This window comes from Ammodytes marinus, assembly GCF_949987685.1.
Source record: "Ammodytes marinus genome assembly, chromosome: 23".
Classification (NCBI taxonomy): domain Eukaryota; kingdom Metazoa; phylum Chordata; class Actinopteri; order Uranoscopiformes; family Ammodytidae; genus Ammodytes; species Ammodytes marinus.
This window is the reverse complement of record NC_137227.1, coordinates 1078716-1202026: the sequence shown is the minus strand read 5'-3', so window position 1 is coordinate 1202026 and position 123311 is coordinate 1078716. Positions and strand designations below refer to the sequence as shown.

The 123311-nt window shown below is 40.2% G+C and overlaps 4 protein-coding genes and 1 long non-coding RNA gene across 6 annotated transcripts; 2 read left to right on the top strand and 3 right to left on the bottom strand.

The window, feature by feature from the left end:
• Positions 1 to 4143: 4143 nt before the first annotated feature.
• Positions 4144 to 26574, bottom strand: LOC307269276 (uncharacterized protein). 2 transcript variants are annotated; one of them, XM_080052199.1, is made up of 8 exons: positions 26455 to 26574; positions 25318 to 25427; positions 25026 to 25110; positions 24737 to 24932; positions 21754 to 22808; positions 9916 to 10712; positions 6105 to 6308; positions 4144 to 4394 (listed from the first exon to the last, which is right to left on the bottom strand). In XM_080052199.1, exons 1-8 carry the CDS (start codon positions 26544 to 26546, stop codon positions 4150 to 4152), a joined length of 2784 nt encoding a protein of 927 aa, XP_079908325.1. In that variant the 5' UTR covers positions 26547 to 26574; the 3' UTR covers positions 4144 to 4149. The 2 variants fall into 2 exon arrangements, with proteins under 2 accessions (XP_079908325.1, XP_079908326.1); XM_080052200.1 differs by having other exon boundaries at positions 9916 to 10706.
• Positions 26575 to 27647: 1073 nt separating this feature from the next.
• LOC307269423 (uncharacterized protein) lies at positions 27648 to 30433 on the bottom strand (the record flags this gene model as incomplete). Its single annotated transcript, XM_080052391.1, has 3 exons — positions 27648 to 28658; positions 29322 to 29630; positions 30296 to 30433. 3 exons carry the CDS (start codon positions 30431 to 30433, stop codon positions 28518 to 28520), a joined length of 588 nt encoding a protein of 195 aa, XP_079908517.1. The 3' UTR covers positions 27648 to 28517.
• Positions 30434 to 36307: 5874 nt separating this feature from the next.
• On the bottom strand, positions 36308 to 41557 carry LOC307269422 (uncharacterized protein; the record flags this gene model as incomplete). The annotated part of the gene is made up of 11 exons (XM_080052390.1): positions 41147 to 41557; positions 40823 to 40854; positions 40590 to 40721; positions 40410 to 40446; positions 40260 to 40331; positions 40009 to 40161; positions 39190 to 39240; positions 39019 to 39097; positions 38670 to 38784; positions 38392 to 38491; positions 36308 to 37049 (listed from the first exon to the last, which is right to left on the bottom strand). Exons 1-11 carry the CDS (start codon positions 41533 to 41535, stop codon positions 36308 to 36310), a joined length of 1902 nt encoding a protein of 633 aa, XP_079908516.1. The 5' UTR covers positions 41536 to 41557.
• A 1349-nt stretch (positions 41558 to 42906) lies between these two features.
• LOC307269421 (uncharacterized protein) lies at positions 42907 to 85425 on the top strand (the record flags this gene model as incomplete). Its single annotated transcript, XM_080052389.1, has 12 exons — positions 42907 to 42911; positions 70231 to 70497; positions 70612 to 70715; positions 73204 to 73256; positions 80181 to 80245; positions 81108 to 82435; positions 82553 to 82617; positions 82789 to 82973; positions 83490 to 83755; positions 84213 to 84274; positions 84361 to 84509; positions 84604 to 85425. 6 exons carry the CDS (start codon positions 42907 to 42909, stop codon positions 82186 to 82188), a joined length of 1575 nt encoding a protein of 524 aa, XP_079908515.1. The 3' UTR covers positions 82189 to 82435; positions 82553 to 82617; positions 82789 to 82973; positions 83490 to 83755; positions 84213 to 84274; positions 84361 to 84509; positions 84604 to 85425.
• Positions 85426 to 91328: 5903 nt separating this feature from the next.
• Positions 91329 to 96380, top strand: LOC307269235. Its single transcript, XR_013845492.1, has 3 exons — positions 91329 to 91415; positions 96182 to 96242; positions 96338 to 96380. It is a non-coding gene; the product is annotated as an uncharacterized lncRNA (long non-coding RNA).
• Positions 96381 to 123311: the final 26931 nt, after the last annotated feature.

Sequence of the window (123311 nt, the reverse complement as noted above, 5' to 3'; positions counted from 1 at the left end):
TATTACAGCAGAAATCAGAGAGCCGAAAAAAACTCTTACTGCAAATAAGGAGAGTGGAATGCTGCCAGCATTGAAATTATTTATTTATCTTGCCGATCGTTCTCGCAGTGCGTAACGTGACATTATAAAACAATGAAACGTTGAACTCGGATTTAAACACTATACCATTTAGCCTAATATATATATATAGGCTACTTTGCTATATTTATAGCACTACGCCTATAGTCCCACACTTAAGAATGTAATTTAAGTCTGACACTGTCCCCAAATGAATAGCCTATGGAAAATCATTTAGTTTTGGGCCACATCATAATGAATACAATTTTGATTTAGACTATTAGCCTTTTATTTGTATCTTACAAATACCAATAGGCCTACATTAAAAAACCTGTAGTCTGGATTTTTCGGACAAATATGAATCTACTGTGAGAAGCTTAACCTGCGAGTCTGCAGCGATGTCCGAACTGTGACAGCTGTCACCTGTCACGTCCCAACTGTAATCGCTACTGATGAAAAGAAAGAAGCCTACAGTGAAATAATGTTGCAACCTGTGATTTTATAGAACGCTTTATTAAGAGCCAGTGTGTGTATATCGCCAGGTAAAATCATTTGAGAGGAGAGCATAGAGTGGCGCTGCATACAGTAGCCTATAGGTGTGGGCTATTTTACATTTTCAATAACTGTATGCATGTGGCAAAAATCCCCGGCGCGATGTTACAGTTCACTCTGTAAGCCTAATGTCACGGCTTCGTTTCGTTCATTAACTTACTGATCAATAAGTTTAGATGTAACAGTTTCCTCAGTGAGAATGTAGCGCTCAGACAATATAGTCAGGTCCGCGGGATTTCTAAATGTGTAGTTTCCTTGAAGGGCAGCGCTCTAAGAGCCGAATTTAAGCTCAAACTCTGAAACAAAAACTGGTCTGAGCAGGTTAGCCGTGCAGCCTCTGTTACCACGGTGATCTAGCCAGGTAAAAAGAGAGCCACCTTTCGTGATACTGAAAACTCTGGCTTTAGACCGCTTTAGACTCAACAGACCTCGCTCAGCCCTTAATCTCGCTTCGTAGTATACCCCTCAGATCAAGAAAAGAGAGCCAGGCTCTGTTGAGTTTGTTTCGTAGTATACCCCTCAGGCCAGGCTGTGTTATTGTTATTGACAAGCTGTGATAACCGATTTGGCTCCAGAGGGGTATACTACGAAACAAACTCAACAGAGCCCGGCTCTCTTTTTTTGATCTGGTTCAACATAACACACACCCTCGCTCAGAGCTAACCGGTATCACGAAGGAAGTTATCAACCTCTTATGTTGAACGAGGGTTTCGGCTTCAGGCTCTGTGCGCGTCCCCATGAAAGGGGGCGTTTGACCCGTCATTTGACTCTGCATCCGCACAAAATGGACTGATCTTGTGCCGCTAACTTTACACAAACGGACTGATTGTGAGCAGCTGAGTAAAACAAAAGTGTGTCGCCAACTTCATTCAAGAGGAAGAGTTTGTCAGTCTGAATTATTACAGCAGAAATCAGAGAGCCGAAAAAAACTCTTACTGCAAATAGGCTAAGGAGAGTGGAATGCTGCCAGCATGGAAATGATTTATTTATCTTGCCGATCGTTCTCGCAGTGCGTAACGTGACATTATAAAACAATGAAACGTTGAACTCGGATTTAAACACTATACCATTTAGCCTAATATATATATATAGGCTACTTTGCTATATTTATAGCACTACGCCTATAGTCCCACACTTACGAATGTAATTTAAGTCTGACACTGTCCCCAAATGAATAGCCTATGGAAAATCACTTTAGTTTTGGGCCACATCATAATGAATACAATTTGATTTAGACTATTAGCCTTTTATTTGAATCTTACAAATACCAATAGGCCTACATTAAAAAACCTGTAGTCTGGATTTTTCGGACAAATATGAATCTACTGTGAGAAGCTTAAACTGCGAGTCTGCAGCGATGTCCGAACTGTGACAGCTGTCACCTGTCACGTCCCAACTGTAATCGCTACTGATGAAAAGAAAGAAGCCCACAGTGAAATAATGTTGCAAACTGTGATTTTATAGAACGCTTTATTAAGAGCCAGTGTGTGTAGATCGCCAGGTAAAACCATTTGAGGTGAGAGCATAGAGTAGCGCTGCATACAGTAGGTCTAGGCCATTTAACATTTTCTGCATCAATAACTATGCATGTGGCAAAAAGCCCCAGCGCGATGTTACAGTTCACTCTGCTGTAAGCCTTATGTTACGGCTTCGTTTCGTTCATTAACTTACTGATCAATAAGTTTACTTATTTAACGAGTTTCCTCAGTGAGAATATATCGCTCAGACAATATAGTCAGGTCCGCGGGATTTCAAAATGTGTAGTTTCCTTAAAGGGCAGCGCTCTAAGAGCCGAATTTAAGCTCAAACTCTGAAACAAAAACTGCTCTGAGCAGGTTAGCCGTGCAGCCTCTGTTACCACGGTAATCTAGCCAGGTAAAAAGAGAGCCACCTTTCGTGATACTGAAAACTCTGGCTTTAGACTCGACAGATCTCGCTCAGCCCTTAATCTCGCTTCGTAGTATACCCCTCTGGGTAGCTTCATATCTAACATACCAAAAACATGTGGTATGAATGTTCTCATTTAACTCTCCGCAAGAAAAACAACACGGGTCAGCATTTTTGTATTTATATGCTACTGTACATTTATTTGCTATTCATAAATATGCACAGAAATACAATTTCTCATTTAATTTATAGGCTACACTATTTACAATGCATACCCTGTGTTAAGTAATCATCGCTTGCATGCCTACTGCCTCATTTTGTGACTTATTTGGGACCTTTTAGAACCCTTCAGTTTATTCAGAAAGAGTATAAATAATCACACCCATACTTCATATCATACATGATTAGGACATATTTCCAGCTGGTGTGTTACTTCCAAAAATGAAAACTAACCCAACCACTAATTACAGTAGTACATGCAATATCATTGATACCATGGAATTAGCTTTACTTTTACTCAGAGTTATTGTCCGAGTTTCATTCTTTCTCCCTGTATCCAAATGTCTTTTCAGTTAGAATTGTGAAAAGTTACAGTATTTCTATATTGTGTGTATTTTATGAGTGTGATCCTTTGAATAAACTCAATCAATTTGGAATCCTGTATGCTTTTATTTCCATGTTCGTCTTCTCACTCTGTGTCCACAATGTAAAACTCACTTTACAATCCAGTTTATGAAAACACAGCAAAATGTCATACGCTTTAATAAGTACAGATAGAATTTACAGTATATACACAACATAACACAGTCCTAAGTTTGTCATCACTACTGTATACTTCTCATAGATAAGGAGGTATTTACATTGTGAATAAGACCATATGTAATAAAGTTTTAGTTTTTTATTCTGAAATACAATAGTTCAAGTAGGCGTGCCTTGATACACATAATAGTCTGAACGATGATGACATAAGGGGTATGATAGAACCCCTTCACAGGTGCATCATGGTTCGATGAATGCTTTCTAATACGCTTGTCACTTTGGGGGCAAAAGTCAATATCAAACACAAACTATACAAGTTCAAACATGTCTTGGTCAAGAAGACATGGAGTCTGTCTGTGTATTTTTCAGAACCATTGGTTTCTCCTCACATTCATGTTTGGTCATCAGCCTTTATGATAAGCAATGGCTAGACCAAGGACCGTTTGATGTAACTAACCCAGTGGTCTAAAGCTCTTACTGCAACATCCTTGATTGGTATCACTGCAGAGACCCTTGTTGCATATCTCCTACCACTGTTCACCGACATCTATCTGTTTTTAATAATCTTAAAAAAAAAAATGCATTCACTATGTCTGAATTATAAACACAGTTTTAGGAACATCTCGACCAACCACTTAAAAATACATCTTGAAAACAGACACTGGGGCATCCCCAAACACTGAGTGAATGATCCTTTACTGGGGAAACCCACAATCTACCAAGGTGATGAAACAGGGCATGGCGGGCTAACTTCAGGTACTGCGCCCATGAAAAGGAGAAGAGAAAGAGGAGCTGCACTCCACCGTGACAAAAGACTGTTTCTCCTCATAGTGATTGCTGTTGGTTTTGTACATTATGGTTTGGTGTCCCCATGCTAAGTCAGCGTTGATCCTCCTAGCAGAGTGTGGCCGCGCTCTCCCTCCTCCCCTGCTTCTTGAGCAGCTGGATGCGGTTGTGGACGTAGAACTTGATGGACCTCCAGTCTCGCTGGTTGCTCACCAGCAGAGGGCAGAGTTCCAGGCAGCGCTCGCAGTCCGCCTTGGCGGGGACTCGCAGCTCAACAAGGTTCCTCTTTAGGTGGGTCTCCACTGCTACGCGTTCCGCCTCCGACCAGGGACGCTTCAGCACGCCGCGCTTCCCTAGGAAAGTGAAAGCGTAGAATCAAACGGGAGCGACCAGAAGGTTGTGACTGAAGCTTAGGAAGTTATAGTCATTAGCCTTGCACAGCCAAACCAAACTACAGTTAGTTGTACAGTCCCCTCCATAAGTATCGGAACAGTGAGGCTAATTCCTTTATTTTTGCTGTAGACTGGAAACATTTGGGTTTGACACCAAAATATGAATATGAGACAATAGATCAACATTTAAGCTTTTATTTCCAGGTATTTACATCTGGATCTGATACACAACTGAGAAGATAACATTGTTTGTAAAGGAACACCACATTTTTAGGAGAGCAAGAGTATTGGAACAGATAGACTTAAAATAAATTAAAGTGAATAAGACTTAATATTTTGTTGCAAATCCTTCGCTTGCAATAACTGCATCAAGCCTGTGACCCATTGACATCACAAAACTTTTGCATTCTTCTTTTGTGATGCTTTTCCAGGCTTTCACCGCAGCCTCATTCAGTTGCTGTTTGTTTTGGGGGGTTACACCCTTTGGTCTCCTCTTTAGCAGGTACAATGCATGCTCTATAGGATTTAAGTCTGGAGATTGACTTGGCCAGTCTGAAACTTTCCATTGCTTGCCCCTGATGAACTCCTTTGTTGTTTTTGCAGTTTTTTCGGATCATTATCTTGCTGCATGATGAAGGATCTTCCAATCAGTTTGGTTGCATCGTTCTTTAAATTGGCAGACATAATGTTTCTGTAGACTTCTGAGTTAATTTTGCTGTTGCCATCATGTGTTACTGTGTTGTTGTCAAGATGCACCTTTACCAAAGTGATGGAAAGGCTAAAGTTTGGAGAAAGAAAGGATCTGCTCATGGTCCCAAACATAAAAGCTCATCTGTAAAACACGGTGGAGGCAATGTCATGGCTTGGGCTTGCATGAATTATTCTCGGCTGGGCTAATTAATCTTCATTGATGATGTAACACATGATGGCAACACTAAATGAACTCAGAAGTTTACACAAACATTTTTTCTGCCAATTTAAGAAAGATGCAACCAAACTGATTGGAAGATCCTTCATAATGCAGCAAGATAATGACCCAAAACACACTGCAAAAACAACAAAGGAGTTAATCAGGGTCAAGAAATGGAAGGTTTTAGACTGGCCAAGTCAATCTCCAGACTTAAACCCTATAGAGCAGGCATGTTACCTGCTAAAGAGGAGACTGAAGAGAGTAAACAAACAGCAACTGAATGAGGCTGCGGTGAAAGCCTGGAAATGCTTTACAAAAGAAGAATGCAAAAGTTTTGTGATGTCAATAGGTCACAGGCTTGATGCAGTTATTGCAAGTGAAGGATTTGCAACAAAATATTAGGTCGTATTCATTTACATTTATTTTAAGTCTATCTGTTCCAATACTTTTGCTCTCCTACAAATGTGGTGTTCCTTTACAAATAATGCTATCTTCTCAGTTGTGTATCAGATCCAGATGTAAATACCTGGAAATTAAAGCTGAAATGTTGATCTATTGTCTCATATTCATATTTTGGTGTCAAACCCAAATGTTTCCAGTCTACAGCAAAAATAAAGGAATTGGCCTCACTGTTCCGATACTTATGGAGGGGACTGTATGTACTGGCACCACAGACTCATTTCAGAGATTTCTTTAAACGACTCACAATCGTCCTTGGAGGCGCTAAGCCCAGGAATATAGTGATATTGAAAGATGGTTACCTGATTTGGGTGGAATACATCTCCTCTTATGAACGTTAGCTATGGATGGGCTGACTGGAGAAGCAAGGGCTGCCCTCTTCTTACGGGGCGGTCGCCCTGGACCTTTCTTCTTTACCAACACCTCAGCTTTCTCCTTCACTTCCTCCTTTTCTTCCTCTGCCTCCGAATCTTCTGAGAAGGAGTCTGCTGAGTTGCCAGACATTACTGTGGGAGAGAGAGCAAATCTAGGGTTAGGTAACCCCAATCAAATGAATAACATATAACAGTGATTGAGACAGTTTAGAATACTAACTGTTAACAGCTAGCCCAACTCAAAATATTTCTTGATCATTTAAAAAGGTTCACACAATGTGAAAGTTGTCTCTAAATGACAACCAGACTCCAGGAAATCACTGCTCGGTGCCAAGAATTAACCAGGACATTAACCCTAATAAGGTTCCTCAAGGGTCAATTTACCAAAATCACACAAGCAAAACATTGCCAAAGTATTTCCCCACATCGCCCAGGGGCCGGTTTCCCAAAGCCTTCGTAGAGCCTTCTTAACGCTACGTCATTCGTAACCCCTACGTAGAGTTCCTACTTAGCATTTCGCCTGTTTCCCGAAATGTTCTTTGCTACGAATCTCTTTCGTACGTCCTACGTTGGTAAGGTTGGTCTGGAGCGCCCGCAGAGCCTTCTTAGCTCTACCGTAGGGATGTTTCAGCTCTCATTTGTGTCATTTAACTAATAAATCTGACTGTATTTCATATCAAATGGACACAGCGATGACTGTATTAAATAACAAACTGTTAAAAACGATAACTGTATATAGCGTACATTTCACATTTAAAGTAAGCTATATATTTTAGCAGAATACCATTCACTCTGATTCACAAAGTGTTCAAACTATAAGTAGCCTACATAGTCATCTAACTGACTTGACAATCAGCATTAACTGATTGGATGCGATGTCCGTCAATATGAAAATAGGCTACTTTATAGGCTACGTGATACACTACAGCCTACAGTCGGATCGTTTTTATCAGTTTGATATTTAATACAATCATCGCTGTGTCCCTTTGATATGAAATACAGTCAGATTTATAAGTTTAATGACAAGTGAAGTCCCTGCGATCGCTGTGGCATCGCCAGAGATAGGCTTGGCTACTACAGACCACAGACCCCCACATTTCCTTCCGTAAGCACCATGCGTAAAACGGACACGAGTGACATCCCTGTTGCGCATGGAACTGCCACAAGTCATTCATGAAGAAAATAATTTCTGGAAACAATCTTAATCTCCTCCGCTGTTTCTATATTTTTCTATAGCCTAGGCTACCTTTTTTAAATCAGTAGGCCTATAGGCTATGGTAATACGTTCGACGAAGGTTAACACTAGAACCATCGCACTGTGTTCCACACACTGCGGAGCTGTCAGCTGAGCCGGCTCAGCCGACAGCTCCGCAGTGTGCGTCGGATTCTCCGCCTCAAAACATGTAAACGTGTGAAAAAATTAATGAATAATCAATTAAAGCTTACCTTAAAATAAGTGTGCCATGTTACTGTTTATTGTATTTAGGATTTTAGCTCATTTGGACGCTGTTTGGGCCGTCTGTTTTTATTGATATAGGCCATTGGCGATATTCTACTTTCAGTTTCCTTACTGACCCACCACGAAACGTGATTATTGTTCTTAAAGATACTGAGATTATAAAGCAAGAGGTGTTAAATAAATGTTTCGGCTTAGAAGGATTTCTAGTAATCTTTTATTCGCAAAGACTTGTCATGCAGCTTCGCATGAAATAAGCAGGACATGGAAAATCGAACTCTGAGCAATCGATTTCAGCAGTGTACGTACGACGTATGGAGTGTTTCTCCTAAGAGACCGTTCGGGAACCACGACTACAGAGGTAAACAACTTTGGTAAGTCATAACGTAGGAGTCTTCGTAGCTCGCTAAGAGATGACGTTATCGGGAAACCGGCCCCTGGAGTATCCAGTAACGCAGATAGTTGTGGTTTATTTTAAACAGTTTTGAACCAGTCATGACTTCTATTTCAGAAACATTCTCTAAAACTTTAAAAAAAAAAAGGTAGCTCAAACTGCAGTATATTTTGTCAGCAAATAATATTTGGATACACAAGTTATAAAACAATTGTAAAACACAAATTAGACGTTCATTTAAAATATATTATCGAATTATTTGAACTTTGACCTAGTTGGCCGCTGCCCTTTCAAAGCGCAACCGGTGATATCAGCTGTAGTAGGCTATGTGATGTTACCAGAGCGAGGCAAACTAAAAGCGGCACCAAGCGCAGGAAGGAGAGAGAGATGGAGGAAGAATAGATTGTGTTCCTAATAAGTCTGTAGGCTACCGCAACATTAGCGCGATTTCGGAAGGAAAGGTAATGCTTGGCGTAATGTAATGCTAACGTTAGCTTAGCTCAGCTGTTTGTTTACATTCAGCGCTGCTATTGCCCATCATCAACCGTGACTTGCTTGCATCATGGGAATAGGCGGTCAATAATGGATATAATATGGACACAAAAGACTATCAATATTGGATCTTTGTATGGATTTATAGATCGCCAAAAAGATGCACGTTCCTGGATGAATTGATAAGCTCCTGTACGGGTTACGATGGCGCAGAGGACAGCTGATTTGGAACGTAAAAACAGCTGTTCGCCTCCACGGGGAAAAAGTAAGGAACTCCGACTTTACTACCGTTCGAAAGTTATTAAAGCATCAACAAACTACGCAGCTTGCCGTCTCGGCTCACACACTCGGTTTCAGTGAGACCATTGGCATTATCAATGTTGGTTTGATGGTGTGTTTTTCTGGAACGAATATCCAAATATTCGCTCGGAAAAACCAACGAATATTCGAAGCCTGAAAAATGGCATTCGGGCCAGCCCTAGTCATGACATAAAGAGCGATCAGTCTGTCAAACTCAGACGTCAGCGAGTGTTGAACACTCTTCACTGAGAAATGCGCCCTCGCGATGAAGTTTGTCCGCACGCGGAAGCTGTTCTGTGCGCGTGTGGTTTTCATGTCCACGAGTTTTTATAAAAAATAAAACACCACACAAGGAGCCTAAACTGAAAGGAAAGTTAAGAGATGATAGAACCAGCAACCAATTGTAAAAGAAAAGGCAGCCACTAAAGCATCAGCATTCCCAGTGAGTCATAGTCAAATCAAACTTAATATATAGAGTAATTTTCATACACATATAAAAACATATTGACCCCCTCCCCTACCCATCAACAAACCAGAACATTGCAGATTGCACAATAAAGGTTGTTTAAATCCCTCTGTAGGGTAGACCGGGGGCAAGTGTAACACTTTTTGGTGTTTAATTAGTCAAAAACAACTTGAACAATTTAGACAATTTATTCTATGCTGTTACGGTGCTCAATTTGTTTACATAAATTGTATTTATTTTACAAGCAATGTAAGATGTCCTATTAGTACAAGATAATAGGCCTACAGTAATAGCAAATGTTTTACTCCTTCACAAGCATTCATTTAAAGATAAATTAATATACCGTGATATAATACCGTTACCGTCTATGCTTCAAATTATACTGCAATATACATTTTAGACCATACCGTACAGCCCTACCTTGACATAAATATTATACTATTACCTACGTGAAGTAAAGCAATTTTCAATTAGACCTATGGATTATTGAACATTGTTATCGGCAATTTAAGAGGCAGGCATTCCTTGCTTGTTCCAATACATATTAATAGTTTCACTTTGCATCATTAAAAAGAGATGCTTAAAAAGTTTCTTAAAAGCATAACATGCACTGAATGATGTCACTCCTTACCATCCAACTCAAGGCAGATGTGCTGCAGGCTCATCCCGCGGAAAAGCACGCCCTCCTTCTCTCCGTAAAGAACAACACGACCCACGCGGCCCATCAGTGTGGGATCCCGTACGATAGTGGAACAGTTCTGGGTCACGTGGTACTCTCGCTCCATGAATTCCTCCAGCCGTTTGGTAGCTACGGCCTGGCTGTCTCCCTCCTCTAATAGAAGCAGTTGAGTAAGTATTGCCACCTGCCGTCGCACACGCTTGGCTGTGAGCGCTCCGGCGTTCTTAGCCCCACTGGCCCGTGCCTGGTTTCTCAGGAGGTCCGTGCCCCTGAGCGGTGTGGCGGGGGAGTGATACGGCCGGGAGAAGACGTAAGGACTGTCCGGGTCCACACCCACATTGGGGCTGGTTTGAACGAGTAGGTCCAGACAGGACTCACAGTGTGGCGGGAGAATGAGCGGCTGGGTGCGACCGCGCTTGCCCAAAACGCCAGCCCGCGGGAGGTGACGGAGGACGTTGCGTTCAAAGGGGGACAGCAGGGCTTCCATGCCAGAGGGGGGTATGTTGCCGGGGCTGGCCTGGGGCGTGTTGCGGTTGCGGTAGTCCTGGACAGTGAGCTTTGCAACCTCGCATTCCCGCTGGCGGTTGTAGAGGATGAGCAGGGACAGGCTGGAGTGGCAGAGCAGGCGCCAGGCCTCGGCAGAGTGAGGAGAGCGCGATAAAGAGAGGAAAGAGGCGTGCTGCTGCCGGCGCAGGTACAGGACCAAACACGAAAGGGAAGACAGCAGCGGGGACATGTGATGTCTGTGGCTATTTGAAATCAAAGACAGAGAGAGAGACACAGGTAAACATTTCTTAAATAGCTGTTGAAGTCACAAAGCTACGCCAAAACCCAAAACATCACCAATGAATATCTCATTTGTAGGGATGGGCTTGACGCATGAGTGATCGATTCCTTGACTTGTCTTCGTTCTAAATTAATTTGATCAGTAAACAAGTTCAAGGTTTCTTTTATTTTCTCATGTGTACTTTTATTTCAAACATCTGTGCACCAGCAGCCCAACATGTTATTCCGATCTCAATGCCCGTTTGGACAGCCAGAGGCTCAAGCAACAGAAGCACTTATCTATCTCTGCTGCAGTCAACGGCTCTGTGAAACCACGGTAATGCTACCTGAAGCTAAAACGAAACTTTAAAAAATGTTGCCCTCCGTCAGCTACAGCTCAGTGCAGCGAGGTCGGGAAGTGGTTTGTGGATCGAGTGGGTCGAGTTTAAAATATGCCAAGCAAAGTTAAGCTCACATAGGGCTATTAGTAGGCTACACTGAGTCAACTTAGCTTATGTGAATAAAGAGGGAATGTGTCAGCTGTTTCTGGCGCTGCAAAACGCAGCTGTAATCCAAGCTAATAACAGGGATGCTTACTCCAGAGATGCTGCCTCTGATTTAGTACAATGTTTCAGGAATAATGAGCCACAGACTGAGCATTAGGCTCTGCGGTCTGACTAGTTCTGCTGTTTTGTTGAGTTTTTATATATTGAAATAATACTGTTTGATTGACTTTTGTTTTGTAATATAAGTATTAATAGTACAGCGGATTAGCACAAGAATTGTGCACTTTTTGAGAAAAGCATGACATTTCTACCATGGTTAGTAGGGGAGAGTGGGGTGAGATGTGCCACTTTTTACTCAAAGTGATTTTAAAGTGAGGCCTTGACAGTTATGTCTCCTAATCAAATATGTAGGGGAGAACGGGGGAATCTGAGGCATCGGGTAATGTGAGCCACCCCCTGTATCTAGGCAACGGAAAACATTTTGTCATGTGAGATATATGTTTTCAAGCCCCTCTTATTTCCCCATGGCCCTGAAAGAGAGGACCTCATGGTGCAGTGGTAAGCATGTTTTTTTCCACCAAAATAGGTATTTTGTATGTAAAAGTAAATTTTCTTGCTGTCAACTTAATCAACTGTTGTGCCAAAGCAAATGTATTCATGTAGAAAAACTTTTATCATACGTGTTGATGAACTACCAACATATAAAAACCATGTGATGATATTAGCTAAAGATTAGCCTGAAATGCTAAGAGAGGTAGTTTTTTCTCATATTGTGAGGCACAAGTTAAGTTGATTCTTAAACATATTTTAATGTAATATTACATAACATATGTTTTATTTTTAATGTCATACACATTGTAGAAAAGCCATCATGCCAAGGAAATACACCAGGAAGACGACCTGGGGCAACCACACGGAAAGAGCACCTTCTCATCTTTCCCTGTAACCTTCAGGGCTGGAATGTAGAAGTGGCCTAGTTGTAGAGTATGACAGGCTGATGTTATAATCCAGTTGGGTCTTCTCCTGTGTTCTGAGTACCAGGCTGTTCTTGCTGGTTCTGATTTTCCTATGCTTTGACCCCCAGACACAAGCTGGATCTAAGGGTCCTGTGTTCTGACCACCAGACAGTGTTCTAATCTAACTGGTTCTATCTTTCATTTGAATCTTATTAAAACCTTTTGAATTATGATATGTTGTATTTGGTTTTGTTCAGAGTTACTTTCAAATGTTTAGAAAATTAGCTTTGCTTAATTGACCAAACCCCATCATTCTTTTACTAGTCCGACATTAGTTCTGGAATGTGTGGCTAGCTTTCAGGATTCTAACTGTTACAATATGCGTTGTTATGGTAGTTTCAGAGTGGAAAAAGTAAGTGGATCTGGAATAAACTGTTTAAGAAATATAGCTTTCGGAAAAAAAGTTGTCTTGTGGCACAACTTGCCCCCGGTGCGGTGTAAGTTGTGCCTTTGGAAAGAATACCATGGGGTAAATTGTGCCATTGATATATATCTCGTAAACTGTAATGCAAGAGAAATCCATAAGACAATTACTTATTTAAGGTTTATTTAAAGTAAATAAAGTAAATATTTTACAAAGACTGAAGGTAAATTTTCTTAAACAAGGCCTAGCAGATCTAGGTGGTTTTACCTGCAAAGCTCACAATGACAAAGTCACCATCATAATTTTTCTGGCCAGAGGGGAAATTGGAGGAGCTTGCAGGGAAAGTGGAAGGGCTGGAGGGGAAAGAGGGGGAGCTGGAGAGGAAAGAGGAGGAGCTAGAGAAGAAAGGAGGGTCTGTGAGGAAAGGGGAGGGGCTGGAGAAGAATGGGAGGGGTTGGATAGGAAAAAGGAAGGGAAATGGGAGGGGCTAGAGAAGAAATAGGATGGGAAAAGGAGAGGAGCTGGAGGAGAAAGAGGAGGAGCTGGAGAGGAAAGGGGAGGGTCTTGATTAGGGTTGCTGAACGGGATCCGGGATTTCGGGAATCCCGGGAAATTGATCAGCACGGGAGTACAGGGAGGAAATTGATCAGCACGGGAGTACAGGGAAGTGACGACGGGATCCTGTCTTCCCGTTTTTTTTTCTTCTTCTTTTGGATGGGATATTTTTTCATTAATAGTGGCATTTACTAATAAAATATACTCTCGCCATCATGGCCTGTTCAGACGGGAGGCTTTTGACGTGTCTGGTAATACATTTTCAATGACATGCGAGTGGAGAGAGAGAAATGCACCGCCGTTCTACAGACGGAGCGACAAGCGGCCGCACTACCAAACTGTCATGTCTGTCCCACACCCACACACCCCCCCACACACACACACACCCCCCCACACACACACACACACACACACACACACACACACACACACACACACACACACACACACACACACACACACACACACACACACACACACACACACACACACACACACACACACACACACACACACACACACACACACACACACACACACACACACACACACACACACACACACACTTTACTTTTCTCTCCTCAATGAAATGGTGATATTCACCATGCTTCTGTATTGAAGTCAAGATTGTATGAACATAAAACAGACAGTTGTTTTGCTGCTTTCTCTTATAGTGTACATGAATAGAAATCTAATGAGATGCAACCGCTGGAGCATAGCTGTTCGCCCCGTTCCTTCCACCAAACACTAAAGTGAAACCTAGACCTAATTCACAAAGTAGACATTTAAACCAAACCAAACTAAATAACTAATCCACTTATTAACTAAACAAATGTTAACAATATGAGTAGATATTTAACAGGAGCGATACACGGTTGTAAACAAAAGTTGTTTCCACGGTTACCGCACGGCGTTTCCTTGCGGACTCCTATGTCAACCGGTCCATGCGAGTGCACAGACAGAATGTCTCCTCCCGTCTGAAAAGGCCTTTAGATGACTTTTCTTTTAATGCCCTTAGTTCATTCTAGAGCTAGCATCCAGTCTGCCCGGCGCATATGAGGCTATAACGTGCCTAATAAACCACTCGACCTAATAAACTCGGCCTGGATATGAAAAGGGTCAATTCCGGGAATTTTCAGCAACCCTAGTCTGGATAGGAAAGATGAGGGTCTGGATAGGAAAAAGGAGGGGCAGAAAGGAACTGGAGGGGAAAGGGGAGGGGCTGGTGAGGAAAGCGGAGGGACAGGAGGGGAAGAGGAGGGGCTAGAGAAGAAAGAGGAGGGGCTGGAGGGGAAGGGGAGGAGCTGGATAGGAAAGCGGAGGGACAGTAAGGGAAATGGGAGGGTCTATAGAGGAAAGAGGAGGGGCTGGAGGGAAAGGGGAGGGGAGAAAAGAAACAGGGTGTGAAAGGGGAGGAGCTGGAGGGGAAAGAGGAGGGTCTGGACTCTTGATTGGAAAGAGGAGGGGCAGTAGAGGAAAGGGGAGGGGTTGGATAGGGAAAAGGAGGGAAAAGGGGAGGAGCTGGAGAAGAAAGGGGAGGGGTTGGGGAGGAAAGAGGAGGGGAAAGGGGGGAACTGGATGGGAAAGGGGAGGGCAGGGCTGTACAGTGCGACAGTTTTGCTCGCATTTGCTACTGAAATTGATGACGTGCGATGATGAATACAAGTCCACTCGCACTAGTGCGACGGGTTGCTAATGAGCAGAAGCTGCTTTGAGACCAAGAGGAGCGCTGCACAACACTGCTTAGACGGCTCTACATTAACACTCTCCAAATGCGGGTAAATGTAGTCTTAGGCGAGTAAGTTATTGAGTCTACCCTCCACTTTGGCTGGTGAAAGATGTGTGCTCGGGATCTGTGCTTGTGTGGCGATTCTAGGGTCTAATAAACTTCACCAACGGTAATAACAGTTAAGTTAGCGCGTGTGCAAACAGAACTCTTCCTGTGCGCCTTCACATTAAAAGCCTGTTACTAGCCAAACGTGAGTTGACTTTTATTTTGAAGCTGGTAAGAACAGGAAGTTAGCGCTTCTCAGCCCTGCAGTGCTCTAGCTTGAAAGGCAACTCATTCAGCTGCAAAGAGCAGTCAACAGTAGTCTATTTAAACAAAGTTTGAAATAAGCCACGGAAGAACTACTCCCAACAAATTAACAACCTATATAATTTATCCTAAATTGTACCAATATGTATACTAATTTATTTAATAGGCTATGTTTAATAGGGGTGTAACGGTACACTAAAGTCACGGTTCGGTACGTACCTCGGTTTTGAAGTCACGGTACGGTACAGTACGGTACGGTTCATAGTTAAGGGAGAATGAACAGCTTTACCTGTCAGTAACTAGCTGACAGTATGTAACAATAAATAAAATACTTATTAAATACTACTGAAGGTGCAGCATGAACTAAAATTGCAGTGGAAAAAAAAGCCAGTGTTAATGCTCAGCAGGCTCTGTAAGCTGGTATGTAAAAAAAGGGTATGTCTTCTTTAAGGGTATTGTTGACTTTAAAAAATATATATATTACTGCAGCTCTCTTAAGCTCTGAAGTGCTCTTATAAATATAACAATTATCAAATAAAAGTGCAACTGCAGCATCAATTAAATGACAGCTTATGTATTTTCAGTATAAAAAATCAAATACTGTCTGGGTTTGCAAAGCTCGATTTTCTTCACAGTAACAGTGACCTGGATGGTGCCTTTTCAAATGTGTATACATGTTCGACGTGTTGGCTCCCATTATATGTCCATACATACATAGGCGATCGCGGTGAAACAATAACCTGTGTGCCGACATTGTTCCACACGTTTATCACTGTTTTCATAATTCTACTGGAATCCGAAGTTATCCCTCAAACGGGATTTGAATGACAGGGGTGCGCCTGCGAGCTCCGGTTTCCTGTTGACTTTCGCCATGCAGCTCGCTCTCTGTTTGATAGCACTGTATAACATTTTTATTTGCACTACTCATAGACTGTAAAAGAAAGGAGGGGTAGCCTACTACAACTGCTAGTAGGGATGCAAACGGAACACTTGAGCGGAGAGGTGTGTATCTCCTGCTCTGACCGCAGCTGGGAGGGGCTGCTGCGCAAGTGTGTCAGTGCTCTGGGACGGGGGAGCTTATGGCCTCGTTTGAGATGTCTCCGTCTTGCTAAGACCTGCGCAATTATGACGCTCGTCTTGCTGAGCACACAGCATTTATGCAGCATTTTTGTTGTGCGCTCAGCAAGACGCGCGTCATAGTTGCGCAGGTCTGAGCAAGACGGCTCCAAGTCGAACGAGGCTTATATGTCCATGCGGGGGAGGGGCCTCGGAGGCAGCCGCTGCCCGTTTAGAAGTAAAGAGCGATACATGCTTTAGCGACAGAGTCTCCAAAAGTCACCAATAACACCAGAAAAAGTAGCTAGATTTGTCGCTAGTCGCTTTTTTGAAAAAAAGCTGCCAGAGGAGTCTCAAAAGTCGCTAAGTTAGCAACACTGCACCCTCATCTGTGCTCACCATGGACATAAGACTCTAAATCGCTGGCTGCTACTGCGCATGTGCGAGCGAGCCGGAGGCTAAATGGTCCGGGGGGAACTCCGACTACAAGTTTTAAGTTCCACACCGCAAAACAAGCCTGTACATTCGCCATATATTAACGCTATGTACGCCACGAACGGACCGCGGTCCACCTCTGTAACACCAAATACGTGCCAGTACCGTCACGGTACGGTACAAATACGTGTATCGTTACACCCCTAATGTTTAATGTTTTAAAGTTTGGTTTTAATTAACAGAAGGACATTTTCTAAAAAAAAATATTATTATTAATATAATAAGTAGGGGAGAGTGGCCTAAGTTGTGCATTTTGGAAGTTGTGCCACCCCTTGTTTCTAGAAAACCGTGGAAGAAATTGGAAATGTGACCACATATTTAAGAAGAGCCATCCATTTGACTCATCCTGTAAAGATGGGAGACACAAGGAATAAGATATAAGCACATTTAAGCTCAAAAAACTTTTTTTTGCCTTTCAAAGTAAAATTTCCATGATCAAGGTTTTTTGATTATTGTGTCTGAACACTTATAGACAAGTTTGAAAACATTTTACACATGTTTTAGTGCTTTGGTATGCTACATTTTGAGTCTATACAGTTAGCACGATGTCAGCCCTAAATTGCTGCATCATGCTTATTATCCAAATTTCTGGGATTGGGGTGATTTGTGCCAAAGGGCTTAGGTGAGTTATAAGTAAGTAAGTAAATAAAAAAATGTATTTATAAAAGCACATTTATGACAGTTTGCACTGTCCAAAGTGCTGTACATAGTGCATTCAGTAGGTAAACAATGAAGGTAAAATAACAATAACCAAAATAAAAGACGTAAAGCCCATACATTCACTGATCACGAACTGCGCTCCCATAAGGAACATAGTTCGAGATTTGCATTTTTTTGACCTATCTTCCCCTGTTGTTCTCCTTTTCCTTCTAAGAAATAGGGGCGCGAAACATTGCTGACCCTACAGTTACACTATCTCCTGTCCACCCATGTTATTGTCACTGTCTTTGTATGTTTCTTGGTGGAGTGTGAACTGGAAAGTAGTTTTGTTGCCCGGTAACGGTGCAATGACAAATAAATTCATTCATTCACATCCACATAAACACAGATAGTAGTGCAGAGGTAAGATAGTTAATGGGGAGGAAACACCAGGGTGTACATATGGGTTTTGAGCCTTGATTTAAAAGGCAGAAATGTAGGGGAATCACATTTGTCAGGTGGCAGGTGGTTCCACAAGCACGGAGCAACTAGTGCAAAGTACATTTCTGAGAGTTGTGCCAGTGGCATGGCTGTATACGCTGGTCACCAAAAGAAAGTGATTGTCTACAGTAGCTCAGAAGAGAGTGACATCTCAATTCCACTTAACGACACCACTGATGAGAGTTCAGAAAGATGATGATGGTGACTTTGTCATTGTGAGCTTTGCAGGTAAAACCATTAGATCTGCTAGGCCTTGTTTAAGAAAATTGTCCTTCAATCTTTGTCAACTATTTACTTTAAATACACCTTAAATAAGTGATTGTCTAATGGATTTGTCTTGCATTACAGTTTATGAGATATATAGCAATGGCACAATTTACCCCATGGTATTCTCTCCAACCGCACAACTTACACCACACCGGGGACAAGTTGTGCAACAAGACAACTTTCATATATTTTAGATTCATTGCACACCAACTGAAATATTTCAGGTCTTTTGTTGTTTTAATACTGATGATTTTGGCATACAGCTCATGAAAACCCCAAATTCCTATCTCAAAAAATTAGCATATCATGAAAAGGTACTCTAAACAAGCTCTTAACCTAATCATCTGAATCAACTAATTAACTCTAAACACCTGCAAAAGATTCCTGAGGCTTTTAAAAACTCCCAGCCTGGTTCATTACTCAAAACCGCAATCATGGGTAAGACTGCCGACCTGACTGCTGTCCAGAAGGCCATCATTGACACCCTCAAGCAAGAGGGTAAGACACAGAAAGAAATTTCTGAGCGAATAGGCTGTTCCCAGAGTGCTGTATCAAGGCACCTCAGTGGGAAGTCTGTGGGAAGGAAAAAGTGTGGCAGAAAACGCTGCACAACCAGAAGAGGTGACCGGACCCTGAGGAGGATTGTGGAGAAGGGCCGATTCCAGACCTTGGGGGACCTGCGGAAGCAGTGGACTGAGTCTGGAGTAGAAACATCCAGAGCCACCGTGCACAGGCGTGTGCAGGAAATGGGCTACAGGTGCCACATTCCCCAGGTCAAGCCACTTTTGAACCAGAAACAGCGGCAGAAGCGCCTGACCTGGGCTACAGAGAAGCAGCACTGGACTGTTGCTCAGTGGTCCAAAGTACTTTTTTCGAATGAAAGCTAATTTTGCATGTCATTCGGAAATCAAGGTGCCAGAGTCTGGAGGAAGACTGGGGAGAAGGAAATGCCAAAATGCCTGAAGTCCAGTGTCAAGTACCCACAGTCAGTGATGGTCTGGGGTGCCATGTCAGCTGCTGGTGTTGGTCCACTGTGTTTTATCAAAGGCAGGGTCAATGCAGCTAGCTATCAGGAGATTTTGGAGCACTTCATGCTTCCATCTGCTGAAAAGCTTTATGGAGATGAAGATTTCATTTTTCAACAAGACCTGGCACCTGCTCACAGTGCCAAAACCACTGGTAAATGGTTTACTGACCATGGTATTACTGTGCTCAATTGGCCTGCCAACTCTCCTGACCTGAACCCCATAGAGAATCTGTGGGATATTGTGAAGAGGAAGATGAGAGACACCAGACCCAACACTGTGGATGAGCTTAAGGCCGCTATCGAAGCATCCTGGGCCTCCATAACACCTCAGCAGTGCCACAGGCTGATTGCCTCCATGCCACGCCGCATGAAGCAGTCATTTCTGCGAAAGGATTCCCGACCAAGTATTGAGTGCATAACTGAACATAATTATTTGATGGTTGACTTTTTTGTATTAAAAACACTTTTCTTTTATTGGTCGGATGAAATATGCTAATTTTTTGAGATAGGGATTTTTGGTTTTTCTTTACTTTTTTGCCAAAATCATCAATATTAAAACAATAAAAGGCTTGAACTACTTCAGTTGTGTGTAATGAATCTAAAATATATGAAAGTCTAATGTTTATCAGTACATTACAGAAAATATTGAACTTTATCACAATATGCTAATTATATGAGAAGGACCTGTATGTATATATTTGAGTTGGAGACTTTACTGTCAAGGCCTTACTTTAAAGTCACTTTGAGTGAAAAGTTGCACAACTTAGGCCACTCTCCCCTATATGTATATACAAACATATATAGATATAATTTTTATAGCTGTATGGGGAGAAATAATTCTGAATCAGCAAAAAATTGCAATTGGCAGGTTAGATTATTTTGTCTAAATGGCAATCAGTGCACCCCTATTCATTTTTCTACAATTATTACTGCACACACTAGGATATATTATTCATTGAGAATCTCAAATGAGACCAAGATGACATGCTCAAAGGAAATAAAAGCGAAATGCAAGGGTTAAGGTTAAGTTTTTGATCATAATTTGTGTGCTACCGAATTTATTTTTGTGCTACTGTTTTTCTTTGCTTGCTAGCACCAGTGCTACCACCTAAAAAAAATAAGCGTACAGCCCTGGAGCGGCTGGAGGGGAAAGGGGAGGGACTGGATGGGAAAGGGAAGGAGCTGGAGAGGAAATGGGAGGGTATATGTGTGAAAGGGGAGGGTATTCTGATGAAATGGGAGGCGCTGAAAGGGGAAGGGCTTAAGAAGAAAGAGGAGGGCTGTAGCGGAAAGGGGAAGGACTGGAAAGGAAACCCTAAGCCTGGAGAGGAGTTTGTGGGAAAGGGGAGGAGTTGGAGAGGAAAGGGGAGGTGATGCAACGGAAGGATAGGGGCTATAAAGGATAGGGGAGGTGTTCAGATGAAATGGGAGGAGCAGGAGATGAAAGGGGAGGGGCTGGCTGTTAAGTTGCATGTTATCTACTGCGCGTGCGCGGCAAGCGTGGTGGCTGTTCTCTGACTGTGAATAATGGCGTCGGCCATGGTTGTGCATGTGATATGCTAACGTTCAGTAAAAGTCTAAACTCGATCAACTGTCGTTGTGGTTATTGGATTAACACTGGAGTGGAAAGAGGAGGAGCTGGAACGTCAAGGTAAGAATTGACCAAATTATATCCAATTAAATGGCATATCCACTCTAGTTGAAAAGGACACCTTAAAATGTTTAATTACATTGCATGGTTTGAACATTATACCCAGCGGAATATCGGCCATCTTGGATTTGCCTCTCACTGTCCGCAAAGGTAAAATCTGACTTCTCTCCACATCTGAAAATCAAACTTATGGCATGTAATTACCATGGTAGAAATGTCATGCTTTTCTCAAAAAGTGCACAATTGTTATTCATTTGTGAGTTAATCTGCTTTACTATAAGCATAGGGTAGGTTATATTGCTGTGCATTAAGAACCTGCAGTCGGATGTTTTCTAAAAATAGATCTCGGTAAGTGAGTATTCAAGTGGTCCTTGAGGAATCAATTTGATCCCATTTTGAAATTCATCACTTGTGCCCTACTAATTGGTAATAAGTGTGATGGAAGTTCTGTTTAAGGTTGGAGGTCAACTCAGGTGGAAGAATATTTCAGGAGACTTGGATGAATTATGAAGCAATATTTATTACAGACTTGGCCAAGGAGAACCGGACTGCAACTCTCGTGACTTGCACTTCAATTCTGACGAACTCATGCTGAGAGCTGTGTTTTAACCTCGCGCTATCTCTACCACCTCCCCGGCTTGGGCACCAAGCGTACCAATGTTTTGGTTCAGAGCTGAACACAGTGAACCATAACATTCTGGAGTCTAAGGAGATGAGACTTTATCTATACAACTGACCTAAGTGTCTCCTAACAGGCTCCAAGGCTGACCTAGAGTCTGAGAGACAGACACACAAGATAGGCATATATGACCTCTCAATCTTTCCCATTAATATTACAACTAAAGACCCAAAATTCCCTCACAATAAGACTACAGTGTGAAGAGAAAAAAAGACTATATTCCAACCACACCTTAAAATGTCTCCATTCTTCTCCTCTGGTGCGTCGTCTTCTGCGCTCAGCTCCAGGTCATCCTCTGGGTCTATGTCCGGCTCTGGAGTGGGAGGAGGAGCCAGCTCCTCTACCACCTTGTGCTGCTCTTCCAGCTTTTCCTTCTTCATCCTGCGACCCCTCCTGGGCGTAGACGGGGCCGGTGGCGAGGGACTCTTGACCCGGGCGATCATGGGGTTAGCAAGGCGTTTTGCGGCGGGCGGTGCTAAGCTTGGCCCCTTCTTGATGGATGCGGGCTGCTGCGTTGAAGAGAGCGGTGGAGAGAGCGACAGGGAGAAGGAGACTGCGCCAGTGCTGGAGCGCGTGGCCGGCGATTCCCTGGAGAATAGAGGGGGCGGGGCCGGGCTGGAGGCCGAGGCCCCGGGCACGGCGAAGGAATGACTGTGAGGAGCGGAGGTAGAGGACGACGAAGAGTGACTCGGGTGCGAGGCGTTTGCGTTGCCGTTCAAGGAGCCGTGCGGGTGCAGCTGCGCCAGCTCCATGGCTGCTCGGACCTCCGGCTGGCTGGCGTGGTGCTTCTCCAGATGGCGTGCCAGCGAGCGATAGTGGCGGCCGCAGTACGGACAGTGCTGCCGCCGGCTCACCACCGTGGCCGAGCTGGAGCCGCCGATGTTGATGTTGATGTTGTTGTTGATGTTGGTGGTGGGGGGTTGGGACTGGGACCTGGCGGCGGGCGAGACAGAGGCCGGGCGGGTGAAGGAGGAGGAGCATGGGCGTCCAGGCCCTCTGGAGGAGGTGGGCACGCTGCTCTTCTTCTTGGAGGGGATCACGGTGGCAGGCAGCTTGCGCTTCTTGCGGCGGCGGAGCAAGCGGCCCCTCATCTCCTCCATGTCCTCCTCTTCATCGTCGTCGTCATCATCATCATCGTCGTCCTCCTCCTCCTCCTCCTCCTCGCGGTCCGAGTCGCTGGGCTCAGAGTGAGAGAGGGGGGAGGAGGAGGGGGACAGCGACCAGGACGGGGTGAGGTAATCAGAGACAGAGAGGGACAGCGGATGGGGGCCGGTATCTTCCTCCTGCTTAATTAAGATAGCAACCACGTTAACTCAATTTGTAGCTTTTTTTAAATCAAGAGCTACATTCTTATTACAATTAAAAAGGTGGAGTCAGTAATTCTGGAGAATGTGTGTTGTCAACAACACTTTGTCAAATTTGTGAATATCTCCTCATGATCTGCTACCTGTCTGTACTGTGTGTGTGCTGAAAAGATAATCCGGTGTTAAAACAGCCTAGGCTCCGTAAACATGCATGTTGTAGCTACTCTGGGAGTCCCTTGTTGTTAACATACCAGTTTACAGAGCCAGGGCTGTGTATTGACACCATTTTTCTTTTTTCTTTTGCACACACACAGTTACAGACAGGACCTTTAAAGCTGAAATGGTGATATACACTCACCGGCCACTTTATTAGGTACAGTGGTTACATTTCTTGCTAACACATAACTTTCAGCGAATCACATGACAGCAACTCAATGCATTTAGGCATGTAGCCCTGGACAGGACAACTTATTGAAGTTCAAACCAAGCAACAGAATGGGGAAGAAAGAGGGTTTAAGTGACTTTGAACATGGCATGGTTGATGGTGCCAGACGGGCTGGTCTGAGTACACTGTGTGCAAAATTTTTAGGAAAGTTGTATTTTTGAGGATTAATTTTATTATTGAACAACTACAGTGCTCTCGGTCAATCCAAAATGTTAAAGAACCTAAACCTGAATGTTTACGAAAGTAAAAGTGAGCTTTTGTCTTTCTTACGAGAATATATATATGTTTTGCTATTATTAGGCAACTATTAGTATGCAGAATTATTCTGCAACTAAATAAAAAAACAAATTTTGCCATCTCACTTGTTTATTTTCATCTGTTAAAGTGAGAATAATAAAACAACTCAAAATTTACAAATAAAAATTTCCGAGAGCCTGTGGGCCCTGCTTAAACGGAATATTTACAGTGAAGGGAATCAGTACACCTCTCGGAACAGTGTCTGGGAGGCTGTGGTTGCTGCTGCACAAAAAGTTGATCGTCAACAGATCAAGAAACTGACAGACTCCATGAATGGAAGGCTTGTGACAGTTATTGAAAAGAAGGGTGGCTATATTGGTCACTGATTTATTTTTTGTTGACATGTCGGAAATTTTTATTTGTAAATTTTGAGTTGTTTTATTATTCTCACTTTAACAGATGAAAATAAACAAGTGAGATGGGAAATTTTTTGTTTTTTTATTTAGTTGCAGAATAATTCTGCATACTAATAGTTGCCTAATAATAGCAAAACATATATATATATATTCTTGTAAGAAAGACAAAACCCGGGGCGCCCTTAGCTCAGTTGGTAGGGCGTCCCCCCCATGGGCCTCGGCCAGCAGCGGACCCGGGTTCGATTCCAGCCCGCGGTCGTTCTCTGCATGTCACTCCCCTCTCTGCCCCATTTCAACTCTGTCTGTACACTATCAATAAAGCATAAAAATGCCAAAAAAAAATCTTAAAAAAAAAAAAAAAAGACAAAACCTCACTTTTACTTTTGTAAACATTCAGGTTTAGGTTCTTTAACATTTTGGATTGACCGAGAGCACTGTAGTTGTTCAATAATCAAATTAATCCTCAAAAATACAACTTGCCTAAATTTTTAGCACACTGTGTATATTACAGTTAAAGTCAACAAATAACATAAGCCTTATCCTTTAAACTTTCCTTTTACACTCAATACGGGTAACCATTCAAAATGAGTGAATATCTCCTGACGATCTGCTATCTGTCTGTACTGTGTGTGCGCACTGGGGGGGGCCTAGTCACTGTATACGGGCATGTTGCTAGCTATAGTGGCCCCCTTTGTTAACACACCCATGTAAAGGGCCTAGGCTGTGTATCAACACAAGATTTTTTGTCACACAGTACAGACAGGTAGCAGATTGAGAGGAATCCCCGGCTCCAGCGATAAGTTAAAGCTTACCATCGCATTCTCGCCCCAGTCCGTCAGACTGTAGTCCACCGTGATCTCCTCCCCTTTGGAAATGTCTCGGATCGCTATGACAACCAACCGCACCTGGGTCCCACAGTGGACTTCTCGAATCCGACAGTTGGGAGGCGGATGGAAGAGCACAGGACCCCGAACACCACTCGCTCCCTCCTCCCCCAACTCTGGCACACTGGAAAACATACGGCGACATTAACAGTGTGGATCCCCAGCCTGAAATCAAAAAGCCTCTTAGCACTGTTCCCATGACCAGTGTCCTCCTTACCAAAGCTGAGTGGGATCCTGAAGGTAGTAGGGACTGCCAGGGGGAGGGAGGCCGTCTTCAACACCCTCTGGATACTGGCTATCACCTGGGACAGAGTGGACTGATTCAATCTAACACATCTTAAGTGTTTCAACACAAACCACAGGCCTTATGTTTGAAAGATAGACATTGGCTGTCTTTACGTTAATACACTGCTAATTAAATCACGGTACACTTGTTTTTCATAAGCACCACAGAGGAAGGAAACACAAACAGCGGTTGGCAAACTGTGTGTGTTTTTTTTAATATATACCAGGGCTGTAGCTGTGCTCCGACATGCTCTCCTCCTCCTCATCTTCTGTTACATATGCTCGGTCACACACCTTCACAGGTGTCCCCTTCCTTTTTCTCCCACAAACACGACTGTAAAAACATAAAATAAAAACATCCTTAGCACAATAGTAGTATTTTGTAGCTTTTTTTCACAAGTGAGGTCTTCTACTCACAGGTATCAGTTCATCAAAGCCTATTTAAATTGAGTTCATTGGACAGCAGCCTGACCATCATCAACACCTGATTAACTTGGCCATTTAATAAAGAATATATCTCAGGACCACATTAATGCAGCATTGATATACAGCACTGATCTACATCATGTAAACATGTAGCTAGCGTGGAAGAAAGCCCGCTATCTGGGTTGTCATTCAGATTTTTTAATTGTAATACTGGCAAATGGCCCCACCCCTTTATCCAATCAGGTCGGGCTGTATTAATGCACTTACATGATGATTATATAACCCAGCAGAGCGTTTCTAATTCACTAAGCCCGGTTACACTCAACTGTATGGATGCATTGTTTTTCCATGGTCAGCAACTTTGTTTACTCAAAGCTAAAACCAGCCACGAGTCAGTCATGATGTGCACCAGCTGAGCAGCAGTCCAGTAGTGTAAACAGCACAATGATGCTAGGTGTTTTGATGACTATAATGTTCCGGAATCTGCATTCGAGGAAATCAGACATGACAGGAATTAATGGACAAGAAGGAAGACCACTGGACCACTTGTTATATGGCTGATGATTGCTGCTGGGTGAATGCTAGCATTAATGCTAAACCACGGCTAGCCTGTTAGCTTCCTGCAGCTAACGCTGTGTCTCCCGTCAGAATATCAAAAATAAAGGGCTGGTGATTTAACTCGAGCTATGGCGGGAACAGGGAAGAAGCAACCACCAGGACACAATAGCTGTAACCAAAGACCAAACAAAAGTCGCTTCCCTTGCTCCGTTTTTCTGCGATATAACGCTGAAATCATGCACGCGAATAAAGGCTTCAGACGTTAACTAAACAAACGTGCACGGTCGCTGCGCGTGCGTTTCGAACTCTTGCAATTTTTTGCCCCACAAATCCCCCGGTGAAAACAAGCCAAACGAAGGCCGACCGTGCTCACTCACCCCCGCGGCAGCGGCGGTTTGCTCCCATCCCCGTCGCTGTCGAGGGTTGGTGGTTCCCGGTAGTCAAAAGGCGACCGTACAGTCTCCGCCATTAGGACTCCCTTCCCTACCTCTCGCGCTCCGGTAGATTGCTCAACGCGCATGTGCACAACATCCTTTGGGGGTTCCAATGGCAAAATGGGGTGCACTCACCTCAGGAGGAAAGACCTCCACCCTAGAGATGCACTGATTGAAGATATAGAGATCTCAACCTAGGCTATTCAATAGCGCGTTATATCTTTTAAAATGCACGTGTGTATGTGCAGTCAAACACATACTTTGACATGAAATAGGCCTGTTTTAGATTGCACTTAATAAAATAAAAAAAACACGGTTTTATCAGCTTGTTCACTTTTCATGAACATTATTTCAAACTGATGTTTAGTCTGCCACAAAAAAATATTTATTTTATTTACAAAAAAGTCCTAGTAGGCTTTATAAGTTCTACTGAAATAAAAGTACACAAGTAGCCTTTTATTAGCAACATATATGCCTAAGCACTTGAAGTTGGCTATAAAGAGAAAAGTCCTTTGTAACATGAATACAGACAACTGATGCATCAATGTGGTGAAGCTAGTTTAATTTCGCTTCTTTATATACAGATAGGTTGCTTAACCCACAACCATATAGCTAGACATTTGGCTGTGATGATGGAAATGAGAAAATACTAAGTTCTGCAACCAAAATGTGTGACTTGAAAAGTTATTTCAATGAAACTCATCGTGAGAACTGAAATATCAGTTTGTCTAATGCAGATGAGAGTTGGTAATTAAGTTTTTTTTTAAGTAAACCTTAATTTGTCTTTAATTATCTTAAGTTCTCGGAAGTTTCCTGGAAATAACTTTTTAATTTATCTTTTTAAATGCTCCATTAAAAAACCCAAACCTAGGAGAATGGCTGCCTGACACACTTGGAAGGACCTTATTGGAAGTGTACCAATTCAACCCTGTCTAAATCTAAAAATGTCAGAGAAAAAAAAAGGAAATAAAATAGACATAATATACTAGAGAAAAGGGTTAAGATTGGGTTTTAATCTTCAATGCACATCCAGTTATTCATCACAGAGATAAAAGAAAAGCATTGCACCAAGAAATTCACCATTCCAGAAAGTTTGGAAGCAGCTCATTCGCTCAGTGAGTCTACAGTGAGGATTTTGATGAGTGTTTGGCTGAAGACACTGCAACCCTACTGTCAACTGTTAGTCACATACAGTGGTTTACAAAGAGAAAAAAATTCAACAGGAGGGTCTGAGTAAATGAAAGTAGAACTGGTCTGACTAGTTCAAACGTGTGAACAGTGTAGCAGCACATTCAAGTAGAACATCAGGAGAACTTGGCGACCAGAGCAGCAAACATGACGCTTGGTCATCACAGACTGTGCCAAAGCATACAACAACACAAGCATTCATGTCTCTATACATGAAAAAACATGAACTTTGGAATTATTTGGATTACATATGTTAATAAGGTGGTACATTAAAAGCAAAGTGACCTATCTAAAAATAGTACAATGGCTACAGATTCAGCTGCACGCAAGTCACAGTTTATCAGTCGTGGATTTTTTGGCTACATTCTAGCAGTTAGTAGATTTTGGAGTGTTAGGAACAGCAGATAATTAGTCATCAAAAACGGTAAATCCACTTAAATAAAATAAATTACACACGGTATACAAAATAAAAGACACTTTCAAACGGTCTAGCTCTGCCACTTTAGCAAGAAAGCCAACCTTTATACAGTCTGCACGCACTTCTTTGTCAGAGGAAAAAAGCAACTGTTGCAACCAAAAGGTCCTTTTAGCACCCTCTGTGGAAATACCAACGTCGGGGAAAAGCTGTCTACTGGGCTTTGTTCAAAGGAGCTTAGCTGGGAGTTTTTAGTTGAGCAGTACATTTGCTAACCTCTAGTGTTCACAGGGTATGTTCCACGCCGCTTGCTATTCAATTTGGGACACACAAAAGGGAAAAAGCTGGCTGTTAGTGTCGAGTGAGTTCATTCGTAGATGCTGTTGGATTGAAACAAAGAGAGTCAGATCTCCTCCGATCCTTCCCTCTCTGTGTGTAAGACATGAAGGGTCTGCGCAGCATGGTCGGCCCAGTGGACGAGCTCCAGCAGCACTCGATAGGTCCACATTTTGAGCCCGAAAGCTCCCCCACCGCCATCTGTTTCCTGCGCAGAAGAGTGCAAGTTTACATCCACTGGCATTTAATTTAACCAAACACATAAAACAAAAAGGGGTTTAGTGGATGGGTAAGCTAAAGTAAAACAGTACTCCTGAGAAAAGTAAAAAATGTCAAGTCCAGTGTCAATGTTCTACGTTTAAAGTCTAAAATAAAGATTATTGGGGATGATGGATGTGATGGGGGGAAACAATTAAAAAACGTAAAAGGTGGAGTCAGCAAATCTGGAGAATGCTTGTCAAAATCACTTTGTCAAGATGAGTAAATATCTCTTCTTGATCCACTACCTGTCAGTACTGTGTTTGCATTGGGGGAAAAACCCAATGTTAATACAGAGCCTAGGCTCATTAAAGGGGCATGTTGCTAGCTACGATCGGCCCTTTGTTTACATACCCTTTGTTTACCTACCAGTTTACAGAGCCTAGGCGGTGTATTAACACCAGATATTTTTTCAGTGCATAGGCAGTACGGACAGGTAGTGCATCACAAGAAGATATTCACTGATTTTGACAAAAGGTGATTTTGATATTAAGCAAATTTCTCCAGAGTCGCTGACCCTACTTTTAATGGAGAAACACAGGAAGTGTTGGCCACATGTATGATGGTGTAACAGGGGCATTTAGAAAAAACTAACCACAACCAAATACTGTACCTCATTACAGCGGTGGTCCGGGCTGACTTCCAGGGTCTTGTCCTCGGTCTCTGCTAGATCTTTGGTGCTGTGGAGCAGGTGCTCCAGGCGCAGACGCACGTTCTTCCTCATGCTCTCATAGTCGCCCTCCAGCTCTCCCCATTCCTCCTCTTCCTTCAAGATGACACAGTGGATCAGGCCCAGACACTGGCGCAGAGCGGCGTGCAGCGCCTGCACCTGCTCCTCCACACTGGGCCCCTCTGAGTCAGGGGACACGGACACCATGCGCCCGTCTGGGGCGTGGTCTGGCAAGAAGGTCTCCCTCTCTTTCTGAAAAGGCCAGGAAAGGAAAGAGATTTTATCAGACGTTGCATACTAATGATGTGTTGTACTGCACCTTTTACACTGCTAGCACCTGAGTACTCATTTTAATTTAATTAATGTGGAAACATGTTTTTCTTCGAATGACCATAAAATGAACCTCGGAACAAGGTGCGACCGGCCATGCACCTTGATTTTATATTAGATAAATTGTTAATGTAACAGTAAGTGACAGCCATGTCGTTTCTATTGATCAATTAAAAAGGTGCAGCCTACTGAAATACAGGTTAAGCATGGAAGCATGGCTGGGAGGAAAATAAATCCAATACACTCTATCCATTAGGCCCCCCCAGGAAAAATGGAGGGAGGGAGGGAGTGAATGTGGGCTTTTAGTGTGATTACACCCTGCACCACAGCATCCTATTTACAATTAGTAAATACACAAGTGAATGCTTACAGTAAAAGTCAAGCATAACATTCATTCAACTGCGACAGGTAGCTAGCTGCGAAAACAGTGCTCGCATTAACAGCAACTGCAAGCCCCAAGTAACGGGTAAAGGACTGGGGGGGGGGGGCATGGACATATAAGAAAGGGGGGGGGGTGGAGTGTGTCCCACCGCCACCGCCTGACCAGAATGAGGGTTAGCAGCATAAAAAGCGTGTTGATAACTCACGTATAGCTGGAGCAGATTGGTACATTCGTAGTGCAGTAGGCGGGCAAGAGCCACCGCTCTCCCCGTTCGCGACCCATCGACAGCCGCCGGCGCGTCCAGCACTACGGTGATCCGCTGCTGCTCCTCCTTCCCTGCCATTTGCACTCCAGCCCAGTTTGTATAGGTGGGTTAGCAGCGAGCTTTGACAGACCGAGCAGAGGAATGAGCACCCCCAGCTCCCTCCCCACCGCCCCCCTCAGTAAACAAATAAATAACGGTCGTAAATGTATGCTGCAGTGACAACGTTTCTACAGGCGGAGGTTGTTTCGGGATATTTCAGCGGTTCGAGCACGAATTCGGCGAGCGGCGTTGGTGTCGGTGTTCATGTTGGCGTGCACGCAAAGAGAGAGGGGGGATTTAATTGGTTCCGCAAGCCCGAGGGGCGTTTTTTAGAGCACGCACAGGAGCGCCTTTTCTCTCCCAAAAAATAACGTCAGTGCCCCCCACCCATCCGTCCGTCCACAAATACTAGGGAGGATGTTCGCAGTCACCGTGAGAAATATTTTCTGACCAATAAAATATCATGGAGTTTCTCCCAAGAATGTTCACGTCCTGCCAGCTATTTTCCCGCACAAGTGGGGCAGAGAACACTTGTTTATTTTTATGAAGATTCTTCCTGTTTTTTCCCCCCTTTAGGCTATGTTTGTAAAGACACCAGCTTAACCACTGTAATAAAGTTTGAAATTAAACATTTGGGAATGCTCGTTTTGATACACAGGAAGTTAAGCTATTATTAAAAATTAATTACAGGATAGCCTACTTATTTTTTATTTAAACAAGAAGTGTTCAAATGTAACAATAAACAGTTAAAGGTGAACGCTTGTCACTGAATTTAAAAAAAATTCACAAAATCAGTAGCCTGGAAATTCAAACCTGCCGCTAGGCGCTCGCAAATTCAATTTGCTGCGCCTGTTGGTCTGGACCATGGTCTGGACACTCTCAATTGAAGCTCATTAAATATGTCAAGAAATCTTGAGCTACCAATCAAATCGTTCTTTCTGATATGGGCGGGCCACATAGCCCTATCCCCTATGTATGTATGTATGTATGTATGTATGTATGTATGTATGTATGTATGTATGTATGTATGTATGTATGTATGTATGTATGTATGTATGTATGTATGTATGTATGTATGTATGTATGTATGTATGTTTTTTTTTTTTGCCCTTTGTATGGTGCTCTGGGGCGGACATAACCGGATGACGACAGTGCTATGCATAGTCAACAACATAGGAGATGGCTGTGGATATGTTGTTTGAGTTTGAGACGGCTTTGGCATCGACACTTAAAGATTTGGAAGACGGCACTCAAATCTTTCATTAGGAAGTAGAGGAATGTTCTGTTTTGCCGACCGACCACGGCAAAAGTTTAATTTAACAGCTAATCCCGCTGTTCGCTAAACATGGACATATAGACCGACCGTGTTCCAAATTATTATGCAAATTGGATTGAAGTGTCAAACTTCAAAAAATTAGTTTTTCAATTAAACTCATGTATGATATTGTGTCTCAGGATGCTTTGGATCATTGAAATTAATCTCATACACCTGTGATAATTAGTTTGCCATGTGAGCCCAATCAAAGGAAAAACTACTTAAGAAGGACGTTCCACATTATTAAGCAGGCCACATGTTTCAAGCAATATGGGAAAGAAAAAGGATCTCTCTGCTGCCGAAAAGCGTCAAATAGTGCAATACCTTGGACAAGGTATGAAAACATTAGATATTTCACGGAAACTTAAGCGTGATCATCGTACTGTAAAGAGATTTGTGGCTGATTCAGAGCACAGACGGGTTGGTGAAGACAAAGGCACAATGAGGAAGGTTTCTGCCAGACAAATTCATCGGATTAGGAGAGCAGCTGCTAAAATGCCGTTACAGAGCAGCAGACAGGTATTTGAAGGCGCTGGTGCCTCTGGAGTCCCGCAAACCTCAAGGTATAGTATCCTCCAGAGGTTTGCAGTTGTGCATAAACCTATTATTCGGCCGGCCCTAAACAATGATCACAAGCAGAAACAGTTGCAGTGGGCTCAGAAATACATGAAGACTCATTTTCAAACAGTCTTGTTTACTGATGAGTGCCGTGCAACCCTGGATGGTCCAGATGGATGGAGTAGTGGATGGTTGGTGAATGACCACCATGTCCCAACAAGGCTGCAACGTCAGCAAGGAGGTGGCGGAGTCATGTTTTGGGCCGGAATCATGGGGAGAGAGCTGGTAGGCCCCTTCAGGGTCCCTGACGGTGTGAAAATTACCTCTGCAAAGTATGTTGAGTTTCTGACTGACCACTTTCTTCCGTGGTACAAAAAGAAGGACAGTGCCTTCCGTAGTAAAATCATCTTCATGCATGACAATGCACCATCTCATGCTGCAAAGAATACCTCTGTGTCATTGGCTGCTATGGGCATAAAAGGAGAGAACCTCATGGTGTGGCCCCCATCTTCCCCTGACCTTAACCCTATTGAGAACCTTTGGAGCATCCTCAAGCAAAACATCAACGTCAATGTCAAGGCCATCTCACGCATCGCATTTACAATAGCACAGGACAACACACACCCACTCAACTGTCACTTCACCATTATGCCCTCAGGACGCAGGTACAGGTCCCTGCTGTGTAGGAAGGCCCGCTACGGCAAAAGCCTGGTGCCTGCAGCCATAGCAGCACTAAACAAAAGGCCAAGATAAAATCACCCCAGTCCCACTCTGTCTATATATTCTGTATGCATGTTTATTTTGTTGTGTTTGTTGTCCATCTGTCTTGTCTGTTGGCGTGCAGCCCGTAAAATGTAATGTGAAGTGAAAAAGAATTTCCCCTTGGGGACAATAAAGTCTAAGTCTAAGTCTATGAGGTTGGGAGGTATTCACATCAAAACAGCAGCTATGGGAGGCTATTCTGGCATCCTGCAAAGATATTCAAGCAGAAACTCTCCAAAAACTCACAAGTTCAATGGATACAAGAATTGTGAAGGTGATATCAAAGAAGGGGTCCTATGTTAACATGTAACTTGGCCTGTTAAGATGTTTTTGATTGAAATAGCTTTTGATTTCACTAAATATGACCTCCACATTCTGCAAATTCAACAAATGACCATTTTTATTTCTTTACAACCTATAAAATGTTTTGAAACTCTGTTGTGCATAATAATTTGGAACGGTGCATTTTGAGTTTTTTATTTTTGAAAAAAATACCGTTATCATTTGGAGGTTAGTTCAATACAATTTGAAACATACTTTAACGGTTGATGATTTGAAAATTATACTGACTGTATAACAATCTCAAGATAATGCTTTGAGGTATTTTAGTCAAATTTGGTGTGTCTCATCACATCAATGAGTGTGACATAATACATACATTAACTCACATTGTATCATCTTGTTTTAAAATGGCGTGTCAAAAATAATAAACTAAAGGTGCGGCCACACTACACGCTTTACGCGCGTAACGCCCCTAAAATGTTGCTTGATCATTTTGTGTCAAAAATGGTTCTATGCGCGACGCGCGTAGCGCCTATAGTCTCCCTCCCGATAATTTATTTCCCCTAATTAACCATGGCTGCGATCAGACCCGACCCGACACAAAAGTGTGCATGTCCGCACAACAACACGGCCAACAACTGTGCCAAAAGACAAACTGAATAGCAAATACACAAAATAGCCTAGCATTAAAACAGCATTGCATATTCACACCGCTCGGAAATTCATACGGCAGCTACATAACAAACACAGTTACAGCAGCATTGTTTGCACGGCGGCACAAAATAAAGGCAAGTAGCCAACATTACCCTACCTGGCTGTGACAGGGGACCGTGGCTGGCGTAGATATAAACACCGGTGCCTCGCTGTACTTGTCGTGAAAGTTCCCCGGACATAGCCGTCATGTTTGGGTTCATAATATTGAGGCGCTAGCCGCCCGCACACAACCGGGTGAGTTAACTAATGCTATCCGGCGCTAACTTGGTTTATCGGCTAAAGCACAGCTACACATATTCACTGAATTAACCAAGAAGTCCATTCTCCTGGTTTACTTTCCCCACGTCTTGTATTCCCGAGCGGCTTCATACACCGGCCGCCCGCAATACATTTTCCTCCTCAGTGTTTCTCAGCCTCTGTGTACACTGTTCTCCGACCGTGCCAATGTATGTGACGTCGGGTCAAGCTCAACGCTGATTGGCTAACGCGGCTAAACGTCACGCGTAGGAGCGTAAAAAGTAAACATTTTTAAAACTCTGCACGTAGGTGCGTATATACGCGGCTAATATGTGGCTAACGCGCCTAAAGTATTGCTTTAGCGCGTGTAACGCATCTACGCGCGTAAACCAATGGTTCCCTATGGAAAAATTGCCGATTTTATACGTGTCTGTACGCGTGTAACGCTTGTAGTGTGGCCGCACCTTAAGACTGCTGAACATACTTTGTTTATTTTAGTTATTCTGAAAACATATGATAAATAAGACAAGCGCTCAGTAGTAAGGGCAGTGTACAGAGGTATATTTCTATTATCTAAGATTTTTGACAAAAACTATTTCATCATAATACTGCTGCCTGCATAGTCTTCACTATAAAAAAGGAATCAATAAAGCAATAATCTAAAACAAACAAATTCGGGTGACCGAGTACAATTTAGAAGGGAAGGAACTTCAAGCAAGGAAAAACAAGCAAACAAGGGTGACAGCAATTAAGATCATTTCTTTAAAAAATCTGGTTGAAAATAAGTTGTTTTCAGAAAATAAAGACATTACTTTGTCAAAAACTTTACTGAAAACAAATATTTAACATTTTGTATTTTTATCTTCAAAGTATATTTTACACCTCATGTGGTTGCAGTCGCTGCTCACAGTATAGTATCTTAAACTACTTTTGCCGAGTTATGCCAATGAATGATACTCATCTATTCAAGTTGCAAAGAGATGCATATACACACAACGCGGATGCTATGGGGATGTAAAAGTCATATTTTACTGTTTTGTACATAATGAACAAGTACATCTCTCTTTTTAACATTTAAAAGAAATGTAACACACGGAATATATACAAACACAACAGATCCAAAAAGTAACAAAACGTCCATTTAGTGGTAAAAGAAGTGTATGGAAACTACACTATTATAAATCATACTCCCTGATGTAAAGTAGATGTCTTTAGCTTTTTACTGAATATATACTGTAATACTATTTACACTCACCGGCCACTTTATTAGGTACAGCGGTTCATTTTCTTGTTAACACATATAACTAATCAGCCAATCACATGTCAGCAACTCAATGCATTTAGGCATGTAGACCTGGACGGGACAACTTATTGAGGTTGAAACCGAGCAACAGAATGGGGATGAAAGGGGTTTTAAGTGACTTTGAACATGGCAATGTTGAGGGTGCCAGGAGGGCTGGTATTTCAGAAGCTGCTGATCTACTGGGATTTTCACTCTAAACCATCTCTAGGGTTTACAGAGAATGGTCCGAAAAAGAAAAAATATCCAGTGAGCGGCATTTGTGTGGACGTAAAATGCTTTGTTGAAGTCAGAGGTCAGTGGAGGATGGGCATACTGGTTAGAGATGATAGAAAGGCAACAGTAACTCAAATAACCACTCACTTATAACCAGGTTATGCAGAATGCCATCTCTGAACGCAAAACACGACTAACCTTGAAGCAGATGGGCTACAGCAACAGAATACCCCACCGGGTGCCACTCTGTCAGCTAAAAACAGGAAAATGAGGCTACAATTCGTACAGGATCACCAATATTGGACAATAGAAGATTGAAAAATCATGCCTGGTCTGACGAGACTCGATTTCAGTTGCGACATTCAGATGGCAGGTTCAGAATTTGGCGTGTTACACTCTGTGGGTAAAGTCTATTATTTCAAATATTTATACTTTAATGTCAGCTTATCAACTTTTGACAGGTCCTTCAGTCTCTTCTTCTTTTTTTTTAATTAAAAACTTACTTTGGATTTCTGTGTCCTTCTTCCATTTAGATTAAACTGTCTCCGTGAACCTCGGCACAGTGCAACAGAATCTGTCTCTCTCCTTCCCTCTCCCACATCATTTCCTCCACCTCCTGATGACCTCTGCCGCCACCGCCGGCTCCAACCACCCCCCGGTCCCACAGCTGGCCCTCCCCCGACAGCTCTGGGTCCACATGGGCCCCCCTGCCCCAATGCACGGCCTGCGCTGTGACGGAGCTCAGCGTGAGGAGGCTGCTGCTGGACATGTGAGCGGGAGTTGCCGTGGTGAGGTTCAACATGGTGGGGGCTTGCTGCTGCTGAGGACGGGCCAACTGCACCATGTGATGCATGGGCAGATGGAGGAACTGGCCCTGGGACACATCCACCTGCGTGTGTGAAGTGAGCGGGAGCACCACCTGCTGCAGTGGAGCCAGGGTTCCACTCACCGCCTCCTGGCTTTCCAGGCTGTCCTGGGTCTCGTTGCTCACCGGGCTGACAGATGGCTGGTCAGGCTGGGTGAGAACCGAGGCCGTCTCAGAGATGGAGATGGCGGGAGTGCTTATTACCGAGCCCCCGTTGGCAGCCAGGGCTTCCGCTATGAGCACCTCGGGGTGGCTCTTGGCCTTGTGGGCAACGACGGAGTCCTTCTTCTCAAACTTTTTGCCACAAATGGAGCAAGAGAACTGATAGGAGGCCTCTGCGTCATGCTTCTTCATGTGCCAGTTTAAGGAGGCCTTCTGACGGCAGGTGAAGCCACAGATCTCACACCTGCCACAGGGGGGAGACAAAGAAGCGGTTATGGACCTGAACTGACTTGAAACTCAAGTAGGATCTATTTGTATGACATTTCACCTCCAATTTCCACGCAAATGACTCAGAACCAGTGAAAGAAGTAGGATGAAAATCCTTTACTTACTTAATTTATAACACAGCATAAAATGTTAATTTCATCTTACTTGTTGATTAATTTGTTGTGCTTTTATTGATATTTCCTAATAAAGACGCTGACCAATACAATGTTAATATTACTATAACAAGTAAAAAAACTTTCATTGATAGTTTTGAATTTTGTATTTCTTAAACATAAAAATATTAAGTAGCATTGAAAGTAATACAAATGATGCTTGTACACGAGCCTACAGATTAAAATGTTTATTTATAAATATAGCATTATATTTCTGAATGCCATTTATTTACTTATTTATTATTTCGCAATCACAACTTAGCTTTATTGTCCACTGTAATCACAAACTCACAATTTAACCAAATCATGTAACACTAGGCCTATTGCCACCATGCCTTACAACTTTTCTCAGGAAAACCCTTAATAAAAACATTATTTTACGTCGCATTTTCATTTATAAGCTGACTTGAAACTACTAAAAATGACATTGTATCTTCATTATTATTAAAATAAACCTTGTGGCATTAAGCAAAGTTATTTACACGTATTGCTTTTCATACAGTTTTCAAAAGTATTGGAACAGTGAGGCCAATTCCTTTATTTTTGCTGTAGACTGGAAACATTTGGGTTTGACACCAAAATATGAATATGTGACAATAGATCAACATTTCAGCTTTCATTTCCAGGTATTCACAACAAATAATGCTATATTCTCAGTTGTGTATCAGATCCAGATGTGAATACCTGGAAGCTGAAATGTTGAGCTATTGTCTCATATTCATATTTTGGTGTCAAACCCAAATGTTTCCAGTCTACAGCAAAAATAAAGGAATTGGCCTCACTGTTCCAATACAGGGCACTGTATATTTTAATTCTAAAGCAGTAAGCAGTTACCAGTCTTCAGTTACACCCGGAGATGGAATTTTATAAAATGCACGTTGTGTGCTTCTGTTCCTGTTCTGTGAACTGAAAAATACTTCCTTGACTGTGCCGCACCTAGCATAGTTTGAGACAGGAATAGCCACAAAAGTTGAACAACAAGTACAAAGTAAGATGTTCCTCATATTTTAGTCACCGACACCCTGTGGAAATGGACACCAGCCAGATTACCATGACTTTGTATTTTTTTAATTCAACCTTTTTCACAGCACACCCTATTGATGGGACACTGTAGCGGCACAGCCTAACCTGTTGAGCATAACTCACTGTATTGGCTTCTCTCCTGTATGAATCATCCTGTGCACAGCCAAGTTGTGAGAACTCTTGAAGGCACGAGCACAATACTCACAGATGTAATCCCGTTGATCTGAAAAACAGATGAGCATTTATTAATAATTGCAAAAGCAAAAAAAGGTTTGATTTTATAATATCTTAACTTGGCGTGTTAAGCAATTCATTACATAAAACATTTCAAGCAGCATCGTTGAGGTTCAGAATCAAAGAATAAGTCACGTTGACGGTACACATCTGTGGCCAAACTTCACCTGTATGGTGTTTAGCGTGGCGCAACAGCTGCTTCTGCAGGCGAAACAAGCGTCCGCACGAAGGGTGATCACACACATACTTCTTTTGGAGCAGGTGTTGGTATTTTATATGGTGCTGAAATGAAGAGACAAAACTTTTGTTATCATTAGAACATTATTATCAAAGGTTTCTAATATTACAGTGAACACATCCAACCTCTGATCATTTGCATCTTGAGGTAAACCCACAGCATATCAGTTTGGTGTCTGTAACCGAGCGAATATGGTTGCTATTGCACAGTGCCACATCAGACGGTGCCTTTAAAAAATATTGAGAGTAGTAATGGTTACAGTTGTCTGGGTGGCAAACCTGTAGATAGCGAGGATGTGCCAAGACGGTACCACAGCCCTCCATTTCACAGCGGACGTACTGCACTGGAGGCTTTTTCCTATTAAGACGGGGGGAAAGGGAAACTGAGTAATAATCTTACTTGTACAAACAGCACAAGTCATCAGTGGTGAATACTACTATCACTGTCACCTTCGTTTTGATGGCCGAGGGGCTTTGTCATCATTTTGTTGTCTACCTCTCCTAAAAGGGAAACGGATTGCAAAACAGAATGTGAAATATCAACCAGAACGTTAAACCCTCGTCAGACTGTGAATCACATTTCAGGAATATCTATCCTTATTAATATGCAATGCACACTTTAATTAAAATTGTATTTGGGTTGCTATGATGACGCTGAACAATAATGACTTGTGTAAGCAAGGCTGACTTTAACAATAGCAGACGCATACAAATCAAAAAGTTAATTAAGATCAAGTGAGTCAGATGTGGTTACATGTATAAAAAGCTTGGCATATTTATTACCTTTGTGAATAATCAATTAGCTATGTGTGCTGCTAGGAACACAATTTGCTTCAGGGTTTAGAGCATGTTGCTATGACTCAGTCTCTAGGTGGTGACATGTTTTGTGTTCACGTTGTCCTGGGTTTCCCCTCTTTACCTCAAGTCTAAAATATGTTTCGTTACGTGACACTTTGACAGATAGCAATTCCAAGTAAATAAAGTGGGTTTTTTATTTAATGTTTTAAAATGTGGACATTATCTCTGTCAGAAACAGGCGCTGTAGTTCCAAGTGTGGGACACATGAATGTTGAATGCGTTTGGTCTGACCATAATAATAATAAAGTAAAGTAACAAAGTTAAAATGAATTCAGCTAGTCTGTTTTTTTTCTTCTTCTTTTCTTTTTCCTTTAAGTCAGTACAATGCAGAGGTCTGTGTTGGTGGGTGAGTTCAGGTACCAGTAAGAACTGAAATACACCTTATTTGTATTCAATCTGTACTTTACTTACTTCCTTGGTGGCTCTGTGTTATCGCCCTCATCCATCTGCACAACAACCTCGGCCGACTCTTCCCTTTTAATGTTGTTTTCCTCTTCCTCCTTTTCTGACTCCTCTTTCTTGACATCCTGTTTTTGTAATGTTGTACGTCGCCTTGATTTATCCCTCGGGTCAAGAGATAAACTTAGTTTACAATTGACACTTCAAAGGAAGTAAAATGACAGAGAAATGCTCATGTTGGAAAGGCAATGAGGTCAGCTTACTTCTTTGTCTGGGGTTCATAGATGAGGTCATTGGGCTCATCTTCGTCGGGAGCCGTGTCTGGATCTGCAATGCTAAAATGGAAATCGGCACCATTTAAGGTCAACATTAAATTTATTACATTTAAGTTTATTGAGTTGAACATAACTCACTTGTCGCTGCTCCCTTTCAAGGCACCCGTTTCCTCTACTGAGGAAGCATAGATAATGCTTGTCATTTCAGTGTCACATGATTGCTGATGTTTAATATTTTGCTGTGTTGTTGTCATTACATTTGTGCAATTGTACTGTGCAGTTTAAAAAAAAAAAGAATGCAAGTGGTCTTTGTTTTACCAAAAGATGAATTCTTCATCTCTGCTTCAGCCTTGCATGTTGTTGATGGTGGGGTGCAAGAGGCGCTTGTTGGAAGTGTCCCTTTGCCTTTTCTAGACGTGGACAGCTTTCTTCCAAGAGCATGTTTGGATGCTGTGGAGGTCAAGTATTGTAATGAATTATATGAATGAAATACATGCTTATGAATGACAGGTTGGTAAGATTAGTGCCTTTGAAAAAAAAACTTAATTAACCTTTTTTGGCTGCGGACTTCTTTATTGCAGGTCTGTGTGAGAGAAAGTCTACAATAAATAACAGTGTAATGCAAATCAAAATAAATGTGTATGTTTTGACTTTAAAAGCCCTTTGACAATGTTCAAAGAGAGCATACAAGAGCACAGACGGGAAAACAAGTGTATTCAACTAGCCTATTTCAAAATCTGGTAAACCTATAGCTTTAAGAAGACGTGATGAGGAACACCCTCCTTGCAGTGCAATCTCACAAAGCACAAGCACTATCTTGTTGCTGTAGTGTACAGAGAAGTAGCCTATTGCCGTGCCTCTGGGCACGTACTTACTGTTTGTGAGGTGTGTTTTTGGAGCGTGATCCCGTCGACCTCCGTGAACGTAGCAGACTTGTAGTTTTCTTCTTGCAAGGGGCATTCTTGGACTCATTGGTCCTGCTAGCTCCAGCCCTCCTGGCTCGCAAAACACGAACAGTAGCCCCGCTAACAGACCGAGAGTCATCGGAGCTTGGGGAGGTCACTGCGGTTTTCATGAGCCTTCTGCTTCCTCTTCTCTGGATGAGCGGTTCAGTGGAGTCCGGGGATGCTTTCGCGGCCTCCGTCTCAATTCCAGAACTAGTACCTGAAACCTTGTCTACCTCCGAATCCATGCCGCTCTCATTTAACTTGTTTCCCCCGTGGAGAATGTTGCTAATGGCAAGCTCGTTATAAACACAAGACATTTTACAACCAACCTTACGTTGAAGGCCCTGGTGTGGGACCAAGTTGATAGCTCGGTCAAGAGTACATTTTTAATCAGAACGCAAGCATTTAATTAACTAGCTCATTAATGAAAACGTAACAAAGTATGAAGAATGCACTTTCACAAACATGCAGCATTATTTACTTCTTAAAGCTATAGCAAACCTCATATTTCATTGGCAGAGGCTAGGCCTGTTTGGAATGCGTCTCCTTTAAGAACAGCAGCAGTAGCGTGGATAGACGAATATAATTTTTGGCCTTAAAGGTTTCCATACTAATGAAAAAAGGTGGGTATGGGAAGTGTAGTTAGCCTATAAATGAAACACTTCTAATCATATTATATGCAATTATATAAATAATTAAATATATGTAACAGTGCTTTCCCTATTCAAATAGTAATCCATGTCAGTAATTTTCGGCCTAGGAATAATTATTAAAACTATTAGCCTAAGTATATAGCCTAGGCCTATAAGCCTACTTTACAAAACTATGTTAGCTTTCACTTTATGGCACACAAACATTCATTCTAAGATAATTAGATACAGTAATTACTAGCGTTTTACTTTTACATTTTTATTTTATCATATGGCACACATTAATAATATTGTAAACAATCTCCTTTTTGTCATTTTTCCCATAATGTGCATAAGGTGGCAAATGAGGTCATTCTGTTTCCAGGTGTGGCTGTGTCATACCAGTCAAGGGTGTTTGGGTGGATGAAAAGATTAAAAGACAATGTCTCAATGAATGACGACAATGTAGTTAGGTGTGGTACGGACTGAACTTCTAAGATTTTAAGTTTGGGACAATGCAGTGGGTTCTAGAATCTTTTGTTCAAAATTTTAAAAGTCCATTATTGGCACCTGATTGAGCTTGCCACGCAATTAAATTAAATCATTTGTAATGATGCATAAGAAATTGTTAATTAATTCAGAGAACCAAACCTGTTTGCCTGATTTTCAGTCCTTCCAGGACCTTCTTTTTCTTTTTTTGTAATTCAAGTTTTTTTATTGAATTTTCGTTTTGGTGCATGACGGTACAATGTGACACATACAGAGACATTTCTTATTACAGTACAACTAAAGTCTTAAACATAAAATAAATTAAAAATAAATCCTTGTATCTGTAAAATCAAGAGATAACAAGAGCAGCTCTAGGGGCACATTCATATTGGAGTGACTAGAATGGTTATCCATGCAACAATCAAAAGCATCAGTACATTCCATCAACTTTGTTCAGGTTACAGGTTTATCGGTCAGTGTGATATATGTCCAGAAACTCTCCCATGCTTGTTATCCTTGTTTATAGTATTCAGCTTATTAAGCATATGTTCATATGAGGCTGTTTTTATCATGGCGTAAGCCCATTCTTTAAATCCTGGAGTTGTAACTGTTTTCCAGTGTTTAAGAATCGTCCTTGCAGCCACTGTAATGCAAACCATGATGACAGAAAACTCTTTACTTGACATGTTATGTAGTTGACTTCTGTCACCTAACAGGCAAAGTCTAGGAGATACTGGTAGTTTTCTTCCGGCCCATTTGCCGAAACAAATCTCCTAAAGGGCTGAATACATGGGCATTGCCAAATACAGTGTAATAAAGTGCCTGCTTCTTTCTGACATTTCCAACATAAATTGTTATTCATTGCTCCCATTCTATATAATCTTAGTGATGTTAAGTAGTACCTGTGTATTATTTTATATTGGGTGAATTTCCCTTTGGCTTCTCTTGTGTACTTTCTATTGTCAGATATAATTTTCAACCCAGTACTACTGTCCTCTAGCCTGGCTCCGCCCGCCCGCCTACTTCCGGCCAAATTTTATTTTCCCTTCAGTAGTCAGTCTGGGTGTACAGCCCATTTCCCAGTTTTGCCGGAGATTCGACAGCCGGTCCAATCAGCGAACAGAGCGAGTGGCTGAGAACGATGCCGTCGAAGTCGCGCTCCAGTTTCAGTTGCCAGAAGCCGGCTCATGACACACGTGATGACCAAAGGTTATGCGATTGGTTGGCTAATCCAGAGTGGCACTGGGCAGATCCAATAGTTTTAAACTTTAACAGACACCCGCCTCCATGAGTGAACGTTTGCCAATTACAGCACTGCCAGACCTTCTGTACAAATGAAATGAAGTTCGATGGTCTGGTAGCACCAGGCTAACTGTCCTCCATTATACATCCTAAATCTTTCTCCCATATTACTTTTAGGTTATGACAGTCAAAGCTTAGCAATTGTTTGGTTTTCCTATAAAATATAGAAGCTTGTTTACACTCCTCAGGTAGTTTGAAGTAATCCATAATGTGGTTCCCATCTCTGTACTGAATCTTGGAGGTAATACAGCTCCTGATTTGAAGATACTTCCAAAAATGGTCTTTTCCCTTGATCTTATATTTTCTCACTAAATCTGAATATGATATTAACACATCATCTTCAAATAGATCAGTAATGTTACATTTACCACTACTATGCCACTTCTTCCAAAATACTGATGTCTTTCCAATTTTAATCATGAAGTTATACCATAAGGAGGAGTAGGATTGCTCACAATGTGACAATTTAAAAATGTTATGTATTTTAGTCCATATCTCTTTGGAGTGTGCCATGATAGGGTAAGGTGAATTAAGCGAACACTGGGAGAGTCTATATAGGTGATAAAGGGAGTGCCAACTTAATTTCAATAGCAACCCATTCTAATGTATTATCTTTATTCCAGTGTCTGGTTATTTTGTCCATTTCGAAAGAGATGTAATATAATCTTGGGTCTGGCAATCCCAGTCCTCCTTTATCTCTAGGTGAACACATTTTGCTAAGATTAATTCTGGGTCTTTTAGGACCTTCTTTTTCATGTAGGTTTGAAACGTGCTTAAGTTAGTAGCATAATTCATTAAAGTGACCATAGCGTCTGCCATGTATTTTTTCTCAAAGTTATTTTAAAATAACACTGTAATGCCGATGCACAGGCAGACTGATTGAAAGCTTTCACTGCAGATTATAACAATTCTCATCCTGCTGCTTTTCAGAACGTGTGTGGTGGGTCAGTAGCAGGGGCGTCATGCAAGCCAAAATTCTGTGTGTGTGTCGAGGGGAGGGAGCAAAAACAAGAGAAGGGACTAATGGGAAGATACATGTATTTGGTGAGAGACTGTCATCTTTCCGTGAATTTAAATGATAAGACACTTGACAGGAGAGTAACATAAAGCGGCATTCAATCAATGATACATGGTTTGAACTCCCAAACTGTCTGCATTAACAGCATACAGACTTGCAAACGTATGGCCCTGTAAAAGGTGGCATGTGCTCAAACTTAACCCCTGTAAGGTGGTCTGGGGGCATCCCCCCGCCCCTTAAGATTTTTGGGGGCAACATTTTCTATAAAACCTTTTCGGTGCATTGCTGAGATTGTGAACGCTTAACACATCACTCCAGTTCTCAGAGCAATGCACTGGCTTCTGGTGTGCCAAATCATTTTTGTAGGCCTGTAAAATTGTCTTATAAAAATATAAAAGGGCCAGGGTGTAATTACATTTGTCATCTGTTGTTTTGGTGAACCATCCAAACAGGTTTGCTCACAGTTTCCAGGTTCAAAAACAAAAGAAGCATTATTCAGTTTGTGTGCACCACATAAAAAAAGACACACGATCCATTTCAAGTTTCACTTGAAAGAACTTGGCTTAGAACACGTGTTACTTCCCTTTTCTTTTGATTATTTTTTTCTTATTATTTTACAATGAGTAAGATATACGTACAATACCAAATTAACACATGAAAATAACAAATAGGAAATTAGATTTATTTAAAACGATAAATTAATACATAAACCAAAACAGTGATGCACAAAAATGCTTAAAGGTGCTCGTCCCTATGTCACCACATTAATGCACTGCGGTCTTCAAGCAGCAAGTTATCTAGCATCATCTCAGATCTATAAGTGTGATTAAAACATGATAAAAACCATCAAAACAGACATTGGGAAGGATTTTTACCTGCTCCGCCATTGTAGGCGGATAAACATTCACCCATGTGTCGCTCTGGCGTGCACCGGCAGTGAGACCATGAGTGAGACGAGTGTCGGTTTGTAGCGTTCTCTGTGATTGGATATTAATTTCGGGATCCCAGAAGAGTTTATTTGCCGATTACTTGCAGAGCAGCTGACTGAGAGATCGGCTTTATGAAACGCGCACATTATGTAAGTGATCACTGTATGAATAAAGAGCGATTTAACACGTATATTGACACAAATAAACCGCTTACTTCACCTTTAAGAGTGTACAGCATTATATGTCAACTAGACTAAAAGGATGTTCGTATTTTACATGACACTGGTATTTGAAAGAGCTGGAAACGCCATTAAGAGCTCAGCAGAGCCACCAGTAAGAGTGGTACTTTCAAATCGTCACCCTCTTAAAATAATGGCCTAAGTCATTTTTTCAGTGTTTTCAGGAAACACAAAAAACTTAACCAAAGATTGAATATATGATATTCATTAATAATTTCACTAAAACAGGTTATGTCAAAAGATGACTCTTGACATTGTAATAACAATTTCTGTCAATTATGTAACATAATAGGAATAAACCCTTTGTATTAATGTTTAACTTGTGACTTAAGCCATTTTACACACTTGTGAAATGTCCTTGAAAAAAAAAATTAACAGTAAATTTTGACTTAGGCTAAATAAAATGGCCTAAAACACACTCTTGACATTCTGGTAATATCGTATAATGGCCTATGTCAAGTAAAATCACATGATCTGTTCAACTGAGGAATTAGGCCATTTTACCAGAGGTGGCCAGCATCATAAGGAGTTGATTTAAGCAAAAAAATAATTTTGGCCAAAAAGTGATTTAGGCCATTATTTTAAGAGGTTGACGAAATTCTCTCCACCTTATTGATAAACCTACATGATCAGTTTTCTGGCAGCCAGCCCAAGTGAAGTGTACCACAAAGATGGTGTTTAGGCAGAGGTGAATTTCCATTCTTTGACTAGAAGTTTCCTTCCTAACATAAACCAATCAGCCAAAGCAGAGGGGTCGCCCAAAATAAACAGACTGGAGAATAGAGGGATATCGATACCAGTCATTCTTTCAACAAATATATGAATAGCAGACCAAAACAAGGTATTTTTGGGCAACTCCAAAGCATGTGTACTAAAGTACCATCTTTGTCCAAGCACCTCCAACGTTCTGATTTTTCAGCCAGTCCCAGCTACTTCCTTTTCTAATTTAAATGTGTGCCTATTCATTTATATCTAATACTGGACTGATATTTTACTCTTCTGTTTATTATTATTATAATTATTATTTTTTATAATAAAACTTTATTGTTATTATTTTATATCATTTATATGCATCATTTCATATTGCCTGGAGGTTGAAAGGTGGTAAAATGTAAATCTTACAAGTGTGAATGCGGGTATTACAGTTTTTCACAATTGCTTACAGTTTTTGCCAAATGCTTACACACATGTTGCAGACTTTGGCCCACTGTGTCAAAACTTAACACACATAGGACAAAGCACATGGAGATAAACTTCTAACTTATACGGCAAAATTAAACTCTTGAAACAAAACCTAACAATCCCATTTCAAAACTGTTTTTAGCATCAAAACAATACACACATGCACCTTTGAATGACTCTTTCCTAGCAGCAACAACATACAGATGTGCTTTATGCAAAACACAGCTGAATTCAGTACTTTGGGTGGTTTTTGACTTTAAGGGCCGGTTTCACAGACAAGGCTTAAACCTAGTCCGAGACTAAAATGCCTGTTTGAGCTGGATTAATTCAAAGCTACTTGCACAGACTCAGTTTAAAATAGTCCTAGATTAAAGATATTCTGGATTAAACAAAGCCACTTGCAATACGGACAACTAGAGCTACTCTAGGTCTAAATTTGAGTTTAAATTAATCCTCCAAAGAGGCAGGTTTAACTTCAGTTTAGTGGTGTTTGTGAGAGAGCATGGACTATTTGGAATATCTAAATGAAGACCAACTCCCACTGCAGAGGCCAGCCAGAAGAGTACTTGTGGATAGGTCTTATCCAAAACATTTATTTGATGAACTTACATTTCGAGACCGCTTTCAATATGGAAAATGCACTGGAAATAACAACTTTGCTTGAGCTTATTAGATGGATGCATTTAAATTGAAGATGTATTCAGCATAATACAATGAGTGTCTAAAACAATTCTGTTTTCAAATGTGGTTGTTGTGATTTAAAATACTGACACACATGGATAACAAAATGACAAAACACAACATGAACACCTTTTATTTTCTACTTATATCTTCACTGTGATTAGTAATCACAATTGTCTCAGTACTGTATCTTGTTTGAATCATAGCTCTCTCTTCCAACTTCATGTCTAATTCCACCTGTAGAATTTTCATTTTCATGTCATACTTCCTTTAGATATTGCATCTTCTGTTCATGGAATTCTCAGGCTAACTTTCATGCAACGTCATCTTTTTTGTCCTTGTTGAAAGTTTGTGGCAAGCTCTTCTTTAAAGCGAGATTCGGGTTTTTTTACAGAGTCTATCAGTGCAGATATCATTAAATATAATGTCAAAATTATAAATGAGAAAGATGTGAAATACGGATAATAATTAAGATAACCTGAAGTTGGTGTATTGTTCTCTTAGTAACATTTTCATTAGAATTGAATTTGTTGCAAATTTCGGCCCAACTATTTATTTGCTCAGTCCCAGCAGTATGGCTTTTAGATTCAATAACCGGATGGTTTCAAACTATTTTTTTTAAGAGATTTTTTTCAAATTCATTAAAGTTTATTGACGGGATTTTTTTAGCCTCTGTTATTGTTTTTTCTCACAAGCAATGGTGTTTCTGCTCCACTCCGGGTTTTTATGATCACTGTTGGACCAGCAGCATGTGCTCATGGGCAGGTGTTTACAATCAGGCTTACTTACCTTACTCCAGAGGGGTATACAGGGACGGCTCTCTCTGCCTTAAAGCTTTCCACGTGTGCACGTGGAGGTTGTGGAGATCCCGGATCAGAACCATACCGCCAAATATTATTACTGCTATTCTGCTAATTGAAATAAACTTCTATTTTGACAAAAGTATTCCTGTCTGAAATGTGTTTTAACAATTGTGAAAAACTGTAATGTGAGTGTACGCAGGGTATTTCAAGAAAGAATTTGATTTCAAGTCAAAACAGCACACCACAAAACAACTCTTGCATGAAATGTCTTCATTTATCAACAGAATCAAGATGATGGATTTTCCGTCTGCTGTCATATACGGGTCTATTGTATTTAATTGAATGGGTAGACCTCTGTCTCCTAGCTTTCACATGTCAGAATAGATTGTTGGTGTACAGGATGCATCCCTCTCCGATCACTAGTCAGATACCATCAGAATATTTGTTTAAACAGAAGTATATCTGTAGTTGCCGCTTCTTCAGAGCAATACATATTTGTTTTTTGGTTGTTATTTTTTTTTCCAATGAAATTCAAGCCATGCTCATCCAGACCAGCTCAGTTTCCATACTAATAGAGGGCCACTACAATAAAGACCACTTTTACACACCTTCCTCTTTACTTTATCATAACCTACGTACTGCAGTCAATGATTTTCAGTGTACTGCCTTGGCTTCATGCTATGAGGTGATCTGCCAGTTGAGCTGGTAGGACAGGTTTTGTGAGATAATCAGATGGCTCTTCGTCTTTAGTTTTGTTTATGCTTATCACTGTACGGAAGATTCACGCAAGTTGTCAAGGTGAGTGTGATTTTTAGGTTTTGTGTCTGAACATCTTTAGATTCTTTGAACTGAGCTCCTGTGTGGCTCAGTGGATAAGATTCAGGGTGCAGTTTGATCTGGCATGATGTGGAGTGTTTCAAATGTAATGGTTACTGTTGCTTCTGAAGTGCAATTCTGAAATGTAAACATTTATTTTACATGTTTTGTGAAGGCAGTTCCATAGAAGTATAAGATAAGGAAAGAATGGAGTGAGCCGTGTGTGTGTGTGTGTGTGTGTGTGTGTGTGTGTGTGTGTGTGTGTGTGTGTGTGTGTCTGTCTGTCTGTGTGTGTGTCTGTCTGTCTGTGTGTGTGTGGGCTTGAGAGAGAAAGACAGACAGACAGCTAGACAGACAGTGAAGACATGTGAAGGGCTGCGAGAAAGATCCCAGAATAGATTGCAGCCCTTGATGTTGTGAGTTGACATCTGGCTGATTATGAATACACATTACATGTGTCTCAACCGCACTGTTTTCTTTGTACATTTGCATCAAATCATGAAGTACATAAAGCATGTTACATAGACATACACTTAAGCTCCTGCTCCAACGAAGAGATTAAAGCTTGTGTCTGACAGAAACGCCAGATCTGTGCGAAGACTGGTGTTTTCCTAAAATTCATTCATTCCATAAACTATTTGAATTAAAACATGAAACTCATATAAATGCCAAATCTTAACTTTGTCTTCGGTCGTTCGAGCCTTGACTGGCACTCTATTACAGTTTTTCACAATTGTTTAAACACATTTTTTGGAACATCAGGCACAATGTGCTCAATCTGAAACTAATTTACCAACTGCTTAACCAATTCTGCTGAACTCCAAACACATTTCCTGCCTTAGACTCATATTCTCATTCCAGAACACACATTTTTCACAACATTACACACAATTTTCTATATATTGCACACTCTTCCTGAATTCTCTCTCATGGTATTCACACAGGACACACTGCCAATCAAATTTCTAAACTCAAAAGGCTTTTGTGCAGTTAGCTATAGAAGGGTCAGAGATGAGCTCCTGTTTGCTGTGATTTACAGTAGACTGCACATTTTGGTACAAATACAGTTTTTGCCGAATACTGTAAACACTAAAAGTGACTGCTATGACCACAGCATCACAACCTCTAACTTTTGTAACCATGCCCTAAACCAAAGCACCAACCCTACAAACACGATATATGCTTTGCACTGTGTTTGAAATTCTCCAACATACTTCTTGAAAAAAAATTAAACTAATTGAAAACCAATCAGTCTAAACCATAGCACTACAAATAGACCCCAATTGAGCTCAGCTCCTTTCTGAGACAGTAAGAGTCAGGGGAAGAGGAGGAGAGAGAGCGACAGGAGGACGAGGACAAATAAGGCAACAGACGGAGACACATGCACCAGGAACACTATAGTTGACTATGTTATAGATCATGGCCTATCAATGAGGGAGCCTGGACAGAGAGTGCAGCTAAACCTGAGTCGCTCCATAATTAGGAGATTTAGACTGGATATCAGGTGATCATTACCCTGTTGCTTCTCAAAGGATGACATTGAGTGTGATGTTGATGATGCGATGTGGCCAGATGCAAACAGGAGGCGGTAGGCATAAAAGGATTCATAATCCAACCACCCAATTCCTTACAACGCTGTTTTTTTTTATTCTACTGTAATTGTTTCTTAGTTTATGATGACATTGCTTGAACTACAGTCCTACCTATTCATTGTGTTTGTTTGAATTGGCAAAATAAACTATTCTGCAACATGTGTGTTAGCATTTGGCAAAAAAACGTAAAGTATTTGTTGTTACTGTAGGTGAAAGTGTATGAACATACAAAGGCATAATTTTACTGATAAAGCATTCATATAGTGGTTTGCATTTATACTACAGTGTTTTACATTCTGCACACCAGTGTTCAATGAGTGCTAGAAATGTCTAGTCATATGATGTGTGTGTTTGTCATTTGAAAAGAAAACACCATTTAGTGAAGAGTTAACACTGTTTTGAGGGTAAAGTGTGCTTTTGCAAGAGATGTGAAGGATTTTGCATTTTGTGTTTGAGTTTTGAAATTTGTGTTTAGGGTTTTGAAAAAGTGAGGTAGTCTATCAGGAAATGTGTTTAAGCAATTGTGAAAAACTGTAATGAGGTCATCTCGTTGGGGCCTTCACTCGATTCACTGCACCCCACTTGAGAACTTGTGCCGCCAGCCGTGTATCTTAATGGACTCCACTTCTAATATTCACAGTAACATTAGTGGATTGACACACTGAAACATTTGCATTTTTACTCTCAGTGATGCGAGACTGCTTGTTTTATATAACCCCTTTGGTCATTTCCCACAGGCCCATTTAAACCTTGTTTTTGAGTAACATTTAAACTAAATATTCCACCAAGGTATGCCACAGTAAATTATGTATTGTAAAAGGAGTTACAGTATTATTGTTATTACTTAATATCATTATAATATATATTTTAATCTTGTAAGTTAGAAACAGACAGTAAACATTGTTCTGACAACATTGAAAGGTGTGGTGAAAAGTGATCCAACGGGAAGCACTGTCTATTAAATGTAATACTTCCTCTTTGCCATAGCTTCAGCAGTCCAAGTCAGGTGAGAGGTTGGACTTTGTCATTGGTCTTATAATTGTCCATGCATATTAAGCAACTGGAACTGAAAAATATGAAACATTTTCAGGCATGGTGTCAGTTTTGTACAAAATGAAGGAGGAAATGGCTTCCCATTTTTTTTTTACTTTACACAGGTACAAGTCGATATAAGTGGAATGGATTCAGGGACTTTCCAATACGCACTTCTCATGCCAATTATGCAAAAAAAAATCAAAATGGTCATAGCGAGAATAGCACCTGAATGAACAATGGCAGTGTTACCAGTAAACCAACATAAACAATATCAAAGCGCTGACCCTGGATAACTTAAATGTAAGGCGGATACTAGTTTTGTTACAGTTTTTCACAATTGCTTAAACACATTTCCTGATAGACTACCTCACTTTTTCAAAACCCTAAACACAAATTTCAAAACTCAAACACAAAATGCAAAATCCTTCACTTCTCTTGCAAAAGCACACTTTACCCTCAAAACAATGTTAACTCTTAGCTAAATGGTGTTTTCTTTTCAAATGAGAAACACACACATCATATGACTAGACATTTCTAGCACTCATTGAACACTGGTGTGCAGAATGGAAAACACTATAGTATAAATGCAAACCACTATATGAATGCTTTATCAGTAGAATTATGCCTTTGCACGTTCATACACTTTCACCTACAGTAAAAGTGCCCCTTGTGGGGCGACTGTGGCTCAGGTGGTTAAGCTGGTTGGCCAATGATCCTAGGGCTGGCGGTTCGATCCCAGCCCGGCCACTTGTGTCATGGTCGTTGTGTCCCTGGGCAAGACACTTCACCCACCTTGCCTCGTGTGAATGTGTATGACTGCTGTATGTTTGAGGTGGTGGTCGGAGGGGCCGATGGCGCTGAATGGCAGCCTCGCTTCTGTCAGTCTGCCCCAGGGCAGCTGTGGCTACTATGGTAGTTTACCACCACCGGTATGACTGTGTGTGAACGAATTGTCTGGAACCCTGTAAAGCGCTTTGAGTATCATGAAAGGCGCTATATAAATCCAAGCAATTAATTAATTAATTATTAATTAAAGTAACAACAAATGCTTTACGGTTTTTGCCAAATGCTAACACACATGTTGCAGAATAGTTTATTTTGCCATTTCAAACAAACACAATGAATAGGTAGGACACCTGTTTGCTGTGATTTACAGTAGACTGCACATTTTGGTACAAATACAGTTTTTGCCGAATACTGTAAACACTAAAAGTGACTGCTATGACCACAGCATCACAACCTCTAACTTTTGTAACTATGCCCTAAAACCAAAGCACCAACCCTACAAACACGATATATGCTTTGCACTGTGTTTGAAATTCTCCAACACACTTCACATAGCAGTCACCTTTAGTGTTTACAGTATTCGGCACAAACTGTATATGTACCAAAATGTGCAGTCTACTGTAAATCACAGCAAACAGGAGCTCATCTCTGACCCTTCTATAGCTAACTGCACAAAAGCCTTTTGAGTTTAGAAATTTGATTGGCAGTGTGTTCTGTGTGAATACCATGAGAGAGAATTCAGGAAGAGTGTGCAAGATATAGAGAATTGTGTGTAGTGTTGTGAAAAATGTGTGTTTTGGAATGAGAATATGAGTCTAAGGCAGGAAATGTGTTTGGAGTTCAGCAGAATTGGTTAAGCAGTTGGTAAATTAGTTTCAGATTGTGCACATTGTGTCTGATGTTCCAAAAAATGTGTTTAAACAATTGTGAAAAACTGTAAGAGGAATTTTGTGTGAACAAATAATTTTGAGACACTGGGTCTGATGAATCAGAAGCTATTGAAGAAAGACACATAGATTTTCCATAAAAATATTCATTTGAAATACAAAAATGTAGGCAGGGTCCTCTGAGTTGGGCTTGGTGCTCTTTTTCCGAGAGCTATTTATCTGTAATGTAATGAATGCATTTAAATGCAGTGAGAGGAACAAAGCAGAAGAACTCTTGTCCAGCTATGCCGTGATCTTAATATAAAAAACACAAACTAAAAAAAAATTATTCATCCGTGCCCCCCCTGCCATAACCCCGCGCGCCCCCACCCCACAGTTTGAAAACCACTGTTCTAGAGGGTATGATTCATTGCATTGGCTTGGATGACATTGAAAAGATACATTTTTAATTTTTGTCAGCTTAAGTTAATGTGCCACCAAGCAGCTGAGCACTTTGTTGGTAGAGCTAAATACTTTATACAATTCATTTTGCTATACCTATTTCATAAATTTCTTTATTTAATTTTCCATGCATGACAATTTTGTTTTGAAATGCAAACTTGATGCTTTTGAATCTTGCTTTAAACTAACCTCTTCCCCACCTTCCAAAGAAACACTAAGGTCTACTGTAACGTACACTGTAGGTGCATCATGCAAGATAAATAAATGGAACATACAAAATAACAAAAAGAAAAAACAATACTCACACATTGACTGAGAATTCATGTAGAAAAAAGGAAAAAAAAAAAATGCTACACATATACCAGCGAGTGGAAAAATAAATTTTACAACATGTTATGTCAATGCATATGTCAAAAAGACATGGATGCAAGTAAGCAAAACATGTAGAATATGCTTTTGTAGGGGTATGGTGTTTGGCTACAAATAATCTGAAAGAAATGCCATGACTGTGTTGCTTAGTATCTGTGGTTTGTTCACAGGTATGCTTGATGCTCCTGGATAACAATAACTTGCCATCATGAACTTTGGATTTCTTCTAAGTCTATTGGCAGGTGAGTCAAGTGACATATCAATTGTCAGACACAATTAGGCCAGGCAAAGTAAGGCATTTTGGGGCCAAAAATAGAATAAATTGTAAAAGAATTTTTTTCAGCTCAGATACTTTCTATGAGGTGTCCAGAACAACATACTAAAAGTCCTAAGAAATCCTAGTTGGGGAAATATGTTTAATTCTCATCAATCCGAGATGTGTGCCAATAAGGCGAGACACCAATAAATCCCAATGGGGCTATTTTTTTCCTTTACTCCTATCAAAATGAAACTTTACACAATGAAAGTATCCATGAAAATTTAAATGTTTTGTATTACAAGTTTCTTTGAAAATTTATTTTAATATGCAAATGAGCTATACACTAATCGTACACGCCCAAAATAAACCCAAATAGGCTTAATTTTTTCCTTTACTCCTACCACAATAAAACTTTACATAGTAAAAGTATACTTGAAAAGTAAAACATTTTGTATTACAAGTTTCTTTTTAAATGAATTTGAATATGCACATGAGCTCCACACGTATTGAATATCCAATCATCGTACTGCCAATGGGTGATGGCAATGCTGCTTTTAGACTGGCCTCTAACCTGAAAAACTGCCTGGCTTACCTGCCAGGGGTATAACAGGTGCCTCTCATGAATTAGATTTGTCTCTTCAAATACCACTGCACGCAATTTGATAGCACTACATCCAATCAGAGCAATGAACAATGTGACGTATTAAGCCCCGTTCGTTTAGCGAACAGCGGGGTTAACTGTTAAATTGAACTTTTGCGTTGGTCGGCAAAACAGAACATTCCTCTTACTTGCTAATGAAAGATTTGAGTGCCGTCTTCCAAATTGTAAAGGGTCGAGGCCCCAGAGCACCATACATAGGGCTCTGGCCCGCCCATATCAGATAGAACCAATTAAAACGCAGCTCAGGATTTCTTGACATATTTAATGAGCTTCAATGGAGAGTGCCCAGACCAACAGGCGCAGCACATTTAATTTGCCAGCGCCTAGTGGCAGGTCTGGAGTTCCAGGCTAGTGCCATTCCCTTTCCTATGCCAAATAGACGAGATGTAGAATCACAGCCTGAAATGGCATGGAGAAAGAGGAGATTGTCACACATCTTGGGACCAAGTAACTCCTTTGTCTACTTTATGCACCATATCCCTCTTGTTTTTGTTGCTTTCTTTGGTTCTGGTGCCATAAACAGCTCGTGTGCATTCAGATCAGCATGATGCAACAAGAGTACTAACAAGTCTGTGTCATCACCTACTGAGACTGTGTCTTTTGTTCTGGCAGAGGCAATGGCAGTTTGGACAATGAGCACATCTGCATCGTGCTTTGCATGGTTTGTTATACACCATTTTTATCTTACAAGTTTCTTTGAAATTGAATTTTAATATGCAAATGAGCTATACACTAATCAAATATAGGCTACCCAAAATATATCCGCATAGGCTTAATTTTTTCCTTTAAAGATCCAAGTGACTGCTGCAGATATTGCTGCGGTTGGTTGCATACACATTCAGTACTTTATGATTCCTCCTATACGTGAACCTATTGTGTATCAGCCACTGGCTCTGTTGCCAGCAGATAACAAAACATCACAGCTGGATGTTTTGTGGAAGACATCCCTACTCCTTCACTCTCAAAGGCCATCATGGTCTGGTATGATGCAGATCCTGCATCTTCTAGATGAACACCCTGGGAGAGCTTCAGTAACATTACTTCCAATGATTGATCTTGATCCCAGTGATGAATCCTGCATATACTCAACATTGAGGTTTGTGGCAACTCAAGCTCTGCAGTATGATGTGACCCCTGTTCTGACATTCGACCAACCCCTTCTGGAAAGCCTTGACCATTATAAGTTAACTTCTAATACAAATGTTTTACTTTTCATGTAGACTTTCATTGTGTAAAGTTTAATGTGGTAGGAGTAAAGGTAAAAATGAAGCCTATGCAGATATATTTTGGGTAGCCTATATTTGATTAGTGCATAGCTCATTTGCATATTAAAATTCATTTTCAAAGAAACTTGTAAGACAAAAAATGGTGTATCACAAACCATGCAAAGCGCGATGCAGATGTGCTCATTGTCCAAACTGCCATTGCCTCTGCCAGAACAAAATACACAGTCTCAGTAGGTGATGATGACACAGACTTGTTAGTAGGCTACTCTTGTTGCATCATACTGATCTGAATGCACACAAGCTGTTTATGGCACAAGAACCAAATAAATTAATGTATAGCTGTCCCCAGACAAATGTGCAACATCACATCTCTCTTCCTGAGATCCTCTGAGATTGTCTTTCCCTTTTGGCATGTCTGACCTGTATGGGTTCACTTTGGTGAGCCTAAACTGACCTGGTTTTATCTCTGTTTTATCTGGTGCCGCCCAATTACTTCCCTAAAGATCTCTCATTACATTGGTCCATTTCATCACTCAATTTGGCCCACCTGATTGTGTTTACCTGCTCCATTTAAGCAATGCAGCTCAGGGTTCACAAACTTTTGCACATACAAAAGTTGTCAAATAATTAATTTTTTATCAGTTTTAACAATTGATTTCCGGTAAAGAAAAATGTGGAATTGATAAACAAAAATCTGTTATTTCATATAAAAAATACTGGTATTGATAAGAATTAATTAATGATAGTCAAAATAAATAAAATTCCAAAAGGCGAGTTAATTGGTCCCAAGGTGTGTGACAATCTCCTCTTTCACTATGCCATTTCAGGCTGTGATTCTACGTCTCGTCTATTTGGCATTGGAAAGGGAATGGCACTGAAAAAAGTAAAAAATGACACTAGCTAGGGAGGGGGAGGGGGGATCTAATTCATGAGAGGCACCTGTTATAAGTAAGCCAGGCAGTTTTTCAGGTTAGAGCCCAGTCTAAAAGCAGCATCGCCATCACCCATTGGCAGTACGATGATTGGATATTCAATAAGTGTGGAGCTCATGTGCATATTCAAATTCATTTAAAAAGAAACTTGTAATACAAAATGTTTTACTTTTCAAGTATACTTTTACTATGTAAAGTTTTATTGTGGTAGGAGTAAAGGAAAAAATTAAGCCTATTTGGGTTTATTTTGGGCGTGTACGATTAGTGTATAGCTCATTTGCATATTAAAATACATTTTCAAAGAAACTTGTAATACAAAACATTTAAATTTTCATGGATACTTTCATTGTGTAAAGTTTCATTTTGATAGGACTAAAGGAAAAAAATAGCCCCATTGGGATTTATTGGTGTCTCGCCTTATTGGCACACATCTCGGATTGATGAGAATTAAACATATTTCCCCAACTAGGATTTCTTAGGACTTTTAGTATGTTGTTCTGGACACCTCATAGAAATTATCTGAGCTGAAAAAAATTCTTTTACAATTTATTCTATGAAAAACGCTATTTTGCCTGGACTACAATGTGCACAATCTGAAACTAATTTACCAACTGCTTAACCAATTCTGCTGAACTCCAAACACATTTCCTGCCTTAGACTCATATTCTCATTCCAAAACACACATTTTTCACAACACTACACACAATTCTCTATATCTGCACACTCTTCCTGAATTCTCTCTCTTTGTGTTCACACAGAACACACTGCCAATCAAATTTCTAAACTCAAAAGGCTTTTGTGCAGTTAGCTATAGAAGGGTCAGAGATGAGCTCCTGTTTGCTGTGATTTACAGCAGACTGCACATTTTGGTACAAATACAGTTTTTGCCGAATACTGTAAACACTAAAAGTGACTGCTATGACCACAACCTCTAACTTTTGTAACTATGCCCTAAAACCAAAGCACCAACCCTACAGACACGATATATGCTTTGCACTGTGTTTGAAATTCTCCAACACACTTCTTGAAAAATTAAACTAATTGATTACCAATCAGTCTAAACCTTAGCACTACAAATAGATCCCAGGTGAGCTCAGCTCCTTTCTGAGACAGTAAAGAGTCAGGGGAAGAGGAGGAGAGAGAGCGACAGGAGGACAAGGACAAAGAAGGTAACAGAAGGACACACATACAACAGGAACACTATAGTGGACCATGTTATAGATCAGGGGTGGCCAACCCGCGGCTCGCGAGCCGCATGCGGCTCTTTGCCCAGCTTCGTGCGGCTCTTCAGTTCATATCAAATTATGTGATTATAATTTTTTTTTTTTTTTTTTTTATACTTTTTTTTTTGTGTGGGCCTATGAGTGTGCATGTTCGCAAACGTTTCATGCGGCTCTTACGTTCGTTTTACATGTTGTCTATTATTTCATTTTTTATTTTATTAATGTGTATGCCTGTTCGCAAATGTTTAATTGAGGACGCAACATAACGTTCGCAAACGTTTGGTGCGGACGCAACATAAAACTGCCCGCTCAGCTTGGAGGGAGGTTTTCCGTGAGTAAACTATTTGTGTCAAGTTCGCTCCGAAACAGAGTGGGAGAGTTCATATTTTTTGTTGAACGTTATGCCAAGCCATTCTGCCTTATATGCCAGGTGTCATTTGCGCATTTCAAGGCTTCAAATCTTCAGCGCCACTTCAGCTCTCTCCATGCTAAAAGTAAGTCCCACAAAGCAACATGCATAGTAAGAGAAAAACGCTATTTTAAATTGTTATATTTTTGTTTGTGGACTTGGTTGAACTGAGAATGGCCGCGTTTCCCAGAATCGTTAAGAGCCTCTTTGGGCAAAGTACTACTTTGGAGCGCTCTTAAGAACGCTGTGAAAGAAGAATGCGTTTCCCAGATTCGTTCTTAGCGAAAGTAGTACTTTCACTAAGATGGAACTGAAAGACGGAGCTGACCCACTCTTTCAACCTTTCTTAGCGACCAAATCGTCAGTGATCATGCCGCGTCAGGGAAATTTATTTCCTCCACTTTTCGAAATAATAAAACAATGCTCAATGCGGACCACTGGCGCAAGAAACATAGCCTGTGTCTTGATTCAGAGACCACGCACTTGGTAGGACGCAGTCTCGCGGTCTATGAAGGCTATAGCCTATGAAGGCCGATTTTAAGGCCGGTTTTAAGGCCAACGAGCCTTGTTAAACGAGACGGTCTCCGCAGGTCTCCGTTTACGAGCATTTCCGGTTTACGTAACAAGCCGTTACCTTGCGTGACGACTTGCCGCTCCTGTGCTGCCTAGCAACCCTGATTGCTGCCAACGGAGACAGCCCTGTCAGCGGAGGAAAAAAGAAAAATAAGTTGTCTACCAGACGAAAAGAAAAAAAAGTACAAGAAAAAAAGAAAGGAAGATAAAAGTTAAGAAGATGGAGCAACACGTTGCTGTTTTGTTATTTTTTATTTTATTTTATGCAATCTCTGAAAAAAACGCAATGAATCTTGGGATATGTTGGGCCACGAAGGATACATCTGATGCAGCCTTCAAAACTGCTTCAAAACCGTGAAACGAAGGCTGCATTTCACGACCGCATATGAGGAGCCTTGCAAAGAGCCTTGCAAATGGGACAGCCTTTGCGCGCCGCTATGACGCAATCGGTCTTCAAATGCAGCCTACGAGGCCGGTTCCAAGACCGCAACCCCTGAATCAAGACACAGCCGTAGACTAATAGTAGAGAAAAAAAATGTTTTAATGAATCAGACGTTTACGTTTTCCACACACATGTGAGTTTATAGTACTACTACACATACAACAAAATCATCAACAACCCTTCAACAACAGCATTTCACAGATATCAAAGAAACAGATTTAATTGAACTCAGCTGAACCTCATTCAGAGCGGCTCCACCTGCTAAAGGCGTTGCCAAAGTCCGCGCGTGTGAGAAACCATGGCTGCAATACAACACCTTCTCGCTGCGAACCAACAGCCTCGCCGTGCGCGAAGCCAGACGGTTTACATAAATGCATACGTGCGTCGGCACTTCTCCCCACTGGACGTGCTATCAGACCGGGCCGTCCAGGCAAAGTACCGGCTGCCCCGTGCGGAGATCCAACGGCTGATCTCTCTGGTGTCTCCACACATCCAGAGCAACCCGCTGCAATTTTGCCTTCAGCCCGGTCCAACAACCCGCAGCCCCTACCTCTTCACCACCAGTCACCAAGCACTAAACCATAAACCCACAACCACCACACATCACCCATATCAACTCTCAGGCCTGAAGGCTGAAATAAATAAACAGAACCAGCAGATGTAGGCTACATGTAACGTCCTGCACACTATGATTATTGCTGCAGTGTCCGGTGCTTTACCTGAAAGTCTGGCACTGGAATGCTGTTGCTGTTGCACAATACGCACACGTCATTAACCTACGCTTAGATACATTACAAATTGCCTGGGACTTTTTGTTGCTAGGTTTGACACCCTCATTTCAATGCAAAATGATCCACACAATACATGGTTGAAAAGAAACCAAAATAGTTTATTGAAACCATATGGGGGAGGGGTTACTCCGCGCTGTCTTTACTGCGTCTGCATCACCTGCAACGAAGGGAGATTGATTAGTGAAACCTTCTCACTCTTCCTTTTTGTTTGGTTCTGGAACTCCTGCCACTTCTTCCTCACAGCACGCCTGTCACGCAGGCCACATGGGCTGGAGGGGGACATATTTTCGGCTATGGCCTGCCTAACACGGTTCTTCACCGTGATGTTCTTTTTGCCCCTTGTTCCCCCGAATAAAACTGCCCGGTGCTGCCAGACCTCGTCCACTAAGACGCCCAACTCCTCCGCGGTAAACGACGGTGCCCGCTTGTTTATTTTGCTGCCGCTTTCTTCCATTCTCACATCACATGTGTGTGCCTATATCCACGGGGTATATATGCGCTAATGGGCTTGATTACTACTTTGATACACTTGTTGCCACACACACCCGCACCCACACACACGTTAGCCTACATGCGTAGCCTAATTCCACCTGTGTGGGGGAGACCACGGGGCGCTGTGTGACTTATGCGCTGATAAAGAGGTGGGTGATCGATTCGCCTGGCATCGATTTATTCAGTTTCAGCACGACCGCGGTGGACAGCTCCCACCAAAGAGCTTCTTTCGCTTCAACTTACGCGTTCTCCAAAGAAGGCACTTAAGATGGCATCTGGGAAACACCCGTATCTTAACGCTCGTTCTTTGGCGAACCCTTCTTTCGACCCTTCTTTGGCCCCAAAGAACGATCGATTCTGGGAAACGCGGCCAATGTGTGTGTGTGAGGCAGTGCACACAATGTTCATTGTTGAAAATGACTGCCCTGTCGTCTTTAGTCCAGTCCTGTCATTATCACACGGGCGGCCTTAACGATCTGGGGGCCCGTTTCAAGTCCTAGTGTGGGGCCCCCTGTTTTTTTTTTTTTTTTTTTTTTTTTTTTAATAAATAATGCTTGTGCATGCATGTGCAAGCTCCCCGCGAAAATAACCCCCCCTCCCCCCCCTGAAATCTTACTGGCCACCCCAGTGCCCCTCCCCCCCAGTTCAAATGTTATTTTTTATTTTCATTTTATTTTTTTAATTAAATTTTTTTCCTGATATGTATCCTAGTTCAGAGATGATATGTATTTTTTTTTCTTTCTTAACTTTTTTTGATAGGTAGTTGCCAAGTTCATCACACAAACACTCCAATCCACTGATATGAGATCAGTTTTCAATTTTCAATTACTAAATTAATGTTAGGACTGTGGCCACTAGAACTGGTCTCTGGTCAGCAAAGGTCTTGAAAACAGCATAAGTGTGCTTGTGACATGCGTGCCACCCATGCATGTGTATAGGCACGTGTCCCAGCAGATTTTTGAAATCTGAATAAAAAAATTTAAGTTTGTAGTTAGCGAGTGTAACATGTTCTTAGCAAGGGCAGACTTTCATAAATAAAGGTTTATTTTTTTAGCAAGATATTTGGTCAAAAGCTAGTGGTCATCCGTCCCTCTGTCCAGTTGTTAGGCATCTGGCTGCTAGCAAGTTATGTTGTCTTGCTAATTTTACTATTCATCTGAGCTGAAATAAATATTGACTTTTTCCTTTATTATCTTCGCGAGAATGCACCAGAATGCTTAGATTACATGTTAAAAACACAAAAAAATCTTCTGGGGGGGGGATGCCCCCAGACCCCCCTTTTGGGGTTTAGTTTTCTGACAAACATTACAATGGATACTAACATGATTTCGGCATTTGGGATTATAAGTCATCTTTGAATTGGTTGTACAGCATATCACATGACATGCTATTCATTCACTCTGTGGCCCACCTTGGCCACCCCCAGTCAAAATTTCCTGGAATCGCCACTGTGTGTACCCGTGTGTACGATGTGGCTCTTTGCAGTAACACAGTAAAAAATGTGGCTCTTTGTCTCTGACTGGTTGGCCACCCCTGTTATAGATCATGGCCTATCAATGAGGGAGCCTGGACAGAGTGCAGCCCAACCTGAGTTGCTTTAGACTGGATATCAGGTGATCATTTCCCTGTTGCTTCTCAAAGGATGACATTGAGTGTGATGTTGATGAGGCGATGTGGCCAGACGCAAACAGGAGGCGGTATCCATAAAAGGATTCATAATCCAACCACCCAATTCCTTACAACGCTGTTTTTTCTTTTACCATTGTTCCCTAACTTTACTGTAATTGTTTCTTAGTTTATACTGACACACTGAATTGCTTGAACTGCAGTACCTACTCATTGTGTTTGTTTGAAATGGCAAAATAAACTATTCTGCAACATGTGTGTTTGCATTTGGCAAAAACCGTAAAGCAGGGTTCTCAACTTTTGGAAATTGTTTAGAGTGAGACAGAAGCGGATTTCCCATGCGAGCGCGCGAGCGAAATTTTATTGTGTTTATTTATTAATTTAAAGCATAATAATGGTTTTTAACACAAGTTCAGTTCAATATAATTTCTTTGTTTTAGTTAAAATATAGCCTATTGTAGTAATTTTATGATGAAAGTATAACTGGATTAATACCAAATGCCAGACTAGTGAGATGGGTGTAGGCCTAGGGTAGTTCTTCGGGGTAGTTATTTCAGTAAAACTCTTAGTTCAGTTCAGCAAATATGGATACTGGATATTACTGATGCTCGCTGTTGTAGCTTAGAGTGGCAGATTTTGAGGCCTTCAGGATAGGGGTTTTCTGGCTCCCACTTGAAGCACTGTGGCTCCACACCAGCCATTTAGACCATCATAATGGACGACAATGTTCCTTCTAGGGCTAGTCTGTTTCTGGTGCTGGTGAAGACCAACCTTGGCGAAGACTCTTTCGGCGTCCGCATTTGAATGTGGGAGCACTAAAACCAACTTGGCCCCTCAACTAGTAGGTGAAAAATCGAAAAGCAAGTGCAAAACAAAAGCATTATTAGCTATGTCTTATGGCCTTCATGAGGGGCCTCTAAGGCCCCCACACACATACAGGAATAAACTTTCTACATGTAAATTATATACTGTTCATAAAAAAGTAGCTTTCCACCCTGTATCTGTTGCAATGGGCCCCTCCATCATAAAACATGGGTCTGCAGACCAATCTTCTGAAATGTTTTTACAGTTGCAGAGTAAAGAGTGCTGCCTGTTTAAGAAAAATAATGTTCCTTCTGCAGCTCAAGATTTGATTTAAATCTAAATTTTCCAGATTGATTTTTCAGATTGATGCATTTTATTTTAAAACTGTACCAATTTTCTTCCAGGGGGGCATGCCCCCGGACCCCCCAACAAGGTACAGGATATCTCCCACAGTATCCCAAAATCCTGTGGGAAACACTGACTCCCTTAATATATTTATGCCAGTAAACGTATGTATCTTTGCGTAAAAGTCAATGTAACTGACTGGATAGGGAGGGGGGCGGGGGGGCTTTAAGAGTCTGGGCCTATTATCTCATAATCCGTCCATGAACCAACTAGTTTCCACAATCTTTTTTATTTTTGCGGGGAGCATGCACAAGCATTATTCATAGAAAAAAATAAAAAATAAATGTGGGGGGCCCACACAGGGTCTTGAAACGGGCCCCGAGATCGTTAGGACCGCCCCTGCACGCTTGTCGTGTAGCCTGACGAAACGCTGCGCCTTCTCTCTGCCCGCTCGGCTCTCGCAGAATGCATTAGTGGGCGCAACAAACGCCACGGCCCGTGTGAAACGGCCTTAACTACTGAACGAAGGAAATCAAATTAGTTTTTCCCCAAAAAAACGAATGAGTTTTTCCCCAAAAAAATGGGACAAATTGTGTCCCGGGAGAGATTTTTCCTTCCTCGGGACAGCTGGTGAAAAAAGAGAACAATTTCGGGAAAAATGGGACGGGTGGCAACCATAGATAGTATAAATAAGGTGGCAACACTAGGTGATGGTGGTGAAGGCCAGGATTTATCGAAGCTATAGGCTATATATAAAAAAAATTGTTTGGCAGAGTTATAATTTGCGTGAGAAATGCAAGGTGTGGCGTGGAGCGTGTGAATTGCCTGAAATGCGTGTGTCTCACTCTCATTGCGTGAGGGTTGAGAACCCTGGTAAAGTATTTGTTGTTACTGTAGGTGAAAGTGTATGAACATGCAAAGGCATAATTCTACTGATAAAGCATTCAGATAGTGGTTTGCATTTATACTATAGTGTTTTCCATTCTGCACACCAGTGTTCAATGAGTGCTAGAAATGTGTAGTCATATGATGTATGTGTTTCTCATTTGAAAAGAAAACACCATTTAGTGAAGAGTTAACATTGTTTTGAGAGTAAAGTGTGCTTTTTCACAAGTTAGGATCCCTGCCGCCCAGCCAGTCCTTCACTGATGGCAACTGATGAGAACTGGTCGTCATGTAACCTCAGCACTGTGTATTTTACTCTGTGATGACACTTAGGGTGTATTCACACATGCCGTGTTTAGTTCGGTTGAAACAAACTCAGATGCACTTCTGCCTTCGGTGCGCATCTTTCAGGCAGGTGTGAATACAGCAATCACACTCTGGGGCGGACCAAACAAGCGCTCCGAGACCCAGCTGAAGAGGTGGTCTCGGAGCGTCTCCCGCACAGTGCCAACAGGTTCACGCTGTGCAAGAAGTGTGTGTTTTTATTTTGCTTCCCATGTTAACGGGACCGTCAATACTGTCCCCGTGTCAGTTTGGAGCTGAGCTGCGCCGAACTGACACCCAGCTGATACACAGCTTAATCAGCTGAGTGTCAGCTTCAGCCTATTCTTCTCACGAGCTGCGCGTCCAGCAGCAAAAATACAGTAAAAATGATGTTTCACATCGTAGACTACAAGCCACATAATGTGGCATTGTCATAGGGCTTCATATTATAACCATATGAAACAACAATAATTTGATGTTTTTCTTCTTTATTTATAGGCTAGATGTAGGCCTTTTATTATTTTTAACCCCATATTATATCAATGATATATTTAGCAGTTTTTACTTCGTTCTTCCTGCTTCTCTCCACCCCAGAATGTCTGTCCAATGAATGAATGACCTCAGATCACGTGTGGTTTTGCTTCGTAATGCTGGTTCACTTGCAAAAGGGGCAATTTGAAAGTGGACCACACCAAAAAAAATATATATAAACTCTATTTGGTCTGGACCAAAGCAAGTGAACTAGCGGACTTTCCCAGTGTGAATACACCCTTAAACTCAGTGTTACTTTAAGTGAATTGCTGCTATTGCTTAGAATGTAAAGCCTGTCGTGCAAGATTATTTGATATGAAACCGTATTTCTTTCCCTCTCACACAGCGGTTTTCCCACCTCATCTTACACTCTCTACTGAGGCTCCTGAACATAACTCAACAAATGCTTCGACCACTACGATACCAGAGGTCAGTACATCTTCCACACCCTGGCCATTGACTGCTCTCCATGAATTTGCCCAAACCAGTCGTTTACGTGATATAACCACAAGCAAACCACCGTCAGAATCATCAGTAAACCTTGGCACTTCCCTCTTGGATGGAAATCCATCTTTTGATGACTCCGGCATTTCTACAGTGGTACAAAATATGTCAGGGCTGATAAATTCCTCTGCAGAAAAGGGGACTACAACACAGATTCATACTGGCTCAACACAAACTCTGTCAGCCTCAACTACAGTTCAGCTAAGTTCACCTTTACCAAATGTAACTGTGACTGAAAAGGAAGTATTCAGTGATACCACCTCGGCATCAGAGTATCAAACTCCTGCATCAACAACACAGAAAAAACCCAACATTCTTGACTCACGAACAAAGATCTTTGTGACTGCCATGCCAGACACACCTAGGGCCTCAGACGTCACTGATCACAAGACAGCGACCAGCATTCCACACTTATCAGGAAACGATACTTTAACAGGCACATCTACACACAAATTCCAAGAAAAAACACAGACGGAAGAGCCAAATTTAACTTCCAACAAATCTGACGAGGACAATGATTCAGTCACCTCACTGAATTCATCAACTTTGATAAACTTCAAAAGCATAGATTCAACTTTGAGCCCATCTGCAACAGAAGTTAATTCTAAAACCACTGGAACACAATACAATTCAGTCCCCGTGGATACAACAACAAACTTATCCTCTTACACATTTGAGAGGAATTTTGAATCCATTCAAACCACGGTAAAAGAAACCACAGAACCGATTACAACACACAATTTACCATTAGCAGTTTCAGGATCAACCACTGGCACAAATATAAATAATGTATCTACGATGACTGTAACCCCAGCTCCAAAGCAAAATACTCCCTTCATAAGAGCTATGTCTACAGCACCATCAACTACAGCAACTACAGAGTCCACCAAAACCTCATCGCAACCTAAGAGTTCTGAGGCAGGACAAATAACAACAGTTGTAGCAACAATAACCAAAGCAACAACTTTGGAACTTCAACAGACTTCAAGTCACACCACAGTGCCAGCTGAGAAAAAAGCACCAATATTTACAGCAATTACAACAACTCCATCACAAATGATGCAATCTTTGGGAATAGAAAGCAGCACAATTATATTACAAAATACAACATCAATTGTCTCAACACAAAGTGCATTATCTGCGACTACAGGATTCACTGCCACACCAACAGAAAGTAGAATAACAGAAACACCATCCACAGAAATAGGAGCTGTAACAACACAATCAACAACTAAGGCACAAACTGCAGTACCTGTGGTGACAGAATTGGATAAATCAACAACAATTTACAACACAACACCATCACAAGTTACAGAAACAATCCCAAATGAGTTATCCCCACCATTGAAAAAAAACACACAACCCCAAATCACTTCGACCCAAAGTACATTATCTGTAACAACAACTCCTCAAACTACAGTTGATGAAAGAGGGAGAAAAAACACATCAGTTGCCATGACACAATTACCACAAAGTACAGCATCTGCAGGATCAGCCACATCACAAACATCAACACCCTCCACAACAGAATGGACCACAGTTTCAAAACAAACTGCTGGATCAACAACAATTCACAGCAATACACAAACACACAGCGGATTAGTGACTACAGCAAGAACAGCTAAACCATCAGTGGCCACAGCAATTAAAACACAAACTAGAAGATCTGTTGAAACAGTGTCCACAACCACCCTAACACATTCTAGTCCACTCACGATAGAATCAAAATCACAAACAATTTACAGAACAACACACAGATCAGCGACCACACCAACAACAGCTACACCATCCAAGGTTTCCCCACCACAAGGATCACAAACTGCAATTGAAACCACACAGCCAGTTACTCCAACAGAATCTGCACCGTCTTTGACAATGGAAATAGGGACTTTACAATCATCAACATCAGCATCTGTAACAACGGAACAACAACCCACAACTGCAAAAGAAAGTGCTGGACCAACAACAATTCACAGCACTACACCAACACACAGTGGAGCAGTCGCCATAAGAGTGAATGCGACACCTTCTATGGCAACACCATTTTCAACACAATCTAGAAGATCTGTAGAAACAGTGTCCACAACTACCCAAACACAATCTAGTCCACCCACTACCGTGTCTGTAGTAACACTGCTACAAACTATTGATACAGATCCAAACTATCTTAAGGCTGAGGCAACAGTATCCACAACTGCTACAGCTTCAACCCAATATAACACATCTATAACAAATTCACCAGAATCAAGAACACCACTACAAACTACATCTTCTTTAACAGGAGATCCATTAAATGAAAAATCAACCAAGATGCATTTATCAACACCAAATGTTACAACATTTACACCAAATCAATCTATAACATCTAAAACTAAGACATCCACATTAACAACTACTTCCATATTATCATTGGCAACAGGATTTATAACACCAACAAACAGTGTGGTATCAACAACAGATAAACAAGACAAAGCAATACCTAACCCTAACCCAAAACCAGCAGAAATCACTTCAACAAATAGTACATCATCAGTAACAACACTGACACAAAATACAGCTGATAAAACAACAGAAAGAGAAAGAACAAATACTGCAGTTGTAACCAAAAATTCAATACAAAGTACAGGATCTGTAACAGAATCAGCCACATTACAAACATCAACATTATATGAAACAGAAATGTCCATGGTTTCAAAACAAACTGCTGGATCAACAACAGTTCACAGAACAACACACAGTGTGACTACACCAACACAAACTACACTATCGATGGTTTCACCACCACAAGGATCACAAATTACAATTGCAATGACACCACCAGCAACTCCAACTGAATCCGCACCATCTGTAACAATGGAATCAGTGACTTTACAATCATCCCCATCAGCATCATTAATTACAGAAAAACCTACAACTGCTAAACAAAGTGCTGGATCAACAGCAATTTACAGCACTATACCAACACACTCCGTGACTCCGTCAGTGACTCCGACAACTAAAACGACACCATCTATGGCAACAACAATTCCAACACAAACTAAAAGATCTGTTGTAACACTGTCCACATCTACTCAAACACAATCTAGTCCACACACAATAGATTCAATATCAACAACAATTCTCGGAACAACAGACGGTGGATCAAGGACTACATCATCAACAACTACACCATCCATGGTTTCCCCACCACAAGGATCAACACAAGTTTCAATTGAAACCATAGAGCCATCCACTCCAACAGAGTCTGCACCATCTGTAACAATGGAATCAGTGACTTTGCAATCATCAACATCATTAACAACGGAACAACCTACAACTCAAAAAGAAAGTGCTGGATCAACAGCAATTCACAGCACTACATCAACACACAGAAAATTAGTGACAGCGACAACAAAAACATCACTATATAGTGCAAAAGAATTTACAACACAGACTACAAGATCAGTGACTTCACTCTCAACAACTACACCATCCATGGTTTCACTACCACAAGGATCGACACAAGTTGCAATTGAAACCACACAGCCAGTAACTCAAAGAGAAGCTGTAACAATGGAATCAGTGACTTTACAATCATCAACATCAACATCATTAACAATGGAAGAACCCACAACTGCAAAACAAAGTGGTGGATCAACAGCAATTCACAGAAATACATCAACACACAGTGAGTCAGTGACTACGACAACAACACTCATTTTGGCAACAGCAATTCCAACACATCCTATAAGATTGTCAAAAATAGTGTTGACACCTACTCAAACACATTCTTCTCGGCCCAAAAAAGAATCAACATCAACAGTATTTCACAGAACAACACAAAGTGGATCAGTGACTACATCAACAGCAACAACACCATCCGTTGTTTCACCATCACAAGGATCAACACAAATTACATTGGAAACCTCACAGCCAGTAACTCCAACAGAATCAGCATCATCTGTAAGGGTGACTTTACAATCATCAACATCAGCATCATTATTAACGGAACAACAAACAACTGCAAAACAAAGTGCTGGATCAACAGCAATTCACAGCACTACACCAACACACAGTCAGTCGGTGACTACGACAACAAAAACAATGGCAACAGCATTTACAACACAAAGTAGAAGATCGGTAGAAACACTGTCCACATCTACCCAAACACAATCTTCTCGGCCCATAGAACTAACATCAACAGGATTTCACAGAACATCACAGAGTGGATCCGTTACTTCATCAACAACAACTACACCATCGATGATTTCACCACCACAAAGATCAACACAAGTTGCAATTGATACCACACAGCCAGTAACTCCAACAGAGTCAGCATCAATACCAACCGAACAACACATCCCTGCAAAACAAAGTGCTGGATCAACAGCAATTCACAGCACTACACCAACTCATGGCAAATCAGTGACTGCATCAACAAAAGCAAGCCCAACTAGGGCAACAGCATTTACATCACATACTAGAAGATCTGTTGCAACACTGTCCACATCTACTCAAACACAATCTAGTCCACCCACAATAGATTTAATATCAACAACAATTCTCGGAACAACAGACGGTGGATCAAGGACTACATCATCAACAACTACACCATCCATGGTTTCACCACCACAAGGATCAACACAAGTTTCAATTGAAACCATAGAGCCATCCACTCCAACAGAGTCTGCACCATCTGTAACAATGGAATCAGTGACTTTGCAATCATCAACATCATTAACAACAGAACAACCTACAACTCAAAAAGAAAGTGCTGGATCAACAGCATTTCACAGCACTACATCAACACACAGCATATCAGTAACTGCAACAACAAAAACAACACCTTATATTGCAAATGAATTTACAACACAGACTGGAAGATCCGTAGAAATATTGTCCACAACTACCCTAACACAATCTAGTCCGCCCAAAATAGATTCAATATCAAAAACTATCAACAAAACAACACAAAGTGGATCAGGGACTACATCACCAACAACTAAACCATCCATGGTTTCAGCACCACAAGGATCAACAAAAAGTACTTTTCAAACCACAAAGCCATTAACTCCACCTGTAACAATGGAATCAGTGACTTTACAATCATCAACATCAGCATCATTAACAATGGAACAACCTACAACAGCAAAACAAAGTGCTGGATCAACAGCAATTCACAGCAATACACCAACAAACAGCATATCAGTAACTGCAACAACAAAAACAACACCAACTATGGCAACAGCTTTAACAACACAAACTAGAAGATCTGTAGAAACATTTTCCACAACTACCCAAACACAATCTAGTCTGCCTACAATAGATTCAATATCAAAAATTATCAACAAAACAACACAAAGTGGATCAGTGACTACACCATCAACAACTGCACCATCCATAGTTTCACCACCACAGGGTTCAACACAAGTAGCAATTGAAACCACACAGCCAGTAACTCCAACAGGGTCAGCAGCATCAGTAACAATGGAATCTGTGACTTTACAATCATCATCACCATCAACATTATCAACTACAGAAAAACCCACAACTGCTAAACAAAGTGCTGGACCAACAGCAATTCACAGCACAGCACACACACACAGTGAGTCAGTGACTACGACAACAAAAACGACACCAATCATGGCAACAGCTATTCCAACACAAACTAGAAGATCAGTTGAAAATGTGTCAACATCTACCCAAACACAATCTTCTCAACCCTCAAAAGAAACAACATCAACAACATTTCACCGAACAACACAAAGTGGATCACTGACTACATCAGCAACAACTACACCATCCATGGTTTCACCATCACAAGGATCAACACAAGTTGCAATTGAAACCACCCAACGAGTTACTCCAACAGAATCTGCACCATCTGTAACAATGGAATCAGTGACATTAGATTCACCAACATCAGCAGCATTAAATAAACAAAGTACTGGATCACTAACAATTCACAGCACTACACCAACATACAGCAAATCATTGACTGCAACAACAAAAACACAGACTGAAGCAACAACATTCATAACACAAACTAGTGGATCTGTGGAAACAGTGCCCACAACTACACCAACTACACAGTTAATTCCACAGACAACCGATGTTCATGTTTCTACAAGTGTTACATCTGAGCAGATTGCACCGTCAGTGACAACAACATCTACAGCATTACCAACTGAAACAGGAACGACCCCAACAACAACACAATCAAAATCATTAACAACGGCAAAATCCGCAACTGCAAAACAAGGTGCTGCTTCAACAGGAATTCACAGCACATCCCCAACTCACAGCAAATCAGTGACTGCAACAACAAAAACACCAACTACAACGCAAACTAAAAGATCTGGTCAAACGGCGTCCACAGCTCACTCAATAGAATCAACATCAACAACAATTCAGAGAAGAACACACAGTACACCATCCACAACTAAATCATTCATAAATAAACAAACTTCTTCATTTATTCCAAGTGATACATCAACATTACAAACTACATCATCCATCTCCCAAAAATCCATAGATCAGCCTACTACAGAAATCACAGACGTCCTCACAGAATTGAGTTCTCTACAGCCATTGTCATTTTCTACGGATGCATTAACCCTAAACCCTGCAGAAACTAATGCAACAACACATCAGCAAGTTGATCCTACTTCTGTTCACTTATCTGAGGGAAATACGGTGTTTTTTAAATATAGCCCCAAAATCGCTGTTGTGATGCCCCTTGTCTTTGATCACCCAACTTTGATCCGGATCCAATTTCCAGTTTTCAATGTATCCAAAGATGCAGATGAGCCAGATCGGAGCACCATGAGTAAGGTAATCACAAATGTTGTTTTAATGCTAAGCTAACTGGTTGCAGGCTATGGCTTCATAAGTGTATATATTAGGTAAAAACCAAAACCTCATTTAACTCATGGGAATACAATTAATAAGCATATTTATTATAAATCAATGATGGTAGGTTATTTATACCTTTCACTGTATTTATTTTGGAAAAACTTTTATTAGTAATGTGTCCAGTAGAGAGTATGTACTATACATCTACAGTTTCAAGCCATTACAAAAGCCTGAACTGACAGGTTGATGTTTGAGTGTGTCAAATCCTTCTTTGTAGTAACTGATCCTTTTGTTTGAATTTACTAGATTCACACATCACCACCCTAAGTGCGAATCAGACACAGAAAGCTTGAAGCTCCATTTTCTGACTGATTATCAGCCTACCTTCAAAGAACAACTAACCCCTAATTCACTGCACGCTGAAGAGGAAAATGTATGAACAATGATGGATTTCCCTGCAACACTTTTGAAAAAGCATTTATAAAAAAGAAGAACATCTTTTTCTTAACCCTCAGCTAGCCTCATTCCCCCAAAAAACTCACATTTATTTTATGTGACGTTACTGACACCTGTGGTTTCTCATGCTGAATATTAGTTGTTCTTGCCCATCTGCAAAGCACTGTTACGTAACTAAATGGTAGCTGTGATGCAGAAAGTGTACAGACCCAAACACGTCACTAGACTACCAATGTTAAAGGTGGTTATAACGAGGATTGTTAGAGTAAGCCAGGCATTGAATGATGTCCATAAAGTTTCTTCCCACATGCCTGTTGTGGTTGTTAGGCCAGTTATGCCCCCAATTATCTTTCTATCTGTGTCTAAAAAAAGAAAAACTGATAACACACCTTACATATTGTTTGGAATGGAAAATGTATTTTTTTTCTTTAATCAATTTGTTTATATTATGACTTTGTTTCTCCATTGCTAATTCATTTTCAGTTAAATTTAGTGTTTCTTTCTTACTATCATTTAAACCCTGAGGGGTTATACTCTTACAACCCATTGGGATTTTTCATCAGGCTTGAAAAATTAGAGACTACTTTTCCTCCCATGATCTTTGTTACTGAAATCATATACATATTTATTGCCTAACCATAGTAGCAGAGGTGCAACTTTACCCATGTAACATTACCGAAATGATTTGATTTGACTTCAGTATTAATGCTATTTGATTTTTTATTTTTTTATTAGGAACAACTTATTTTCTTTCCCTATTTATCCTACTGTTTTTTGTGTCTTCTGAAACCAAAACCTTTGTTGTTTGGGACATTGCATTATTTCATTTACGATAAACTCTTTCTGTTAAAGTTTATTGATTGGGATTGGCTAGCACAAACACATCTGGACTTTTGCCACTGTGAACTTTTGGAACTAGTTTAGTCCCATAGATTTTACATTAAAAAAACAGTGGGCCAGTTATCAAGGCAGCAAAACAGATTTGTGTATCTTCAGTTATCCCCATCCACAAGAAAATTATTTCATTATCAGAACAAGGTGGGTCAATGCCAAATCTGGATTCTATGCTTGAGTTACAAACCTGACGTTATTTCCTGGCCTTTGCAGTCTTTAACTATCATGTTTTACACATTAATTTCAATGACATTTTAATTAGGTAAAACAATTTACAGGTAGTAATACATTGGATAACTATGTATTCAATTTATTTTACAAAAGGAATTGTCCATTATTCCTGTTAATTCAGTTGTTAAAGTGTTAAGCTGTGTAGCTGTGTAAAGCTATGTAAGTTCTTTACAGTCCACGGCAGGTGATGCAACAGTCTGTTGTTCTTCATAAAGGAAGTATTGTGTAGTCTGTAGTGACACTGTGACTTAACAACAAAGAGGGTGCCAACCACAGAAACTTCAACTTCTACTAAGAAGAAAACTAGTTTTGGACCTTAGCAATCAAAAAAATTAAATAATTTCATATCTATGCACAGGTAATCATTTCAAATGTGTGATTTTGTATCAAACAAGTATATAACAACTCTGTCATCTGGTTAGTTCGCTTGAAATGGAATGCAGACACAACAGCTTCCAGGATTACGTTAAGTTATTTCCTCGTTGGTGTTTTTGTTTCATCCCCCATGTCATAACACGTCATTTTTCTTTGCAGCAATATATAAAACCTAGACAAACAGGTGGCAGCTCAAGAAATGTGCACCAGGGTACAGTGAAGAGCCTCTATACATATAACTATAATATTTATAAATTGTGAATATTGCTTGGGGTAAGTACATTTTTGTCTATATTCTATATGGAGGTATGTTTCATCACTTTTTAAAATGCTTTACTACAATGCATTGTTGACGGAAACTTGTGTCTAAGACAAGTTCCCCAAGGAGACAATAAAGTGTCCCCTTGGGACTATGCAACTATGCAATAATGTACTTTTTTATTGGAGGAAGCTCTTTTTGCCTGACCCTCTCTGTGTTGAGTGTATACACTGTACTTAGTGGTAAAGGTAGTCTTTCCATTCATTGCACATATGAATACATTTCATTTAGCTTTATCCATAAGATACATGTTATGGTTTTATACTTTTAAGTACTATTGACGTATCAACAATGTCATGGTCCTAAAGTTAAGCACAAATTTGAGATTTTTCAGAATGATTGACCCAATAAAGCCAAATAGCTCTACCATATCTATTTTACTATACTACTATTATTCAATGAGATATCAGAAAGTAGATTTTTTAAAAGGTTTAATATACTCTTTAACAATGCAAGACATGTCTTCTTATATTTGTTGCATTTCTGTTGTATTATTTGGCTGCCACAGTCAATATAACTGTATAACCCAAAGTCCCTTAATTTTGATTTTAAAGATAATCAGTGTTGGGAACGTTACTTTAAAAAAGTAATTAGTTATAGTTACTCACTACTTGTTCCAAAAAGTAACTGAGTTAGTAACTGAATTACTTTATAATAGAAGTAACTCGTTACCAGGGAAAGTAAATATTTGCGTTAGCCTACTGTAAAAAAAAAGTTGCTATATGTCCAAAAAATTTGATTTTTCTGAGCAGTTTTCACAAGTCAGTTGAAATGAGTAGAACAGACAGGTAGGCCTATTTGTAGGCTACATAACCTTCAATACTTATTGCACATCAACAGACAGCAAGAGGTTTATCCTGCACTTCAAGTATTTTTTTATCCTGCACTTCCAGTAGCCTAGTAGTAGCCTAGTATTTTGTTCTCAACAAAAGTAGTAGAGGAAACTGCTGAATGTACCGTGCTGATCTGCTACCACTGGATTCACTTCAGGGGTGTCGGCTAAAACACCACTTAAGGCCAAAAACGTCAGACTATGAAGCATGAGACGATGAGAGGAGGAGTAAGGATTTATCCTATGTTTATTTCCTTCTTTAACATGCACAGCAGCATACAGATCCCAGGAAAAGAACAATAGCAATATTCGGCTCGTGATGACACGCTAAACAGCTGTTGCAACTGGCGAATCGCGGCCGTTTAGTAACGTGCATAAATTATAATTTATAGAGATCGGGAAACTCCATGCACTTACTCACAAGGGCGATGCAAACAAACTCAGGGAGAGCACGTTTCAACCGTGGATTGATAGGTGGTTACTGCGGCAACGCGCACACTCACACAACAGAGAGAGAAAGAAAAAGAAACTTCACTAAACAGCGCTCCGCGGCTGACTGACGTGACGGCGCTAACTGACAGTTATAGCCTAATGTGATCCACACTGAATAAAACACATCTTAAAACACTATAAGAAATAACAATCGCTTATCTCGTTGTTAACCCACCCGGTCTCCTCACTAGCAGTTTGTGTAGTATGGAGCCAGGGGTGCGCTCGGATTACACAGTTTATTCAATCAATTCACAGTAACGCACCGCATTTAATGTTCAGTAACGATAACGGCATTGTAACAACGGAAAAAGTAATTAGTTAGATTACCCCGTTACTGAAAAAATAACGGCGTTACCTAACGCCGTTATTTTAAACAGCGTTATTCCCAACACTGAAGATAATACAGATCATTTTGGGTCACTTAGGTGGAATGCAGAGGTAACAAGTTTCAGATATTTCCTGAGATTGAACCATGACAATAATTATGTGACTAAAAAAAATCCTACAATTTGAAATCAAATAATAACTTCCAGACGAAAAGCATGTAAACTGGGGTTACCATTTTGGCTATGACACTACTACAATATGCTAAAAGTGCTTGAGCTGCGCTTCACTGCACATATTAGTACAGTACGTTAGCCAAAATTGAATTTACAGAAATCCCTGTCTTTGTAATTTCAAAATTTCCCCACAAAACATTTAACATTGAACAATGTTCATGTGTTTGTGAGTAATTCACTGTACTGACAACTTTTGCAGGTTAAAGTGACAATGGGGGTTGGACCTATCTTATCAATTGTGCTGATACTTACAGGTAAGTTAGTGATTATTTTGTGAATACCTTCAGAAGTGCTTTGAATTTTTGTTTTTTGAAGCACATTAAATAACTGAGCTTTCCAATACAGCTGCTGTGAGACTACCGGTGGTTTCAACTCAAAACTCAACTACATCTGGAGGATCGACAGCAACTGTTGCATCAACAACAGGAGCTTCAACTACAACAGGAGCTTCAACAACTGGAGCATCAACAACTGGAGCATCAACAACCGGAGCATCAACAACCGGAGCTTCAACAACAACAGGAGCTTCAACAACTGGAGCATCAACAACAACTGGAGCTTCAACAACTGGAGCATCAACAACTGGAGCATCAACAACCGGAGCTTCAACAACAACTGGAGCTTCAACAACTGGAGCATCAACAACTGGAGCATCAACAACCGGAGCATCAACAACAACTGGAGCTTCAACAACTGGAGCATCAGCAACAACTGGAGCATCAACAACAACTGGAGCATCAACAACAGGAGCTTCAACAACAACAGGAGCATCAACTACTGTTGCATCAACTACAGGAGAATCAACAACAACTGGAGCATCAACAACAGGAGCTTCAACAACAACTGGAGAATCAACAACAACTGGATCATCAACAACAGGAGCTTCAACAACAACAGGAGCATCAACAACTGTTGCATCAACTACAGGAGAATCAACAACAACAGGAACATCAACAACCGGAGCTTCAACAACAACTGGAGCTTCAACAACTGGAGCATCAACAACAACTGGAGCATCAACAACTGGAGCATCAACAACAACAGGAGCATCAACAACTGGAACATCAACAACAACTGGAGCATCAACAACCGGAGCTTCAACAACAACTGGAGCATCAACAACTGTTGCATCAACTACAGGAGCTTCAACAACAACTGGAGCATCAACAACTGGAGCATCAACAACAACAGGAGCTTCAACAACAACTGGAGCATCAACAACAGGAGAATCAACAACAACAGGAGCATCAACAACAACTGGAGCATCAACAACAGGAGCTTCAACAACAACTGGAGCATCAACAACTGGAGCATCAACAACAGGAGCTTCAACAACAACTGGAGCATCAACAACTGGAGCATCAACAACAGGAGCTTCAACAACAACAGGAGCATCAACAACAACTGGAGCATCAACAACAGGAGCTTCAACAACAACTGGAGCATCAACAACTGGAGCATCAACAACAGGAGCTTCAACAACAACTGGAGCATCAACAACAGGAGAATCAACAACAACTGGAGCATCAACAACAGGAGCATCAACAACAGGAGAATCAACAACAACTGGAGCATCAACAACAACTGGATTATCAACAACAGGAGAATCAACAACAACTGGAGCATCAACAACAACTGGAGCATCAACAACAACTGGAGCATCAACAACAGGAGCTTCAACAACAACTGGAGCATCAACAACAGGAGCTTCAACATCAACTGGAGCATCAACAACAGGAGAATCAACAACAACTGGAGCATCAACAACAGGAGCATCAACAACAACTGGAGCATCAACAACTGGAGCATCAACAACAACTACAGGAGAATCAGGAGAATCAGGAGAATCAACAACAACAGGAGCATCAACAACTGGAGCATCAACAACTGGAGCATCAACAACTGTTGCATCAACTACAGGAGAATCAACAACAACTGGAGCATCAACAACTGGAGCTTCAACAACAACAGGAGCTTCAACAACAACTGGAGCATCAACAACCGGAGCGTCAACAACAACTGGAGCATCAACAACCGGAGCTTCAACATCAACTGGAGCATCAACAACCGGAGCTTCAACAACAACTGGAGCTTCAACAACAACTGTTGCATCAACAACCGGAGCTTCAACAACAACTGGAGCTTCAACAACTGGAGCATCAACAACAACAGGAGCTTCAACAACAACTGGAGCTTCAACAACTGGAGCATCAACAACAACAGGAGCTTCAACAACAACTGGAGAATCAACAACCGGAGCTTCAACAACAACTGGAGCTTCAACAACAACTGGAGCTTCAACAACTGGAGCATCAACAACAACAGGAGCTTCAACAACAACTGGAGAATCAACAACAACAGGAGCTTCAACTACAACTGAAGCTCCAACTACATCATCTGCAGAGTCTACAACAACAGATGCACCAACCACAACCAGTGTGTCAACAACGGGTGCAGTAACAACAACAACAACTACTACTACTCTTACTACTACTACTACGACTACTCCAGCTCCACCTCCACCAGTTGTGGTTCTTGCAGCAACCGTGGCAGAACCATTTACAGAGGCACTATCTGATAATACTAGCCCTGAATTTAGGGCTCTCGCGACGAGAATTCTAAATGTGGTGAGTATAATATTCTCATTACTCTTTTATTTGCATTCTGCATGTTTCCAGTTATTCATTTTATTTGGAGAATACTCTATTTGTTTTTCATATTTTTCTGTTTGCATCTTCCCACAGTTCGACTTCATCTACAGGGCCCGATTTGGAAATCGTTACCTCCGCTGTATTGTCAGAGCGTTTAGGTAACATTTTACAATTTGATAGTCCAACTGACTTTTGTTTATGGGCTGGGATCATCAATATTATAAATATTTAACCTCGACAGTGAAAGAAAGGGATAATTACACATATGTATACTGTAAGTAATCAAAGTCAATATCAAATCGATGAGTATATGTAAATGTTTTATTCAGGCGAGCTGGGGCCAGAACAAGAATAGATAATACCGAAGCAGAGGTGGGAGTTGAATTCAACACTACTGGATCAACAGAGGCAATCCCACAGGCTGACACTGTTGGAGAAGCCTTAATACAGGGTGTGTCTAACCCCAATAATACCTTTAACATCACTGTTGATACGACTAGCATTCAAATAATCGGTAAGTGAACAGTTTTCCTACCTTTCACTGCAGTAGCTTTTAGAGCAAGAACACGTAGCGATTTCTGTCTCATGAGTGTTTGTGTCTATGTGTGTGTGTGTCTGTTTTTTGTTCATTTAAGGTTTTTTGCAAGTGCAGTATTCAATTCTGCTGTCTGAGTTTACAATAACAATTGATAATTTTGCAAGGGTTATTTTATTTATGAAATACGCATGGGAAAATAGCCACCATAGTTTTATATTCTACTACATTTAGGGTGGGGTTTAAAGAATCCTTTTTATCACTGCATTAGGGAGCTTTAATTCAAGTTACTATCAATTCCATTTCAGATCCCTTTTTGACAAATTACTTTCTGTGACAGAAGGTCTACTTTAACTGTGACTAACCAAACATAAACACACAGTACTTTGTGATCGATTTGTTACTTCAAATAAATTCCCTTTGTCTTCCATAATATTTTCTTTGCATATTTCTTTATGTTGTTGTTTCATGTTTGTCTTTAACAGTAATAAATACTACAACAACAGCCCCCACTTCAAACACTACTACTACTGTTGCACCTACTACTACCAGTGCTGCAACTACAACTGGAGCTTCAACAACAACTGGAGCATCAACAACCGGAGCTTCAACAACAACTGGAGCATCAACAACTGGAGCATCAACAACAACTGGAGCATCAACAACCGGAGCTTCAACAACAACTGGAGCATCAACAACAACTGGAGCATCAACAACAACTGGAGCATCAACAACAGGAGCTTCAACAACAACTGGAGAATCAACAACTGGAACATCAACAACAACTGGAGCATCAACAACAACTGGAGCTTCAACAACAACTGGAGCATCAACAACTGGAGCATCAACAACAACTGGAGCATCAACAACAACTGGAGCATCAACAACAACCGGAGCTTCAACAACAGGAGCATCAACAACAACTGGAGCATCAACAACTGGAGCATCAACAACCGGAGCTTCAACAACAACTGGAGCATCAACAACAGGAGCATCAACAACCGGAGCTTCAACAACAACTGGAGCATCAACAACAGGAGCATCAACAACCGGAGCTTCAACAACAACTGGAGCTTCAACAACAACTGGAGCATCAACAACTGGAGCATCAACAACAACTGGAGCATCAACAACAACAGGAGCATCAACAACTGGAGCATCAACAACAACTGGAGCATCAACAACAACAGGAGCATCAACAACCGGAGCATCAACAACAACTGGAGCATCAACAACAACTGGAGCATCAACAACCGGAGCTTCAACAACAACTGGAGCATCAACAACTGGAGCATCAACAACAACTGGAGCATCAACAACCGGAGCTTCAACAACAACTGGAGCATCAACAACTGGAGCATCAACAACAACAGGAACATCAACAACCGGAGCTTCAACAACAACTGGAGCATCAACAACAACAGGAGCATCAACAACAACTGGAGCATCAACAACAACTGGAGCATCAACAACAACAGGAGCATCAACAACAACTGGAGCATCAACAACAACTGGAGCATCAACAACCGGAGCTTCAACAACAACAGGAGCTTCAACTACAACTGAAGCTCCAACTACATCATCTGCAGAGTCTACAACAACAGATGCACCAACCACAACCAGTGTGTCAACAACGGGTGCAGTAACAACAACAACAACTACTACTACTCTTACTACTACTACTACGACTACTCCAGCTCCACCTCCACCAGTTGTGGTTCTTGCAGCAACCGTGGCAGAACCATTTACAGAGGCACTATCTGATAATACTAGCCCTGAATTTAGGGCTCTCGCGACGAGAATTCTAAATGTGGTGAGTATAATATTCTCATTACTCTTTTATTTGCATTCTGCATGTTTCCAGTTATTCATTTTATTTGGAGAATACTCTATTTGTTTTTCATATTTTTCTGTTTGCTTCTTCCCACAGTTCGACTTCATCTACAGGGCCCGATTTGGAAATCGTTACCTCCGCTGTATTGTCAGAGCGTTTAGGTAACATTTTACAATTTGATAGTCCAACTGACTTTTGTTTATGGGTTGGGGTCATCAATATTATAAATATTTAACCTTGACAGTGAAAGAAAGGGATAATTACACATATGCATACTGTAAGTAATCAAAGACAATATCAAATTGATGAGTATATGTAAATGTTTTATTCAGGCGAGCTGGGGCCAGAACAAGAATAGATAATACCGAAGCAGAAGTGGGAGTTGAATTCAACACTACTGGATCAACAGAGGCAATCCCACAGGCTGACACTGTTAGAGAAGCCTTAATAGAGGGTGTGTCTAACCCCAATACTACCTTTAACATCACTGTTGATACGGATAGCATTCAAATAATCGGTAAGTGAACAGTTTTCCTACCTTTCACTGCAGTAGCTTTTAGAGCAAGAACACGTAGCGATTTCTGTCTCATGAGTGTTTGTGTGTATGTGTGTGTGTGTGTGTGTGTGTCTGTTTTTTGTTCATTTAAGGTTTTTAGCAAGTGCAGTATTCAATTCTGCTGTCTGAGTTTACAATAACAATTGATAATTTTGCAAGGGTTATTTTATTTATGAAATACGCATGGGAAAATAGCCACCATAGTTTTATATTCTACTACATTTAGGGTGGGGTTTAAAGAATCCTTTTTATCACTGCATTAGGGAGCTTTAATTCAAGTTACTATCAATTCCATTTCAGATCCCTTTTTGACAAATTACTTTCTGTGACAGAAGGTCTACTTTAACTGTGACTAACCAAACATAAACACACAGTACTTTGTGATCGATTTGTTACTTCAAATAAATTCCCTTTGCCTTCCATAATATTTTCTTTGCATATTTCTTTATGTTGTTGTTTCATGTTTGTCTTTAACAGTAAGAAATACTACAACAACAGCCCCCACTTCAAACACTACTACTACTGTTGCACCTACTACTACTACTGTTGCACCTACTACTACTACTGTTGCACCTACTACTACCAGTGCTGCAACTACAATAGCCTCCACAACAACGACAACTACTGAAGCAGTCACAACAAGGATATTGTCTTTCAGATCTGCTTCAGAGACATTTTCAAATGACCTACTGAATCCAACATCTGCAGCTTTTATAGCGAGAGCCTCAAGTATAAAGTCAACAGTAAGTATTTCTCTTTGAGTGAAACCTAGCAAAATGTATGCATGTAAATTCATTTGCAATGTTTAAGAAGATATCTGTTATATTACAGTATTATTGCAATATGTCATCCCCTCTTTTCATATAAATATTCATCTTCCTTTTTTTGCAAGACAGTTATTAACTTTTTGGAATCACCTAAAATTGACATGGTAAATTTCCTATCAGAGTGTGGTCAAATTAGACTCTATAAAGTAAATTAAAGAAATCCATCCAAACAGATTTTTTTGCTCATACACATTTGAAAATTGCAAAATATAAATCAAACACATTTTTAATTGAATATGTTAGTGTTGTTCTTCATAATAGAATATAGATCGTTTATAATTACCCAATGGATGTAAACTGAATATCCAGTTTTTTTATGCGATGGCATCAAATTCCTGAACTTGCCATTTGTCTCTTTTTTCTATTTCTGCAGCTTGAACCCTTCTACCGAACTGCATTTCCTTCATTCCGCTCCTTAACTGTGACTTCCTTCAGGTAATAATTATACTGATAGAATCTTAAGAGTTTTGGTAAAATATGCAGCTGAATACAACCATTATTTCTGTTTATTCCTCTTGCAGTTCCGGATCAATCATCAACAACATGATCCTTGAATTTGCATCCACATCTGTTCCTGATAGCTCTCAGATTGGAAATACTTTGATCAATGCATCATCAGCCATCACTGCTTTCAACATTGACACCACCTCCATTTCTGTGGATGGAACACGTAAGCAATACTTGATGCTTCCTCATGAGTAAAATACAATTTGACAGAAACGTTATTAAAGCAATGCCCTATTTTCTTTTCTCAACATTTACAGAAGTTTCAAGTGGAGTAAGCCACAAGATCAGTCTCATCACCGCATCCTTCCTCGTGCTGTTGTCATGGCTTCTGTAAAGCCAGCAATAGCATCTGCTGAGGTCCATGTGAAACTCCATTAGTAAATGACTATTATAACTGGTATGAAAAAGGTGTTTGTTCACATGAAGTATCCGAGAAGACTGTTATGGATTGCACCTGATATATGGCTTGGAAAGAACTTCCAGATATTTAATAAGTTAAGTCCTAGGAGGCCCACCAATGCAGCACAACTATGAGCGCATGAATTATTTGCTTAAAATGAGATTAATAACAATTCAGATGACTGGTTTTAACTACACCACAAATCAGATAGTCACGCCGTACGAATACAATTGAAACATAATTTAGAACCAAAAATATTTAGGCCAACATTGAAAATGAATGTAAGTCCTTTGAAACAGATATAACCCCAAATGACTTACATTTTAAAAATAGCTGTTCAGATAGTAAAGATTACAGACAAAAAATGTCTAACTACCAGTGAAGAAAAACTTTCAGCCAATAAAGTATCCTAATCTTCCCCCAATACTGACCCAGTCAGTTATGTGGAATTTCTTGGCATTCATGAAATATACAATGTGTTAACAATGTCCTGTATGATTATCGAGTCACCTTTCTTATTTTTATATATATATATATATTTATTGTATCATCCATGTGTATTCTGTGAGATGACCTGTATTATTGTATAACTTGAACATAAAATACCAGGTCTTCCTGATGATCAGGATACAAATAAAATAAATTGATGTTCCATTAAAGGCTCTGAATATATGGATAGACAATCAAACCTCGTCTAATTATTCCTGACCTTCACTTTCATAATAAGCTTTTTTTAACAGGCTCAGAGATTCAGGTTTCTTCTGAAAAATATCACACATTTTTTTTTAAAGGCCCCCCCTTTTTTCTCACAAATATTTTTTTTTATTGAGTATAAGTAATACAATTACACATAGTTTATAATAAATTAAAAAAAAACTGTTGATCATAATGAACACAAAAACGAAAATAAAAAATTCTGGCCACATGTTTGTGTGAATTCTAGAATCACCAGTCCTCAAAGCCACATCACGAAGAGGTCATGAGAGGAGACTTCATCTCAGAAAACTGGTTTGCCTTTTTTAAGGGCTGCAGGTAAATAACTGTCAAACAGATTGGAAATGTGCCCTCAGTCTTACTGATCCTTTTAGTGTTGTCCTCAATGCGGTTGTTCACTCAGTCCAAGGCGGACTGCAGTTCAGCAGATCACGTTTTCCTCCAAGTTTCTCACAAATTACTCCTACTTTCAGCTCCGGACATAATTAGATTTATTGGAGGCAAAAATCACAAAAGTAGCTGGGATTTATTATTAAGAAATAAGAAAAATCTGCATTTAAAGCAGAAGGACGATAAAGTGGATCTACTCAATCTGAGTGCATCCCCCCAACACTGAAAGCACCACAAAGAAAACTATTGTCATGCTGTTGAGCTAGATATCCAAAAGAAGTATAAAAAACTATTGTTAAATCAGCCAACTCACCTGAATCCTTTCATGAAACTAGAATATGCATAGCACTTCTGACCTCATCAGGGACATGCTGTTTATCAATTAAAAGATAATTACACAATACCAAAATAGAAGAATCATTCTATGACTTACATTAACTTTGATCTGCAGTGTATGCACAAGCATTTCAAAAAATACCTTTAAAAAGAAAGTATTTATTTTAGTAACATATTGAAAATTTGGCTTTGGCTTTCCCTTTGTGAGCAGTTCGAAGTAATTTTAGAATTCTCTGCTGGCCCTGTTGCCACCGAGACCCTAACCCCGGACAAGTGTTTTAAGATAATAGACGGATAGATGGATGTTTGAATTTAAAGATCCAAAGGAAGAAAAGGATGGTTATTAGACAGATCATACCAAATGTGCGTACTCTAATTAGTAAGCAAAATTGTGTAATGGTTGACTGATCAAGCCTGGGATTATTCTGTGATTTTTGTTTTCTATCCTTAAATTGTGCATTTACAGGTATGTCAAGATGCTGTTTAAAAAATGTAATGCAGCAACGTTTTCAAACACTCAATTTTAACATTTTAACAAGCTAGGGACTACGGATGAAAATGAGCTGGTATGGCTTAATCTGGCACATATGTCATGTTGGACAGATTTGATAATCACAAACCAGTAGCTGCTCAAGCTCGAGGCACAACTATAACCATGGAGCCAACAACAACTTTTGCACTAATGGCAGCAACCACAAACAACCAGTGTGACAGCGACTATTCAATTCAATCCAGTTTATTTAAGAAGGGGACAGTGCAAATTAATAAAACAGTGCAAAGTAATAAAACACATGATCATACATGGGTTAAAAATGCCAGAATTAGCCAAAAGGCTATTTTTCATCTGTAGTCCCCCGGCATCGAAGTTAAAAGAAAGGCTTTCTAAAATATAAATAAACTAACAACTACTGAGACAACAGCATCACCAGAAAAAAAATTCAATAATTCTGCTAGGACAATTATAGTAACTGGGAGAATTAAACTTTATGGAACCAAAAAAACACTACCAGACCTCGAAGCCCTTCGCTTACAATTGCTGACATCGTTATAGCACATAGTACTGAGGCGCCAACAAAAGGTTGGTTATCTTTCAAATCTGTTCAAGACCAATTTTCATTATCTGCAGCTTTTAGCAATCGAGCTTCACCAACAAATACTCCCTTCGTATGAAACCTATGGTTACACAAATGCCTATTGTATTCTTTAATCAGATAGATCAAGCCCCCATTGAAAGGACTAAAAAGAGATTGTTATATTCTTCTTATCAATTAATCAATCTTTATTTAAAGTGCAGTGATATTATAAACTGGTGTCAAGAAGCCACCCTTTGAAGTTATTACTAATGCTTTTATCTCCATTATTTGAAGTACACACATGAAGGGTGTGGGTTGTTGGTTAGGTATCTTGTTATCTGTAACAGGTGAGACAGTTTTCCCATCACCGTGTTCAGACATATGTTCATGAAGGCATGCTGGATAATTTAAACAAATCAATCCAGATGTGCGGAGCCACTCACCAACTTGCAACTTATTTTCCTCTCCTTATTGTCCTGCAGACCCGCCAAGTTCCAGCACATACGTAAGTGTATCCTGCGAAATTTCCTGTATAGTACGTTGATGTAGTAATTCCTTTTCTTTTATCTTGTAGGTTTACCTGATGTTTTTTTGTTAATATATATCAGTGATTCTTGAGAGCCGGGACAAAAGGTTGTCTTCCATATGGAACTGCTGTTATCTTTATAAAATAAAAATATTTAAAATAGTTGGGGGCGCCCTTAGCTCAGTTGGTAGGGCGTCCCCCCCATGGGCCTCGGCCAGCAGCAGACCCGGGTTCGATTCCAGCCTGCGGTCGTTCTCTGCATGTTACTCCCCTCTCTGCCCCATTTCAACTGTACACTATCAATAAAGCATAAAAATGCAACAAAAAAAAAATCTTAAAAAAAAAAAGTGTAGATGTTATTAGGGATTAAGAATAGAATGTCTAGAGCACAATTATCCCCTTAAATTTAATTTTATCATTATTATGTCAAATATAATATGACACTTGTTATCTTCTCACGACGTCCAAAAAAAAAACTGTTTTTCTTCAACACATTCATGTTTTATAAGGTTTCAAAGTGGTGGGACTCTTTTTGTCACCACCATCAGACAATCCATTAAAATGTAATACAATCAGCCAAAATAAGGGGCAGCTATCACCATGAAGGACCTCTTGTCACATTCTACCTCTGCAGAGTACATTAGAGTCAGAAAGGGTCTGATAAGTGTTGTAGTTTTAGAATATTTTACATTCCAAATCTTGAAAGTCCTGCGTCACAACAATAAGTCAACACCGACTTACAATTTCTGAAGTTATTTGACCTATCACCTTAGCCTGGCTCCGCCCGCCTACCTACTTCCGCTTCTTTAGTGGGATCCTGCTCAAATCAGATTTCTGAGTGTCCAATCAGCGAACAGAGGAAGTGGCTGAGAACTATGTCGTCGAAGTCGCGCGCCAGTTTCAGTTGAATGCTGCGCTCCTTTATACTCGGAACTCGGAAAGGTCCGACTTGTTAGTTCCGAGTTCCGACCTGTCTGTGTTTCAGTGCATCTGCTCGGGAAAGTATGGACGCCTACAACCTTTCTCATCCAAATAACTAAACGTTAGGCTCTAGCAAGTTACCTTTGCCAGGTACTGGTAGATCCATAGACTACAATATGTAGTGAAGTCGGAAATTTCCGAGTTCCTAGTACAACTGGAACGCACCGTCAGAAGCCGGCTCATGACATACGTCACGACCAAACGTTATGCGATTGGTTGGCTGATCCAGAGTGCCACTGGGCAGATCCAATAGTTTTAAACTTCAACAGAAACCCGCCTCCAAGTGAGTGAACATTTGCCAAATAGAGCAGTTCCAGACCTTCTGTACAAATGAAATGAAGTACGATGGTCTGGTAGCACCAGGCTACTATCACCTATCATCAACAGAAACACCAATGGCTACTAGAAAAACTCCATTTGTTCTGTTTAAGAAACGTTAAATATGTCAACACCGTCAGATGTCAAAAAAATGTATATTCATATACATTCTGAAAATATTTTTTGTGGCCTCTGTCAGTCTTGGTGAATATTTGTGATCACTATACATCTCATGGGTCTAGCATAAATTGAGGGAAAATGTATTTGTGTTTTTGGTGTCTGACGGTGTTCACACAAAATAAGGAATGGCAAGCTAAAAAGCCCATTTTAAAAAGGAATGGCAAGGTAAAAAGCCCATTTTGATAAAAAGGACAAAAGCTGGGAGGTTGTGTCAAAGCTTAGCTCAGTAGCTTAGTATGTGTTGGATACATACATGTAATTTAATTTGCCTAAACATAGGGTTTTGTATTTTTTCAACATTGCACCCTCTTTTGTCCCACTTCTCAATAATCACTGATATGTTAAATCACTCTATGTTCATACAGCAATCACTTAAAGCTGGGTTGGAGGATTTGGGGAAAATGGCTGTTGGGATAGAGATTCGAATTACCGCTCCACTTGTTCTCTTTGGTCCCTCCCCTATAGTCCCTCCCTGACACGCTCTACACCAACAAAGTTGTTCCAAAGTGAATGAACAGTCCCAACAGCCAATAAGAACAGAGAATCGAAGCCTCGCTCTGATTGGTCAAAGTGTCAGCTCATGTTAACTTTGACCAATCAGAAATCATATACCTCAGCTTTAAACAATATGCACGGGTCATAACCCAGGTCTCCCACTAATTCAGCTTTGCAGTAATTGCCAGATAACATTTAGAGTATCTTGCTCGTTTTTATCCAATCAAGAGACAGAGCAATATAAAGAGGCGGGTCTCTGTGCCCATGAACGATGACTCGCTGCTTTCCATCGCGGCACTATCTGACAAAGAGGGCTGCACGTTCACGTGGTGGTGACGTAGGGACAAGGGAGGGGACTGCTGACTGCAGTCACTGACAGGAAGTTAGCTATGAGAACCATATCACTTACTTCTCCTTTAATCCTTTCTCCCTCAGCACTTCCAGTCCTTTTACATTTTGATTGCCACAGGTGGTGTTGTCGGTCCTCCCCTTATTGCCCTCCCAACTTAATGGAGGGACAAACGTTCCATTCAAATGGAACGATCAGATCTCATTGTTTCATAAAACCGTATTTCCCACTTACAGGTGGAGTCAGTGATTCTAGAGAACACTTGTCAAAATCAGTGAATATCTCCTCACGATCTGCCACCTGTCCGTACTATGTGTGCGCTAAAAAGAAGATATGTTAATACACAGCCTAGGTTCTGTAAACAGACATGTAAATAAAGGGGCCCACCATGCAACATGCAAGTTTAGAGAGCCTAGGCTGTGTATTAACAATGCATTCATTTTCTGCGCACACAGTGTGTACGGTTAGCGGATCGTGAGGAGATATTCACTGATTTTGACAGAAAGTGATTTTGGCAACAAGCATTATTCCAGAATGGCGGACTCCACCTTTAAATTATACAGCAGTGATCATTCTAATGCTCAACAAATCTCAACAGAAACTTGCCATAGGTAACCACACCCACCAACAACAACACAAATCTGAATACAGGTTGGGTCAATGCTAAAATAAGATTTAAAGCCCACACCATGTTATACCATGTTGTTGACCAAAAAAGTTTGTGTTTATATTACATTTGTGCTGGTCAAGAGGAGAACCCTGGCAGAGGATTTTAAGGTGAACTCTAAAAAGTGCAGTGCAATAAACACAGGAAGAATGTAAGGACACAAAGCCAAGATTTTAATTTTTTATTTTTTTTTACTGGTCCATAAAAGCTGTATACTGTTTCCAAATATGACAAATACAATACACTACAAAATTCACTCATCTCACTTTTCAGAATTGAATTAGGCATTCTACCTAATTTTAATTTTTTGACATACCTTTTTGGCATCTGTTAACTCCTTTCATAGTTTGCATAAATGGAGCAATACATTCTTATCCTAAGACAAAGAAAAGGGAGTATACATACAGCTGAGCCAAGAAACATTCAGTTATGGGAGCCTGTTATTTGGAATGTATTGGTGTCACATAATTTCTGAGTCATTACATTGTTAGATAATTAGAGTCACGCTATATAAAAGGCTTTCGTAGACACGGACTGCCACAGCAGGTGAAATGTTTGCAAAGTCACCGGTGTGAAATGGATTAAATAAATTACAATTTTTTATTTTAAGTTGTTCGCAATTCTTCATCTTACTATTTGGGTAAGTACATCTTTTGTTCTACACATTTGTTCTCTCTCTCTCTCATTCACACACACACACACACACACACACACACACACACACACACACACACACACACACACACACACACACACACACACACACACACACACACACACACACACACAGTCAGCATAAAGATATTAAAACAATATTGTTTTTGTGTAAACTACACAGTATTTTGTTGAAGATATGGCAGATGAATTTCTGTGGAATATCCAACTTAAAACTAACTTAACTGCAGTTCTACTGCATCTCCTCACCTGTGAAGTCTCTCTAATATCACAGTGCTGCTGTCTGCTCCCGAATCCCCCTCTTGGAGCAGCATTCCCCCTGCTCTTGCTATTCAAATAGTACAGACGACATAAGGGGAGAGTGGGTCTTAAAATGCCTTATTTAGCTAAAGTTATCAAAAACATCAAAACTCAACTTAAACTGTCTGGTCTGAAGAACAAGTCAAAGGTGTGTTGCCTTTTTCTGGCTGGTTTACTGAATATGTGTCTGAAGACAGAAGGCTGAAAAGACACAGCCGGAGAATGTGCCTACATTTATGATGGGTTAAGGTTAACTCAGAAAAACAAGCTCGTGCTCAGAAGAGTTAAAAATTAACTAAATGAGAGGGCGCACTTCCGAAAGAAATGTCTTGCAGTTGGCGCCCTGGCCTAGGTGTACAGTGCATATAAGTATATATGGGTTACAAATTGAAAGAAGTACCCGAATAAATGATTGGAGACATATAGAAACTGAAAACACCTTTATATAAAATATTGAAAGGGTCCCTGAATGGTTGAGGAAAATGGGGTATAATAATAATTATAATTATCTGTGTGTGTGTAACGTTTAAGTGTTTTGTAATTCAGATTTTTTTATATATTTTTTATTATACTTTACCATATTTTTTACTTGTATATATTATTAATAACTTGAAGATACAAAGAAACTATAAGGAAGCCTCAGGTTATCAGACCTCTGCCAGAGGACTCAAGCTTGATGAAAAAAAAACTCCAAGTATCGGTGTGGGGAATTATGTATTTTTTTGCAGCTTGACACTATTAAAAATATCAATATGGGTCTGTATTCATTCTTATCACCATCCACTGTGAGATTGCAAGTCAAGTTAATCTACTCTAGTATAATCACTATAGCTGGAAAGAGAAAAAGAGATAATGAAAATTTTAATGAGGAAATGTTGAGTAAGATATTGACTATACAACTTACATTTCTGTAAAATTTGTTTAATTACTCATTTAGCGGAGAAATTTTCTTAATGAGGCAAGGTCAGATTGAGCTATTACTGTAACCGACTGCACAGGTTGTTTTAGTGAACACACCTCATCACAGCAGTTCAAGGATGTGCCTTGCTCACACCCTATCAAAATTGGGAGCAAAGAACAGTTGTCTTTTTATTGTATTTTTTTTGTATTTTTTTCCTTTTCTCTGAAATGTATTTCAAACAGGACTATGAGGCTTAAACCACACTACTGGTTCTGTGGTACTCCACCTAGGCATTGAGGTGCTTTGAACAAAACTTTAAGGTCAGTATTCTGACATACAGTATTTCTGAGGCTGACCGGAATGTCAGTCCTGCAGGTACTTGTTCTGGAAGCAAAGTACTGAACATATCAAGATTTTGACAAGATGACGGTCCTGGAGGAAAAGTTAAGGGATGATAAAAGTTATCACAAATCATCCATAGGGGTACATTTCTGTACCAAAATCATGGCAATCAATCATATTTTTGTCAAAACATCAATCCAAACACAAATGTCATTTTCAAAGTTTTTCAAATAAACCCTAACCCGCTAGAGTAAAGGTTAGAGGATTCATCTCAGAGTCAAAAAGAAAAAGATTTTTTTTTTTTATAACAGAGACCAGTGCTAGTTAGGTGAGTACATATTCAGAACTTTTAGAATCATTAGCCATTGAAAAAAAATCCAGACATTATATCTGCATCTTTAGTGGGTCAGTGGATATGTGAAACCAGTTAGTGTTGGTTCAGTTTCTATTGTTCCTGCATAAAAATCAGCCTGTTTAAGCTTTATGAGTTTGTTTTGTTTCTTGGGTATTTTTATTTTTTCAGCACATTTTGTAGCCGCTTCTTCTCCTGAATTAGCAAAACATGAGTCCCCACTGGGCTGGGTGTGCTATTACTTCTCTAATCTGCCACATGAAAGTTCTGTTATTAAACCCCAAACTTGCAAAGTTTGACATGCTGTTTTACTTTAAATTTCTCACTGTAACACTTAAACATAAGGGCACATTAAATCACCAATAATTAATGCTTTATTTAAGCTATTAAGAGTTTGTTAATGCTTATTAGGCATTAACTAATGTTAATGTTTAGTTATTAATGGTAAGTTAATGGTTGGTTAAGCATAAATTATGCTTAGTTAACAAGCACAACTGTATTAGATCAATCTAATTAAGCATTAACTAAGCAGTTATTAATGGTTAGTTAATGCTTAGTTAATGCTTACTAAGCACAAAAAAGCACCTTTTAAAAAAAATGTTGAACCTCCATAGTGGAGACCGCAAGCAGTATAACATACCTTCAATAATTTTCAATGTTGAGCAAATCACTACGCAAAGGGAGAAACTGGTTTGAGGAAATTCAGGGTTTCGCAAATCCAGATGTTACCAGGACGATGCAAGAGTCCTGTGACGTTTACAGGTGCAGCTTTACAGTCTCAGCTATCACAGTCAATCCATGAAGTGGAATAGATTATATAGTGAATATCAGCGTGTGCAGAGTGTTTTGTGGTCTAGAAATGATCCCACTCTTTTGTAGTGTTTAGTTTTAGCTATATTTTTTCTAAATTTTAATAAAAAAAATAAAGTTGAAACTTAAATTTTAAATAAATTACCTTTTTAGGCCTGTAGAAGATTGTTATGTTTATGAGATAATGACACCGGACGGATTGAGAAAATAAATATTGAAATTATAAAAAAGAATCTAGTCCTATTTATTTTACTAATAAAGCCTCTGTAAAGCCAAATCTACAAACTCTTTCTTTTTAGGGGGAGTTAGTTGCCATATTTATCAATCCAAATGAAAGAAATTGTCATTAAACTTACATTGTGTAGAATTTTGAGGAATTTTTCATAACAGACTTGGTAGAAAATTAATATAATATATATCAGTACATATAATTTAGTGTATAATTTACAATAAAGACATTTTTGATTTTGTATCGCCCTTAGAAAGGGTCTCTTATAACTAGTGGTGGGCCGTTATCGGCGTTAACGTGCTGCGTTAACGCAAGACTCTTATCGGCGATAAAAAAAATATCGCCGTTAATCTCTTATTCCACCTCCTGTTCGGCTCAGGGGAGATAATAATAGCCGGGGGCCGTTGTTGACACTTGAGGAGCCTTTATTCTCTCACATACCCGCCGCTCTCTCTCTCCATCACTTGCCCACGACACAATCGGGTATTGGAACGCAGGGTGGGTGTGTGTGGCCACCGGTCGCCACGTGACTATAAGTTTCCAAGTTTTAAACACTTCTATCTCTTCAACGTCAACGTCACCGTACCCGAATCCTAAATATCCCCATAGCAGACGCTATATTTCATCGGGGGGGAAACTTTGTTTTGCGCCACAGTTCGGCCGTAATGCTGCTGCACACACACACAGACACAGGCGCACACACACACGCTGCATGACAGAGACGAGGGGCGCTACCAAAAAGACGAGAGGAGCGGTTGGAGCAGTTGGAGCGTTTAGAGACACATGCGTGCACATTTATTTACATAAAATCGCAATCGCAGTCATTTGTGCAGTTATGTAAAATGTTTCACTAAGGAAAATTACAGAAAAAGTAACGCACAGTGACTTTGATGAGTAACTTTAATCTGATTACTGGTTTGGAGATAGTAACGCGTTAGATTACTTACTGAAAAAAGAGGTCCGATGCCGGTAACGCGTTACTAAGTAACATCTTGTTGAACATTATTTATTTTCATCACCAATTATCATAGTAGAACAGCTTCCTCAAGCAGTTTGTGATGCATGTTGGAAACAGGAGATGAGCCCCTGGTCTGATGCGCCACCTGGCTTGAGAAACACGTTCTCAAAGACTTACTTTGAGTCATTATTTAGGAGCACACACATATTATGAATGAATTCAAATGAGCCATTTTAATCTAGATTAATCTAGATTAATTCCAAAATTAATCTAGATTAATCTAGATTAAAAAAATTAATCTATGCCCACCTCTACTTATAACATATATCTCCATATCGCCATGTTGGAAAAGTCATAGTTGGAGCGTCATAGCTCTACAGTAGTACAGAACAGACAATCCTAACGGTCATACAAACGCCTTTATATAGTGGCGTCCGCCCAGGCTAATCAATCGCACATGCTCAGTTTAGAAGCCAACGTTACACAATCACAGACAGTAATTGTAGACCTACAGTAGGGTCATAATATTTGTATAACCTATCTATTTATTTTCATTTAGTCTTTTTCAGTTTCACACATGGCTGTATTTTCTGTGTCAGTCTGACACATAGGCCTACCCTCTAAGAGAGGACGAGAGCCCCTGATAAACTTAACAGGAATTCTGTAATGATTGAAAATTCTATTAAAACAATGACTGTTGCTGTGGAGAAAGTTTGACATGGCCACGCCAACACAGTCCTGATAAACAGCATAGACATTAAAAAAGCTGTTTTTGACAAAATGTTATGATATTTAGAAACATTACATTTTAAATACGTATGTGCTGAATGATTTTACAGATTCAAACGCGGGACAAGATGGGTGTTGGACCCATCTTATCAACATTACTTATATTGATTGGTAAGTTAATACAAAAAATAACTATGTGAAAAACAAAAAAGAAACAAGTATCCTACTTATTTTAAACATAATTGATTTTGTTTTCATTAAAATAGTGGCCATAGAGCTTGCTGCAACCCAAGCTGCTGTACAGCCAGAATGTGGTGGACCAATTCATACTGGTAAGTAAACATTTAATACATGAACCAGTCTTTATCAACATAAAGTATTCATTCTGAAAAATGTACAAAACATGTTTAACATTTGCAACAGCAACAACTATTGGGCCAACGACCACTGCAGCTCCCTCACGAATTGTGGTTCTGGAAGCAACCTTGGACGAACCATTTGTACCAGAACTTTTGGATAGAACCACTGAACAATACATGGATCTTGAAAGACGAGTTGTTACAATGGTGTGTAGAAGCTCATGTTGTTGATTTTATTTGATGCCATCTTGAGTAAATGTGTCATTCTGTTTGATTACATTTGAAAAACCACTGTGACTATTCTTAACATTTCTACCATGTTTTTTGCTGCTTATAGTGCGACTTCATCTTCAATCGACGTTTTGGTTTTCTTTTCGAAGCCACATCTGTCAGAGAATTCAGGTAAATATTTTAAAGTGTTTCAAGTCTTTCACTCAGGCTAAATCTACTTCAGAGATATCTCATCTTTAATGGTAAAAATAGAAAACCTGCAATTTTTACACATTATCATCTGAGCAACACCTGTGCTTTATCGATCCAAGGAGGCAAGAGGGAAGAGTCAGAGCAAAAGTGGCGCTCCAGTTCAACAGCACTGCACCACTCGAGGATATCCCATCCGCTGTTGTTGTTGCAGAGACCTTAATAAAGGCTGCGGAAGAACAAAACAACACCTTCAACCTCACTGTTGATCCAAATTCAATCGAAATAATAAGTGAGTAAACATTTAATACATGAACCTGAATTTACCACCAAAAACTGTTCATTTTGAACCACGTACCGACTAATATTTACCTTTTGCCATTTTCACCAATCTACCACACCTGTAGGATCGACAACTATTGGGCCAACGACCACTGCAGCTCCCTCACGAATTGTGGTTCTGGAAGCAACCTTGGACGAACCATTTGTACCAGAAATTTTGGATAGAACCACTGAACAATACAAAGATCTTGAAAGACGGGTGGTAACAACGGTGTGTAGAAGCTCATGTTGTTGATTTTATTTGATGCCATCTTGAGTAAATGTGTCATTCTGTTTGATTACATTTGAAAAACCACTGTGACTATTCTTAACATTTCTACCTTGTTTTTTGCTGCTTATAGTGCGACTTCATCTTCAATCGACGTTTTGGTTTTCTTTTCGAAGCCACATCTGTCAGAGAATTCAGGTAAATATTTTAAAGTGTTGCAAGTCTTTCACTCAGGCTAAATCTACTTCAGAGATATCTCATCTTTAATGGTAAAAATAGAAAACCTGCAATTTTTACACATTATCATCTGAGCAACACCTGTGCTTTATCGATCCAAGGAGGGAAGAGGGAAGAGTCAGAGCAAAAGTGGCGCTCCAGTTCAACAGCACTGCACCACTCGAGGATATCCCATCCGCTGTTGTTGTTGCAGAGACCTTAATAAAGGCTGCGGAAGAACAAAACAACACCTTCAACCTCACTGTTGATCCAAATTCAATCGAAATAATAAGTGAGTAAACATTTAATACATGAACCTGAATTTACCACCAAAAAGTGTTCATTTTGAACCACGTACCGACTAATATTTACCTTTTGCCATTATCACCAATCTACCACACCTGTAGGATCGACAACTATTGGGCCAACGACCACTGCAGCTCCCTCACGAATTGTGGTTCTGGAAGCAACCTTGGACGAACCATTTGTACCAGAACTTTTGGATAGAACCACTGAACAATACAAAGATCTTGAAAGACGGGTTGTAACAACGGTGTGTAGAAACTCATGTTGTTAATTTTATTTGATGCCATCTTGAGTAAATGTGTCATTCTGTTTGATTACATTTGAAAAACCACTGAGACTATTCTTAACATTTCTATCTTGTTTTTTGCTGCTTATAGTGCGACTTCATCTTCAATCGACGTTTTGGTTTTCTTTTCGAAGCCACATCTGTCAGAGAATTCAGGTAAATATTTTAAAGTGTTTCAAGTCTTTCACTCAGGCTAAATCTACTTCAGAGATATCTCATCTTTAATGGTAAAAATAGAAAACCTGCAATTTTTACACATTATCATCTGAGCAACACCTGTGCTTTATCGATCCAAGGAGGCAAGAGGGAAGAGTCAGAGCAAAAGTGGCGCTCCAGTTCAACAGCACTGCACCACTCGAGGATATCCCATCCGCTGTTGTTGTTGCAGAGACCTTAATAAAGGCTGCGGAAGAACAAAACAACACCTTCAACCTCACTGTTGATCCAAATTCAATCGAAATAATAAGTGAGTAAACATTTAATACATGAACCTGAATTTACCACCAAAAACTGTTCATTTTGAACCACGTACCGACTAATATTTACCTTTTGCCATTTTCACCAATCTACCACACCTGTAGGATCGACAACTATTGGGCCAACGACCACTGCAGCTCCCTCACGAATTGTGGTTCTGGAAGCAACCTTGGACGAACCATTTGTACCAGAAATTTTGGATAGAACCACTGAACAATACAAAGATCTTGAAAGACGGGTGGTAACAACGGTGTGTAGAAGCTCATGTTGTTGATTTTATTTGATGCCATCTTGAGTAAATGTGTCATTCTGTTTGATTACATTTGAAAAACCACTGTGACTATTCTTAACATTTCTACCTTGTTTTTTGCTGCTTATAGTGCGACTTCATCTTCAATCGACGTTTTGGTTTTCTTTTCGAAGCCACATCTGTCAGAGAATTCAGGTAAATATTTTAAAGTGTTGCAAGTCTTTCACTCAGGCTAAATCTACTTCAGAGATATCTCATCTTTAATGGTAAAAATAGAAAACCTGCAATTTTTACACATTATCATCTGAGCAACACCTGTGCTTTATCGATCCAAGGAGGGAAGAGGGAAGAGTCAGAGCAAAAGTGGCGCTCCAGTTCAACAGCACTGCACCACTCGAGGATATCCCATCCGCTGTTGTTGTTGCAGAGACCTTAATAAAGGCTGCGGAAGAACAAAACAACACCTTCAACCTCACTGTTGATCCAAATTCAATCGAAATAATAAGTGAGTAAACATTTAATACATGAACCTGAATTTACCACCAAAAAGTGTTCATTTTGAACCACGTACCGACTAATATTTACCTTTTGCCATTATCACCAATCTACCACACCTGTAGGATCGACAACTATTGGGCCAACGACCACTGCAGCTCCCTCACGAATTGTGGTTCTGGAAGCAACCTTGGACGAACCATTTGTACCAGAACTTTTGGATAGAACCACTGAACAATACAAAGATCTTGAAAGACGGGTTGTAACAACGGTGTGTAGAAACTCATGTTGTTAATTTTATTTGATGCCATCTTGAGTAAATGTGTCATTCTGTTTGATTACATTTGAAAAACCACTGTGACTATTCTTAACATTTCTATCTTGTTTTTTGCTGCTTATAGTGCGACTTCATCTTCAATCGACGTTTTGGTTTTCTTTTCGAAGCCACATCTGTCAGAGAATTCAGGTAAATATTTTAAAGTGTTTCAAGTCTTTCACTCAGGCTAAATCTACTTCAGAGATATCTCATCTTTAATGGTAAAAATAGAAAACCTGCAATTTTTACACATTATCATCTGAGCAACACCTGTGCTTTATCGATCCAAGGAGGGAAGAGGGAAGAGTCAGAGCAAAAGTGGCGCTCCAGTTCAACAGCACTGCACCACTCGAGGATATCCCATCCGCTGTTGTTGTTGCAGAGACCTTAATAAAGGCTGCGGAAGAACAAAACAACACCTTCAACCTCACTGTTGATCCAAATTCAATCGAAATAATAAGTGAGTAAACATTTAATACATGAACCTGAATTTACCACCAAAAAGTGTTCATTTTGAACCACGCACCGACTAATATTTACCTTTTGCCATTTTCACCAATCTACCACACCTGTAAAGGATCAACAACTATTGGGCCAATGACCACTGCAGCTCCCTCACGAATTGTGGTTCTGGAAGCAACCTTGGACGAACCATTTGTACCAGAACTTTTGGATAGAACCACTGAACAATACATGGATCTTGAAAGACGAGTTGTTACAATGGTGTGTAGAAGCTCATGTTGTTGATTTTATTTGATGCCATCTTGAGTAAATGTGTCATTCTGTTTGATTACATTTGAAAAACCACTGTGACTATTCTTAACATTTCTACCTTGTTTTTTGCTGCTTATAGTGCGACTTCATCTTCAATCGACGTTTTGGTTTTCTTTTCGAAGCCACATCTGTCAGAGAATTCAGGTAAATATTTTAAAGTGTTGCAAGTCTTTCACTCAGGCTAAATCTACTTCAGAGATATCTAATCTTTAATGGTAAAAATAGAAAACCTGCAATTTTTACACATTATCATCTGAGCAACACCTGTGCTTTATCGATCCAAGGAGGGAAGAGGGAAGAGTCAGAGCAAAAGTGGCGCTCCAGTTCAACAGCACTGCACCACTCGAGGATATCCCATCCGCTGTTGTTGTTGCAGAGACCTTAATAAAGGCTGCGGAAGAACAAAACAACACCTTCAACCTCACTGTTGATCCAAATTCAATCGAAATAATAAGTGAGTAAACATTTAATACATGAACCTGAATTTACCACCAAAAAGTGTTCATTTTGAACCACGTACCGACTAATATTTACCTTTTGCCATTTTCACCAATCTACCACACCTGTAGGATCGACAACTATTGGGCCAACGACCACTGCAGCTCCCTCACGAATTGTGGTTCTGGAAGCAACCTTGGACGAACCATTTGTACCAGAACTTTTGGATAGAACCACTGAACAATACATGGATCTTGAAAGACGAGTTGTTACAATGGTGTGTAGAAGCTCATGTTGTTGATTTTATTTGATGCCATCTTGAGTAAATGTGTCATTCTGTTTGATTACATTTGAAAAACCACTGTGACTATTCTTAACATTTCTACCTTGTTTTTTGCTGCTTATAGTGCGACTTCATCTTCAATCGACGTTTTGGTTTTCTTTTCGAAGCCACATCTGTCAGAGAATTCAGGTAAATATTTTAAAGTGTTGCAAGTCTTTCACTCAGGCTAAATCTACTTCAGAGATATCTAATCTTTAATGGTAAAAATAGAAAACCTGCAATTTTTACACATTATCATCTGAGCAACACCTGTGCTTTATTGATCCAAGGAGGGAAGAGGGAAGAGTCAGAGCAAAAGTGGCGCTCCAGTTCAACAGCACTGCACCACTCGAGGATATCCCATCCGCTGTTGTTGTTGCAGAGACCTTAATAAAGGCTGCGGAAGAACAAAACAACACCTTCAACCTCACTGTTGATCCAAATTCAATCGAAATAATAAGTGAGTAAACATTTAATACATGAACCTGAATTTACCACCAAAAAGTGTTCATTTTGAACCACGTACCGACTAATATTTACCTTTTGCCATTATCACCAATCTACCACACCTGTAGGATCGACAACTATTGGGCCAACGACCACTGCAGCTCCCTCACGAATTGTGGTTCTGGAAGCAACCTTGGACGAACCATTTGTACCAGAACTTTTGGATAGAACCACTGAACAATACAAAGATCTTGAAAGACGGGTGGTAACAACGGTGTGTAGAAGCTCATGTTGTTGATTTTATTTGATGCCATCTTGAGTAAATGTGTCATTCTGTTTGATTACATTTGAAAAACCACTGTGACTATTCTTAACATTTCTACCTTGTTTTTTGCTGCTTATAGTGCGACTTCATCTTCAATCGACGTTTTGGTTTTCTTTTCGAAGCCACATCTGTCAGAGAATTCAGGTAAATATTTTAAAGTGTTTCAAGTCTTTCACTCAGGCTAAATCTACTTCAGAGATATCTCATCTTTAATGGTAAAAATAGAAAACCTGCAATTTTTACACATTATCATCTGAGCAACACCTGTGCTTTATCGATCCAAGGAGGGAAGAGGGAAGAGTCAGAGCAAAAGTGGCGCTCCAGTTCAACAGCACTGCACCACTCGAGGATATCCCATCCGCTGTTGTTGTTGCAGAGACCTTAATAAAGGCTGCGGAAGAACAAAACAACACCTTCAACCTCACTGTTGATCCAAATTCAATCGAAATAATAAGTGAGTAAACATTTAATACATGAACCTGAATTTACCACCAAAAAGTGTTCATTTTGAACCACGTACCGACTAATATTTACCTTTTGCCATTTTCACCAATCTACCACACCTGTAGGATCGACAACTATTGGGCCAACGACCACTGCAGCTCCCTCACGAATTGTGGTTCTGGAAGCAACCTTGGACGAACCATTTGTACCTGAACTTTTGGATAGAACCACTGAACAATACATGGATCTTGAAAGACGGGTGGTAACAACGGTGTGTAGAAGCTCATGTTGTTGATTTTATTTGATGCCATCTTGAGTAAATGTGTCATTCTGTTTGATTACATTTGAAAAACCACTGTGACTATTCTTAACATTTCTACCTTGTTTTTTGCTGCTTATAGTGCGACTTCATCTTCAATCGACGTTTTGGTTTTCTTTTCGAAGCCACATCTGTCAGAGAATTCAGGTAAATATTTTAAAGTGTTTCAAGTCTTTCACTCAGGCTAAATCTACTTCAGAGATATCTAATCTCTAATGGTAAAAATAGAAAACCTGCAATTTTTACACATTATCATTTGAGCAACACCTGTGCTTTATCGATCCAAGGAGGGAAGAGGGAAGAGTCAGAGCAAAAGTGGCGCTCCAGTTCAACAGCACTGCACCACTCGAGGATATCCCATCCGCTGTTGTTGTTGCAGAGACCTTAATAAAGGCTGCGGAAGAACAAAACAACACCTTCAACCTCACTGTTGTTCCAAATTCAATCGAAATAATAAGTGAGTAAACATTTAATACATGAACCTGAATTTACCACCAAAAAGTGTTAATTTTGAACCACGTACCGACTAATATTTACCTTTTGCCATTTTCACCAATCTACCACACCTGTAGGATCGACAACTATTGGGCCAACGACCACTGCAGCTCCCTCACGAATTGTGGTTCTGGAAGCAACCTTGGACGAACCATTTGTACCTGAACTTTTGGATAGAACCACTGAACAATACAAAGATCTTGAAAGACGGGTGGTAACAACGGTGTGTAGAAGCTCATGTTGTTGATTTTATTTGATGCCATCTTGAGTAAATGTGTCATTCTGTTTGATTACATTTGAAAAACCACTGTGACTATTCTTAACATTTCTACCTTGTTTTTTGCTGCTTATAGTGCGACTTCATCTTCAATCGACGTTTTGGTTTTCTTTTCGAAGCCACATCTGTCAGAGAATTCAGGTAAATATTTTAAAGTGTTTCAAGTCTTTCACTCAGGCTAAATCTACTTCAGAGATATCTAATCTCTAATGGTAAAAATAGAAAACCTGCAATTTTTACACATTATCATTTGAGCAACACCTGTGCTTTATCGATCCAAGGAGGGAAGAGGGAAGAGTCAGAGCAAAAGTGGCGCTCCAGTTCAACAGCACTGCACCACTCGAGGATATCCCATCCGCTGTTGTTGTTGCAGAGACCTTAATAAAGGCTGCGGAAGAACAAAACAACACCTTCAACCTCACTGTTGTTCCAAATTCAATCGAAATAATAAGTGAGTAAACATTTAATACATGAACCTGAATTTACCACCAAAAAGTGTTCATTTTGAACCACGTACCGACTAATATTTACCTTTTGCCATTTTCACCAATCTACCACACCTGTAGGATCGACAACTATTGGGCCAACGACCACTGTAGCTCCCTCACGAATTGTGGTTCTGGAAGCAACCTTGGACGAACCATTTGTACCAGAACTTTTGGATAGAACCACTGAACAATACAAAGATCTTGAAAGACGGGTGGTAACAACGGTGTGTAGAAGCTCATGTTGTTGATTTTATTTGATGCCATCTTGAGTAAATGTGTCATTCTGTTTGATTACATTTGAAAAACCACTGTGACTATTCTTAACATTTCTACCTTGTTTTTTGCTGCTTATAGTGCGACTTCATCTTCAATCGACGTTTTGGTTTTCTTTTCGAAGCCACATCTGTCAGAGAATTCAGGTAAATATTTTAAAGTGTTTCAAGTCTTTCACTCAGGCTAAATCTACTTCAGAGATATCTCATCTTTAATGGTAAAAATAGAAAACCTGCAATTTTTACACATTATCATCTGAGCAACACCTGTGCTTTATCGATCCAAGGAGGGAAGAGGGAAGAGTCAGAGCAAAAGTGGCGCTCCAGTTCAACAGCACTGCACCACTCGAGGATATCCCATCCGCTGTTGTTGTTGCAGAGACCTTAATAAAGGCTGCGGAAGAACAAAACAACACCTTCAACCTCACTGTTGATCCAAATTCAATCGAAATAATAAGTGAGTAAACATTTAATACATGAACCTGAATTTACCACCAAAAAGTGTTCATTTTGAACCACGTACCGACTAATATTTACCTTTTGCCATTTTCACCAATCTACCACACCTGTAGGATCGACAACTATTGGGCCAACGACCACTGCAGCTCCCTCACGAATTGTGGTTCTGGAAGCAACCTTGGACGAACCCTTTGTACCGGAACTTTTGGATAGAACCACTGAACAATACAAAGATCTTGAAAGACGGGTGGTAACAACGGTGTGTAGAAGCTCATGTTGTTGATTTTATTTGATGCCATCTTGAGTAAATGTGTCATTCTGTTTGATTACATTTGAAAAACCACTGTGACTATTCTTAACATTTCTACCTTGTTTTTTGCTGCTTATAGTGCGACTTCATCTTCAATCGACGTTTTGGTTTTCTTTTCGAAGCCACATCTGTCAGAGAATTCAGGTAAATATTTTAAAGTGTTTCAAGTCTTTCACTCAGGCTAAATCTACTTCAGAGATATCTAATCTCTAATGGTAAAAATAGAAAACCTGCAATTTTTACACATTATCATTTGAGCAACACCTGTGCTTTATCGATCCAAGGAGGGAAGAGGGAAGAGTCAGAGCAAAAGTGGCGCTCCAGTTCAACAGCACTGCACCACTCGAGGATATCCCATCCGCTGTTGTTGTTGCAGAGACCTTAATAAAGGCTGCGGAAGAACAAAACAACACCTTCAACCTCACTGTTGATCCAAATTCAATCGAAATAATAAGTGAGTAAACATTTAATACATGAACCTGAATTTACCACCAAAAAGTGTTCATTTTGAACCACGTACCGACTAATATTTACCTTTTGCCATTATCACCAATCTACCACACCTGTAGGATCGACAACTATTGGGCCAACGACCACTGCAGCTCCCTCACGAATTGTGGTTCTGGAAGCAACCTTGGACGAACCATTTGTACCAGAACTTTTGGATAGAACCACTGAACAATACAAAGATCTTGAAAGACGGGTGGTAACAACGGTGTGTAGAAGCTCATGTTGTTGATTTTATTTGATGCCATCTTGAGTGAATGTGTCATTCTGTTTGATTACATTTGAAAAACCACTGTGACTATTCTTAACATTTCTACCTTATTTTTTGCTGCTTATAGTGCGACTTCATCTTCAATCGACGTTTTGGTTTTCTTTTCGAAGCCACATCTGTCAGCGAATTCAGGTAAATATTTTAAAGTGTTTCAAGTCTTTCACTCAGGCTAAATCTACTTCAGAGATATCTCATCTTTAATGGTAAAAATAGAAAACCTGCAATTTTTACACATTATCATCTGAGCAACACCTGTGCTTTATCGATCCAAGGAGGGAAGAGGGAAGAGTCAGAGCAAAAGTGGCGCTCCAGTTCAACAGCACTGCACCACTCGAGGATATCCCATCCGCTGTTGTTGTTGCAGAGACCTTAATAAAGGCTGCGGAAGAACAAAACAACACCTTCAACCTCACTGTTGATCCAAATTCAATCGAAATAATAAGTGAGTAAACATTTAATACATGAACCTGAATTTACCACCAAAAAGTGTTCATTTTGAACCACGTACCGACTAATATTTACCTTTTGCCATTATCACCAATCTACCACACCTGTAGGATCGACAACTATTGGGCCAACGACCACTGCAGCTCCCTCACGAATTGTGGTTCTGGAAGCAACCTTGGACGAACCATTTGTACCAGAACTTTTGGATAGAACCACTGAACAATACAAAGATCTTGAAAGACGGGTGGTAACAACGGTGTGTAGAAGCTCATGTTGTTGATTTTATTTGATGCCATCTTGAGTAAATGTGTCATTCTGTTTGATTACATTTGAAAAACCACTGTGACTATTCTTAACATTTCTACCTTGTTTTTTGCTGCTTATAGTGCGACTTCATCTTCAATCGACGTTTTGGTTTTCTTTTCGAAGCCACATCTGTCAGAGAATTCAGGTAAATATTTTAAAGTGTTTCAAGTCTTTCACTCAGGCTAAATCTACTTCAGAGATATCTAATCTTTAATGTTAAAAATAGAAAACCTGCTATTTTTACACATTATCATCTGAGCAACACCTGTGCTTTATCGATCCAAGGAGGGAAGAGGGAAGAGTCAGAGCAAAAGTGGCGCTCCAGTTCAACAGCACTGCACCACTCGAGGATATCCCATCCGCTGTTGTTGTTGCAGAGACCTTAATAAAGGCTGCGGAAGAACAAAACAACACCTTCAACCTCACTGTTGATCCAAATTCAATCGAAATAATAAGTGAGTAAACATTTAATACATGAACCTGAATTTACCACCAAAAAGTGTTCATTTTGAACCACGCACCGACTAATATTTACCTTTTGCCATTTTCACCAATCTACCACACCTGTAAAGGATCAACAACTATTGGGCCAATGACCACTGCAGCTCCCTCACGAATTGTGGTTCTGGAAGCAACCTTGGACGAACCATTTGTACCAGAACTTTTGGATAGAACCACTGAACAATACAAAGATCTTGAAAGACGGGTGGTAACAACGGTGTGTAGAAGCTCATGTTGTTGATTTTATTTGATGCCATCTTGAGTAAATGTGTCATTCTGTTTGATTACATTTGAAAAACCACTGTGACTATTCTTAACATTTCTACCTTGTTTTTTGCTGCTTATAGTGCGACTTCATCTTCAATCGACGTTTTGGTTTTCTTTTCGAAGCCACATCTGTCAGAGAATTCAGGTAAATATTTTAAAGTGTTTCAAGTCTTTCACTCAGGCTAAATCTACTTCAGAGATATCTCATCTTTAATGGTAAAAATAGAAAACCTGCAATTTTTACACATTATCATCTGAGCAACACCTGTGCTTTATCGATCCAAGGAGGGAAGAGGGAAGAGTCAGAGCAAAAGTGGCGCTCCAGTTCAACAGCACTGCACCACTCGAGGATATCCCATCCGCTGTTGTTGTTGCAGAGACCTTAATAAAGGCTGCGGAAGAACAAAACAACACCTTCAACCTCACTGTTGATCCAAATTCAATCGAAACAATAAGTGAGTAAACATTTAATACATGAACCTGAATTTACCACCAAAAAGTGTTAATTTTGAACCACGTACCGACTAATATTTACCTTTTGCCATTTTCACCAATCTACCACACCTGTAGGATCGACAACTATTGGGCCAACGACCACTGCAGCTCCCTCACGAATTGTGGTTCTGGAAGCAACCTTGGACGAACCATTTGTACCAGAACTTTTGGATAGAACCACTGAACAATACAAAGATCTTGAAAGACGGGTGGTAACAACGGTGTGTAGAAGCTCATGTTGTTGATTTTATTTGATGCCATCTTGAGTAAATGTGTCATTCTGTTTGATTACATTTGAAAAACCACTGTGACTATTCTTAACATTTCTACCTTGTTTTTTGCTGCTTATAGTGCGACTTCATCTTCAATCGACGTTTTGGTTTTCTTTTCGAAGCCACATCTGTCAGAGAATTCAGGTAAATATTTTAAAGTGTTTCAAGTCTTTCACTCAGACTAAATCTACTTCAGAGATATCTCATCTTTAATGGTAAAAATAGAAAACCTGCAATTTTTACACATTATCATCTGAGCAACACCTGTGCTTTATCGATCCAAGGAGGGAAGAGGGAAGAGTCAGAGCAAAAGTGGCGCTCCAGTTCAACAGCACTGCACCACTCGAGGATATCCCATCCGCTGTTGTTGTTGCAGAGACCTTAATAAAGGCTGCGGAAGAACAAAACAACACCTTCAACCTCACTGTTGATCCAAATTCAATCGAAATAATAAGTGAGTAAACATTTAATACATGAACCTGAATTTACCACCAAAAAGTGTTCATTTTGAACCACGTACCGACTAATATTTACCTTTTGCCATTTTCACCAATCTACCACACCTGTAGGATCGACAACTATTGGGCCAACGACCACTGCAGCTCCCTCACGAATTGTGGTTCTGGAAGCAACCTTGGACGAACCATTTGTACCTGAACTTTTGGATAGAACCACTGAACAATACAAAGATCTTGAAAGACGGGTGGTAACAACGGTGTGTAGAAGCTCATGTTGTTGATTTTATTTGATGCCATCTTGAGTAAATGTGTCATTCTGTTTGATTACATTTGAAAAACCACTGTGACTATTCTTAACATTTCTACCTTGTTTTTTGCTGCTTATAGTGCGACTTCATCTTCAATCGACGTTTTGGTTTTCTTTTCGAAGCCACATCTGTCAGAGAATTCAGGTAAATATTTTAAAGTGTTTCAAGTCTTTCACTCAGGCTAAATCTACTTCAGAGATATCTCATCTTTAATGGTAAAAATAGAAAACCTGCAATTTTTACACATTATCATCTGAGCAACACCTGTGCTTTATCGATCCAAGGAGGGAAGAGGGAAGAGTCAGAGCAAAAGTGGCGCTCCAGTTCAACAGCACTGCACCACTCGAGGATATCCCATCCGCTGTTGTTGTTGCAGAGACCTTAATAAAGGCTGCGGAAGAACAAAACAACACCTTCAACCTCACTGTTGATCCAAATTCAATCGAAATAATAAGTGAGTAAACATTTAATACATGAACCTGAATTTACCACCAAAAAGTGTTAATTTTGAACCACGTACCGACTAATATTTACCTTTTGCCATTTTCACCAATCTACCACACCTGTAGGATCGACAACTATTGGGCCAACGACCACTGCAGCTCCCTCACGAATTGTGGTTCTGGAAGCAACCTTGGACGAACCATTTGTACCAGAACTTTTGGATAGAACCACTGAACAATACAAAGATCTTGAAAGACGGGTTGTTACAATGGTGTGTAGAAGCTCATGTTGTTGATTTTATTTGATGCCATCTTGAGTAAATGTGTCATTCTGTTTGATTACATTTGAAAAACCACTGTGACTATTCTTAACATTTCTACCTTGTTTTTTGCTGCTTATAGTGCGACTTCATCTTCAATCGACGTTTTGGTTTTCTTTTCGAAGCCACATCTGTCAGAGAATTCAGGTAAATATTTTAAAGTGTTTCAAGTCTTTCACTCAGGCTAAATCTACTTCAGAGATATCTAATCTCTAATGGTAAAAATAGAAAACCTGCAATTTTTACACATTATCATTTGAGCAACACCTGTGCTTTATCGATCCAAGGAGGGAAGAGGGAAGAGTCAGAGCAAAAGTGGCGCTCCAGTTCAACAGCACTGCACCACTCGAGGATATCCCATCCGCTGTTGTTGTTGCAGAGACCTTAATAAAGGCTGCGGAAGAACAAAACAACACCTTCAACCTCACTGTTGTTCCAAATTCAATCGAAATAATAAGTGAGTAAACATTTAATACATGAACCTGAATTTACCACCAAAAAGTGTTAATTTTGAACCACGTACCGACTAATATTTACCTTTTGCCATTTTCACCAATCTACCACACCTGTAGGATCGACAACTATTGGGCCAACGACCACTGCAGCTCCCTCACGAATTGTGGTTCTGGAAGCAACCTTGGACGAACCATTTGTACCAGAACTTTTGGATAGAACCACTGAACAATACATGGATCTTGAAAGACGGGTGGTAACAACGGTGTGTAGAAGCTCATGTTGTTGATTTTATTTGATGCCATCTTGAGTAAATGTGTCATTCTGTTTGATTACATTTGAAAAACCACTGTGACTATTCTTAACATTTCTACCTTGTTTTTTGCTGCTTATAGTGCGACTTCATCTTCAATCGACATTTTGGTTTTCTTTTCGAAGCCACATCTGTCAGAGAATTCAGGTAAATATTTTAAAGTGTTTCAAGTCTTTCACTCAGGCTAAATCTACTTCAGAGATATCTCATCTTTAATGGTAAAAATAGAAAACCTGCAATTTTTACACATTATCATCTGAGCAACACCTGTGCTTTATCGATCCAAGGAGGGAAGAGGGAAGAGTCAGAGCAAAAGTGGCGCTCCAGTTCAACAGCACTGCACCACTCGAGGATATCCCATCCGCTGTTGTTGTTGCAGAGACCTTAATAAAGGCTGCGGAAGAACAAAACAACACCTTCAACCTCACTGTTGATCCAAATTCAATCGAAATAATAAGTGAGTAAACATTTAATACATGAACCTGAATTTACCACCAAAAAGTGTTCATTTTGAACCACGTACCGACTAATATTTACCTTTTGCCATTTTCACCAATCTACCACACCTGTAGGATCGACAACTATTGGGCCAACGACCACTGCAGCTCCCTCACGAATTGTGGTTCTGGAAGCAACCTTGGACGAACCATTTGTACCTGAACTTTTGGATAGAACCACTGAACAATACAAAGATCTTGAAAGACGGGTGGTAACAACGGTGTGTAGAAGCTCATGTTGTTGATTTTATTTGATGCCATCTTGAGTAAATGTGTCATTCTGTTTGATTACATTTGAAAAACCACTGTGACTATTCTTAACATTTCTACCTTGTTTTTTGCTGCGTATAGTGCGACTTCATCTTCAATCGACGTTTTGGTTTTCTTTTCGAAGCCACATCTGTCAGAGAATTCAGGTAAATATTTTAAAGTGTTTCAAGTCTTTCACTCAGGCTAAATCTACTTCAGAGATATCTAATCTCTAATGGTAAAAATAGAAAACCTGCAATTTTTACACATTATCATTTGAGCAACACCTGTGCTTTATCGATCCAAGGAGGGAAGAGGGAAGAGTCAGAGCAAAAGTGGCGCTCCAGTTCAACAGCACTGCACCACTCGAGGATATCCCATCCGCTGTTGTTGTTGCAGAGACCTTAATAAAGGCTGCGGAAGAACAAAACAACACCTTCAACCTCACTGTTGTTCCAAATTCAATCGAAATAATAAGTGAGTAAACATTTAATACATGAACCTGAATTTACCACCAAAAAGTGTTCATTTTGAACCACGTACCGACTAATATTTACCTTTTGCCATTTTCACCAATCTACCACACCTGTAGGATCGACAACTATTGGGCCAACGACCACTGTAGCTCCCTCACGAATTGTGGTTCTGGAAGCAACCTTGGACGAACCATTTGTACCAGAACTTTTGGATAGAACCACTGAACAATACAAAGATCTTGAAAGACGGGTGGTAACAACGGTGTGTAGAAGCTCATGTTGTTGATTTTATTTGATGCCATCTTGAGTAAATGTGTCATTCTGTTTGATTACATTTGAAAAACCACTGTGACTATTCTTAACATTTCTACCTTGTTTTTTGCTGCTTATAGTGCGACTTCATCTTCAATCGACGTTTTGGTTTTCTTTTCGAAGCCACATCTGTCAGAGAATTCAGGTAAATATTTTAAAGTGTTTCAAGTCTTTCACTCAGGCTAAATCTACTTCAGAGATATCTCATCTTTAATGGTAAAAATAGAAAACCTGCAATTTTTACACATTATCATCTGAGCAACACCTGTGCTTTATCGATCCAAGGAGGGAAGAGGGAAGAGTCAGAGCAAAAGTGGCGCTCCAGTTCAACAGCACTGCACCACTCGAGGATATCCCATCCGCTGTTGTTGTTGCAGAGACCTTAATAAAGGCTGCGGAAGAACAAAACAACACCTTCAACCTCACTGTTGATCCAAATTCAATCGAAATAATAAGTGAGTAAACATTTAATACATGAACCTGAATTTACCACCAAAAAGTGTTAATTTTGAACCACGTACCGACTAATATTTACCTTTTGCCATTTTCACCAATCTACCACACCTGTAGGATCGACAACTATTGGGCCAACGACCACTGCAGCTCCCTCACGAATTGTGGTTCTGGAAGCAACCTTGGACGAACCATTTGTACCGGAACTTTTGGATAGAACCACTGAACAATACAAAGATCTTGAAAGACGGGTGGTAACAACGGTGTGTAGAAGCTCATGTTGTTGATTTTATTTGATGCCATCTTGAGTAAATGTGTCATTCTGTTTGATTACATTTGAAAAACCACTGTGACTATTCTTAACATTTCTACCTTGTTTTTTGCTGCTTATAGTGCGACTTCATCTTCAATCGACGTTTTGGTTTTCTTTTCGAAGCCACATCTGTCAGAGAATTCAGGTAAATATTTTAAAGTGTTTCAAGTCTTTCACTCAGGCTAAATCTACTTCAGAGATATCTAATCTCTAATGGTAAAAATAGAAAACCTGCAATTTTTACACATTATCATTTGAGCAACACCTGTGCTTTATCGATCCAAGGAGGGAAGAGGGAAGAGTCAGAGCAAAAGTGGCGCTCCAGTTCAACAGCACTGCACCACTCGAGGATATCCCATCCGCTGTTGTTGTTGCAGAGACCTTAATAAAGGCTGCGGAAGAACAAAACAACACCTTCAACCTCACTGTTGATCCAAATTCAATCGAAATAATAAGTGAGTAAACATTTAATACATGAACCTGAATTTACCACCAAAAAGTGTTCATTTTGAACCACGTACCGACTAATATTTACCTTTTGCCATTATCACCAATCTACCACACCTGTAGGATCGACAACTATTGGGCCAACGACCACTGCAGCTCCCTCACGAATTGTGGTTCTGGAAGCAACCTTGGACGAACCATTTGTACCAGAACTTTTGGATAGAACCACTGAACAATACAAAGATCTTGAAAGACGGGTGGTAACAACGGTGTGTAGAAGCTCATGTTGTTGATTTTATTTGATGCCATCTTGAGTAAATGTGTCATTCTGTTTGATTACATTTGAAAAACCACTGTGACTATTCTTAACATTTCTACCTTGTTTTTTGCTGCTTATAGTGCGACTTCATCTTCAATCGACGTTTTGGTTTTCTTTTCGAAGCCACATCTGTCAGAGAATTCAGGTAAATATTTTAAAGTGTTTCAAGTATTTCACTCAGGCTAAATCTACTTCAGAGATATCTAATCTCTAATGGTAAAAATAGAAAACCTGCAATTTTTACACATTGTCATCTGAGCAACACCTGTGCTTTATCGATCCAAGGAGGGAAGAGGGAAGAGTCAGAGCAAAAGTGGCGCTCCAGTTCAACAGCACTGCACCACTCGAGGATATCCCATCCGCTGTTGTTGTTGCAGAGACCTTAATAAAGGCTGCGGAAGAACAAAACAACACCTTCAACCTCACTGTTGTTCCAAATTCAATCGAAATAATAAGTGAGTAAACATTTAATACATGAACCTGAATTTACCACCAAAAAGTGTTCATTTTGAACCACGTACCGACTAATATTTACCTTTTGCCATTATCACCAATCTACCACACCTGTAGGATCGACAACTATTGGGCCAACGACCACTGCAGCTCCCTCACGAATTGTGGTTCTGGAAGCAACCTTGGACGAACCATTTGTACCAGAACTTTTGGATAGAACCACTGAACAATACAAAGATCTTGAAAGACGGGTGGTAACAACGGTGTGTAGAAGCTCATGTTGTTGATTTTATTTGATGCCATCTTGAGTAAATGTGTCATTCTGTTTGATTACATTTGAAAAACCACTGTGACTATTCTTAACATTTCTACCTTGTTTTTTGCTGCTTATAGTGCGACTTCATCTTCAATCGACGTTTTGGTTTTCTTTTCGACGCCACATCTGTCAGAGAATTCAGGTAAATATTTTAAAGTGTTTCAAGTCTTTCACTCAGGCTAAATCTACTTCAGAGATATCTCATCTTTAATGGTAAAAATAGAAAACCTGCAATTTTTACACATTATCATCTGAGCAACACCTGTGCTTTATCGATCCAAGGAGGGAAGAGGGAAGAGTCAGAGCAAAAGTGGCGCTCCAGTTCAACAGCACTGCACCACTCGAGGATATCCCATCCGCTGTTGTTGTTGCAGAGACCTTAATAAAGGCTGCGGAAGAACAAAACAACACCTTCAACCTCACTGTTGATCCAAATTCAATCGAAATAATAAGTGAGTAAACATTTAATACATGAACCTGAATTTACCACCAAAAAGTGTTCATTTTGAACCACGTACCGACTAATATTTACCTTTTGCCATTATCACCAATCTACCACACCTGTAGGATCGACAACTATTGGGCCAACGACCACTGCAGCTCCCTCACGAATTGTGGTTCTGGAAGCAACCTTGGACGAACCATTTGTACCAGAACTTTTGGATAGAACCACTGAACAATACATGGATCTTGAAAGACGGGTGGTAACAACGGTGTGTAGAAGCTCATGTTGTTGATTTTATTTGATGCCATCTTGAGTAAATGTGTCATTCTGTTTGATTACATTTGAAAAACCACTGTGACTATTCTTAACATTTCTACCTTGTTTTTTGCTGCTTATAGTGCGACTTCATCTTCAATCGACGTTTTGGTTTTCTTTTCGAAGCCACATCTGTCAGAGAATTCAGGTAAATATTTTAAAGTGTTGCAAGTCTTTCACTCAGGCTAAATCTACTTCAGAGATATCTAATCTCTAATGGTAAAAATAGAAAACCTGCAATTTTTACACATTATCATCTGAGCAACACCTGTGCTTTATCGATCCAAGGAGGGAAGAGGGAAGAGTCAGAGCAAAAGTGGCGCTCCAGTTCAACAGCACTGCACCACTCGAGGATATCCCATCCGCTGTTGTTGTTGCAGAGACCTTAATAAAGGCTGCGGAAGAACAAAACAACACCTTCAACCTCACTGTTGTTCCAAATTCAATCGAAATAATAAGTGAGTAAACATTTAATACATGAACCTGAATTTACCACCAAAAAGTGTTCATTTTGAACCACGTACCGACTAATATTTACCTTTTGCCATTTTCACCAATCTACCACACCTGTAGGATCGACAACTATTGGGCCAACGACCACTGCAGCTCCCTCACGAATTGTGGTTCTGGAAGCAACCTTGGACGAACCATTTGTACCAGAACTTTTGGATAGAACCACTGAACAATACAAAGATCTTGAAAGACGGGTGGTAACAACGGTGTGTAGAAGCTCATGTTGTTGATTTTATTTGATGCCATCTTGAGTAAATGTGTCATTCTGTTTGATTACATTTGAAAAACCACTGTGACTATTCTTAACATTTCTACCTTGTTTTTTGCTGCTTATAGTGCGACTTCATCTTCAATCGACGTTTTGGTTTTCTTTTCGACGCCACATCTGTCAGAGAATTCAGGTAAATATTTTAAAGTGTTTCAAGTCTTTCACTCAGGCTAAATCTACTTCAGAGATATCTCATCTTTAATGGTAAAAATAGAAAACCTGCAATTTTTACACATTATCATCTGAGCAACACCTGTGCTTTATCGATCCAAGGAGGGAAGAGGGAAGAGTCAGAGCAAAAGTGGCGCTCCAGTTCAACAGCACTGCACCACTCGAGGATATCCCATCCGCTGTTGTTGTTGCAGAGACCTTAATAAAGGCTGCGGAAGAACAAAACAACACCTTCAACCTCACTGTTGATCCAAATTCAATCGAAATAATAAGTGAGTAAACATTTAATACATGAACCTGAATTTACCACCAAAAAGTGTTCATTTTGAACCACGTACCGACTAATATTTACCTTTTGCCATTTTCACCAATCTACCACACCTGTAGGATCGACAACTATTGGGCCAACGACCACTGCAGCTCCCTCACGAATTGTGGTTCTGGAAGCAACCTTGGACGAACCATTTGTACCAGAACTTTTGGATAGAACCACTGAACAATACATGGATCTTGAAAGACGAGTTGTTACAATGGTGTGTAGAAGCTCATGTTGTTGATTTTATTTGATGCCATCTTGAGTAAATGTGTCATTCTGTTTGATTACATTTGAAAAACCACTGTGACTATTCTTAACATTTCTACCTTGTTTTTTGCTGCTTATAGTGCGACTTCATCTTCAATCGACGTTTTGGTTTTCTTTTCGAAGCCACATCTGTCAGAGAATTCAGGTAAATATTTTAAAGTGTTGCAAGTCTTTCACTCAGGCTAAATCTACTTCAGAGATATCTAATCTGGGCGGCAGTGGCGAAGCGGGTAGGGAGTTCGCCTCTGGTGTGCAGGGTCGGAGGTTCGATCCCCCGTCTCCCCGCCACATGTCGAAGTGTCCCTGGGCAAGACACTGAACCCCGAATTGCTCCCGATAGATAGCTTAGCACCCTAGTGCTAAGCCTACCCTGCGTGGTAGCTGCTGCTATCGGTGTATGAATGTGTGTGTGACTGGGTGAATGTGTACAAAAACAATGTAAAGCGCTTTGAGTCTGTGATAAACGGAGATATAGCGCTATACAAGTCCATTTACGACTACTATTTACTAATCTTTAATGGTAAAAATAGAAAACCTGCTATTTTTACACATTATCATCTGAGCAACACCTGTGCTTTATCGATCCAAGGAGGGAAGAGGGAAGAGTCCGAGCAAAAGTGGCGCTCCAGTTCAACAGCACTGCACCACTCGAGGATATCCCATCCGCTGTTCTTGTTGCAGAGACCTTAATAAAGGCTGCGGAAGAACAAAACAACACCTTCAACCTCACTGTTGATCCAAATTCAATCGAAATAATAAGTGAGTAAACATTTAATACATGAACCTGAATTTACCACTAAAAAGTGTTCATTTTGAACCACATACCGACTAATTTTTTGCCATTATCACCAATCTACCACACCTGTAAAGGATCAACAACTATTGGGCCAATGACCACTGCAGCTCCCTCACGAATTGTGGTTCTGGAAGCAACCTTGGACGAACCATTTGTACCAGAACTTTTGGATAGAACCACTGAACAATACATGGATCTTGAAAGACGAGTTGTTACAATGGTGTGTAGAAGCTCATGTTGTTGATTTTATTTGATGCCATCTTGAGTAAATGTGTCATTCTGTTTGATTACATTTGAAAAACCACTGTGACTATTCTTAACATTTCTACCATGTTTTTTGCTGCGTATAGTGCGACTTCATCTTCAATCGACGTTTTGGTTTTCTTTTCGAAGCCACATCTGTCAGAGAATTCAGGTAAATCTTTTAAAGTGTTGCAAGTCTTTCACTCAGGCTAAATCTACTTCAGAGATATCTAATCTTTAATGTTAAAAATAGAAAACCTGCTATTTTTACACATTATCATCTGAGCAACACCTGTGCTTTATTGATCCAAGGAGGGAAGAGGGAAGAGTCCGAGCAAAAGTGGCGCTCCAGTTCAACAGCACTGCACCACTCGAGGATATCCCATCCGCTGTTGTTGTTGCAGAGACCTTAATAAAGGCTGCGGAAGAACAAAACAACACCTTCAACCTCACTGTTGATCCAAATTCAATCGAAATAATAAGTGAGTAAACATTTAATACATGAACCTGAATTTACCACTAAAAAGTGTTCATTTTGAACCACATACCGACTAATTTTTTGCCATTATCACCAATCTACCACACCTGTAAAGGATCAACAACTATTGGGCCAATGACCACTGCAGCTCCCTCACGAATTGTGGTTCTGGAAGCAACCTTGGACGAACCATTTGTACCAGAACTTTTGGATAGAACCACTGAACAATACATGGATCTTGAAAGACGAGTTGTTACAATGGTGTGTAGAAGCTCATGTTGTTGATTTTATTTGATGCCATCTTGAGTAAATGTGTCATTCTGTTTGATTACATTTGAAAAACCACTGTGACTATTCTTAACATTTCTACCATGTTTTTTGCTGCGTATAGTGCGACTTCATCTTCAATCGACGTTTTGGTTTTCTTTTCGAAGCCACATCTGTCAGAGAATTCAGGTAAATCTTTTAAAGTGTTGCAAGTCTTTCACTCAGGCTAAATCTACTTCAGAGATATCTAATCTTTAATGTTAAAAATAGAAAACCTGCTATTTTTACACATTATCATCTGAGCAACACCTGTGCTTTATTGATCCAAGGAGGGAAGAGGGAAGAGTCCGAGCAAAAGTGGCGCTCCAGTTCAACAGCACTGCACCACTCGAGGATATCCCATCCGCTGTTGTTGTTGCAGAGACCTTAATAAAGGCTGCGGAAGAACAAAACAACACCTTCAACCTCACTGTTGATCCAAATTCAATCGAAATAATAAGTGAGTAAACATTTAATACATGAACCTGAATTTACCACCAAAAAGTATTCATTTTGAACCACGAACCGACTAATATTTACCTTTTGCCATTATCACCAATCTACCACACCTGTAAAGGATCAACAACTATTGGGCCAATGACCACTGCAGCTCCCTCACGAATTGTGGTTCTGGAAGCAACCTTGGACGAACCATTTGTACCAGAACTTTTGGATAGAACCACTGAACAATACATGGATCTTGAAAGACGAGTTGTTACAATGGTGTGTAGAAGCTCATGTTGTTGATTTTATTTGATGCCATCTTGAGTAAATGTGTCATTCTGTTTGATTACATTTGAAAAACCACTGTGACTATTCTTAACATTTCTACCATGTTTTTTGCTGCGTATAGTGCGACTTCATCTTCAATCGACGTTTTGGTTTTCTTTTCGAAGCCACATCTGTCAGAGAATTCAGGTAAATCTTTTAAAGTGTTGCAAGTCTTTCACTCAGGCTAAATCTACTTCAGAGATATCTAATCTGTAATGGTAAAAATAGAAAACCTGCTATTTTTACACATTATCATCTGAGCAACACCTGTGCTTTATCGATCCAAGGAGGGAAGAGGGAAGAGTCCGAGCAAAAGTGGCGCTCCAGTTCAACAGCACTGCACCACTCGAGGATATCCCATCCGCTGTTGTTGTTGCAGAGACCTTAATAAAGGCTGCGGAAGAACAAAACAACACCTTCAACCTCACTGTTGATCCAAATTCAATCGAAATAATAAGTGAGTAAACATTTAATACATGAACCTGAATTTACCACCAAAAAGTATTCATTTTGAACCACGAACCGACTAATATTTACCTTTTGCCATTATCACCAATCTACCACACCTGTAAAGGATCAACAACTATTGGGCCAATGACCACTGCAGCTCCCTCACGAATTGTGGTTCTGGAAGCAACCTTGGACGAACCATTTGTACCAGAACTTTTGGATAGAACCACTGAACAATACATGGATCTTGAAAGACGAGTTGTTACAATGGTGTGTAGAAGCTCATGTTGTTGATTTTATTTGATGCCATCTTGAGTAAATGTGTCATTCTGTTTGATTACATTTGAAAAACCACTGTGACTATTCTTAACATTTCTACCATGTTTTTTGCTGCGTATAGTGCGACTTCATCTTCAATCGACGTTTTGGTTTTCTTTTCGAAGCCACATCTGTCAGAGAATTCAGGTAAATCTTTTAAAGTGTTGCAAGTCTTTCACTCAGGCTAAATCTACTTCAGAGATATCTAATCTGTAATGGTAAAAATAGAAAACCTGCTATTTTTACACATTATCATCTGAGCAACACCTGTGCTTTATCGATCCTAGGAGGGAAGAGGGAAGAGTCCGAGCAAAAGTGGCGCTCCAGTTCAACAGCACTGCACCACTCGAGGATATCCCATCCGCTGTTGTTGTTGCAGAGACCTTAATAAAGGCTGCGGAAGAACAAAACAACACCTTCAACCTCACTGTTGATCCAAATTCAATCGAAATAATAAGTGAGTAAACATTTAATACATGAACCTGAATTTACCACCAAAAAGTATTCATTTTGAACCACGAACCGACTAATATTTACCTTTTGCCATTATCACCAATCTACCACACCTGTAGGATCGACAACTATTGGGCCAACGACCACTGCAGCTCCCTCACGAATTGTGGTTCTGGAAGCAACCTTGGACGAACCATTTGTACCAGAACTTTTGGATAGAACCACTGAACAATACATGGATCTTGAAAGACGGGTGGTAACAACGGTGTGTAGAAGCTCATGTTGTTGATTTTATTTGATGCCATCTTGAGTAAATGTGTCATTCTGTTTGATTACATTTGAAAAACCACTGTGACTATTCTTAACATTTCTACCTTGTTTTTTGCTGCTTATAGTGCGACTTCATCTTCAATCGACGTTTTGGTTTTCTTTTCGAAGCCACATCTGTCAGAGAATTCAGGTAAATCTTTTAAAGTGTTGCAAGTCTTTCACTCAGGCTAAATCTACTTCAGAGATATCTAATCTTTAATGTTAAAAATAGAAAACCTGCTATTTTTACACATTATCATCTGAGCAACACCTGTGCTTTATTGATCCAAGGAGGGAAGAGGGAAGAGTCCGAGCAAAAGTGGCGCTCCAGTTCAACAGCACTGCACCACTGGAGGATATCCCATCCGCTGTTCTTGTTGCAGAGACCTTAATAAAGGCTGCGGAAGAACAAAACAACACCTTCAACCTCACTGTTGATCCAAATTCAATCGAAATAATAAGTGAGTAAACATTTAATACATGAACCTGAATTTACCACCAAAAAGTATTCATTTTGAACCACGAACCGACTAATATTTACCTTTTGCCATTATCACCAATCTACCACACCTGTAAAGGATCAACAACTATTGGGCCAATGACCACTGCAGCTCCCTCACGAATTGTGGTTCTGGAAGCAACCTTGGACGAACCATTTGTACCAGAACTTTTGGATAGAACCACTGAACAATACATGGATCTTGAAAGACGAGTTGTTACAATGGTGTGTAGAAGCTCATGTTGTTGATTTTATTTGATGCCATCTTGAGTAAATGTGTCATTCTGTTTGATTACATTTGAAAAACCACTGTGACTATTCTTAACATTTCTACCTTGTTTTTTGCTGCTTATAGTGCGACTTCATCTTCAATCGACGTTTTGGTTTTCTTTTCGAAGCCACATCTGTCAGAGAATTCAGGTAAATCTTTTAAAGTGTTGCAAGTCTTTCACTCAGGCTAAATCTACTTCAGAGATATCTATTCTTTAATGGTAAAAATAGAAAACCTGCTATTTTTACACATTATCATCTGAGCAACACCTGTGCTTTATCGATCCAAGGAGGGAAGAGGGAAGAGTCAGAGCAAAAGTGGCGCTCCAGTTCAACAGCACTGCACCACTCGAGGATATCCCATCCGCTGTTGTTGTTGCAGAGACCTTAATAAAGGCTGCGGAAGAACAAAACAACACCTTCAACCTCACTGTTGATCCAAATTCAATCGAAATAATAAGTGAGTAAACATTTAATACATGAACCTGAATTTACCACCAAAAAGTATTCATTTTGAACCACGAACCGACTAATATTTACCTTTTGCCATTATCACCAATCTACCACACCTGTAAAGGATCAACAACTATTGGGCCAATGACCACTGCAGCTCCCTCACGAATTGTGGTTCTGGAAGCAACCTTGGACGAACCATTTGTACCAGAACTTTTGGATAGAACCACTGAACAATACATGGATCTTGAAAGACGAGTTGTTACAATGGTGTGTAGAAGCTCATGTTGTTGATTTTATTTGATGCCATCTTGAGTAAATGTGTCATTCTGTTTGATTACATTTGAAAAACCACTGTGACTATTCTTAACATTTCTACCTTGTTTTTTGCTGCTTATAGTGCGACTTCATCTTCAATCGACGTTTTGGTTTTCTTTTCGAAGCCACATCTGTCAGAGAATTCAGGTAAATCTTTTAAAGTGTTGCAAGTCTTTCACTCAGGCTAAATCTACTTCAGAGATATCTAATCTTTAATGTTAAAAATAGAAAACCTGCTATTTTTACACATTATCATCTGAGCAACACCTGTGCTTTATTGATCCAAGGAGGGAAGAGGGAAGAGTCCGAGCAAAAGTGGCGCTCCAGTTCAACAGCACTGCACCACTGGAGGATATCCCATCCGCTGTTGTTGTTGCAGAGACCTTAATAAAGGCTGCGGAAGAACAAAACAACACCTTCAACCTCACTGTTGATCCAAATTCAATCGAAATAATAAGTGAGTAAACATTTAATACATGAACCTGAATTTACCACCAAAAAGTATTCATTTTGAACCACGAACCGACTAATATTTACCTTTTGCCATTATCACCAATCTACCACACCTGTAAAGGATCAACAACTATTGGGCCAATGACCACTGCAGCTCTCTCACGAATTGTGGTTCTGGAAGCAACCTTGGACGAACCATTTGTACCAGAACTTTTGGATAGAACCACTGAACAATACATGGATCTTGAAAGACGAGTTGTTACAATGGTGTGTAGAAGCACATGTTGTTGATTTTATTTGATGCCATCTTGAGTAAATGTGTCATTCTGTTTGATTACATTTGAAAAACCACTGTGACTATTCTTAACATTTCTACCTTGTTTTTTGCTGCTTATAGTGCGACTTCATCTTCAATCGACGTTTTGGTTTTCTTTTCGAAGCCACATCTGTCAGAGAATTCAGGTAAATCTTTTAAAGTGTTGCAAGTCTTTCACTCAGGCTAAATCTACTTCAGAGATATCTAATCTTTAATGTTAAAAATAGAAAACCTGCTATTTTTACACATTATCATCTGAGCAACACCTGTG

Excerpts from the sequence above, each read along its gene's own strand:
- LOC307269276 (XM_080052199.1), bottom strand. The coding sequence starts at position 26,546 with ATGGCGGAGACTGTACGGTCGCCTTTTGACTACCGGGAACCACCAACC. Across the intron at positions 22,809-24,736 it reads ACTGGGGCGAGAATGCGATG|CAGGAGGAAGATACCGGCCC; the intron begins GTAAGCTTTAAC and ends ATCTTAATTAAG. Across the intron at positions 4,395-6,104 it reads ATGTATTCCACCCAAATCAG|GGAAGCGCGGCGTGCTGAAG; the intron begins GTAACCATCTTT and ends TCACTTTCCTAG.